The 144,179-nt window shown below is 41.9% G+C and overlaps 1 protein-coding gene across 6 annotated transcripts; it reads left to right on the forward strand.

Moving 5' to 3' along the window:
• Positions 1–8,050: 8,050 nt before the first annotated feature.
• Positions 8,051–106,992, forward strand: ADTRP (androgen dependent TFPI regulating protein). 6 transcript variants are annotated; one of them, XM_053603735.1, is made up of 8 exons: positions 8,051–8,181; positions 30,466–30,827; positions 48,758–48,892; positions 50,450–50,551; positions 79,128–79,243; positions 92,301–92,452; positions 100,819–100,880; positions 104,801–106,992. In XM_053603735.1, exons 2-8 carry the CDS (start codon positions 30,675–30,677, stop codon positions 104,807–104,809), a joined length of 729 nt encoding a protein of 242 aa, XP_053459710.1. In that variant the 5' UTR covers positions 8,051–8,181; positions 30,466–30,674; the 3' UTR covers positions 104,810–106,992. The 6 variants fall into 6 exon arrangements, with proteins under 6 accessions (XP_053459710.1, XP_053459711.1, XP_053459709.1 ...); XM_053603736.1 differs by having other exon boundaries at positions 8,064–8,150; XM_053603734.1 differs by lacking the exon at positions 8,051–8,181 and adding an exon at positions 29,596–29,952.
• The last annotated feature ends 37,187 nt before the right edge of the window (positions 106,993–144,179 follow it).

Raw genomic sequence — 144,179 nt, forward strand, 5'->3', positions numbered from 1 at the left:
ACCAAGGGGAAGTTTAGTTGAGGCCCTAAACACAGAATGACTTAATGAGATAGATATGTCCCTGGTGAGGACATCAAAACAAGCTCATTCTAACTTTGTATTATGCACCTGAAGTTAATCTCAAGACTTAAATCCCCTCAACTTGTGTTTAATTTGATCAAGTTAATTAAAACACAATCTCAACCTCTATGGCAGGTGGACACCTGCCCAGTACATCTTGGGAGAGATGCAGAGCATTGTTTTTATGTGAATCTTTTTGAAGGTCTCTGATGAAAACAGGCTTATAACTTCTATTAATTCTGTAGCCTTAGCTGATGTGGCTTTTGTTTTTGAGACATAATCTCATTCTGTCACCCTGAGTAGAGTGCTTTGGCATCATCATAGCTCACAGCAACCTCAAACTCCTGGGTTCAAGTGATTATCTTGCCTCAGCCTCCCAAGTAGCTGGGACTACATGCAGGCACCTGCCAAAATGCCTGGCTAGTTTTTTTTATTTTAGTAGAGTTAGGGCTCTTGCTCTTGCTCAGGCTGGTCTCAAACTCCCGAGCTCAAGCAATCCACCTACCTCAGCCTCCCAGAGCTGATGTGGCTTATAAGAAAGCCCATGTAGCTTGAACCTTCTTCATAGAGATATTCATGGAGAAGCAATATACATTTTTTTATTTGAACAAAAACTGCTTTTGATTTCCCTGATAATTCATAGTTGTAGGGGCTAAAGAAGGGTTGGAGAGGGAAGGCTTCAGAGTCCCCAAGGGAGGGAAATTGCCTATGACTTCACTACCCTGCCCTCTGAGCTTTCTCTGCAAGTGCTGCATGGGTCATTCAGGGCCTGTCTTTAAGATGGCACTATTTAAATGAAAATAATCTAGACTCTGGGTGGCGCCTGTGGCTCAAGGATTAGGGCGCTGGTCCCATATGCCAGAGGTGGTGGGTTCAAACCCAGCCCCGGCCAAAAAAAAAAAAAAAAAGAAAATAATCTAGATTCTTATCTCCCATTATTCCCATTTTCCCATAGCAATTGTCAGGAAATCAAATGGCATGTTGTCAAAGATTGGGGAAGTTCCGTTATCCACGATGCACACACCATCTGTCCTCTGAGACTAGAAATTGTATTGTCCGTGAATATTCATTGATATTCTAGAAACCTCAGGTGGTTGATTAAGAGCCACAAGTTCTACTGCACATAGGTGATGCCTTTAGGAAAAGATTCTGGTCCATAAGCTTAATTTGTTCAGTTAGGACACTGGAACACAGAAATCCAGACTCATCCTGACAAAATGACTCCCAGAGGAACATATTCCTACTGCCCATTGCGAGATGAGTCTCTGAATGTTAAGTGAAATGGAGCCTCGGGCAGAGACGTGATTACTCTTTTCTGTGCAGGCTGCCACACCTGGCATGATTCAGGCTGCTCAGATGACTCTACTAACAGAAGACAAGTGTGAGATAATTTTTAGCACCATTTTTCTCACACTGTAGATGTTTAATTTGATCATGTATATTATTTTACCTCTTCCTGTTCTTGAACAAATATAGTACCTCTAGCAACAGTCTGTCTGGAATCTAGTCCAACTTTGTCTCTTTAAGAATCCAAATCCAGTGTGCCCTATTCCACTGTTCATAACTCATCCTCTTGGGTTCTCCATTATGAATTTCTAGGTATTCCATGAACGCCTTCAAATCCAAACCTATGTTGATACAAGAATGGACTCTCTATAAATGCTTACTGTATGCTTGGTACTCCAGGGCAAGTTAGGACCACCAAGGGTGAGTAATCCAAGTAGAACGTTTATATGAGAGACTCCAAACAAAGAACCAAATCTCAAGTCACGTAAACCCTATCCAGGAAGCTGGAGACATTTAACAACTCCCTATCTTGGAAGACCACTTACTACTATAAGATAGTTACATATATAAATAAATACTTATTTTATTTTAAAATATGGATAAAACATTTATTATGCCCTTGGACAGATCACATCATTGTCCCTTACATAACAGCTCCACCTTTTGTTAGAGTTGTCAGCTCTTCTTTGTGGAAGTTCATCATAATAAATCTTCAACTTGGATAGAGTGGTTAAGTTGGTGGTCCCAACTTACCCAGGAGTAGGAAGCACATAGTAGGCATTCAGAAATTATTCATTCAATGGATAATTACACGATTGGAAAGACATGACAAAACAAATTTAATTGGATTTCCTAAGGTTCCCATATTGGGCCCCCAACTCCCACTTTACACTCATACCTACCATTCGAGTTGCCTTCAAGGGCTCAAGAGACTATCAGCTGCTCCAGATACTGAGGAGTTTCAGACCCAAAGCTAGCAACTATATCCTAAATCAAAACCACACAGGCTGAGTTCACTCTGTCTACTACTTTAGAACTATTGCTTTCCATAGTCAAACACTCAGCAGTGGTAAGTAAGAAATAGTCCTTGAGTGGAAAATATTTGTAAAAGGAACAAAAGTACATGGTGTCGTTTTTCCTAATGACATCGTGGAGAGCCAGTGTGTAATAAGAGAGGGAAAACAAAGAGACCTGATATTATAATATGCCCTTCTTTCAAATACGCAAATAAGACAAGCCCCCTTTAGGGGGAACGATTCTGGCAGAAATAATTACTCCATACTTATTGCTGCTGGAGCTGTTGGCCACACAGGGGGAAAGGAGGGACAAGGTAGAACGCCTTGGGGGAAACCAATGGGCAGTGAACAATCTACAAAGGCTCAGCTTGGTCTACCTGGAGAGAGGAGTGTATATTTTAAAATATCACATTTAATTAACACTTAAAGAGGGGAGTGAAAAAGCTCACACCAGTGAGGCCAGGCAGCTTTTGTATGAAACAGATGAAGGGGAAAAACCTGATTAGGCACTGGCCTTAAGTACAGTTTCCTTGGATTTCCTTTTTCCTCTTTACCATGTAATAACATGGTTTAAAATTAGTTCTGACAGCTAATCAGAATGAGTGGCTTTTTCTTTTCCTGGAGTGGTTAACAAGTGCTGTGCATTGTGCCAACACACCATACTGCTGAATGGATGTGGGAAGGAGAGGACTGATTAGTTATTTCATTGCAGGCAGTTCTGTCCTTCCCTCCGGTTGAAGCAGAGGAGTCCTGAGGTGTTACAGTCTGCCTGGTGTCTGAGGGCAGCCCGGGAGTATTGTAATCCAGCTGGCCTAGTCCGGGGGCTCTTCCTCTCCCTCCCTTCTGGCCCTGCCCCAGCTCTCTCTGCTGCCTCCCCCTCATAGTTACTTCTGCTTCTCATGGCACCTTGGAAGTCTGTACTGTAAAAATGAAGTGTTGAACTAAATTTAGGTTTTAAGGATAAAGCAGGAAGTAGCTAAAGACAGAAATACAAAATCAAATCTAACTCTCTCTTTAGGAGAAGAGCTTGGGATCCAGGAGGCATCTTCAGAACAGGACACGCAATGTCACAGGCATATGTGAAGTAAGGTCATCCAGGTGAGAGGGCAGGTGCTTTCTCCCCCGGGTGTCCTTTACTTGGTTCAAGGGAGTTTTCTCTCCTCACCAGGAGTTTTGCTTTTGGAAATGCTTTTGGAGTGTAGTTTGGAATGTGCAGGAATGATCATTGCTAAAAGGGATGTGATGAAACGGAATGGAATGGAATGGGACAGGATGGAGTGGAATGGAATGGGACAGGATGGAATGGAATGGAAGGTAAAGAGCATTAGTATTTTCAAGATGAAAGCTGTACAAAGGGCTACGATGATTTCCACACCAATTAAAAATAATACCAACAGCAAAAGTGGCCAAGGGGGTGATGTCTGAGCCAGACTCAGCCCACGGGATTTCAAAACCTGCCCTGAAGCTGGGTCATGTTCAGAATCTCAAGATCCCAAGTATCCCTCAGACTATAGCTCCAAACACATCCCCCTCTGAGAGAAGGAACCAGAGGAAAGGGTTCCGGGCTTAATGGAGAAACATTTTTTACAAGCTGAGGCCTGAAATGTGGGTACACCCGCTTAGCTGAGGGAAGCCACATCCAAGCCAACGTGCTGGGAGGGCCTGGTTCTTGGCTAGGATCCTGGAAGTTATCCCTTTTAAGTTGTCTTTTGGACAGCACCTGTGGCTCAAAGGAGTAGGGCGCCAGCCCCATATGCTGGAGGTGGCGGGTTCAAACCCAGCCCCTGCCAAAAACTGCAAAAAAAAAAAAAAAGTTGTCTTTTGAGGGAGGAGTGGGCACTTAAATTCTTGAGGCCAGTTTTATTCAGCCTTACGGAGGGTAGTAAACCCTTGAAACAAGAGTGAGCCTTCTTTAGTGTACATGTCCTGACATTTCACAACAGCGTTTTGCTGTGTCAATGAAAGAAGGTCAAAGAAAAAAAGGAAAGTCAAGCCTTTAAAATTGCTTTAAAATGGCTTGGTGCTGGCCACATACACTGGGGCTGGTGGGTTCAAACCCTTCCCAGGCCTGCTAAACAACAATGACAACTGCAACAACCTCAAAAAAATAGCCGGGTGTTGTGGTGGGCGCCTGTAGTCCCAGCTACTTGGGAGGCTGAGGCAAGAGAATCACTTAAGCCCAAGAGTTGGAAGTTGCTGTGAACTGTGACACCACAGCACTTTATCCAGGGTGACATAGTGAGACTCTGTTCTAAATAAATAAATAAATAAAATTGCTTTAAAAGTGTACAGCTAAGGCTACAACAACCGAAACAAACAGACGACTTTCAGAATGGGAAAAGATATTTGCATACTGTGAATCTGACAAAAACTTGATAACTAGGATCTATAGAGACCTCAAATTAATCAACCAAAAAATATCCAACAATCCCATATATCACTGGGCTAGGGAGATGAATAAAACCTTCTCTGAAGAAGACTGACTATGGCTAACAAACATATGAAAAAATGTTCATTGTCCCTAATCATCAGAGAAATGCAAATCATAACTACCCTGAATATCCCCTAACCCCAGGTGATGAGAATGGTCTACATCACAAAGTCTCAAAATTGCAGATGCCGGCATGGATGTGTGAGAAGGAGACACTTTTACACTGCTGGGATCCTGCAATCCATTACTAAGCATCTACCCAGAAGAAAAAGAAAATCTTTTTATCATAAGGACATTTGCACTGGACTGTTTATCGCAGCTCAATTTAAAATCGCCAAAATGTGGAAACAGCCTAAATGCCCACAAACCAGGAATGGATTAACAAGCTGTGGTACATGTATACCATGGAATACTATTCAGCCACTAAAAAAGATGGAGACTTTACATCTTTTGTATTAACCTGGATGAAGGTGGAACACATTCTTTTTAGTAAAACATCGCAAGAATGGAGAAGCAAGGATCTAATATACTTTATTCTAATATGAAGGCTGTAGATGAGCTAATACAAGGGGGTGTAGGGGAATGCGCAAATGGGGAGAGGGGAGGAGGCAGGGGGATGAGGGGTCCCGATGCATGGCACACCTCAACAAACACAATCAGTCTAATCTAATTTTTGTCCCCTCAGTGAATCCCAAACAAAAAATACATAAACCTAGTCAGACCCATTCCTTCCCAACAGAATATTGATGATGGAACAGTAGACAGCAATAGTTTACATTATATAACACTGCCAGCAACAAAGTGGTAGAGATCCTGCTGATTTAGGACTGCCCTGACCAAAAGGTCAGTGTCACTAAAAATATAGGACAAAAGAACATTCATCCAAAAAAAAAAAAAAAAAAGCACAGGCTCTATTTTGGCTGGATGGACACTTGTCCTGTCTTCTTCTTCTTCTTTTTTGGGTGGGGTGGGGGACAGAGTCTCACTATGTTGCCCTCAGCAGAGTGCTGTGGCATCACAGCTCACAGCAACCTCAAACTCTTGGGCTTAAGTGATTCTCTTGCCTCCGACTCCCAAGTTAACTGGGACTACAGGCGCCCACCACAACACCCGGCTATTTTGTTGTTCTTATTGTTGTTGCAGTTGTTATTGTTTAGCTGGCCCAGGCTGGATTCAAATCTGCCAGTCTTCATTGTCTGTGGCTGGCGCCTTTACCACTGTGCTAGGAGTGCCGAGCCTGCCCTGTTTTTTCTTTATTGTAATAAAATAAGTATAACATAAAATTATATTAATCATTTCAGATGTGCAGTTCAGTGGCATACGGTGTACCCATAATATTGTATAACCATTACTGCTCTCTAGTTCCAGAATGTTTTCATTACCCTAAAGGAAATTTGTACCATAAGCCATCCCACCCTGTTCCCACTGTCCCTGAACTCCTAGTAAGCACAAATCTGTTTTCTCTGTCTCTGAATTTGCTTATCCTGGCCACTTTGTCAAATGGAATTATCCAGTATGTTAACATTTGTGTTTGGCTTCTTTCACTTAGCATGTTTTCAAGGTCCATCGATATTGCAGCACATTTCAGTATTTCATTCCTTTTCCTGGCTAAATAATATTCCACTGCACACAGACACCTCATCTAGTTTATCCATTCATCAGTCAGCAGACATTTGGATTGTTTCTATCTTTGGACATTGTGAATAATGCCAATAGAACACTTGTACATATGAAATGCCTGTTTTCAATCTTTTAAGTAGAATACCTAGGAGGAGAATTGCTGGGTCATATAGTAATTCTATGTTTAACTTATTGATGAACTGCCAAACTTTTCCACAGAGGCTGTTCCATTTTACATTCTCACCAGCAATGCATGAGGGTTCCAATTTCTCCCTATCTTCGACAATACTTGCTATTTGTGTTATCATTATTATTATTATTGCCATCCTACTAGGAAGTGGTGTCTCATGGTGGGTTTGAGTTGCATTTTCCCAATGACTAAGGATGCTGAGCATCTTTTCATGTGTTTATTGGCCATTTGTATATATTCATTAGGGAAATAACTTCTCAAATCCTTCACCTCTTTTTAAATTGGTGTGGTTTTGTTCTTGTGTTGCTGTGTTTATATAATCTGGATGCTAGACCTTTATCAGATATAAGATTCACAAATATTCTTCCCATTTTGTGTGCATTCTCTATTTACTGTCTTGATTGTCCTGTTTTTAATGAGAAGACAATAAAAAAGGCACTTAGATGCCATTAGGATAGAAGCAGCCATAAAAATTTTGCTTTAAGAGAAGTTTCCTTGCCATCTTTTGTTTTTCCTCCAGGCCTCTAGTAGGCAACGGCATCCCAAAGCTTCCTTGAAGTAACCATAGCAACGGTAAGTTGTGTGAAGACTCTATGTGCCAGGCATGGTGTCATGTGCCCTACGTGCATTTTCTCCTGTCCTTGTAGCTACTCTGCAATGTAAGTGTCATTATCCCCATGCTACAGATGAGGAAACTGAGGTGAAGATATGTTGCTGAGTGGCCCAAGGCCTCACTGCTCACAAACAGCAGAGTCAGGATCTAAACCCAGATCTGTCTGACTTGGAAGCTGGACCTCGTCCTACGCCCTGGCAGGTTTGTTAAATTTTGCTCTGGGGAACTTAGAGGCCTCCAGATGCTCTTTGGAGCTTTCCTGGCTGTAGACAGGAGTAGAGCCTTTGGGTCTCTCAAGCCAGCACATACTCCAATCAAGGCAGCTCTGCTTTGATCTCTTTCATAATTTGGGGCTCTAATATAGGATTTTGTTTGGGAACAAAAAGAGGCTTCCAGGGCTATTTAAAAAAATTTGAAAACCCCTGCTAAATCATGCTGCTTCATGGAAAAGAAGTCCCGAAGCTCTTGTAAAGTAGGGGTTTCTTTACAGGAAAACCAGTTCTAAGCTTCCTAGACAGAAACCTGGCATTGCTTTTGCACACCTGCACCCACACATGAGCACGTGTGCACACAGACACTGACACGCCCTCCCTCCACCCCCAAGCTCTGCGATTCCTACGCCAGGCAGGCCCTGGAGCTCTGGAGGGAGTTGCCTCTGAACGCCCACTTGCCGTAAAAAAAATACAAGTGGATCTTGCCAGTGACTGCACCCACACTTCCCGGCAGTCTTGGCCCTGCCATTCATCCCAAGGCATGTCACCACCCACTCACCTCTCTCACCTTCCATAGCCTGCTCGGCAGCCACTCTCACCCCAGAGCCACCTTTCTTGTGAAATGAGTTCCAACGAACCCCTAAGGGAGACCTTAGCTCCACATGGTCCCCGATCATGGTGACATATTCAGGAAGAGATCCATTCTAAGGAAACCCACCAGGTGAGGCCAAGTTCAGATAAATAGCTGGGAGGTAAGTGTACTGACTCCCTGCCCAAGGACTTGCTTAGATGGAGAGGCGGCTGCGTGGGCAGGTGAGGGGCCAGGAGCTTCCCGCTGCCCCAGAAAATTTCTGATTTTCCAAGCTGAGGGTGTCTTGGCAGGGTGGAGATCTGGGCCTGGAAATCCCCCTGTTCACAGGACGTGGAGGTCCCTCTGGAGCTCTCTGCACTTCTCTCGTTAGCGGATTCAGGTTACTGGGATGTGTTCCTCGCTGATTAGCACAGGTGTCTGAGGCTCACCCTTGTGGGAGAATGAACAAGTGTCCAGGAAGGAAAGGAGCTTGACGTGGGTGGACAAGGAGTGGGTTCGTGTATTTTCTCAGAGCTGTAACTTGGTTTTCTGAACATTCATCCTGTGTGCCAATAAATTGTTGCCAGATGTCTGCTCAAGCACAATTCTAGTGTGAAATCACTGAGCAGGTTCGATGTTGACTGTTCTGGTCAAAGACAAGGAAGGGGTGCTGCGGAGACTTCCTGCCCCCTAGATAAATTGGGACCCCAGAGCAGATTGTGTTTTATCTTCCATTCCTAGTTTTCTCCACCTTAAACATTGCACAAGGCCTCTTGTTCCCTTCTGCTCTCAAAAGCTACCCAGTTGATTGTGGGGGTTTATTGACAAACTCCTAGTGTGAGTGTTGCTTCCTGGCACCCCTGGCACCAACCATGGCGGATGGGGCCTCCTAACCTTCTCAAAGAAATGGCAGAGCCAGCAGGTGTCAGCAGGCTGTGCCCCAAAGCATGGAAAGGCGCTGCTAGCCTCTAAGCCCCACCCCCACCCCCACCCCCAGTAACTTGCCCCAGAATTATGCCGCCTAATCATCCCTAAATCAACCATCAAAATCACTAGAATAGTAGCCACCCAATATGGGGCTGTTGCTTCCAAAGGCCTTTGCTAACATGCCCGACACAGGACATCTAGGGCTCAGCTGCTGGAGGTGCTCTCTCGGGAAGACCCAGACCACAAGAATCTAATGGGGCGGCGCCTGTGGCTCAGTGAGCAGGGCGCCAGCCCCATATGCCTAGGGTGGCGGGTTCAAACCCAGCCCCGGCCAAACTGCAACCAAAAAATAGCCGGGCTTTGTGGCGGGCGCCTGTAGTCCCAGCTGCTTGGGAGGCTGAGGCAAGAGAATTGCGTAAGCCCAAGAGTTAAGAGGTTGCTGTGAGCCGTGTGACGCCACGGCACTCTACCCGAGGGCGATACAGTGAGACTCTGTCTCTACAAAAAAAAAAAGAATCCAATGGGGCACAGACGAGGACGAGCCCAGCTTTGTCCTGCCACTTGCTGCTGTGGAGTGCACACCCACACCAGGCTACGCCCAGCTCACCTACCCAGATCACCAGCAGCTGTCCCTGGGCACCTGCCATGGGCACATACCCTGAGTCAGCCGTAGAATATTGGATGGCTTCAAGTTAAGAAAATGTCTTTTTTCCTCCATCTTTTTTTCCCTTTCAAAGCCTAAGAGCCCAGCCTAGCTGGTTTCCCAGCATCTCAGATATTTATTTATTTATGTACCTCGTGTTTTGATGGCAAGGAGGACACCCCCGCCACTGCCTCTGTTTGGGAAATCACTAGATGCCCCGTTAGGCCAATCTCCAAAGCCTGACATCTCCCTGCTACATCCATCATGGTACTTTAGATCCTCCAACCACCAGCAAAGAAATCAGCTTTTAATAGGCACCTTGCAAATATTGAAAACCAGCCCAAGGGCACAAAAGAGAGGAGCAAGGAGATTTAGCGGGAGGTGCATGGTAGGCCGAGGGGGGGAGGTGGGAAAGAGGTGGATGGCAGTAGGGTGAGGTGCCGAGTGTTGACCATCTATCTCGATTTTTTAGGGGTATTGGATCTTCCCACAGATCTCAACTAATAAATCTCAGTGATCTTGAATCAGAAATCCCCTGGATTTGATTTAGAATGATGTCCAGAATACTGTGCCCTGAAAACTAACAAGATTTCAACAAGCAAAAAATAGTAGATTTACACTTGACTTACACGAAATCAGGAACAAGAAATCCTCCTCTCTCACCATGATGGGAGTCTCCCTAAAGTCTTATTGCGGCTCTGAACTTTCATAACACAGGCTGTAGGCAGCATTTGGAAGCAATCACAGTTTGCAATTATATGCAATGTGTCCGCCATACAAAATGTGGTTAGCACAAACACCCTCACTAAATTAGCTATGATTTGCCAGATTAATTCCAATAAGCAAAGAGAAAGAAATTCAATTTTCTGACCAATTATGCTTATTGATTTTTCCAGGTCATGCTTCAAAGCAAAGAAATAAAAGTGGTGAAAGTTTAAAAATGCAAAGTGACTTTATGCAGAATCTGTATTTGAAATACCATTTTATTTCTAGTTCAGCAATAACTATCATCCTTGTTATTATTGAGTATATCTAGGATCCCAGCTCTAGAACTGTGCCCCGTCTTCTCACATTGGAATTCAGATAGGTCTGTGTCTGCTGAGGATCTGGGAAGGAGGCTCATGTATTGGGGGTCTACTTTCTGAAGCTTGTGAGCTTTCTAGTGAATAAATTATCTGATCACCCCCATGTTAAATAACCCCTCTATGATAACTAGCAAAATGTATACATGGATGCCATATGATACTTGTATCCTGTTGGTACTGAGTTATAAGTCTACCTTGAGATCAAGATTCATAACATAAGGTAAGTCCCATTGTGAACCATGAACCAAGATGTCAAATTCAAACAATTCTTTTTTTTTTTTTTTTTTTTGAGTGGGCAAAAATGGCACATCTATTTAGGAGACAGGAATTTAGAGATGATTGTTTGGAGGTTACAGGGGTGTCCAGCCTTTTTTCTTCTCAGCTGCACATTGGAAAAAGAATTGTCTTGAGCCACACATTAAATGCACAAACACCAATGAAAGCCTATTAGCAAAAATTAAAAGGTCTGTGCATATTTTTTTGTGATATCCACCACCACAGATAAGCAAAAAGTCATCAATATAATCAGCATGTGGCCCACAGGTTGGACACCCATGGAAGTGTCATTTAGTTTATTAAAAATAGATATATTAAAAACAATCTTCTCCTTTAGAAGAGAGAATGAAAAAACAATTCTAAATTTTTTTTTAGATAGAAACCTGGTGTTGCATTTGTGCAAACCTCTACATCCACACACACACACCCCCTTCTCCACTGATCTATTTCTATCAATTCTCTGATAAAGGCTGTGCTTCTAAGCAGTGGGCACTGTGTAATGAAGCCTGGATTACTTCACACAATGCCAAGATCACTTTGCTGATCGCCTGTTTCCACTTCTTCAAAATTTCTGGGGCTATGAACACAGACTAATTTTGGGCTACTTGTGTGGGGTGAATCCGGGGGGTGCTTATTCCAAATGCTGATTTTTGACCCCTCCCCAGACCTATTAAAAGCAAAATGTCTTGGGAAAAAATCAGGAATCCTGTTTTTTTTGTTGTTGTTGTTTGTTTGTTTCATTTTGTTTTTAACAATATCCCCAGTAGATCTATGCACAAGAAAATTTGGTAACCACACTCAGAAGATTGCAAATAAATTGGTCCACAAAAGAAGCAGACCTAAGGCTTTAACTTCAGTGCCATATTTATCTCATCAACTGTGGCTCTAGGCTCTACCCTAGCTGGGATCATCCTCAACATCCAACGACAAAAAAAAGGAACACACAAAAAATAATTAAATGGGAAGCAACAAAATATGAGAGATAAAAAGCTGAATAATAAATGTTACAATGCCAAAAGTGAAATATTTTTAACTCTCCATGGTGACTCAACAACACCCAAGACACCATTCCTTATACAGCCATTGTAATACATACTTAATGTATTTTCAGACAGACACTAACTTAAGTCAAATGAGAAGCACAGGGCAAAGCAAACTAAAACGTTAACACCGAGATTCCTTTTCAAATAAATATGCTTTATTGATGTGTAGAGTGAAAGAAATTACCAATAGAAATGCATATATTGGGGACATAGCTCAATTTTTTTTCTTTTTTTTCTTTTTACAGTTTATAGCCAGGGCTGGGTTTGAACCTGCCACCTCCGGGGCCGGCGCCCTACTTCTTTGAGCCACAGGCACCTCCCTATAGCTCAAATTTTTTTACTGATAAGGATGTATAATCAAATGTTTGGTGACCAATGCTTTATTCTATTGCTTTAGCACTTTGATAGTTGAAATCAATTTGAAAACTAATTTTAAAAACCCTACAATACAGTGTTATTCTACGATCATGTATGACCACTTTTTTTTTCTTTGAGACAGAGTCTTACTTTGTCACCCTTGGTAGAGTGCCATGATGTCATAGCTCACAGCAACCTCCAACTCTTGGGCTCAAGCGATTCTCTTGCCTCAGCCTCCCAAGGAGCTGAGACTACAGGTGCCTGCCACAACACCCAGCTATTTTTAGAGATGGGGTCTCACTCTGGCTCAGGCTGGTCTCGAACCTGTGAGTCAGGCAATCCGCACCCCTTGGCCTCCTAGAGTGCTAGGACTACAGGCGTGAGCCATAGCACCCAGCCACGTATGACCACTTTCAGAAGATATCTGTGTTTGAATAGAAGACAATGCTTATCCTGAAGGAATCCATCTCTAACAGTTTCAGGTTCTCTCAGGTTAGCAGATAAATGAGATGTGGGATTATAGGAACCTTTTGTAGGAGAAGTATATCCTATAAGAAACTTCTAGTGGTTAATAACTACATCCTTGTCTGGGATCAGGAATTCAATGCAGTTTGTATTTCTCAGTGAAGTCACCAATAGCCTTTCACTGTCCAGGGGGATTTAAAACGTAGTCAAGTCACTTACTGGTGGGTTGTGCAGATATTTTAAGGTGAGGATCTTGTTTGTGTTTTTTATATTCATATTTTTATTCAGATTTTATATAGACAGTTACAGGATCAACCCTGAGGTCTCATCACCCATTGATTAAAAAATAAAAAACGTATTTGTGTTTGGCTTGGAATGAAAAACTCAGTTCTTTAATTTCTCTGCATTCCTCTCCCTTTTAATCTATGCTGCAGCTGGCACATGTCTCATTCTCACTTCCAAAAATGCCAAACATATTTTTAAAAGGGAACCACTTTAGTTAGGGTGATCTACTGTCCTAATTTGCCCAGCACTGTTTCAGTGTCAGCACTGAAAGCCCCACATTCCAAGGAAGCCCTCAGTCCCAGGTAAACCAGGATGGTTAGGCTCCTGGAGCTGTTCTGCCCAATGGCACCGCCAGTAGCTACATGGGACTATTTAAATCTCAAAAAGTTAAAATAGGGTAGAGTTTAAAATTTAGTTCCTCCTTTGCACTGGCAACCTTTCAAGGGCTCAGTGACTACATGTGACTAGTGACTACCTTATTGGACAGTGCAGAGATAGAAATTTCCACCATTGCAGAAAGTTCTACTGGATAGTGCTGAGCTTGTGTTTCCTGCAATAGCCTAGAACTAACATCTTTTAAAACAGTGCCCCAGTCAAGCGTTGAGCAACCTCATGTGATGGGGCTGCCACCTCAGTGAGCACACAGAGCCTGCTGGGTCAGCAAAGCCACAGTGGAAACTTTTGTTTTCCAGACTTTGCATATCCTGATGCATTAAGCTTCTGGGACAATGCCCCCAATCTTCCTGGACCCCAAGAATTTATTAACAGTTGATGGCATTTAGTGGAAATGGGGACATGTCATAAGGAACATTTAACATGACAGCAAGAAAAAATGATTTGGCCCCTTTTAAACCGTGTCCAGAGAGCATGAGGGTCACACTAATTTGGTTCCCATTTATAGATTTCCCCTTGACGAGCAGCATGGGAGAGAGGATAGCTGGATCTAATTGACTTAGAGCCAAAGGAGCCCAGGCATGAGGAGAACCACCTTTGGAATGAGTGGCCTTTAAGTCCACTGCATCTCTACCCCAAGGATCAGTTGGAGGAAGCTACAAAGCGGCTGCAAGTCACCAAGAGGACATCACATTCCCAACATCTCTCCTCCTCAAGGGCAAAGCAAATCAGAAACAGAAACAGGGACAAACTGCCTGTCAGTTTGCAGATTCAGTGCTGAAAGATCTAATTGTGAGCATAGGGATTTATTTATTTCATAAAATGCTGTTGAACACCTCCTTCCGCCCTTGCTCTGGATTCACTGGCAGTCTAGGGGGAAGTTTAACAATGTTTACTGATTTCTAAAGTACAATGTAGCAAATGATGATTTATGAAGATAGTAATTAGTGATGATGATAACTAAAGTTTATTGGAGCTTTCCAGGTGGCAAACTCTGTGCTAAGCGTGTTTTATGTGAAGAAGTACATGACAATATTTTTGGAATATAGATGCTAGAAAGATCCCTGGGTGAAAATATAACATTTTATTTTTCAAGATTTCTAAGAAATTTAGCAAATAAACAAAGCAAAACTCTCTAATAAGTTATTTGGAGAAATAACACAGTAGAGAAATTTAGATGAAGGATTTTATTTTTGTAAATTAACTATTTTGGAAAAATTTTGGGCTTACGGAACAGTGCAAAGATAACATAGAGAGTCTCCAGGTGATAATGGGGTTTTGCATGCAATAGCAGCCAGGTTTCCAAGTCCCAGTCTGCCATTTACTCACTATGTGTCCTTGGAGCACTTATGTGACCATTCACATCCTCAGATGTGGCTTCCCTGATTGTAAAATGGCACAATAATACTGGCTTTAGGAAAGAAAAAACGAGAGAGTGCATGTAAAGTGCTTGGTGCATGCTTTAGTCATTGACATGTTCAATAAACATTAGTACTTATTTTTATTTATATGGATGATATACAGTAGAACCTCTGTAATTTGACCACTTGCAGCTTGTCAACCTGCAGAGGTGGTCAACATGAGGGACGAGGCCTACTGTGTTGATATGTGCGTGTGGTGCATGTCTGGTCTACAAGAATTAGGTCAACTTAAGGAGGTGGTTGATGCAGAAAAATGGTCCACTATGGAGGTTCTACTGTATTTAAAAATATATATATACTGAAAAGAATACCTTAAAGTAATTGTAAGTGGTTGACATCTACTAACTGTAGTTTTAGCTCTTCAAAAATAATCTCATTTCCTTCCTTATCCTACTCTTTTTCTCAAGCTGTTGAAGGAGCTTTTAGTTCTAACCTTTATCCAACCCAAATGGATCAGCCATCTTTTTGTTTCAAGTTGTCAACACATCTCTTCTGACCTAAAGAAACAGAAGGAGGCTTGGCACCCATAGCATAGTGGTTATGGCACCAGCCACATACACTGAAGTTGGTGGGTTCAAACCCGGCCCAGGCCAGCTAGCCAACAAAGACAACTTGCAACAAAAACCAGCTGGGCATTGTGGCAGGTACCTGTCATCCCAGCTACTTGAGAGGTTGAGGCAAGAGACTCTCTTGAGTCCAAGAGTTTGGGGTTGCTGTGAGCTATGATGCCATGGCACTCTACTGAGGATGACAAAGTGAGACTCTGTCTCAAAAAAAAAAAAAAAAAGAAACAGAAGGAAAGGAGAGAAGCTGAAGTAAGTGTACCCATCGTCTTAGCTGCCTTGGGATGCCATTAACAAAAACATGACAGAATAGGTGGCTTAAATGACAGGAATTTATTTCTCACCATCCCGGAGGCTGGGATGTCTAAGGTCAAGGTGCCAGCCCATTTGATTATGGGTGAGGGCCCTCTTCCTGGTCATCACCTTCCAAAGATCCCACCTCCAACTTCCAAATTTGGGAGCAGGCCTTCAACATGTGAAATTTGGAGGGAAGAGGCAGGAACACAAACACCCAGTCTGTAGCGCCCAGCCATGGTGGGAAACAGCAATGTTCTGCTCTAGTCTGTCCAGGGGGCTTGCTGAGGGGCTCACATAGCCCCTCTTAGGAGCTTGGGGGACATGCACAGGGACCATCTCTTCTGTGGGCCTGGGGAATGGTCCACAACGCAGTCTCCCATTGTCTCCCTGCTGAGCTGGGGATGGGGATGAGGGACAGAGAAACTGCAGTAACATCTTTTCTTCCCATTCTGTGATCTCTGAGGCACTGAGAGCCATTTCTCTCCTTCTTGGAACTCCCAAGATTCACAGGGCTCTGGCCCACGGAGGTCGTGCATATATTCCTCCATCCAGACAGTCACACCTGCTGTCTGGTTTCTTGGGAAGAAAATACTTTTAACTAGACAATATTTGTACGATTCATTTAAAATCCGTTTTCTGAGGCTTGAAAATCTGATACACAGATTTTAAATTTTTCCATATTTCTCTTCATTGCCCCAAGGTGACTTCTAATTGTCACTTAGCCTTTCCTTGGTAAAGACAGGCACACCACTCAGCACTGGGAGTCTGTCTGCCTTGTCTCACCTCTCCCTTGCCTCTACGATCCTGTCCCCTTAGCATATGTGCAAGTGGTCTCTCTCTCTCTCTTTTTCAAAGAGAGAGGTGACAATAATTCACAAATCTTGAACTTTAGGTCAATTTCAGTTGCTCTTTTCAATTCCTAAGAAACTTAGCAGTTTCCCAGTGGGAAATTCTGAGTCATTACAGTCTTAATGGAAAGCCCCAGGTCAAGAGTAAAGACTTTTCTTTAGTTTAAAAGCTAATGTTTGCCTTAAGACAACTGTGAAATATGCTTAGAAATTGTTCCCACCAAATGTTTTTTTGGAAAGAATTCCAGCTGCTATCAATGGAGAGCTTAGTGATAGATTTAGCACCTCCACCATGCTGTTCACTGAAGAAACCTTGTAAAAGTTGCTCCTGCAAACACATTCTCTAGCAATGGGGTACTTGCTCTTGACCACACCGGCACTCTGGCCAAGTGGTGGCTGGGAGGACAGATGCATACCTGCCACAAAACCTAATGCCTACCGAGCACTCAGGATCTTCTAGTGTAGTCTCTCTCCTTAGGACACCTCATGTATTGTCTCCTTCAATTTGCCAAGCAATGCTAGGGTATTATTATCATCCCCATTTCACAGCTGAGGAAACTGAGACCCAGAGAGTTTCATAAACTTGCCCACAGTCACACCGGTGGGAAGAAGTGCTGACACTACTGGCCACTGGGTGAAAACACATTGCCTTGATTCACTTTGGAGTGCACACTTCTTCAGAAGCCAACAGCTCACTACAGGCAAGCAGCCCTCACCAAAATAACAGGAAGTAATAGGACAGTCCCTCGTTGTGGTGTAGCAGCTTGAAAACATCTCCTCAGTCATCCTCTGACTCTTTGCAACCTAATAATGACATCACTGATGGCAGACAACAGAACCTCGAACAACAGCAGTGTGTGGGCTGAGGGTTAGACTTTCCTACTTGGCCGCTTAGCCCTGTGGCTTCCAGACTCAGAGAATTCTCTTTTATCTCCTGAGTGAGTGCTCGCTTTGAAAGTTACAACCAGATTGATGGAGGCAGAGTTGCTCACATGAACTCTACAGAAGAGCCACAGACTACATTGAAAACTGTTTTAGGTAACTACCATGGTGGGGAGGGTGTTGTCAAGCAACGCAGCCCTGAATACTGTTGCTGGAGGTAGTGGACTAATTACTGCTCCCTAGAACAGAGAAAAAAAAAAGTCAGCTCCTCAGCACTTCAAGCAAGTTCAGTAGCAAAGAGGCCTTCATGGCTTAGAGACAGACTTGAAGATAAGTGACTACCCTTCATCTACTCCCTATGCTGGCCTTTTCCAAATCATTTTGACTTGATTCCCTTTGGATTCTTAGAAGGTGAACAGGGCGGGGGAAAAGGCAACATCGTGGAGAGAAGTTCTGACAATTTTTAACACAAAATATATAAGACGGTATTAACCGGCATTCAGAGTCAGGAGACTGTTGCTCTAACCAGTTGATCGCCAGCTGTATTTCTGTCCCTGGACCTTACATCTATAAACCATCCTTATATTCAGCAGGCCAAGGCTCAAAGAAATCTACTGTGGTTGAATGTAAGAGGACAGACTGATTTTATATCAGCATGTAATTTATTTTTGGCAGTAGCAAAATAAACTGAAATCACTCTGGGGAGCCCAGAACACCATAAACATTCTAGAAGAGATTGGTGAAAGTGCTTTCTGACCACATGCCTCAACCAACTGGATTAGATCAGGCAATCCCAGACGAATTATTAATATGTAGTACTTCAGATTTCTTTGGCAGGCAGAAAATGTCAAGGAAGCCGACAGGTGTGACCTTTGATTTTAGCCATGTTCTATGAGGCTTCATTTTGTTTTCATACAGTTTGAGGTTGGCTTTCTATTCACAGTGCAGTAAATGATTAACCAAAACAACTTCTTTAAATGAGAGTGAAAAATCTGGCAGGTTTTTTTTTTTTTCTTTTTGGTATTTTGTTTTAAAGATAAGGGGATTTTTTTAAAGCACAGCAACATTTTCCTTGCTTTTATGAAACAATGCCCTATGTTTCCAGGCAGAAAAGTAAAAACTTTCAAAAGGTCATGTGAAGTCATTTTGGCAATGTAGCCAAAGAAGTCAACTAAGAAGCAAAAAAGAATGCATCAGATAAGGATCTTTGACAGCATGTCTTAAAGCAAAATATAAGTATGTACATATATATGTAATACTAAAAGGATTTCACTTTGAAATTTGAAACAAAGACCACTTGTTTGTCAAGGGCTAGATTCATCTTTAGCTGGTCTATATAGAAAATCAAATCCTGCTCCATTATCAGAGCCATTATTGGCATCCTCCCTGAGTACAAGGGTAGGCAGATGTAGAAAGAAGCAATTAAAGGCTTTTCCTCTTCCCAGGGAAAGGAGTTGGTGCTTGAAAGCACTGGATGAGATCCTAACGAGCTTCCATAAGCCTTGGGGGAAATATTTCTCCCTTTCTCCCCGTAGGATCATTCCCTGTCCTACCCAGGATTCACTGAATTTCCCTGGTTTCTAGAGAGCAGTGGACCTCAACTGGGGAGTTTTCTCCCCTGGTAGACTTCTGTAATGTCCAGAAACATTTTTAGTCGACACACTGAAAGTCCCAGTGGCACCAGATAAACAATGCACATCAAAATAGCATGGTTTCAGAAAGTTAAATTGTCATAAGAATCATAGTTTATAAGAGTCAGGCCAGGATCCATGTACCCAACCGAAGCAGAGTGATTAACTGCTAAAATAAAAGATTTAAATAGGACCCAGAGTCTCCTAAGATGATAGCCAAAATGCAAAATGTCCAGAAAAAAAAAAAAAAAGGAAAGAAAAAACCAAACCAAACAAGCAAACCTGCCAGATTGCTCATTGCAGAGTTGCTCTCATATTTATTTGTTTAAAAGGAATTATGTTGGACACAATTGAAAAGTAACAGTTGTACCAAGAATTAGGACACTCACAACTTTAATAAAAAAAAGATAATCCAGTGACACTGACATAGAGATGAATCAAATACTAAAATTATCAGACAGATTTTAAGGCAGTTATAACAATGCTTTAGTGAGTAATTATAAATTGTCTTGAAACAAATGAAAACTAGAAAATATTAGCAAAGAAATAGAAGTTATAAAGAAGAACCATATGGAGATTATAGAACTGAAAGATACAGCAACAGTGATAAAAACTCACTATATGAATCCAGTAGTAGAGTGGAGATGACAGAGGACGGAATCAAAGAACTTGAAGATAGGTGAGTAGAATTTATGCAATCTGAGTAACAGAGAAAAAAAGAGTCTGAAAAAACTGAATAGCTCCTCAGAGATCTGTGGAACATGACAAAAGATCAAAACTTTGTATCACTGGAGACCCAGAAAAAGGGTAGAAAGAGTGATTTTGAACAAGTATTTGAAAAAATAATGGCTAGGCTGGGTGTAGTGGCTCATACCTATAATACTAGGATTCTGGGAGGCCAAGGTGGACTGCCTGAGCTCACGGATTCAAGACCAGCCTGAGCAAGAGTGAGACCCTGTCTCTACAGGCCTTGTGTCAGGGGCCTGTGTTCCCAGCTATGCAGAAGGCTGAGGCAAGAGGATCACTTGAGCCCAAGAGTTTGAGGTTGCTCTGAGCTATGATGCCAAGGCACTTTACCAGGGGTGACAAAGTGAGACTCTGTCTCAAGAAAAAAAAAAAAAAGAAGAAGAAGAAAGAAAAGAAAAAATAATGGCTAAAAACTTTTCAAATTTGGTAAAAGATATAAATCCACCGATTAAGAAATTGAACAATCTCCAAATATGATAAGTCCAAAGAAATTCATGCATATTACAATTAAACATCTGAAAACTAAAGATAAAAATTAAAAAATCTTGAAGGCAGTCAGAGAATGACATTATCCTTGGAGGAACACATTTCTCATCTAAAACTATGGGGGCCAGAAGGAATGGAAAATATTTGTTAAGTGTTAAAAGAACAAGGCCGGGAGAGGTGGCTCACTCCTATATTCCTAGCACTTAGGAGGCCGAGGCAAGTGGATTGCCTGAGCTCACAGGTTCAAGACCAGCCTGAGCAAGAGTGAGACTTTGTCTCTAAAAATAGCTGGGCATTGTGGCCAGCACCTGTAGTCCCAGCTACTCGGGAGGCTGAGGCAAGAGAATGACTTGAGCCCAGGAGTATGAGGTTGCTATGAGCTCTACCAAGGGTGACAAAATGAGACTCTGTCTAAAAAAAAAAAAAAAAAATGGTGAAAGAACTGTCAACAGTGAATTCTATATCTTACAAAACTATGTTTCAGAAATAAAAGGGAAATAAAGCCATTCTCAGATAATGAAAAAGGTATGGATTTGTTAACACCAGACCTACCTATAGGGAGTAGTTAAAGGAATCCATTCAAAATGAATGACAATGATAAAAGAAGGAAATTTGAGGATCAGGAAAGATGAAAGAATAATGTAAAAGGCAGAAAAATCATAAATATAATTAACTTTTCTCAAGAGTTTCATGAATCATTTATGATGATTAGAACAAAATTGTACCATCACTTCAGCATCAAGACTATGATATTTAAAAATGAGAAAGGTGGCCAGGTGCGGTGGCTCACTCCTGTGATCCTAGCACTCTGGGTGGCGAAGGCAGGTGGATTGCCTCAGTTCAGGAGTTCCAGACCAGCCTGAGCAAAAGCAAGACCCTGTCTCTAAAAATAGCCAGGTGTCGTGGCAGGCACCTGCAGTCTCAGCTACTCGGGAGACTAAGGCGAAAGTATCACTTGAGTGAGAGTTTGAGGAAGCTGCGAGCTATAGCGCCATGGCACTCAACCCCAGGGTGACTGTGTGACACTGTCTCAAAAATAAAAAAAAAAGAAAGAAAGATAAAGTGATTGAAATGGAAATAAGAAGCTCATACTTCATCTGAAATGGTAAAATATCAATACCAGTGGACTGTAATATGTCACAACTGTATATTGTCATACCCAGAAAACTCCATAAAAAGATACATTCAAAAACACAATAAATAAATCAAGATGGAGTCCTAAAAAGTTTTCAAGTAACATTTCAAGAAAAACAAGAAGGAAGGAGCAGAAGCATGAGAAATAGTGGAAACAAAGATAAAAACAAATGATTACATGGAGGACGTGAGCCCTGATACATCAACAACGACTTAAATGTACATGGCCTAAATATACCAATTATAAGGCAGATTTTGGCACAGTAGATAAAAACCAAAACAAACCAAAACAAAATGACCCAACTATATGCTGAATATAAGAAACTCATTTTAATTTAATGAGATAGGTAGGTTGACAGTAAAAGGAATTTTTTAAATATCATGTAAGATTTAACAACTTTTTTTAAAAGAAGGCTGTATTAACATCAGATAAAGTAGACTTTGAGAAAAGAAACTTACGAAAAACAAGGAAGAACATTACGTAATAAAAGGATCAATCCTCCAGGAAGACAAAGCAGTCCCAAAAGTGAACTTACCAAACAAGAGAGCCTCAAACTACATAAAGCAAAAACTTATGCAGCTGAAAGGAGAAATAGATTAAACTGTAATTATGATGAACAACTCTAACACCTTTCTCTCTCAGCAAATGATGAAACCATTATGTAGAGAATCAGCAAAGTGCAGGTCACACATATGAGAGCACATGGCATATATATTTCTATACGGACTGCTAAAATGAAATAACCAGAGCTTAACCCCTTCTCGTGGTAAATTTCCCAGGGAAGCAAGAATTCTCATGAGAGTTTCAAAAGCCTGAAACTGGAATGTGCTGATTGGCTAGTCTTGAATATGTTTAATTTTGATGATTAATTCAAGATGTAAAAAATCTACATAAAACACCTGAAATCTTTTTTGAGAAAACTTATGCATTTCTCATTACCGGGGTGTGTGCCAATCATGCAAAGTCTAATGGAGTCTAAAAACAGCATCCCTAGGCAGACAGTTTCTCTTTAATAATTTTTCAGCCCTCTCATAATTGACACACAAACTAATTCATACAAGGGAAATTCACTGAAAATTCTAGAACTTAGGTACAAAATGTGCACTTTAAGAAACAGTGAAAACTCACTAGAAGGTTTTTTAAGACACCCGTTCTGGTCATATTTCTACTTGTTAATAGCTGTGTACTCTGGGCAAGTCCCTTAACCTCTCTGAGGTTTAGTTTTACAATCTGAAAGATGAAGAAGTTGAATGACTGACCTCAAGGGGTTATTTCCTGCTCTGAATTTTATAAACAGTGGGAGTCAATTTCATGCTTGTGAACAGGGTTTTCGGCCTCCCGCTGAAAATGTACCTTCAAAATTACCAACAAACAGCTCTTCTCTCAGTGAATCTGAGATCACCACAAAACACTGCATTTTACTGAGAAAGCAAGCTGGAGAGACCAAAGAAGGCAGATCCAATAAACTTTCCCCATGCAACGGGAAACATGGTGGGCCAGGAAAGTTGTCTTAAACTGAAAACAAACAAATAAAAAAAGACACAGTGACAATTAAAAGGGTCCATGCCTTTCAGAGTTGACTTGGTTTGGTGGCTGGAAACCCACACGGGCCCTCACCAGACTTTAGATGGGGCCCTTATTGAAAGTTTAGGTTTTGAAAAGCAGGCAGTCACAGTCATGGCAGCCTCTGAGAAAAACAAGTGCTCTGGGACATGATAAAAATAACCCAATGGTTGAAACCCTTCACTTTAACTCAGTTCCAAGCCACCTGTGCAGCTAGAGGCAAATGGATGAAGGCTCCTAGGGATACAAAGTTCACTGGAAGGTAGATCCTGGCCTCCCCTGCACCTTGGCTTCAACTGGGCATCAAACACACAATTATTTCTAAAGCCATTTTACTGGGGAGAGGTTCTTTAGAAGGCAGTCCTGGATGACAATTAGTTCAGAGGTAACAATTTACGGTAAAGCACTGAGTGAGATAAGCATGGTAACAATCAGGAAACCCAAGGGCAAGAGACTTCCTAAATAAATATGAAAAATACCAGAATTAGGATTGTAAGGGTACATGTCCAATCTATTGAGAGTAGAGAATAAATGTCATAATGCAATAATTAAGTAAGTGAGGTGAAGGCTACGTTAACCAGTTTGATGTAAGCATTCCAAATTGTATATAAAATCAGCACGTTGTACCACATAAATGCATTAATGTATACAGTTACGATTTAATACAAAAAATTTAAAAAATAAAATAAAAAGAAGAATATAAAAAAATAAATACCAGAGTTGCCCTTTGCAAACCACGAGTCTTTTGCAGCATCTAGAATTTATCTGATGTTATTCTACAAGTAGTCTTGAGGGTACAAAGATGTATGAGATACCCATGGAGGAGCTCACCGGCTGCATCACTTAGGTTTCCAGCAGGAGTTTCAGCTGAGTTTCTCAGCTGGGAGTTTAATCACAGGATTGCTTACCCAGGGATAGGCCTGTAAGAACTGTTGATGGTTCACATATACCCTTGTAAGATGCACCGCAGGTGTAATCCCATTAATCCCCCTCCCCTCCACCTATAGTAAATGTGGAATGTAAAGGTCTTAGCAAAATAACTAAGAAAATGCTATGAAAGCTATGTTAACTAGTGTGATGAAAGTGTGTCAAACGATCTATGAACCAAGTGTATGGTGCCCCATGATCATATTAATGTATATAGCTATGATTTAATAAAAATAAAAAAAAAAAGAACTGTTGATGGTGCAGGTCAGCTTTAAAGAGAAAGGTATCTCAAAAGGGCCTGTGCAGGTTACGAGGGTAAGTAACCCACAAACTTGCCTTGTCTTGAAAGCTGAAAACTATTGGGATTTATGGTTAGTTGTTTGGCAACAGCAGCTAGAAGGCCTCTCTCTGGTGGCAAAATGCACGCGAGCTCCCTCAGACTGTTCACCATAACCTCAAGGACTCGGTGCCCTGCTTGTCCTTCCTTCCTTCCTTTCTACCACTGGGCTTCCCACAGCCGTCACTGTGGCTAGCTCCATGGTGTGGGTGAGCATTCCTGCGGATCTGCGTGGGACTGGGACACCCATCCAGCCCCTTTGGAGACTTCAATTGCTTCTTTAGTTCAGTTGATATCCTGGCTTTGGGAGTGAGATAGTAACCACTCCGGCTCCATTTCATATGAGAAGGAATTGACCAATAAGGCTGAGGGCTGGCCAGCCACAGGTCACACTGTGTGTCCAGGCTCAGACACAAGCCCAGGTCTTTTGATTCCCTGCTCTTTGTACCTCACTCCGCGGTGACCACTGAGGAATGGGTTATATCCTTACCAGGCAACATTGTTGTGTGCCAGTGGCCGTGACTGCTTTACTCAGCAAGCCGACTTTCATCCTTACCTTCTTCCCCACGGTTTACTCATGCGTTCCTCATCAGCTCAATCTTCTGTATATTTAGAATGACAGAATAACGTGCAGTCTAATTTAGGCTCCATTAGTACTTTATGCACACCTCTATTACAGCACTTATCACATCGTGCTATAATCTTTTGTTTACGTTTCTGTCTCTGCCACTTGGCTGGGAGCTCCTCCAGGGCTTGGGCTGTCTTACTCCTCCTCGCCTTCTGTCCCCTCCCCAGAACCCAGCAGCTGAACACTTTGAACATAGTAGGTTTTTAATGAATGAGCCGGCTTTACTGTAAGACTCAGTACACAGTTCTGTCTGGTTTTCACATGTTCATTTATTCAACAGATATTTTTATGAAGATTAATTTTTAATTGCCAAATAAAAATTGTACACATTCGTAGTTTTGAAATATGCGTACGCTGTGGAATGGCTAACTCGTGCTGATTAACATACGCCTTACCTCACATACTTATACTTTCGGGGCGATGACAACACAATGCCTTATAAATTTTCAAGTATGCACTACATGGGACTTGATTACAGTCACAATGTTGTACTACAAATCTCTGAAGTTTATTCTTCCTGTCTTACTGAAATTTTGTATCCTTTGCTCAACTTGCCTCAACTCCCCCTGCCCACCCCCAGCCCCTGGTAACCACCATTCTTCTCTCTGCTTCCCCCAGTGCAGCTTTTCCAGATTTCATGTATTAGTGAGATTATGCCGTAATTATCTCCGTGCTTAGCTTATTTCACTTAATATGATGTTCTCTGGCTTCATTCATATTGTTGGAAATGACAGAATTTCTTTTTTAAGGCCGAATGATATTCCAGTGTGTACGTGTATATCACATTTTCCTTATCTATTCATCCAAGCATTGAATGTGATTCCACATTTTGGTTATTGAAAATAATTCTGCAATAAGTAAGGGAGTGCAGATATCTCTTTGACAGACTGATTTCCTTTCTTTTGGATACCTATCCAGTAGTGGGATTGATGGATAATATGGTAGTTTTATTTTCACTTTTTTAAGGAACCTTCATACTGTTTTCCATAATGGCTGTGCTAATTTAATTCCCACAATAGTATACAAGGGTTTCCTTTTCTCCACATCCTCACCAGCACTTGTTTTCTTCTGTCTTTTTGATAATGACCATTCTGACAAGTGTGAAGTGATAACTTACTATCAGTTTAATTTGCATTTCCCTGATGAGTCGTGCCTTTGAGCTTTTTTCATATATCTGTTTGTCATTTGTTGGTTTTCTTTTGAGAAATATCTACTCAAGCCTTTTGCATGTTTTCTAATTGGGTTATTTGTTTTCTCATTCCACAGATATTTATTTAGTAGTTACCGTAGACCAAACACTATGCTAAGCTCTAGGAATTCAAATATACCATCTCTGAATCCTTGGAGATGACAGCATATAAAAAAAGACTAATTCCTAATCATCATGCAATTTGCAGAGATGCAGAGGGTGTTAAGGAAGACAGGAGGAGCCTGTTTAGTATGGCCTGGTTGAGGAGAGGTTCAGGGAAGAGCTCCTGGAAAAGGAAGCTGCTGAGATGCATTTTAGATAATGGTTATGAGATAACTAGTCAAAGCTAGGAGACGTCAGGGGGAGCAGTGGAGGCACTGGGATGGCACAGCCAGGTGCAGTGGGATACTGTCAGAGTGGTGGTGTCAGAGTAACATCAAGTGTGAGACCAGAGATGAGGCTGCAGAGCACCTGGACCAGGGAGACTGGACAGTTTATTAAAAGTTACAGAACTCGGATGTCAGTGATGTTGATGTAGTAAAGGAACATAAGCCAGGGAGAAATGGGGCATTTTAGGAAGAGTCACCCACTGAGGATGTGAAGAACAGAGCCAGTGGATCAAAGCTGACCCAAGAAAAACAGGAGGCAATCGCTATGTGCTGGCAAGAGATGGAGAAGTGAACCAGGGCGGTTGTAAAGGTATGGAAAGAGTGAGATTGATATGAGGCTGATGTGGGAGATGATCTTGGCAAGATATGGTGGAAAATTGGATCTCAGGAGTAAAGGAAGAGAAGAGACAAAGAAGCCTCCCAGGTGGTGATAAGGCCTCCGGCACAAGCCAGACTAGGGAAGACAGGCCGGGCTGGGGAAGGCAATGAGTGTGCTTTAGACCTACTGAGTTTGAAGTGTGTCTGACTCATTCCATAGATATCCAACAGGTCATTAAAAGTCGGTGGGGCCGGGAGAGGGGCTAGACTAAGGGCCCTCTATGGTCACAAACTGGAGGGTAGTGGTAAGTCATGATCACAGATAAAACCGCAAGGTTGGATGTGTGCTGTGAGATGGACAATCAGCCAGGCCAGCTTGCTGGGAGACACTGACATAGAAGGAGCTGGAAGAGAAAGAGTTGCTGGTGAAAGAGACTGAGAAGGACAGTGAGAGCATCACACTTGGCTCCCTCAGGGCAGACCTCCCTAACCTCCTACCCACTCTGGTTCAGATACTGCTATCCCCTGTAATAAGTTCTCTGCATTTGCCCTTCACAGAAGTTAGCATGGTCATAAATTAACATCTGATGTTATCGTTTAAACTCTGCCTCTCATGCTAGAATATAAATTCCATAAGGGCAGAGATTTTCTCTCTCTTCTTCCTCAGGGAATCCCTCCGGGCCTAGCAGGTGCCTTTCAAATTGTAGTTGCTCAAACAGTATTTGTGGCATTAAAGAATGATGTGCTGGACTCCCAGAGAGTAGCACCTTTCAAAGAATGTCGCTTTTAGTAGCCAAGTGGTCTATGTAATGTTCAAATGATAGTATGAATAATACACTGATTTTAACATTTTTTTCTTTTCTTTTCTTTTCACTTATTTTAACATTTTTAATATTTCCTGTGTAGAAAAGTTACATTTCTGTTAGTTTTTTTTTTTTTAAGTCAGTGAACAGACTTGGCATCCGTAGCACATTGGTTACAACACTGGCTTCATGTACCAAGGGTGGCGGGTTTGAACTCTGCCGGGGCCTGCTAAACACCAATGACAACTGCAACAAAAAAATAGCTGGGTGTTGTGGTGGGCACTTGTAATCCCAGCTACTTGGGGGGCTGAGGCAAGAGAATTGCTTAAGCCCAGGAGTTTGAGGTTGCTGTGAGCTGTGACTCCACAGCACTCTACCAAGGGGGACAAAGTGAAACTCTGTCACAAATAAATAAATAAATAAATAAATAAATAAATAAATAAATAAAGTTTGTGAACGATTCTCTCCTACTTCTTCTAGAAAGGATGTGAGGCCTCCAACTTTGGGAGAGATGGGACAGGCAGGCAAACAGAAGACTTAGTATTAAATATGGATTAAATTTTTGTAATCCATATTTGTAATATTGTAGGTAAGTGGTAACACTCACTGTTCCCCAAAGCTCTACTTGGTTTTGGGGTGTGGACAGATGGACAATCTGCTTCATTACAACACATTTCATTATCCAACCTGAGAAACAAATTATGATCTAAATATGGTCACAATGTAGAGTTTCCTTTTGGCAACACTTTTCTGCAAAGTTTATAAAAAAATAGAGATGGAATTTTAAAACGATATTGCTTTTATATTGTACATTATTATTTATAAAATGCCAACAATTAATTGGATTCTAATGTCAAACATTGAATCTCTTACAAATGTTTCAAATTGCATCAACCTTAGTTATTAGGTCTCATCTGTATGTGGACATCAAGGCTAATTCAGAGGAAAACATCTTGGCAGTGAGAGGCCAGTCTCCAAGTTGGACCCATGTTTTTCAGAGAGTTGGGTCTTTGTCTTCCCTCCTTTCCCACATTTGCCTCAATCCTTACCCATCTGCAGACTCAGTCTTGGGATGTTTGTATAAGGGGATAAACTTCAAAACCTATAGTAGTGTCTGAAATGAAAATATCCCAAGGGACATAGCACAAGTATTCCTATGTGCACCAAGTTTCAAAGCACATCTGATCCTTTCCTGAGAGAATTTCTGATAGGAGGAGAGAGGAATAAGAGGCACTCATCAGGGAGGGGAGAAATGCCAAGGTGGGAGTCTGAGGGTGTGCAGAGCAAGCACTGCACTGGGTAGGAGTACAGACGGCAGCACTGCCTCTTACCAAGTGTTGAGCACATCTTTTTAACTGCCTCAGCCTGGATTTCCTCTTCTGAAAATAAGAATCATGATAGTACTTACCTCAAATTGGTGTGTACAGTTTTAATCAGCTAATATGTATAGAGCAATTGGAACAAGGCCTGGCAAATTATAAGTACTGTAAAAGTATTAGCTTTTATTATTATTTGCAACTTTAGCCCAGGCTGTGGAGTTTTGTACAGTTTTAAGTCACCCATTTTCTGGATCACTCCCTCTTTGGAATGGTTTGCTATGGTCTGAATGTTTGTGCTCCCCCAAAATACATATGTTTAAATCCTAACCCCCAAGATGATAGTAATGGAAGGGTGAGACCTCTTAGAGGTGATTACGTCACGAGGGCAGAGCCCTTGTGAATGGAATTAGTGTCATATAAGAGGCCTGAGGGAGCCTGTTTGCCCCTTCTTCCATGAGCCAGGAAACAGGCTCTCACCAGACCCTGGACATTCTGCCAGCACCTTGATCTTGGACTTTGAGGCTCCAGAATTGAGAAATAAGTTTCTGTTGTGTATGAGCTACCCAGTTTATGGTATTTTGTTACAGCAGCCCCAGAGGACTGAGGCACAGTCACAGGGCAGACTTTCAACTGCTGGAGTAGGAGGAAGGTTTGTTCTTTTGCTTGTTCTGTCCTCTGCATCTCGCTTATAGTTTTTGTATGCTCCCAGGGCTTGTAAGCCCTGATCTGATCTCACCAATCAGCACCAAATACAGACTTACAGAACTGTGTCAGAAACCTGTCTTGTTGGGGTCTACTCACCCCTTGGAGTCAGTTGCCATGGGAGACAAGCTAGCGATGTCACAAGGCATCATCACACTCCTGCCTCCTCCTCAGGTCCCTTCTGTTGAGCCTGGGGCAGAGCCCAGTCCTGCACCCCACCCAGCTCAATCATGTCTCTACCTCTCCAGGGAAGAGCAGGGGGCTTTACCCTCTCCCAGCAATGTCTAACTCAGGTATGTTGAGATTCTGACTGTCGATCTCTTTCTTATGCTTCTTTTTCCTTCCCAGGCTGTAGAAATACCTGTGCAAATGGACAGTTTCCGATGGCCCTGGGTAAATCCTTGGTTCTTTATGGAACCAAATCATTGAAGCTGCTCCCTGGAGGATCAACGATCATTTCAGACTTGAGGAACAAGATTACAACACTGTCCTTTTTACTTACCTCCCTTTATGCCCTAAACACACCCACAACCTCCCCCTCCTGGTTTATCAACCTGTTCTTCATTCTTTCAAGAGATGTTATTGCAACTTCCTTGTTATGCCCAAGTGAAAAGAAAAGAGAATACAGCCTATCATGACTTCATTAGATTCTGCCAGGATTTTAGACATCATTTAATCATGCTCCTGCCCAGTTCCTTAGTCAAATAGTGCATAATGCAGCTCTTGCCCTGCTAACTGCCTTGCTCAAAGCCTAAATGTTGAAACTTATGCAAATCTGCATATTATCTATCTTTATCTAAATGCAGGTATTTGAAAACAGGCAATAATCCTGCCTCCCAAGTTTATCAGGAAAGGAGCTTAAGAGAGAACAAAATTCAGCCTGTGTCAGAACTCTCAGCCCTGGGAGGTGTGTTTTACAGCTCTTGACCTGCCATAGGACTTCGGCTGGGACCCACGGAAGGACATCAGAAGGAAACCACTCAAGACATTGACAGTGTCCCGGAGGGTACTAGCCATGACGAAGACATTTACGTGCATGTACCATATCCTTGTGTTGAACTGGTTTATTTTCCTCAATCTTTACATCTCACAGTTGGGAAGGAAAAAGGATGGATCCAGACTCTTTGCAAATGGGGGACAGTGGAAGTATTTGACGATCCTTAATCTGGTAAGTCCATATGGCCATACCAGGTACCTATTTATTTTTCTGTAATGTCAGCGTCACTGTCCATATTGCCTTTGGATTTTGTTAAATACAAAATTCCATTATTTTTCTTCTTCATCACTTGTGAGTTTTGACTTTCTCTTCATAATTTGCTCTGACAAACCCAATTTGGAAGTTGTCTGTACTTATATTTCTGTGATGGTTCGTTGTTAAATGCTCTTTTGAAAATAATCTCATCTTGGAACTCTTCTCTGAGGAGCCCAAATGGGGGAGCAAGCTAATGGTTTCACCACGGGATTGACTACAAGTACAGGAGGGATTTTGAACTTTGCTTGGGGAAGTCTGTGAAGAGAAGGCAGCGTGGCGTATGTTGTGTAGGAAGTGTAATTTCCAATGAAGGAATAATGCCATTTTACTGCACACACAGACTAACAGATTTATCTAAGAAAAGCAAACACATTTTGCCATGTTCAGCCCCCACTTCAATTTTTTTATAGGCTCTGTCTCCATCTTAAAGGACAAATCACCCCACTGAATGGCAAATACACATTTTCATCTATTTAAAAACCAAACTTATGACTTCATCCCTTTTTGTCTTCCTAACCTGGCTGACTACATTCTGCAACATGAATGGGAGAAGAATGGATTTTTAAAAAATGAAATATATAAAAACTATTTTTGAAGTTAAAAGCTAAAAATGGGCAATCCTTTGGGGATGTGAATTAACGTTTGAGGTTTTTGACTAAAATACAGGGTGCCATATAAACATCTGCCTTCAGAAATGACAAAATAGCCCAATCTTTTAGAACCCTAAATCCTCCTTTGACAAGCAGACAATACTCATGCTCAGAAAAAGTGACACTCTGAAATACTGACAGGTGGAGGGGATGCCAAGAGCTCAGATCAAAGAAGCCGGAGGCTCTGCCGCCTCCTCACGGGCTGCCGGCTGGCTTCTCCCTTTTGGGCTATAAAGTCTGAGCTCCGCACACAGCTCTAGGGAATTTCAAAGTGATTTGTTGTTTCAATCACAGAATTTTATGAGAAAAAAAAAAAGGAAACAAACAGAAAATAAAACAAAAAATGCTTTCGTAGAACTAACGATACCATGGTAAAAAAACAATAATAATAATAATAATAAAACAACCCAGAACTAAACTGAGAGGTTTTGGCATAGAACTAGGGTGAGGGTCCACAAGAAAGGAAAGGAGGCCAGTCCAGGGACAAGAACAGACTTTAATAGAGAGGAAAAAGAGAATGGAGACTGAACAGGTGTCAGCTGAGCTCCTAATGTTGCAAAAGGCTTTTATTATTAGCCTTATCGGTATTGCTGGAATGGGACAGTGAGTTCAGAGTACCGCCAGGGGCTCTTCTCTAGAGATGTCAGGATTGTGGGCGCGTCCTTAGGATGTGGGTAGGCTGTTTCCAGGAGTCTGGGGAGTGGATTGCTGAGGGGGTTTCTGACCTGATTTTCAAAATGGCTGCACTCCTGGCAAGGTTATGAGAATGCCTTTCCCACACAAACAAACAAAAAAACACCACCTCCACTACCACCACCTTTGGTTTGTATCTGTTGGCTTTATACTAAAAACAGTTAATGGGCCAGCGCGGTGGCTCACGCCTGTAATCCTAGCCCTCTGTGAGGCTGAGGCTGGTGGATTGCCTGAGCTCACAGGTTCGAGACCAGCCTGAGCCAGAGCCAGACCTCAACTCTAAAATTAGCCAGGCGTTGTGGAGGGTGCTGGTAGTCCCAGCTCCTTGGGAGGGTGAGGGAAGAAAATTGCTTGAGCCCAAGAGTTTGAGGTTGCTATGACCTGTGATGCCATGGCACTGTACTGGGGGCAAAAAAATGAGACTCTCTCTCTCTCTCAAAAAAAAAAAAAAAAAGTTAACTAAAAGAGAGGGGTGTCTATAGACAGGATTGATGTTCTAATCAAATCCAATTCCAGGATGGATGTTAAGTGTGCCTAAAATGAGGATTATCACTGCTTCCATACAACAGCTCCTTGACGTTCTATATACATACCGTGTATATAAATAGATAAATACAGTAGAACCTCCAGAGTTGACCACTTCCCTGCATTGACCAAACCTCATGGACTGGACATGCACCACACTTACATATCAATACAGTAGGCCTAATTCCTTATGTTGACCACCTCCATATGTTGACCTTTTTTTTTTTTTTCACAGTCTCTTTGGTGGTATAGAAACTTACAGAGTTAATCTTACATACATTTTGAGTTAATCTTCACTTTTTAATTATAGTTCATTTATATTCCCAAGTGCCCTCATTTTCCAAGAGTAGGGAAAGACTCTATCAATGATACTATCATTTCCTAGTGTAATCCCATTTTTGCTTCCCTGAATGGTTGGCCACCAAACTTTATTAATCTTTTGCTAGGTTCTTCCCTTCCTCTCCAATCTTACTGTCCTGCCCATTCCAGATTTTTATTAATTGTATGTGGATGGTCACATCATTTCTTTACTGTCCTCACAGCTTAATCCACTACTTAGATTCCAGATTCATCTTCTCTAAACACTGGTTTGGGTTTTTTTGCTTTTTGTTATTTTAATATCACGACCCGGCTCAAAAAATATTTGCTTCCCAAGAAACCACAGTGCCTCCCTCCTGCCCTCTGGCACCAATCCCAAACTCCTGATTTATGAGCTCACCTGCTGACTCAGGCTTCAGGTCTTCTCTCCCGAGGAAGGATGGTCTCTTCTGCAGAAAGATCTGAGTCTCACCACTATTGGTCCCTGGGCCTCCTGTTCTTGCTTCTCTGCTCATATTCTCACTGTCTTTAAAGAAATACCTACTTACCTCTCTCCACCATGCTGTTTCTTTCATAGACCATTGGAAATCTCCTATTACCCCAAAAATCTTTGCTAGCTTTAGTCCCAATTGGTTTTTCCTTTCTCTGACATTACAGCATCACTCAGTGTCTGCTGTTTTATGTATAGCATTGTTTTCTAATTTCCTCCCTCCCCTACATGCGAGTCTTAACATTCTGATCAAACCCTAACTGGCTCAAAACAGGAGTTTTGTCTCCTAGGTCTTACCAACTCCAGCGATCTACATACGAACTATGTTGTATTCTCCATAGTGGTAGGGACAGGGTACCCGCATCATTAACACTCTGCAACTTGGAATGTTGACTTGACTAGATGCTAGATTTTTCTGCATTTCTGAGCAATTTATCTCTTCTGACATCTTCTTTTTTTATTGTTTCAGGTTAATTCGAGGGTACAAGGACTTAGGTTACAATGTTTTTATTTGTTAGGTAGAGTCAGTCTTAGAATTATATCCTGCCCCCAAGAGATGTGCCATACACCCTAACACTGTGCCCATTAAGTTGGAGCACACCCATTCCCCCACCTCCTCCCCTCTCCTGGCTCCCTCATTCCCCTGCCCCCCACCTTGAATTGATTTGAGTTTTTCTCTTATCATCTATTGGCTTCATATTAGTATTAAGTACATTGTATTCTTGCGCCACAATTCTTATGAAGAAGAATGTGTTTCAACTTCATCCAGGTTAATACAAAAGATGTAAAGTCTCCATCTTTTTACTGGCTGAATAGTATTCCATGGTGTACGTATACCACAGCTTGTTAATCCATTCCTGAGTTGGTGGGCATTTAGATTGTTTCCACATTTTGGCAATTGCAAATTGAGCTGCATTAAATAATCTCGTGCAAATGTCTTTATGATAAAATGAATTTTTTTCTTCTAGGTAGATGCTGAGCAGTGGGATTGCAGGATCAAATGTGAGGTGTAATTTGAGTTCTTTGAGGATTCTCCATACTTCTGACATCCTCTGGCCTTTGTAGATAAGATGAGAGGGGCTTATCTGTGGGATTTCCTTCCTGCTTTCTGGCAAGTGTCATCTTGAAAGTATGACTAAATGAAATGTTTCCCAACTGGCAAAGACAGGTTGAGTATATTTCAGAGGATCAATTTGAGTATAGATTTCAAATATATTGCTTAAGGCTAGGTTTTAAAATTTCTCGCTCTTGAGGTCTTGTGGGCTGATTAATGGTTGCATTTCCTAATAATTAATGAGTGTTAAGTAATGATTAATTAGTTGATTTTGCATCACAAAAGTCTTACTACTTGCTCTAGCACTCTTACGTATATTTTACCTCTGCTTGGTGAGGGTAGTATCCAACCCTGATCACCAGGAAATTTATACCCACCTCTCATAAACAGTTTACATTTCTAATTAACTGAGTATCAGTTACGTTCCCTTCATACAGTCAAAGCCCATTTTCATGCAAGTCAACATTCTGGGTGTTCCCTATTCACCCCCGAAGCTATCCTAGGAAATTCTAAGGTTAGACAGACAGCAGACAGGAGCTACATGGGCAGCTCTTCTGAGATTAGCATCACTGGTTGGGGTGCCATTAAGAATTGGTCAGGGGACCAATTTCTGATTAGGAAGAATAAAAATAGGAGAGAGGCCATAGAAGTTTCTTCCTGATGGAGGTGTTAACTGACCCTGGGATGAGGCAGCTGACCCTTTGCTGGGGAAAGACACTGTAGCACACTGGTTACCATTATGAGCTGGGGCTTGGCTCTCTGGAATGGTACCCCCATCTTGCTGCTTACTGGCTCTATGAACCTCCTCTAGGCATTGTGTCTTCCATCACTGTGTTAAATAGAAATGAAAATACAGCAGAACCTCCGTAAGTTGACCACCCAAGGAACTACTACAAATGAGTCAACATATGGAGATAGTCAGCATAAGGAAGTAGGTCGGTACTGTATATGTAGCCAGTGTCCAGTCTATGAAAATTAGGTCAACTTAAGGAGGTGATCCACATAGGAAGGTGGTCAGCTATGGAGTTCTACTGTAATACCTAACCGCAGGGTGGCAGAGAGATGCATGACCTGGCAGGTGGGAAGCTCTGAGAATGGGAAGCATGATATAAATGGTGGATGATGGAGAGAGAAGACGGGAGGGTGGTGATGAATTTTGATCATCTTATCTCCAAGTAGAGATGGTATGTGGGGAAGGGGGCTTGGTGGGATATTGATCTAGTCAATGAGCACTGAAGTTGGTAGGGGGTGGATGCCAGCAAGGGCAAGTCACCCTCCTCATGGCTCTGGCCTCTCCCTCCCGAGCTGCATGCTCCATCTTCTCAGCTGGAGGAGGACTTCTGTTGAGCCACTGCCCGCCCACAGGCCCTGGAGCAGCCCTGGAGGCACAGTTTGCAGGCTCACGCAAACAACAGTGAGTGGTACTGTGTGGGACACCCGGAGCAGCTCAAGGCAGTGGTGTGGACATTCCCAGCCTGCTCACATTGGCTCAAGCCACGGGATGCCCGAGTCCTTCACAAATGATTTGTCTGTCCACTCCATTTACATCCAGGAACTGCCCGTAACTAACCCCAGGGAGCATGGGTGAGGGGGAGGATCTATGGGACGTGCAACCACGACTCGGCCTGCAGAGTTCATTCGGTTCACTGGGGTTTCCTCTTTTTAAAGAGAAACTTCCTTCTGAAACATGGTCAGATGTGGTGCCACATAACTGGGATCTCCAAGGGGGATTCTGAATGCCCCCCCATCCCCACTCCCATTTGGTCAACAGAGGCATGGCCATTTGCTCTCCTTTACGTAAAACTGCCCAAGCCTTGGGCAGCTCTGACCTGAATATCTTCGAAGTGTCATGATGACAGCAACAGTGATGTCATCACATAGGTCCTCAGAGATGGGGACCCAGAGCCAGGGGAAGAGAGAATGTTCATTAGTTTAAACTCCAAGGCAGCCTGTGAATAATGAGAAAAAGGCGCTGAATTTATATTATGGCACCCACGTCAATAAATGGAGACAACACTTAATCCGTGGAGCTCTTCAGCTCACCAGTCAGAAATACACTTCACTGTTCTCCGCTTCACAAAGGTGCTCTCAGACAGCTGAAGGGATAAGAGTTGATAGAATTATGGGAATTGTCACCACCAGCATGAAAAATAAAATAGCTATGATTTGCTGAGTGACCATGACAGCATTTTAGTAGGTTCTTTACACAAAGTGTGGAGCTTAGTGATTGAAGGCCTTGCTTCTGAGGCCAGAGCACTGGCTGTGCTCATTTGCTGTGTGATCTTGAGTGAGTTACCCAACTTCTCTGTGCCTTAGTTTCTTCACATGTGTGGATACTGTGGTGAGGCCGCCAGATCCTCCCTCCTCCTCAGCTGCCTTTGCCAAAGTGTAGGCCCCTCCCTGGGGCTGCTACCTCCAAAGATTGGCTGATGTGGGGTGCAAAGGCCTTGTTGCAGGACAGCCCTGAGGGGCCAGCTCAGCTCTGAGCTCCTGCAGGGATCAGCTGCTCCCACACAACTGCCTTGCTCCTAGCCTCCACACTTCAGTCCTGCTCCCTCCCTCCCCCTCTTGGCTATCTGAGAGCATTCCTTGGCAGACACCCCCATGGGCACATCAAATCCCAGCCTCTGTTTCCCAAGGAAACTGACCTACATGCTGTGAAGCAGTAAACAGACAGAAAAGCTTCTTCCTCCCGGTCCTCCTTCTCCTCTTTTACTTCTTTTCCTATTCTTTTTTTTTTAATTATTAAATCGTAGCTGTGCACATTAATGTGATCACGGGGCACCGTACACTGGTTTTATAGATCATTTCACATATTTTCATCACACTGGTTAACATAGCCTTCCTGGCATTTTCTCAGTTATTGTGTTAAGACATTTATATTCTGCATTTACTAACTTTCACATGGACCCTTGTAAGATGCACCATAGGTGTAATCCCACCAATCACCCTCCCCTCTCCCTCCCTCTCCCCCTTCCCCATATTCTTAGGTTCATAAAGACGTGTTAACAGAGCCTGTCTGGGCCTGTATTATGTCTAATGCAGTACCTAACCGGCTCTTTAGGAATGTTGGTTGAGTGAATAAACGACTAGTGGTCCTAGCTGGCGTGAGGCACGTTCAAGGGAAGCCCATCCCACCTGTAAGGTACTCTGTCTGGCAGCTATCCTATCACGGTCCTGCAGCCAGTTGCCATCAGCTCTGTGACATTGGCAGAGAATTCTTACACTTTTTTCTGTCCTGCCTCTCAATGTTCTATTTTTTTATCCTCATTATTCTCAGTTGGGTTCTTCACACTATTTCTTCTCCTGCATTCTTTTTTTTTTTTTTTTTTTGAGATAGAGTCTCACTATGTGGCCCTTGGTAGAGTACAGTGGCATCACAGCTCACAGCAACATCACTCTTGGGCTTAAGTGATTCTCTTGCCTCAGCCTCCCAAGTAGCTAGGACTACAGGCACCCAACAATACCCGGCTATTTTTTTGTTGTAGTTGCCATTGTTGTTTGGCAGGCCCAGGGTGGGTTCGAACCCACCAGCCTTGGTGTATGTGGCTGGAACCATAACCACTGTGCTACGGGCGCCGAGCCCTCTCCTGCCTTCTTTATATGAAATAAAGTTTCTTACTGAAGTTAAGTGCACACAGATGGTGGCTGAAGTGTCATATTACATGTGAATACAGATACACACTTGGCAAAGTTTCCCTTTTACCTGCCCCAAGTACAACCACCACCCTATGGAAAGCACTCATCACACTTTGTCCCCCTTTGCTGCTTTGTTCTAGAAAGGTCTCCCACAGCCAATGTTGCATCATTTCCAAGTCAAGGAAGAAGCGAGTTCCAGCCTGGCTAAGTCAGGCCCAGAGTCCTGAGTTGGGCGTTGGATTAGTTGACTCATCCAGCAAGAGTTGTAATGTTTTGCTCAAGAAACTTGTGGAATCTCCCTCTCTGGAATTATTTTTTGAATAGAAGAAAATTCTTATTTCCTGGGTAGTTTAAGAGGGTTCTTGCTTAAAGGCAAGAAAATAAATTTGATGACTTAGAAAGGCTACATTTCCATGGATTTGAAGATTTTTGTGGATTTGTGAAGACACATGAATGTAAAAAACTAAATATCCTTCAGCTACAGTTGCTTAAGCTGTATTAGTTATTAAAAAATGTCAATTCAACCCTGTCACAGGTGGTAAATGTGTCAGCAGGCAACAGAAAGGAAAGGCAGCCAGGGAATTTAGAATAGTGGCATTTTAGGGAAAGGCACGGAACACTCGCTGGAGGAGGATTAGGGAAGAAGAACCAGGAGACAAGATAAAGCAGGGAGCAGAAGCTCTGAAATGAACTTTGAACAAGAAGATGCCACGAAGTCTGCTTTCCTGGGCAGCCAAAATTGTGGAAAAAATGTAAATGACAGTAATTTTGTTGTAAAAGACGACCAGTCATTGTTATCATAGTCTAATGCTACTATGTAGTTTTCTAGGGCAGCCAAAACAAAGAGTCACAGACTGAGCTTCAACGACAGGAATTTATTTTTACACAGTCTGGAGGCTGCACGTGTGAACCCAAGGTGTGGGCAGGACTGCCTTCTCCATGGGCCTCTCTCCTTGGCTGTCTTCTCCCTGTGTCCCCACATGGTCATCCTCTGTGTGTATCTGTGGCCTCCTCTCCTCGAGAAGGACACCCATCAGATGGGCGTGGAGCCCACCCTGCTGACCTAATTTTAACTTAAAGACTTCTTTAAAGACCCTTCAACATATGAATTTGGGGGGGCGGGACACAGTTCAGCCCCTAATAGTGACACTGTCTCTCTTGATTGCTCCTTCTGTGCTTGTTTTGTAAACATTGCATTGCACCATCCTTGGAGAATGAGCAGACTGTGGGTTTGGGGGAGCTGATCCCAACGTGCCCTCAGCTCCCTCCTGTCAATGTTGAGCAAGCTCGATAGCAACAGAGCCACCTTGCACACACAGTGATGGCAGAGAGACACATGCCTGAGCCCTGGAGGGAGGGGGCAGAGGTGACGGGCAATTTTGCAGTGAGGAGCACATTATTACTGATGGCGAAGTCCTGGAGGAGCTGAGTAATATGCTCTTTTCCTCCAATCTGATTTCCACATGGTGTGACTGGGAAAATCAAAAGAAAGTCAGGACTATACTTGACTCATGATGACTCTAGAAGGCTCTTGCCTAAGGAAAGCTGGTCACATGAGCTTCTCATGCTGGGTGGAGGTGGCCTCTCCCCAAAGAGAAAGATCTGGCAGACACTCAGGGCAGGATTGATTGCTGTGTTGATAGAACAGCGCAGGCCTCCTCACCCAGCCTGTGCTGCTCTCCCTAACCAAAGCGGGGAGCCTGCTGTGGTCTGAGCCTCTGGAAGTGAAATCAGGGGTGAGGTGGGGGAGGGGAAGGAGGCACCTTCTTCTAACACCCTTGTGCAGATGGCTGTGTGTCCAAACTCTGCAGCTCTCAAGGGTTGAATCTCAAAAGCACCAACAATAAGTATTGGAGCAGCAAGCCCTTTTCACATTAAAACTGTGGCCCAAACCCTCCCTGAAACACCCTCTTCCAGTTTGAAGCTTCCTCCTCCCTTAGGACCCATGGAGTTCTTGACCTCGCTCAATCTTTGCCACTTTTGCCACTTTCATCCCCATCCTATGGCATTTCCTCGTACCCACTCCCCTCTTCTGCCCTCTGCCCTCTCTTCTCTGTCTTTCCAGCAATCTCATCCTACCTCAAGGGTCCAACAGCCTGGATCTCCCAGGCCCATCTCCCTGGAGACAATGGGACCTGAATTGCCAAGGGGAAATTCCTCTAAGCAGGTGGTCTCAACCTTAGCTGCCCAGGATTAGAATCACCAAAATCACCTCTGGGGACTGAGAAAACCCCCTCAAGCTGAGGCCACACCCCAGACCCATAAAATTAGAATCTAGGGGTGAGAATCAGGGCATCAGTGTTTTGGAGGTTTTTGTTTGTTTGTTTGTTTGTTTGTTTTTGAGACAGAATTTAACTCTGTCACCCTCGGTAGCCATGGCGTCACAGCTCACAGCAACCTCAAACTCTTGGGCTTAAGTGATTCTCTTGCCTTAGCCTTCTGAGTAGCTGGGACTACGGGTGCCACAACACCTGGCTATTTTTAGAGATGAGGTGTCACTATGGCTCAGGCTGGTCTAGAACCTGTGAGCTCAGGCAATCCACCCACCTCAGCCTCCCAAGTGCTAGGATTAAAGGTGTGAGCCCCCACGCCCGGCCCTTGAGGTTGTTTTTATTTTTTATTTTATTATTTATTTATTTATTATTATTTTTTAATTGTTAAATCATAGCTGTGTACATTAGTGCAATCAAGGGGTACAATGTGCTGGTTTCATATACAATCTGAAATATTCTCATCAAACTGTTCAACATAGCCTTCATGGCATTTTCTTAGTTATTGTATGTAGACATTTGTATTCTGCCTTTAGTAAGTTTCACCTGTACCCAGTCTAAGATGCACTGTAGGTGTGGCCCCACCCATTACCCTCTCTCCACCCTAACCTCCCCCCTCCCTTCCCCTTCCTAGGTCCTTTCCTCATAGTCTTGTGATATAGTTAGATTATAGCCTTCATGGGAAAGCTATAATTTAGCTTCATAGTAGGGCTGAGTACATTGGATACTTTTTCTTCCATTCCTGAGATACTTTGCTAAGAAGAATATGTTCCATCTCCATCCATGTAAACATGAAACAGGTAAAGTCTCCATCTTCCTTTAAGGCTGCAGAATATTCCATGGTATACATGTACCATAATTTGCTAGTCCATTCGTGGGTCGATGGGCACTTGGGCTTTTTCCATGACTTAGCAATTATGAATTGGGCTGCAATTAACATTCTGGTACAGATGTCTTTGTTATATTGTGATTTTTGGTCTTCTGGGTATATACCTAGTAAAGGAATTATAGGATCGAATGGCAGGTCTATTTTTAGATCTCCAAGTATTCTCCAAACATCCTTCCAGAAGGAACGTATTAGTGTGGATTCCCACCAGCAGTGTAGAAGTGTGCCCTTTTCTCTACATCCACGCCAACATCTCTGGTTTTGGGATCTTGTTAAGTGGGCTACTCTTACTGGGGTTAGCTGATATCTCAAAGTAGTTTTGATTTGCATTTCTCTGATGATTAAGGATGATGAGCTTTTTTTCATGTGTTTGTAGATCGTGCATCTGTCTTCTTTAGAGAAGTTTATCTTCAAGTCCTTTGCCCACCCTGAGATGGCGTCACTTGTTCTTTTCTTGCTAATACGTTTGAGTTCTCTGTGGATTCTGGTTATTAGACCTTTATCAGAGGTATAACCAGCAAATATTTTCTCCCATTCTGAGGGCTGTCTGCTTGCTTTACTTACTATGTTCTTGGCTGTGCAGAAGCTTTTGAGTTTGATCAGGTCCCAGTAGTGTATTTTTGATACTGCTTCAATTGCCTGGGGAGTCCTCCTCATAAAATATTCACCCAGGCCAATTCCTTCAAGAGTTTTCTCTGCACTTTCTTTAAGTATTTTTATAGTGTCATGTCTTAAGTTTAAATCTTTTATCCAGTGAGGGTCTATCTTAGTTAATGGTGAAAGGTGTGGGTCCAGTTTCAATCTTCTACAGGTTGCCAGCCAGTTTGCCCAGCACCATTTGTTAAATAGGGAGTCTTTTCCCACTGAACATTTTTAATTGGCTTGTTAAAGATCAAATAACGGTAAGTAGCTCGATTCATCTCTTGGGTCTCTATTCTGTTCCAGACATCTACTTCTCTGTTTTTGTGCCAGTACCACGCTGTTTTGATCACTATCGATTTATAGTACAGTCTCAGGTCTGGTAGCGTGATTCCTCCTGCTTTGTTTTTTATTGCTGAGTAATGTTTTGGCTATTTGAGGTTTTTTCTGATTCCACATAAAATGAAGTATTATTTTTTCAACATATTTAAAGTATAACAATAGAGCTTTAATAGGAATTGCATTAAAATTATATATTGCTTTGGGTAGTATAGACATTTTAACAATGTTGATTCTTCCCAGCCATGAGCGTGGTATGTTTTTCCATTTGTTAACATCTTCAGCTATTTCTTTTCTTAAAGTTTCATAGTTCGCTTTGTAGAGATCTTTCACATCCTTCGTTAGGTATACTCCCAAATAGTTCATCTTCTTTGGCACTACTGTGAAAGGAATAGAGTCCTTGACTGTTTTTTTGGCTTGGTTATTGTTGGTATATGTAAAGGCTACAGATTTATGGGTGTTGATTTTGTAGCCTGAGACATTGCTGTATTCCTTGATCACTTCTAAAAGTTTTGTAGTAGAATCCCTAGTGTTTTCCAGATATACGATCATGTCATCTGCGAAGAGTGAAGGTTTGATCTCTTCTGACCCTATGTGGATACCCTTGATCGCCTTTTCTTCACTAATTGCAATGGCTAAAACTTCCATTACAACATTAAAGAGCAATGGGGACAGTGGGCAACCTTGCCTGGTTCCTGATCTAAGTGGAAATGAGTTCAATTTAATTCCATTCAATATAATATTGGCTGTGGATTTGCTATAGATGACCTTTATTAGTTTAAGAGATGTCCCTTCATACCAATTTTCTTAAGTGTTCTGATCATGCAGGGATGCTAGATATTATCAAAAGCTTTTTCTGCATCACTTGAAAGAATCATATGGTCCTTATTTTTTAGTTTGTTTATGTGCTGAATTACATTTATAGATTTACGTATATTGAACCAGCCTTGAGACCCTGGGATAAATCCCACTTGGTCATGGTGTATAATTTTTTTGATGTGGTGTTGGATTCTGTTTGTTAGGATCTTATTGAGTATTTCAGCATCAATATTCATTAGTGATATTGGTGTGTAATTTTTTTTTCTTGTTGGGTCTTTCCCTGGTTTGGAGATCAAGGTGATGTTTGCTTCGTAGAATGTGTTGGGTAATATTCCTTCTTTTTCTATATTTTGGAAGAGGTTTAGTAATATAGGTACTAGTTCTTCGGTAAATGTTTCGTAGAATTCTGACATAAAGCTATCTGGTCCTGGGCTTTTGGGAGGTTTTGTATAGTTGATGCTATTTCAGAACTTGATATAGGCCTGTTCAACACTTACACTTCGTTCTGGCTAAGTCTTGGTAGGTGGCATATTTCCAGGTATTGGTCGATTTCTTTCAGATTTTCATATTTCTGAGAGTAGAGTTTCTTGTAGTATTTGTTAAGAATTTTTTTGAATTTCTGAGGGGTCTGTCATTATTTCATCTTTACCATTGCTGACTGATGAAATTAGAGATTTTACTCTTTTTTTCCTGGTTAGGTTGGCCAAAGGTTTATCTATTTTATTGATCTTTTCAAAAAACCAACTTTTGGATTTATTGATCTGTTGTATAATTCTTTTGTTTTCGATTTAGTTTAATTCTGCTCTGATTTTGGTTATTTCTTTTCTTCTGCTGGGTTTGGGGTTGGAGTGTTCTTCCTTCTCCAGTTCCTTGAGATGTCCCATTAAGTTATTAACTTCCTCTCTTTCCGTTTTCTTGAGGAAGGCTTGCAGTGCTATAAATTTCCCTCTTAGGACTGCCTTTGCAGTATCCCAGAGGTTCTGATAATTCATGTCTTGATTGTGGTTTTGTTCCAAAAATTTGGTGATTTCCTTCTTAATCTCGTCTATAACCCATCTATCCTTCAGCATAAGGTTGTTTAGCTTCCATGTTTTTGTATGGGTATGCAGGTTCCTGTTGTTATTGAGTTCAACTTTTATTCCATGATGGTCTGAGAAGATGCAAGAAATAATTTCTATTTTTTTAAATCTGGTGAGGTTAGATTTGTGGCCTAGGATGTGGTTGATTTTGGAGTATGTTCCATGGGCTGATGAGAAGAATGTGTATTCAGTTTTGTTGGGATGATATGTTCTGTAGATGTCTGTTAAGTCCAGATGTTGAATGGTTAAGTTTAAATCTAAAATTTGTTTGCTTAGCTTCTTTTTGGAGGGTCTATCCAGCACTGCTAAAGGGGTGTTAAAATCTCCAACTACTATGGAACTGGAGGAAATCAAGTTGCTCATGTGTGTTAGAGTTTCTCTTATAAATTGAGATGTGTTCTGGTTGGGTGCATAAATATTAATAATTGAGATCTCATCATATTGTGTATTAACCTTTAACAAATATGAAGTGTCCATCCTTATCCTTCCTTATTTTGGTTGGTTTAAAGCCTATTGTGTCTGCGAATAGGATTGCAATGCCTACTTTTTTCTGCTTTCCATTTGCCTGGAGTATAGATGACCATCCCTTCACCTTGAGTCTATAGCAGTCTTTTAATGTAAGATGCGACTCTTGTATGCAGCAGATATCTGGCTTGAGTTTTTGTATCCAGTCAGCCAACCTGTGCCTCTTTCGAGGACAATTTAAACCATTCACATCTACCAAGAATATTGATAAGCCTTTCGAGAGTCCGGTGGATATTTTTAATCCTTTTGCGACTGTGGAAGTTGGAATTTGATCAAAAGTTTCTGGGTGGGTTTACTTTTGTGGTGGAGGAGTATGCTGGTCTTTATGGAGAATAGGTCTGAGAATATCCTGGAGAGCTGGTTTAGTTGTGGCAAATTTCTTCAACATGTGAATGTCATTGAAGTATTTAATTTCTCCGTCATAAATGAAACTCAGTTTAGCTGGGTATAGTATCCTGGGTTGAAAGTTATTTTGTTTTAGGAGATTAAAAGTCGATGACCATCCTCTTCTAGCTTGAAAGGTTTCAGCAGAGAGATCTGTAGCTATTCTAATATTCTTGCCCTTATAGGTGATGGTTTTCTTTCATCTGGCTGCTTTCAGAATTTTCTCCTTCATATTAACTTTAGTGACATTGATTATGATGTGTCTCGGGGAGGTCTTATTTGGGTTGAATTGTGCTGGAGATCTGAAACTGTCTGCTATCTGAATTTCAGAATCTCTTGGCATGTCTGGAAAGTTCTCCTTCATAATCTCATGGAGAAGAGACTCTGTGCCTTGTGAAGTCACTTCATTGCTTTCGGGGATCCCTATAAGACCAATATTGGTTTTCTTCTTATTGTCCCAGAGCTCTCTGAGAGAGTGATCTGTTTTTGCTCTCCCTTTCTCTTCCTCTTTGAGAGTTTGGGAGCATTCGAAAGCTTTGTCTTCAATGTCAGAAATCCTTTCTTCTGCTTGCTCCATTCTGTTACTGACGGATTCTACTGTGTTTTTCAGATCTTTGAGGGCTGCAACTTCTTGTCTCAATGTGTCAATATCTTTGGTCATTTGGTGTTTGAACTCGTTGAATTCTTGAGATATCTTTTGGGTTACTGCTTGGAATTCTAATTTGATTTTATTTGCTATCCAGATTCTGAATTCGATTTGTGACATCTCAGCTATTTGTTTGTGCATGGGATCTTGTGCTGTGTCTGCCCCATTGATCCTTGGGTGAGTTGATCTACTCTGATTATTCATATTGCCAGAGTTTTTCTGTTGATTTCACCTCGTGATTGTTTTTCACCATTGCCTCTGGCCATCCTCAGAGTTGAGGAGGTGTTTGTCCAAGAGTAGACCCCAGCGGGATCACTCTATTTTTGCTGGATCTTTGTAGGGAGTGATCTTGTGTAGTTCCTCTGTGGCTGCCCCAGCTAGGGAGTTCTGGTTGTGGAGGCAGCTCCGGAGTATGACACACCTGGATCCAGCAACAGGGTGGGTGGTGGTGCGCACGGTTGTGGGAGTGCCTGGCGCCCATTGACTTTGTCACAGAGGGTCCAAGGCTCTAGCAGTCTCTGGCAGGAGAAGGGCTCTGTGCAGAGATAGGTCATTTGGCTACTAGTGTCCCTTGCCAGACGAGCGGGCCAATGTGGAGGCAGGGAGAGTACAGGAGGGAGGACGCAGGGTTGTGCAGTTCCCGCAGTTCCTGGTAAGGGCATGCGGATGACCGGCAGGCACAACTCTTATGGAGGTCCAGGTGGTGCCAAGCTCAGAAGTTTGAGGTTGCTATGAGCTGTGATGCCACAGCACTCTACCCAGGGCAACAGCCTGAGGCTCCAGTGTACCAAACTGGTCTCGCTCTGCCCCTGAGGGTTAAGGCTGTAAGGCAGCTCAGTCCCCTCAGTTAAGGCTGTAGGCTGCTCAGTTACTAGGTTACCACCTCTGGCCTGATCCTTGCTCTGCAACCCTGAGGGCGGCACTTGCTGGGGCAGTTCTCTCACAATGGCTTCCTGCGGCCCACAGCCGAATACTATTAGCTCTGTCTGGCTCAGCAGCTCAGTCTGGGGCCCTAGACAATGCCCAAAGTACTCCAGACTCCTGCTCAAGCTCTCCCCTAGGCAGCTCAACTGAGTGCCAAGTCCAAAAACACTGAAACAGTTCACAGGTAAGGCCTTTCCAGTTTGCAGTCTCACTGCTGCTTGTACTTATGGTTGCTGGTGGGATTAGGTCGATCGAACACACACAACCACTTGACAGTTTTCCACTGTTTTTGTCCTCCTCTTGGGGTCCAGAAGTCCCTTGCTGACTCCCTGTATCCTCAAAGTGATGATTATAGGCAGATCCGACCAGCCAGAGATGCCTGGAGTCTTATCTCCTCAGACTCACCATGCCCAGTTGCAGGGAAGCTGTTACTTGGCCACCATCTTGCCTTGAGGTTGTTTTTAATTCTCACACCTGGTATGAATTGACTTTATTTTGACGTCCCCCAGTTCTTTATCTGAACTATTCTTAGAAACCTGAAAATGTTTCAAATATAGCTCAAGAAAAAAAGCAATGCATTTCAAATTCTGGCTTTTGTATTTACCAGTCATGAAATTTGGGCAAGTTTGTTAATTTCTCTGGGCCTCAGTTTCCTCATCTGATAACATAGTGATGGTTGGAGCTTAATAATAGGACCTACCTCATAAAGTTGTTATGAGAATTAAAAGCTTAGCTCAGCACGCAGCACATGTCAAGTGATGAACAAAAGGCAGCTATTACAGCTTTGAGTAATCAGTAAGATTGTTGAATGCTAAACTTTAACCTACATAAGGGTCACTGGGGAGCTTATTTGAAACAATCTCTGGGACCTCATTTCCAGAGGTTCTGATTCCATAATCTGGGCTGAAGTTTCAAGTTTCTGACAAGCTCCCGGGCAATGGGTACAGCTGGTCTGTCACTTCAGCCCAGTGACACAAAGCCAGCTGTGCTAGATCCTTCTGTGCGTCCAGACCTCAAAGATCATTCCCCAACAGCTGACTTGCTCATTCACCAGTCCAACTTCCCCAGGTTCCAGAATTTGCCTGATTCATGCCCAAAAAGCAGAGTCCAGACTGCCACTCTTGTACCAGTCCAGAGCTTTCACAGATGAGCATGGATCCTGATGGAAGCATAACTCAAAATCAACCCAGCAGGCCTTAAATGAGGAGCCATGAGATTGTGCAGAGGAAGAATGGGCCAAGTTTGCCTGTGATGTATTCCTTTTTTGAAACATACCCTGTTTCCGTTTTACCCTATCTTGGGGACCTCACCGCACTTAGTAACCATCCAGAGCCCGTGATTTGCTTTATCCCTGTGAATTTAATTCATTCCCTCAGCAAGATCTTTCTATAAGACTTTCAGGCACCCCCTATAAAGAAGGAAATATGCCAGCTCCTCTCTCGGGTCAGCAGGACACCACCTTGCATGTCTTTCTCAGGAGAGCCCAGAACTTCAGCCTGGTGCTCATGAGCCTGGGTCTGGCCTTTCTATTGAGATTTCATCTCTAGGCACTTTTCTTAATGTTTCTCCCCATAGGGATGCCCGACTGTGCCCACCATTATGTCTGGTTTCTTTGTCCTGTGCTATTTAGTTATTTTTCCTTCCTCTGTGCACCAAGATATCTATCTCATTACATTCTCTGTTTAAGCTGACTCTTTATTTTATTTCCATCTCAGCTCAAGTCCATTACACTAAATACTGTACACATTATTATCCCCTAAACGAATTTACTCAATCAGTTTTTGCGAGCAAGGTCAGGACCCAACGAGCTGGAAGCCCAGCCCTGGAATTGGCTCTCAACCAAAATGGCCAACAACCCACTCCCTCTCATGTCAACATTGCTCCCAGAGGGATGGAGCTTTTCATCAGGGAAGAAGGTATTAATTAAAGCAAATGAAAATGCCCTCATTTGTTGTAATGAATTTAGCTCTTGCAGAACATTTTCTACGGGGTCGCCTGCTTGGATGATGTGCTGAAAAGAATCTCAGGGAGAAAAGACATTAAGTTCCTAACTGCCTTCAGAGACCTGCTTTTCACCGCACTGGCTTTTCCTATATCCACAGTAAGTTACAGGGACATGTTTGCAATACAGCAGACATGTGAGCGTGGACAGACACTTCTCCTGGGCAGCAAGCCTGTTTCGGAGCCCATCTTGGGAACCAGAGCAATTGTGTTTGCACCAATGTCCTATCTGAGGACTGCACCACATTGCCCAGTGTCTTTAGGAAATAGGGTATGTCACAGACCAGCTTTATCATCAGACTTAATACAAGATCCTTGCTGCTGTCTAGTGGGGGAGTTGAGGGAACCTTCTCGATTATGATACAACTGACCCAACCTTCGTTCCCTCGGGGCGATAGGAACGGAGACCCTGGGGAGGGAGACGACTTATTGTCCCTTTTCTGCATCTTGTTTCACTTGCTGCAACAGGCATGTGTCACTTCTGCAAATGGAAAACCATCAAATTAAAAATATATTTTAAAAAAGATATGAGATCTTCGGAGTTGGGCCATGGAAGAGACCATTGAGGCGAGAAAGCCAACCTTGTGTGGGGCACACAGTAGGTGCTTCATTCGTGTTGTTGAATGAATGGACATTAGGAAGAAGGAAAACACACTCAAGCGCAGTGACCTGGCCTGCCCGCGCTGCCCACATTTCTGTGACATCGTTCATGTTTGCATTCAGTAGCTGGGGTGGAAACAAACTGAGATGAAGCCTGCTGGCTGCCCAGCAGGGCCTATAATTAGAAATGACTCCCTTCTCCCACCTATCCTTGTCCCGCTTTCTCAAGCACCCAGACTTCAAACTTGAATGCAAAATGAAACTCTCCCAACACTACTGAGTTCTCAGATAACAGAGCAAGTGCTGGCATTCCAGGGGCACTTTGTGGGGTACCTCTAGAATCTTCTTCAGGCTATGGGTTGTTTTTTTTTTAATTAATAATAAAGACTGTTAATTTTTTAAGGCTTAGAAATTGAACCTATGAAATTCCAGCAGATAGGAAGATCAGTGGTTGATACGTTTCCCTCCATCTCTTCATTGACTTTGCAACACAGAGGACAGATGCCATGACAAGACAGGGAGCCCAAGAGATCAGTTCAAAATTCTGAGCCATGAAGAAATGCACCTCTCACTTAGCCAGCTTGTGCATGGTCCTGGGAACTCGGCACTTCCCACGCTCCCTCCCAGTCTGCCTGCTTCCTCTTGCCACGTCTATTTAGAGGGTGGGCCAGGAACGTGTAAGACTCAAGCCTCTCCATGTGCCCACTCAGCATGACTGGTGAAAGTTTAGAGAAAGATGTCATCTGTTAAAATAATGGCTAATGAAAAGAAAAAGAAAAAGGCTCATGCATGCTTTTTATCCGTGTCTTCTCTGCCTGCCATGAAGACAAATAATTGATCCCCAACTCACAGGCATGTTGAGGGGTCCCTGGAGAGAACACATCCAGCTCTACAATAAACAATTTCCCCCCTATCATTCTACATTCCAGTAACGTATATATATAAGACAGTTTTTAAATGGGCATGTATTTTTATTTGGCTATGTTTACCTGGTTATCTTAGAAGGCTCAGATTAAAAAAAAACCTAATGATGGTATTTTTGTGTTTTGTTTTCCAGTTTGTATTTTTGGGATTCTGGACCCTCTTTCACTACAATCGAGAACTCATCTACCCCAGGGTTCTAGATAGTATATTGCCAGTGTGGCTGAATCATGCAATGGTGAGTGAGAGGAAGATTTAGTGAACATTTCTATGTGCCAATAGTCTCTGTACCAAAAACTCCAAAGTGCCTTGTTTATGTTTCTGAACTCATCAACCCCTAACATCTGATCTACGTATTTAAATAGCACGTTGAGGAACAGAATAAACAAACCCAGTAGTGTAATTGCAGAGAGTCCACTGAGAGCAGAAATGTCCAGGCAAAAGTCTTTGCCATGTAGCTTAGGAAATCATTGAAAAGACAGGCAGCTTTTTGGTGGCTGCAGTCTGCAAATAACATATCAGGACATTCCAATCTAGGAATGGAATAAAGTAAGCTTAAAAAAAAGTCTACCCCAATATCTAAAGAATGTGTCACGGTCCAGCAGCAGTTACTTAACCAGGGTTCATTGGGACTGTGCAGCACAAATGGAATTGTTACTCGCCTGTGTCCATGGATACATTTCCGTTTGGTTTTTCATTTGTTCTTGTGTTTTTGAGGGACTAAATAGTAAACAGAACCTGTTGAGATATTTAGGTCACTGGAACCTGAACACCAATAACAGTGACCAAGACAAATGGGGCTGCTGGGAGGTTGCCCAGGTCTCTGCTGAGGAGTAAGACCCAGGGGTTCGTGTCACGTGAGAGATCAGTCCAAGTCCTAACTCAGGTTCTCAGAGCTCACAAATGAATTTCCACATCAGGAGTTTATAAGGTCTCAGATTCTGTGAAGCAAATGACATTTTAAACACCCCGGGTACAATCACAAGGGAGCATCGTGTTATTAATTTGCCTCCTAAGATTCACTTGCGGAGTTTCTTTTGTCTCCCAGCTCTTCTGTTGGCTTAAAGCTCACCTGCTCACCAACTTAGAAAAGCAACTCAGTCCACTAACACTGCCCTTGGCACATGCCCCACTTTCCAGAAAAACAAACAAACAAACAAACCTAATTTAAGTTTAAATAGGTTCTCAGAGAGTTATTGACTGTTGCTCAGTGAATTACTGATTATTCACCAGTGGACTCCAATCCTGGTCTAATTTAGAGATCAAGACCAAAAATTTATGTTGAATAAGACTCACCGCTCAGGAACTTGCCCCCCACTACTTTCTTATTGTCCAACAAACTCCTCACCTTCTCAATTTCCCATTAATATTAATCTGAAATGCTACGTAGGGAATATTCCTTGTTTTCTGTGGCACTTTACAGTGTTACAGCGTGTTCCTCAGGTATAAGCTTATTTAATTCATATAAACTTCTTTAGATAACTCCGATCATCCTAATTTTTACAAATGAAAAAGCAAAAACAGCTCAGAGAGGTTAAGGGATTTGCCTGGTGGCTACTGGGCTCCTTTGTAGCACGGGTAGGATTGAAATCCAAGGTTAAGTGGCTCTTTGTTGCCTTTTGCTACATACGGTAAGTCCAGAATTTATGGTTCAATCTGGTTTCATTTCAGAATTCACCAAGCAATCAAATGGAATGTTACTTTAACTTGATCAATATAGCAAAGTGAGAATTCTCACTTTAAAAAGAAAATCCAGGGCAGCGCCTGTGGCTCAGCGGGTAGGGCGCCAGCCCCACATGCCGAAGGTGGTGGGTTCAAACCCGGCCCTGGCCAAACTGCAACAAAAAAATAGCCGGGTGTTGTGGCGGGCGCCTGTAATCCCAGCTACTTGGGAGGCTGAGGCAAGAGAATCGCCTAAGCCTAGGAGTTGGAGGTTGCTGTGAGCTGTGTGACGCCACGGCACTCTACCAAGGGCGATAAAGTGAGACTCTGTCTCTACAAAAAAAAAAAGAAAATCCAGAATTCTCATCTGTATGCTAATAGACCAAAACCCTAAGAAAGTGACTTGAAACAACTGGCTGAGCTAGATGTTACTAAAATAATAAAAAGGCTGACTTGTGTCTTTTAGTTGGGGCCAAACACATATATCAACCCCCTTCCCCAGGCTTTGTGAGATCGTCTTGCAGGTTTCTAACAATGGCCACACTCTTTGGGGTTCCGTTTGCTACATTGCTATAAGGCTGGATTTCTTCCAAATAGCTATGATGGCAATGCCCAATATCTGTGACCTTGCTAAATAAACAACCATATGGATTTTTGATAATTTTGGAAGCAGTGAGCTGAGTAATGTGCATGACATCCATGAGCTAATTAGCAAAGCAGTTATGTATAAGAGAGATCCTTAAATATTTTTGTGTCTTCATGAGCTATTAACATTGCTCCTTGTCCTTTGGTCATTTAAATAACCTGAACTCTGTAGAGAGAAGGGGCAGGATCAAAGGAAACGGGTGACAGGAGAAACAAGGAAAAGGGCAGTCTGCCCTGGGTCAGCTGAAGCTTCTGTGATTCTCTTAATTTAACTGGAGAAATTCCCCAGAGAGCCATCTCCGGGAAAGACGTTGGTATCAGCAAAACTGGCTTTGGGAGTCCCTAATGTGAACATCCTCAAACTTCTTGCTTCCTTTGGTGTCTGCTCCACATTGAGTGTCCTTACGACTGTATCTTATCCCTCTCTTCCAGACTGTGTCCCTTACTCTGGACATTTTCTGTCCTCACTGTTAAATCCTTCCAACTTATTGCCTCAAGGAATGCTGTCTATCAGCCTTATAAATACTACTGTGAGCTGACATAGAAATGGCTTGCTACTGGTTCAATTTGTTAACACTTTCCATATTTTACCAAGTGCCTATCCATGACAAGCTGTGGCAGCCGGAGTGTAAAGGGCAGTCTGCTGGACATTTGGTATGAGATGCCTCAGTGTGGGGCTGACCTTTGTCCCTCAACAGCTTCTTTTTTTTTGAAAATAATATAGAAATTTATTTTTAATTAGACATCATCTAATTATTTTCATCATGATATAATTATGTTCATTCAACAGCTTCTTTTTAAGAAAGGAAATGTAATTCCTGTCTTGAAAATTTCTTTCTTTTCATGACCTTCCTCAACTTTAGAATATTTTTCCTGTCAGCATCTGTGCTACTGCCCCAGGTTTTATGAGCAGTATGTGTCCAAGTAAGAAATGCCACTCCCCCCTTAAGACAAAGTATGGTTCTAGAACCTTCATGCATGGTCAAGTCTTTGGAATCCATTGGAAACTTATCTTTGCAGGCAGCCCATTCTAAGTTGACTATCTTCTGTCTGTAATGGATATTTTTCTGCCCTGGTTGCATATTCAGACCAAATAGTAACATCAGCAAGATATTTGCAGTTCCCCCACCGAACAGGGTGCCTTGTTTTAAGTAGATCAGCCTGACTGTTTTACTGCTAAGCAGTTTTCTACTCTTTATAAAAGAAGGGAAAGAACAACAAAGTACTCCTTCAGGTTTTGCCAGGAAAACATTAACTCTCAGTCTTATCTAAATGCCTACTAAAGATAGAATCAGAGCAGACAGATTTAAATAGAGGAAGAGGACTCTCAGTAACTGAGAAAACTTATCAGATCCTAGCCCAAAGGGGGCTGGAGAAATTATTTCTCCGGAAATCAACCTGAATTTGTTTGGTTGCCCCAAAGGAAAGGTGAAAATAGATTAGAGAACCCCCTGGGAGCCCTGTCTACATTTGAAAAATAGTAGGTGATAATTAAGAATATGTGCAAATACTTTAACAACTGTCAAGAACTATATACGTTATTATCATGTAAAATTTAAGTTACTGGCCACAATGCATTGACTAATACATAATCACAGAGTTTTAAAACTAAAAAAGCTTCATTGACTGAGGCTAAGTGCCAAAGCATTTCTGCTATTAAGAGACAGCTCTTTCCTTGACTCTTTAAATGGAAGGTATTACCAAACACTGCTGCTTAGCTGTTTACTGTGTAGTCAATCATTCACCTGAAAAATAACTGCTACACATGACTGTGTGTGTGACACCATAACCAACATTTGATGGGGATTTTGACATCTGGTTGAGTCTCGTATTCACACACAAAGTTCTAATAATAAAATAACAGTTGAAGCTAATAACCAGGTGCTGGCATAGGCTGTGGGATGCAGTGAGATGTGATTATTGCAAAGGAAGGATAGGGTCGGGAGGCTTCCGCGACCCACAGGCAGAGCCTGGCCGGGCAACCTTTGAGTCCTCTCCCAGGGACATGCTGAGGAGTGAGAGCACCCAGGGAGTGTAACTAAATTACCCAGTTTCTTTCTCAGTCATGGCATGACTGCAGACACAATCCCAGATTTTTCTCTTCCATCCACAAGCTCGGTGTGAAATGGTGAGCAGCTAACTAGGGTACATGGGTCCTGAGGAGTAAAGGAGGTCCTGATCCTTTACCTTTACCCCTACCCCCACCCCAACCCCTGGGCATCTGTCACCCAGTCTAGATATCTCTGGACAGCTTGATGATTTTCAACCTTTAGGCAATAGAGTCCCTGGAAATCTGAGGAAATCTACAGACATTTTCCGTAGGAAAATACAAATATCTATTAAATTTTGTGCACAATTTTAGGAGGCTCGTTAACCCTCTAAATTTCATTAATGGGCCTCAAGGTAAAATGTCTGACATATCCAAGCATTTGCTTGAAAAGAAGTCTTCCAGATGATTCCCAATGCTGAGTTTAATTCAAAAGGACCAAATCAAGAATTAAACACTTAAAAAAAATCATTATTATGGGTTCAGCACCCATAGCTCAGTGAGTAGGGTGCCGGCCATGTACACTGAAGGTGGTGGGTTCGAGCCTTGCCTGGGCCTGCTAAACAACAGTGACAACTGCAACCAAAAACAAAAATAGCCGGGCGTTGTGGAGGGTGCCTGTAGTCCCAGCTACTCGGGAGGCTGAGGCAAGAGAATTGTTTGAGGTTGCTGTCAGCTGTGGTATCACAGCACTCTACAGAGGGTGACATAATAAGAGTCTGTCAAAAAAAAAAACCATCATTATTATGAGCTCAGTGCTGTTGTGGCTCTTTGATGGTGATGAGAAATATAACATTTAGTTCCTAACCTTAGGAAATTTAAAATGTTGATATTACACACCTAGTCTAATATTTACATATAATCTAGTTAACATATGTAATAATTAATAAGCAAAATATTTGACTTCAACATGAGGAAGAACTAACAAGTATTTATCAAGTGCCTGCTATATACCAGGCCCTATTCTAAGAGTTGAGGCTACAGCAATAAACAAGGCCATCAAAAAACAAACAAAACCCCCCCCAAAAAAACAAAGCAATAAACTACCAATAAAAAAAATTATACCAAGCCAGGTAGGCAAAGAGCTAACACTGAAAATAAAACAGGGCAGGGGACAAAGTGGTGTGCAAGTGTGTGCACCTGTGTGTGGAAAGGAAGCAGCTTTTATAGGGTATAGGGCCATTTGGGTGGTCAAGGAATGCCTGTTATTTTAGCAGAAATTTGGGTAGAGGGAAAGAAACAGCCACGGCAAGTTCTGGCTCAGAGAGACACAGCAAGAAGTACAAAAACTCCAGGAGGAAATACTGGCTCTTTAGGAAAAAAGAAGAAGCTCGGTGTGGTTGGTTGAAAATGAGTAAAAAGGAGATGACAGGCTGTAGCCAGGGTTCAGATGAGGCCTCTTGTGATTTGTATGCAGTTAGGATTCTTTTCTAACTGTGATGGAGACAGGAGCCTTTTCAGGGCAGCCTTCCTCGTCTCTCCCCCATTCTCCCCCTTCTCAACATACCCTTATATGTTTATTATACAAAGCCAAAATAAATAAATAAATAAATAAGATTTTTAGCCTAAACTACAAGAAAGGGGTATAGATAGAGCTGTTAAGGAGATGCAAGGATTATGGATGAGGAAATCGGTTGTTCTATTTGGATAATGGTTTGAGATGCCTATTAGCAATGATGTCAAGATGTGGATAGGTAGTTAGATATAATACCCTAAATTGGACACATCTTGGGAAGATTTCTGGGCTGGTGACATAAACTTGGTTGTCTTTGTCTTAAAGACTGGCTTTAAAGTTCAATTGAATAAGATCACCTAGGGAGAAGGTGTGGTGAGACAAGCCTTTCCAGGTCCAGGCCTTAAACTCCTCCAACCTTCCGTGGTTGGGAGGAAGAAAAGGAAGACCCCACAAAGTTGGATGCCCATGAGCTTAGGGGAAGCCCAGGGCAATTGAGTTTCCTGGGAGTCAGCATAAAAAATGATTCAAGAGGAGGAAAGTATTTTATGTCCAAAGATGCTGAGAGGTTGAGAGGACCTTGTGAGAGGACTGGCGTCAGACCTTTCCACTGGCCTTAGCAGTGTGGAACTCACATGTGACTGGTTCAAGGGCAGTCTCGAGGATGTGGTAGGGGATGTGGAAACTGTGAATCAATTTCTGGTTATTGGTGTAACAAATTATTGCAAACTTAGTGGTTAAAACCAAGATGAATTTATCATCTTATAGTTCAGAGGTCAGAAGTTCAAACGGGTGTTAAAGGATGAAATCCAGTTATCAGCAGGGAAGTTCTTTCTGGAGCTTGTAAGGAGCGTCCGTCATCTTTGACTCTTCCATCTGCAGTCTGCTGACCTTGCTTGGCTCAGGACCCCTTCCTCTGTCTTCAAAGCACATCATTCGACCCGTTTCCACTATCACATCTCCTCTATCTCTGCAATTGTCTTCACATCATCTCTCTGCCTCTGCCCTTCCTGCCTCCCTCCTAGAAGGACCCTTGGGATGCACACTGGGCCCACCCAGATCATCCAAGATAAGCTCCCAACTCAAGATCCTTCATTTAATTACATCTGCGAAGTTCCATTTCCAAGTTAGTAACATGTTCACCGGTTCCAGGAATTAGGACTTGAGCATCTTTGGGGACCATTATTATGCTTACCATGTTGTATGTATCTAATACAAACATCTCATGGAAACACCATCTAATGCAAACCTAGGTCTCTGCATTTGATTCCTTCCACTTTGAAAATCTTGACTAACACGCCATACAAGGGATTGTGTTTCTTTTGTTGCATAAAAGTAGCAATAAGTTATTTAAGCTCATATAGTAATGAACTGTATTCTAAGTATTTCCTTGGTAAAAAGTTTTGCAGTATTGACCAATAGACAGTAAGGCACTACAGATATATACTATACCTATGATACATATAACTTGATATATAGTATATAAAATATAAATATATATATTTAATATCTAATTTGATAGTGCTGGGTGTCCACTACAGGCAAATGAGATAGGTTCTGTAGGTTTGTTCTTAAGTTGAATTTGTATGGAGGTTGGAACAGGTACATTTACCTATTACTTGTAATAAACCCCCTCTGTAAGTGCAAATCTTAGCTCAGTTGGGTGTTTGTATTAACTTGCGTTCGTAAGTGCGAGTTGTATATAAACCGGATGTTTGTAACTCTGGGACTTCCTGCTCTAACAAATCAACCCAACAACCAATAGTCTCATAATGTGCTAGGCACACACTAGGCACCGTGCGGGTGAGCGGAGGATAAGAGACAAGATTCCAATCATGAAAATAGTAAAAAGTCAAGGAACAAGCCTCTAGGTGCCACCCATGAGCATAGCACAAGGCCCAACAAATGGCAGGAGCTTACTTTCAGAGGGAAAGGTCGCTTGGCACTGCACAGATTAGGAAAGGGTGGCAAAGGAGGTGGAGATCTGAACTGAATTTCAAAGAATGGATGGGAAAGTCAGCAAGTGATGTCCAGGTAGGAGAAATAATGAGCCACTGCAGAGAAGTGGCCCAGGCAGCTCAGGGTGCTGTGAGGGAGTGGGTCAGAGTACCACAGACTGGGGGGCTCACACCAGCAGACATGCTGATTTTCTCTAAGCTGATTCTCTACAAGTTGCGGAGACTAGAAGTCTGAAATGAAGGTGTGGACAGAGCCTCTGCTCTCTCAGAAGGTCCCAGGGAGACTCTGCCCCAGGCCTTTCTCCGGGCTTACGGTTTCCCCGCCATCACGCAGTTGGGGTTCCCCCTGTGTGTCTGTCTTCTCATCATCACCCCGAGTGTATGTGCCTCTGTGTCTCTTCTCCTGTTTCACAGGGACACCAGCCAGTTTGGTCTAAGGCCGCCTACTCCATAGGACTTCATCTTGCTTTATTACTTCTCCATCTACTTCCAAATAAGGGTGCTTTCTGAGATTCCAGGAGGACATTAATTTTGAGGAGGACACTATTCAAGCCAGAACAGTCAGCTTGGCAAGAGCAGAGGTGTCAAAGAGAGAGAAAGCAGGAGATAAGTGTGGAGAGACACACGGGTCACATGTGGAAGTGTATGAATAATAACGATTTGGTTTTTATCTGTAGGCAAAGGAGATTGATGAAAGGTTTTGAACTTGGAATAGTCTCTACTTTTAAGTGCTAACAATCAGACTAGAGAGTAAAAGATGCGGGGTTTCAGAAGAGATGCATCATACAGGGTAGAATCACTTACATGACTACCTGAAAATGTCAGAAGCTGGGTGGAGCCTGTGGCTCAGTGGGCAGGGTGCCAGCCCCAGGATGGTGGGCTTGAACCCAGCCCTGGCCAAACTGCAACAAAAAAATAGTCAGGCGTTGTGGTGGGTGCCTGTAGTCCCAGCTACTCAGGAGGCTGAGGCAGGAGAATCGCTTAAGCCCAAGAGCTGGAGGTTGCTATGAGCTGTGACACCATGGCACTCTACTGAGGTTGACAAAGTGATAGTCTGTCTAAAAAAAAAAAAATGTCAGGAACTGTCCCTGAATTTCAGACTCTATATTTCTTTTTTAAGGGAATTCTGGAAAGACACCATACATTATTTTTCCTCTATTATTAAGTCCTGTTTTCTAGGAAAAAGGAAAAAGATACTAAAAATCTATTTCCGGCCGGTGCCTGTAGCTCAAAGGAGTAGGGCGCCAGCCCCAAATGCCGGAGGTGGCGGGTTTAAACCCAGCCCTGGCCAAAAAAAAAAACTGCAAAATCTATTTCCAATGCATACTCAATACTTAAAATACATGTTTGTGTTCAATAAGTGTTGTATTTCCAGGTTGTTTATTTTCTGGGTTGGCAGTGATCTTGGTCAGTGTTAATTGCTGTCAATAGTTACCCCTAATTCATTTTCCCTTGTGTTCCTTCCTGGAAACACGAATATGAACCTGGACTCATAGAGCTGAAATGCCTCTGTCTCTACAGACTGCTCCCCTTGCAGAAGAGGAAACTGAAGTTCAAGTAGTTTATTCAGCTCACTCAAGACCAAAAGAACTGGTTAGCCCCAGAACTGGGTCTAGAATACAATCCTAAATCGTAAACTTGTGTTTTCTCTAATACTCATATGCTTAATACAGCTTTTACTTGGGGCAAGCTCAGTCCCATCTTCAGAAAGAAAGTGATTTTCTTCCCTCTGTTGTCTTTGTTTTTATTTTTATTTTTTTTTAGACAGAGTCTCACTATGTTGCCCTGGGTAGAGTACTGTGGCGTCACAGCTCACAGCAACCTCAAACTCCTGGCCTTAAGTGATTCTCTTGCCTCAGCCTCCCAAGTAGCTGGAACCACAGGCATCCACAACAATGCCTGACTATTTTTTGGCTGTAGTTGTTATTGTTGTTTGGCAGGCCCGGCTGGATTCAAACCCGCCAGCTCTGGTGTACGTGGCTGGTGCCCTAGACGCTGGGCTACAGGCCCCGAGCCCCTCTGTCATCTTCATACAAACACATGTCCAGTACCTACTATCCCCATCATTTTTCTTTTACTCTATTCTTTAACTCAATTTTTTTTTTTTTGGTAGATACAGAGTCTCACTTTACCACCTTCAGTAGAGTGCCATGATGTCACAGGACTCACAGCAACCTCTAGCTCTTGGGCTTCCACGATTCTCCTGCCTCAGCCTCCCAAGCAGCTGGGATTACAGGTGCCTGCCACAATGCCCGGCTATTTTTTGGTTGCAGTTCAGCTGGGGCTGGGTTTGAACCCGCCACCCTTGGTATATGGGGCCGGCGCCCTACTCACTGAGCCACAGGCGCCACCCCTTTAACTCAATTTTTAATTAAGCTTTTTATTTTCAGATAATTATAGATTTGCATGAATGTGTAAGGAATAATAGAGGTTTTATGTACTCTTTACCCAGTTTCCCCCAGTGGTAACATCTGTGGTGCATTTTTAAAGTGATACCCCTTATAGGGCATGTGACGTATTTTTGAAGCCACAATCTCAAAAGCAACCACTTCATATCACGTCACCCAACTCTGATCCCTATCCGTTGTACCCCAAAATTCTAAAATCTGGCCATTTTCTACTCCAGACCAGATCTACATCAGAAAGAGAAACTGTGACTGTCAATAATGACCAGAACATGGTATTGGGAAATAACGTGTCCTGTGACTCTAGGGGGAGTAGAGTCCCCCTCCCACCCACCTCTTTCCCCCTCCCTCCCTCTCCCCATGCCTCTTCCAAGGCACACAGAGGGAAAGACCCAGTTCAGAGCACTGCCGAGTACCAGTACGTAGTAAACCTCCCGAGAGGGAAGAAAACTGGAATGACTCACCACACCCTGATGAATATTACTTGGGCATTATTTCGGGTTTAATCACTCCAGTGTTATTTATGGGTTGTCTCATTATTTTAAAACACTTCCTAGACATGCTTTTTACTTATTTTCTTATCCCATTTACTTCCTATCCTGGGGTGAGTTAGAAATCTTTTCCAGCATTTACCTGGGAAGCACTGACATCTTAAATGCTTGAAATTCCACGGTAAAATCAGGAGCTAAACTGGGATTAAGAAGCAGAGTTACCTGAAAAACAACAATAAAGCCACCTAGCCCCACGGGAAATCCTAAGGTAAACAGGAGAGACTACTAATAAACTGCTACACAATTACAGTCCACTTACGGCTTCACAGAACTAGAACCAAGAGCACTCAGCTTGCATTCTTCATGCATACTTCATGATGAAAGTATGCCTTCTTTTTTTCTTTTAATCCCAATTCAAAGAACTTCCGATGTGTGCTTGCAAGGAGCCTTCTTTTCTATTATTCAGTGTAAAATTCCATTGTCCACTGATTCCCTATTGTTTCTTGATAGCCTTTTTTTTTCAACAGCCATACCAGTAGAAAATATATCCCAATTTCTAAATCAAGGTCAAAGGTTTTTAATGATCAAAAAAAGTATAAATGTCTTCTGAGAAATTACTAGGAATCTCAGTAATTGAAATTATGCAGTGCCCTTGAGGGTTTGCTGGTGGGTCCCCTCCTCCTGTGTGAATCAACCAATCCTCACTGCCATGGCAACCGGGTGTCACACCCCAGCGGGAAGAATGACTTGCTGCTGGAGAGTAACCAGGATGGAGAAACTCATAACAGAAGATCCTGAATCACTCTGAAATACCAAGAGGAAAAAAACCTGAAATCTACGTGGGTAGGTGAGACCTAAAGTGCCATGATCTCAACACAGATATGGGAATGCCCAAGGGCAGCCTGGTGGGTGGACAGGAGAGCCTTCTCTGCTAAGTTTGAACTGACACTCCTTATTCTGATAAAATAACCGGCACAGAAAAGCTCCCATCATGCTGTTAGTTGCTTAATAACCCCAGAGGCAGACACTGACAGCTGTGGATGTCTGGTCTTTGCCTTGAGAGCTGCTGACAGGCTCTCAACCTGCCCCCACATTTCCTGTTCCTGGTCTGGGTCATCATCATCTCTGTCTACTGAGCAGCCACCGGTACCTAGTTGGGAATCTGAGTTTGTCTCATTCCTACATCTCTGGATTACCAGCGGGTAGAATAATTCTGCAGGGCCTTCCCCAGTGGTCCTTCTGATTGTGTAATTATATATTTGCCCACATATTACACATTCCTCCCACAGATTATTAGCCCCCAGAGGCTTCATGTCTGGAGTTTTAAAATTCTCAGCTCTGCCCTTCATCACCCTATCCCAGTCCGAGGACTATGTCTATTTACATAGAAGGTCCACATTCACCTTCTCCTTCCTAAATCTCACCACTCTTCAGCCTGCCTCTAGCCTCGCTTCCCTTGTTTCATTCCCTTTCCATCCATCTCTTCACTGCATTCATCTATTTCCTCTAAAATTTATACTGGAGCAAAGCCAAAGAGAAGTGAGGAAACAGGGACAAGAGAGAGCTCTTTCTCTGGGCAGCTTGTTCACGTAAAGCCATGTGAGAGACAGATTTATCTGCCAGAGTCTACAGACATTTGAGGAAAAGATCTACTCAAATTTGAGATCATCTGGTCAATTCTTATTCAGATCACTGATCTCACTGATTCTACACTGAGTGCCAAGTGTGCACACTTTGAGCAGGGGCTGACAACTAAAAAGACCCCAGATACCGCTTGAGAGTGCCTCTGTGAACACAAAAATCTCCAGGTCTGTTGGCACATAATCCCTCTATCCAGTCAAAGAAACAACTTTCTAATTATGATAAAATTGAAGCAGAATGAAACCCTGATGGTAATAGGCTTACTGATTCAGAACAGCAGGAGGTGGCCGCTGTTTGAATGCTGTTTTTGCTATTATCATAGGATACGTGACTCTAACACGATAACACATGGTGAGATTTCCTTTTTCACCTATTTCATGCTTGACAGCGAATATTCTTTTGTAGCGATGAGTGACAGAAATACCAAAATACTTAACCTATCAAATAGCATTTAATAAAGGTCTTTTGTCTCCATTCGGCACAGGGAGTTTAGTTTAAGACTTATATATGAGAACATTTTAATTAATATGCATACTATTACTGACATATTTTAAAATAAAACTTCACTAACCTAATGTCAAAGTCAGTAGTATTAAAATATCATTGTGATCACTGAAATTGTAAGCCTAGCAAAAAAAGGTGCTTAAGAAATATTTGTTGGGCATGGTGCCTGTAGCTCAGCGGCTAGGGCACCAGCTACGTATACCAGAGCTGGAGGGTTCAAATCCAGCCCGGGCCTGCCACACAACAATGACAACTACAACCGAAAAATAGCCAGGTGTTGTGGCAGGTGCCTGTAGTCCCACCTACTTGGGAGGCTGAGGCAAGAGAATCACTTAAGCCCATGAGTTTGAGGGTGCTGTGAGCTGTAATGCTACAGCACTCTACAGACATAGTGAGATTCTGTCTCAAAAAAAAGAAATACTTGTTGAATGATATTTGACAACTGGAATACTGAGTTGCACGCCCAATGAGAATGACATTTTGTGTTTTTTTCACTTTGAGGTAGTGACTTTTAGGTTCTGATGTAGATAATCCAGTCACCTTCAAGTCTAGGTCATCAGGAAATGGACCACCTGGTGAATAAGATTCTATCTTCACAAATGTCTCTTCACAGCTGTTAAATGTCTCCTTGAGATAAAAAATTGAGAGGAATAAATTACTAGGAATGGAGGTGTCAAAGCTGGATCCCTGAAAGTCAGATTGGGGTGAGGGTGAGCAAAATTTCTTAGTTGTATGTTCAAGTTGCAAAAATAACTGTTCTTAGATATTTTCTACAAAACAGTCTTTGCTTTCATGAAAAAAATAGACCTTAGTAGCAGAAAATCTCAACTCTGATACCATTTCTGCCATTATCTTGCTATGTGGTTTTGGAAAAATTAATAATGCTCTCCGGGTATTTGGTTTCTTGAATTAGGAAAAGGCTTGTTTACCACCCTTAATTCTCTGCATTGTTATTAGGAGCAAATAAAATATTATGTGAGCTGCACAAAGTGCCATCAATGATACGTGATGACCTGTGCCAAATTGTTATCAACTTGGCACCATCGTGGCCTCCTTTCCATTCTCCTCTGCATTGCGGGGGATAAACCTACAGCCACACACAGTTACTACAGTCCCTGTCTCCATATGCTTCCAGGCAAGAGTTAGCCAGGGATGTGCATTTGCTGAGATGTGGAGGAGAAGAAGCCATTGCTCTCTGATGGCATTTTCAAACAGATGTGTGGGAGTTGGCAGACATGAGGTTAGGAATAGCTTCTGGACAAGCACCTGGAATCACACGCTTCACCCTACACACAGGTCCGGTCAAGGGTGGCAGTTCACGGAGCGCTCCTCTTCTAGCAGAAGTGCCGTTGGTTTTCAGTGTCTTACCATTCTCAAGAGCTGTCTATGCCTCAAAAGCCTTCCTCCTTGGAATCCCTGGATGGGGTTCTGTTTTCCAGAGTGAACCCTGATGATACATGACCGTAAAATCCATGCTTCCTTCAGATTCATGTCCACAACTTTTAACACAGGGAGAAAGGTATCCACTCAAAGGAAACAAGGTCTTGAGTGGTTTCTGTTTCTGGCCGTAACTGGAACACAAGCCTGAAAGGAGTTTTTCGTGACAAGACAAAACGGCAAATGAAATATTTCTTAAAAATCTTTGTAAATGCTTTAAATCTTTTTAAATGCAGCAGGAAAGTAATGGAAATTCCCCCAACACTAAAATAAAACAGAAGGAGAAGTAACAAAAATTGTGAGATAAAAGAACGATTTGGACAGGTAAGCACAGAGTATTTCCCAGAATTTGTGCAAAATTAATCCTCCAATTCAAGAAGTGCAAAATAAATTTCACTTAGAACTAAGGGTGGACAGAAACCTCTCTCATCAAGCCACTTGTGTGACACTGCAGAAACCTTAGACCAGTGGTTCTCAACCTTCCTAATGCCATGGACTTTAATACAGTTCCTATGGGTTGCGACCCACAGGTTGAGAACCTCTGCCTTAGACAAAAACAAGCATCCAAGGAGTAGCCAGATTATTAGGATGGATTTCCTAAGAATAAACCGTGGTTAGACTCATAGCTAATTTCTTTTTGTTTAAATTTCAGATTAATACAAGGGTATAAATGATTAGTTTACATTGTTTTAGTTTGTTAGGAAAAGTCCAAGTTGTAGCTGAGCCCTTCATGCAGTGGGTGCGCCATATCCCCTACATTGTGCCTGTTAGGTGACAGCTTATCAAACCCCCTCTCTACTCCCCTCTCCCTCAGCCCCTCTCTCCCACTTGAATTTAACTGTGTTTTTCTCTGATTTGGGCCTGTAGTTGTTCATCTACTGGTTTCATATTAGTATCGAGTGCATTGGATAATTGCTTTTCCATTTTTGTGATACTTTACTTAGAAGGAAGTTCTATAAATCCATCCAGGTTAAAACAAAAGATAGAAAGTCTCCATCTTGCTTTATGACTGAATAGCATTCCATGGAATACATACATCATAGTTTGTTTATTCGTTCGTGAGTTGATGAGCACTTGGGTTGTTTCCACATCTTGGTGATTGTGAATTGAGCTAAGGTAAACATTCTAATGCAAACGTGTCCTTACGGTAAAATGATTTTTTCTTCTGGTAGATACCTAGTAATGGAATTGCAGGATCAAATGGAAGGTCCTCTCTTAGATCTTTGAGCTTCATATTACTTTCCAAAAAGGCTTTATTAGTTTGCAGTCCCACCAGAAGCGTAGAGTGTTCTCTTCTCTCCAGCATCTGCAGCTTTAGAAATTGATGATGTGGGCTATTCTCACTGAGGTTAGGTGCTATCTAAAGGTAATTTTATTTGTATTTCTCTGATGATTAGGGATGATGAGTATTTTTCTTCATGTGTTAGTTGGCCATTTGTCTCTCTTCTTGGAAGAAGGTTCTATCCATGTCTCTTCCTCAATGATAAATGAGATTGTTTGCTCTTTCCCTGTTGATCAGTTTGAGTTCTCTATAAATTCTGATTATCAGCCTTTTGTCAGATTCCTAAAGTCTCCTCCCAATCTAAAGGTTGTCTATCTGCTTTAATTGTTGTGTCCTTAGCTATGCAGAAGCTTAATAATAGCCAATTTCTTAACAGTGACAAAGAAACCAGTGGATGGAATAAAAGTTTGAAAATGTTGAAGAAAAATACCCATCAACTTATTTCCTCTCTGAAAGTATCTTTTAAAACAGGGGCAGAATAAAGACATTTTTAGACACATGAGGACAGACTTTTCCATTCACAAACCTTCTTTGAAGGAAATGCTAATGACTATACTTCAGAATAAACACGATCTCAGAAGGGAGGTTTGGATACCAAAAGCGAGGCAAAGCAATTTGTCCAACTTATGGTGATTACACAAAAGTACTGAACAAACATAGTCTAAATTGGGAGAGGAGGGATTTGGATTAAGGCATGCTAAGTCCCCCTTGGATTATTGGTAAGGAAGGGCTAGAGGCAATGACTTACACGAGCCATTATTTGGTTAAATAAGCATGCTGTAATTTCTAAAATAACCTCTACCATAATAAACACAAGAATATATGACATCTATAACTGTTGGAGATGAAATATTGGATAGAAAAAAAAAATCTGATGGGAATATGAATTCCTGGTCAGAGGCTCTTTTGACATATAGGCAACACCGAAACTGGAAGTGATGTGGTGCAGATTTGAACCAGTTCAGGTGGGAGGCAGCTTATTAGGAAAGGCCTTTCAGGCAGCCTTACATCCTCTCCTTGCTGGAAGCATCTCTCTTGTTCTTGACAGCACATCTCTATACACTACACAAGTAGCTCCTAATTGATCCATTCCAGTTAACAAGGTAGTCCAACTTTGAAAGGGTATTGGAATCCATTTGAAATGCAAAGTTTCTAAAATAGTCATTTTAGAGGAACAGGCATAAGCAAAGAAAGAGAACTAATGATTAAGCAATCCATTTTGCTTATCCATTTATTAGGGCCAGGAGCCCTGTTCCCTAAGGCTTATTCTACAAGCTTCTAAGTAATAATGCTAAATTGTGATTATAGATGAATTTGGTTGAGGGCTCTCCTTTCTGATGCTGGGAGTTGTCCCTGGAGGAAAGGCCCATCGGGTTTTTGGCAATTAAGAAAAGCTCTTGATCATAATGTGATCTCTTGAGGTGTTCAGCTTGCGGGCCTTCAATGCTAGGCAATGTAACAATTAAGCACCAGTTTGCATCTCTCTGTATCCCAGGGCACGCTGTTTATTTAGTGTGTATATTATTAAAGTTTCAGGATTAGGCTTTGACGTGCCCAGGACTGCGCGGCGGGCTTTGCTGTACATGTCAGCGTGGGAGGTGTGCACGCAAACCGACAGAAGCGCCCAGGACTACTCATGAGGAGAGGGTGAACTGCAAGTCCCATTTGTTAACTGGGATTTCCTCCACTCAGATGTTAAACTTAAACTCTTGGATTTTCCCCAGGCCTGCACTAGCTACCTAAGGCCTCAATGTGGAGACTGCCAATATTGGGACTGCTTTTATCTTTCTGTCGATATCCCAACCTCTTTTAATTCTTCAGAATTAGACTGGGTCACCTTTTTTTAGATGAGGCCTCACTGGAAGCAGAAGGGCAGCCTAGCGCTGGGTCACTCCCCTAAGGCCCATTCTCTGGCAGGCGACCTTTGGAACCAACTACTCTAGTAGAAAATGAAAGCAAAGATGTGGAAAGAACAACTTTTCTTCCTACCACCCGAAGGAGAGGCCAGCCTCAAATCATGAGGTTCATTTTCCTGAGCCCTGCCCTGACCCTCACAAGGATTTTTGAGGGTGAGCTGGGTGGCTAGTTGGGAATTTCTTTCAGGGCAGACATTCAAGCCGCAGGGGAAAGAAAACAAGGACAGAGCCCAGGGCCCTGCCGAGACCTGAGCATCTCCCTGATCTTACTCTGCTCATTCCTCATATTCCGGTCATCAACCATCCCCACATTGCCCAATTCAGGGCTCCCGATTCTGCTCCTTCCTGCGGCCCCACCCCCCGGCAGCACTGGGTCCAGTGGACTCCTCCTCCTTGTCCGAAGCTCAGCTTCCTTGCCCCCGTGTAACTACACCTCCCTTGTTCTCTTATCTCCATGTCTGCCTGGCTCTTCCACCTGCCTTCTAAATGATGACATTCTTTGCCAGTGCCCGTTCCCCAGTAACTCACATCCATTCATTCCTGTGGCTTTTGTCTTCTCCATGTGCTGAATCTCCAGCTCCAATCTTTGATTTCCAGATTTGCATCTCAAACTGCCTACCTGACCTTGCTGCTGCAGACACATCTGCAGGCACATCCCAGGCATCTCGGAGTCAACATGTGAAGAGCTGAACATACTGTACTCTCACCGCTAAACCTGTCCTGGGCTTCTCCAGCTTAGGGAAGCCAATATGCTACCATCTTACCAGAAACTAGCACTGGCCTTGGCATTTCCCTCCTTTCCACCTTCTTAACCCTGGTGGCTACATTCATTTCTCACCAAGCGATACCTCCAAACTGGTCTTCCTGATTCCATTATCAACCTTATACTTACAGACGCAAAATAGATTAGAAAATATTAATTCTCATTCTCATACTCTGCATGGGGCTTCCCATTCCCCTTAGAATAAACCTAAACTTTGTACAGCCAATGAAACCTAAGTAACCTTCCCCTGTTTAACACTGCAGACTCCACTGGGTCCTCTCTCCTCCTGACATGCCATGTTCTAGCCATTTCAGATTTTCCTCTCCTTCTACAACTCTTGAAGCTTTTTCTGCACCAGGACCTTTGCACATACTGCCCATTTGCCCACAGTGCTCCCCATCTGCTTTTCCATAGCTCTTTCTTATCCTTTAGGACTCAGCTTAAACATGGCCTTCTCAGAATGGCCTTTCCTGACTGCCATCCATAAACTAAGTCCATCCACTTGTCCTCTGACACAGAGATTCCTGTTTTTATTCACAGCAGGTATTACGATTAGTATCTGCATGTTTTTAAAATCTCATCCATTAGACTGTAAAGTCTACACAGGAGGGACCACATTTTTTTACTATTTATTTATGTTATCTTTTTGCCTTTTAATTCTCAGTATCTCTCACAACTCCTAGAATGTGGTGAACACTTAATGATTAATGCTTAAGAGAAAAAAATGAGGGCTTCACCTCTTATTCTAGCAGCTTCTTTGTGACCTTGACTGACCTCCTTTGGGACAGAGTGGAGTGTGCTGGGGCCAAGGGGCACTGGACACAGAAAGAAAGTCTTTATTTATTTTTTATTTTATTTTTTTGAGACAGAGTCTTCCTTGTCACCCTCACTAGAGAGCCATGGCATCACAGCTCACAGCAACCTCAAACTCTTGTCTAAGCCTCCTGAGTAGCTGGGATTACAGGTGTCCGCCATAACACCCAGCTATTTTTAGAGATGGGGTCTTGCTCCAGCTCAGGCTGGTCTCGAACTTGTGAGCTCAGGTGATCCAGAGTGCTAGGATTACAGGCGTGAGCCACTGTGTCCGGCCTTAAGGAAAGCCTTTAGTATCTTAATGTCTGTGGCTTGTGCTATTTGACACTTTGGAGTGTTCTTTTGTACAGAAAGTTAAAATGAGGAACTTCCTAAAGGGTTTTCTTGTGTTTTAAAATATCTATGGGACTTTTGGCTGTTATATCCGGGACCCATGTTCAAGTGTCTGAGTTATGTTCAAAGAGATGTGTATATTTTGTTTCAGGAGACTGAATTTATTCTGGGTTATGCTGTGGCTCAAAGGGTATGCTCTCTGGCAGAAACTTCTCAGGCTTACACTGTCCTCTGTCATCACCACTGTCAGATATTAATTAGGAAACTGTGTGTTCATGTAGCCAGAGAGAATTCAAAAAGAGAGAAGAAAGGTGGTCGAGTCTGAGATGAAAAAATGACCACGGAGGTACCCCATGAAAGGGGGAGGGGGTGATCAAATCAACAGGAAAAGGAGGAGAAATAGTTGAAAAAAGAAAAAGCCTACTTCTGTCTCTGTGAGAGCCTGTGAGGGGCCAGTTTTCCTTCTCGTCAATAGCACTGGCTGCCATCTAAGCCGGGGCTCCCATAGATAGGCAAAGAGGCCAGTAGTTCATTAGCTGTGGACATGAAAAGTAAATCTGTACAAGTAGAGATAGAATATTCTTTGATGGCTTCCATGGAACCTAAAGTTTTAACAGATCAATAGTAATCCAGGGCTTTCTTATTTGGAAGTCAGAATAAAAAATAAATAAATAAGCCTCCTACAGGGAGGGGAGATTTCAGCATCTTGCCTCCCTTAGCAGGAATTTTTCTCTGTGAAAATTCAGATTTGAGAGCTAAAATGTGTGTGTGCACTCACAAAAACAAAGAAAAACCTGTGCTTTTTGTTTCTTCTTCTGAGTTTGGAAGCCAAAACAAGCAAAAAAAAAAAAAGGTATGATTATTTCATAGGGGGTATTCTGGAGAGTTCTCCCATTACAAACTGGTTAGTAATAAAAGTCTGTGTGTTTTCAACATCTCTTTCTAAAGACATCCACCAGGAACTCCTAAAACCCACGTTTTATTATACTGTGGTGAGAAGGAATTTTGTGACCTTTTGAGAAATTTTGTTGGAGTTTTCCCTAAGAAAACCATGATATGGAAGTGAACCAAATTTCTTGGCCTTGGGAAGTTTGTTGCAGTGCCCAAGGCTGTGTTCTCATCAGTGCTGATGTTCCCAGATCCTTTGTTCTTCTCACTCACACACTTTCCTGGGTCCTCGCAGCTACTGCCCCTTAATTAAGTTATATCCACACTTTGCATTCTCCCGAACCTTTGTCTCCGGCTAGATTGCTCTTATATAAACTCTCATATCTTCCCTCCTACTGAACATCTCCAGCTAATATCCATGGAAGGCCTTTTTGTTCTTGTTTTGTTTTGGTTTTGGAGTCTTAGCAAGGAAAAACAATGATCAGAATTGAAAAAGTGATCTGTGATATGTAGTTACCTGTTTTTAATGATAAGGAATTTAAAATAACATTTATTTTGAAACAACAAAACACAATTTAGTGGCAGACTCTGAGATAATCAGACCCTATTTGAAGTGCCACAAAAGTTGTTGAAGAGAAACCTGTGAGTCTTTTAGGACAGAGAGATTTTTTTTTTTTTTAAAGAGACAGAGTCTCACTTTATCACCCTCGGTAGAGTGCTAAGGCGTCACAACTCACAGCAACCTCCAACTCCTGGGTTTAGGTGATTCTCTTGCCTCAGCCTCCTGAGTAGCTGGGACTACAGGAGCCCACCACAATGTCCAGTTTTTTTTTTGTTGCAGTTTGGCTGGGGCTGGTTTGAACCCACCACCCTTGGTACATGGGGCCGGCGCCCTGCCCACTGAGCCACAGGCGCCGCCCAGGACAGAGAGATTTTGACGGAGTGAGCCTTACCAGAGGAAAGTAGCTCTTTGAGTTAAATAACGATTTGTTCTCTTTCACTGTGGACTCCAAGGGCTCCACCCCATTGTCAAACTCTTTCAATTAATGCGCTGTCACATTAGGGTAACAATATATATAAGTTGAAAATTATTAATTCTCTTTACATTCAAAGACCATATCTTCTGTACCTTTCAATTGCCCAGAACACTGCAACAGAACGGCCTCTCATGAGAAATTTGACAGACATTGAATAAAGGCATTTCCCAGGAAAACCTCTTGTCTTTTATGTTTAGGCCTTCCCTTTGTCCATTCCCTTCTTTACTGGAAAGACCCTCAGAGTGAGTACATATGCCCCTAAGATACACACACACACATACAGACGTGTGCACACACACTAACCCTAAGTCAGCTGAAGACATGCATTTAGGAAAACCACCAGTGAGCAATTGCCTTCTCCCAGGGGCTGCTGGTGAGTCCCTTTAGAATACCCTGCCAGGTCAGTAGGGGAAATTAGAGTCAGGAAGGAGAAAGCGAGGAAAGTGGCCCATCATGGGGTCAGTCACAGGAGGGACTGGAAATTAGCCTCAGGCCTTGTGCTTGCCGGTGCTTTCCAGAATCACTATCATCTCCCAGGGAAAGCATCTGTTTACACACTGAGAGCTCTTTATTTACAGTGATGATGGAGGGAGGGGCAGGTGCCCTGAGGCATGGCATCTCCAAAGCAGGAGTAGAGCCTCGAGCTTTCTAGCTTTTCTCTTTCTTAAAAAGAACAATCTTCTTCCTCTAACTTGGAGCAGCTTTCTAGAGGGCTGCCCATCTGTCTCTGTCTTTAAAACAAGTCTCCATGTGCGCCATGTAGAGCCAGGCAGAGAGGCATGGAGGAAGGGTGGGCTATAGACTGATGAAGGGGAAATGTACAGAGAAGCTATCAAGCAAAACCTGGAGTAGGGGCTGTTCTACCTGGCCCCATCTCAGAACGAATGGCCGCAGAGCAGTGCGTACCATGATGTATGAAGGGGCTGGAAGAAGCAGATATATTCCTGATTGTTGGGCTTTAAGTTCCCATATCTTTCTTTTATCTTACCCTTACGTGGATAGAGTCCAAATTGCCACTTCTCTACCAGGTTGGATTCCTTCAAAGCCAACTAGTTTCCTGCTAGAAGAATGATGCTTTGAGACATTGGTTAAACTATCTATTAACCCAAAGGATGACAGTTGTAGTAGGTAAAAGATCAGTTAAAAATCCGCTTCATAAGATTCAGAGGTTATTTACCCATCTGTTCAGTTCACAGAAGAGTTCCTAAACAGTAGGCTTTTTTTCCCTGGCCCACTGGAGCATTCCTTTCTCTTTCTGGGTCAGTAAAGACTAATCACTTTCCCTCCAGTGTTTTATCATTAACATTTTAAAGCAAGGTTGAAAGAATTTTATGGTGAACACCTGGTCACCCATCACTTCCACTATTAATAGTTCACTGTTTTTTGCTTTAACATAAACCATCTTTCCATCCATTAATTCATCTTGGTGCATTTCAGAATAAATTGCGAACATTGTTCTTCTTTGCCATGAATATGACTTGGTTTTTAACTCCTGTTTGCAGGCTGGGCAACCTGTGTGAGCTCACCTAAATAGACAGTGGAGATTAAAGAGGGGCCTGTGAATCCTCCTGTGGGTGGTTGATTCCCACCCGCAGTCCCCTCCTCCCATGCATTTTAACACTAACTCTTCAATTACAGTGGTGCCTGGCCTGTGTACTTGAGTTCCTAGAAAGTGGAAAAGAGAATTTAAACAAATCTCCTTCTCTTTAAAGACTTTGGTATTTGAAACTGAAAAGACTCCTGTAGGCAGCACAGATAGAGGAGTTTTCAAAAATGAAAAGCCTCACGGAGATGTAATCTCTAGAATCTTTGGGTTCATTTCTGGATTTCCATATCAGATTTACTTAAAGCAAAACTGTACATTTAATAATGAATTTAAGGGACATAGAGAATGCAATGGTCTCTGCTTTGGGATATAATATGCTCCCCAAATTGTGTCAAGGACCATCACCATTGCTCTCCTTGCAGGAAGTCAGAGGCAGAAACTACAAGGGGACACTTAGAGAGAAGTGAGATAAATACTTTTAGCTGGAAAATGGATGGTATTATCAAGACCAGAGATTGCCTTACTGGAATTTTCAAAACCACTATTACTGTAGGTCTTTACTGCATGTTGTTTTCAAGCTTAAGGAACATGACTTGGAAGTGTAATAACAAGCCTGGCTGTAATGGCTTTCTAATAAGGGATGTTTTGCCTCCATTTCCATGTCTGCTGTTACTTATGTTTAAGTTTTAATTTTAATTGATATTTTGACTATGTTTATCCCTGAGGAGATTTTGTGAAACCTTCCATTAAAAAAAAAAAAAGATATATTGAATATATCAGACACAAAAACTTCTCTTTAATGTACCCAGAAATTAGATCTTATTAGCATATGAAAACTTTATTCTAAAATCTCTCTCCATTAGTACCACAAACAAACCAGATGATGTTAGAGAGAGGATTTCAGTTTGGGAAGAGTCAATATCAGGAACTCAGATCCAAGTATTGCCTGAATAGAAGAAAGGAAGAGAGATTGAGGCATATGTGAAGTGGGCAATATTATGTAAGCTCATTATTAGAAACATCTAAAAGAGAAACCCTGGATGGACTTGCCCTGTAATCCTAGCACTCTGGGAGCCTGAGGTGGGGAGGTCCCTTGAACTCAGGAGGTTGAGACCAGCCTGAGCAAGAGTGAGACCCATCTCTATTTTTAAAAAAAAGGAAAAATTAACCTGGTATTGCAGCAAGTGCCTGTAGTGCAGCTACTCAAGAGGCTGAGGCAGGCAGATTGCTGGAACCCAGGAGTTTGAGGTTGCTGTGAGCTAGGCTGATATCACGGCACTCTTACTTGGGCAATAGAGTGAGACTGTTTCAAAAAGAAAATTAAATAAATAAAGTAAAAGAGAAAGCCTCTTGGTAACTGATTTGAGATGGTAGAAGCTGGCTTGTTCATCTTGGTCAATTCAACACAAAGATAAATAGTAGGGAAATTAAAAGAAAGGAACAGAGATCATATATTTTAAATATTATCATCTGATTTTTAAAATGTGTAGTCTGTCTGAATTTCTTTTACTATAGAAAATGAAGTGCTCTCAGCACCCCTCAGAAACTTAAGATAAGCATGTGATCAGCCTAACCTATGGATTCTTGGAGCTTACACCACAATGGTGAAGACCTATTGGCTCATCTAAAACTACCTAAAAAACAAAGTTGCCTTTTTAAAATCATCCCTCTGAGAACAGTAGGAGTTTGAGTTGGGACCATTTTCAAACTAGTCACATAAGGCAGAAGTCCAGGGCTGGCCTTCCATGTACCACCTGACCTCATGTGCTCTCTCCATGCCTGTGGAGTGATGGGGTTGGACCATAAATGGGTTCTAAGATTTCTTTTTGCTTCTACAATTGCATGACCCTTGTGAGCTATACACATTTGTGGGAACTTGTTCTCAGCCTTATTCCAATGTGTACAAATAATCAACACATTGAATCCCACAAAGGCATAAATGTATTCATGATCTATGTATATATAACTTAATAAAAAAAAAAAGAAAAGACCCCAGGAAAAAAAAAAAGACCTGTTGACTCTATAGGTTATCTCAGTGAGTAGGGCTTACCTCTTAAGGGTCAGGCCAGGAACCAGGTGAGGTAGCTCACTCCTGTAATCCTAACACTTTAGAAGGCCTAGGCAGGTGGATTGCTTTGGCTCAGGAGTTTGAGACCAGCCTGAGCAAGAGCAAGACCCCATCTCTACTAAAAGTAGAAAAACTAGCCAGGCATCATGGAGGGTGTCTGTAGCCCCAGCTACTAGGCAGACTGAAGCAGGAGGATCTCTGGAGCCCAAGAGTTTGAGGTTGCTGTTAGCTACAATGACATCATGGCACTCTACCCAGGGCACAGAGTGAGATTCTGTTCTTCCCCCCTTGCCCCCACCCAAAAAACAGAGTCAGGCAAAATACATTCTATTGTAAATTTAGCATCACATGCAGGGAAACTGTTTATAACAGCCACTTATCTACTGATATGGGTTGAGCATAAACAAGTGCTAAGTCACTATCATTACGTTTCATGTTGTCATCCATGCAACCTTGCAAAACTGTCCTGTGGGCTGGTAAATTTTGGTACGTATCTACAAGGCTCCTTTGCAAGCAGAGATGCTGAAGTGCAGTTATTATACTAGTACTTAAATCAATAATTCTGTCTCTAAAATATTTAGAAGAAAGACAGCTTGTAATTCTGTCTCCAAGATATTTAGATGAAAGTCAGCATTATATGGAGAGCAGGAGGGGAAGGTATAATTGAGTAGAAAAAAATGGGAGAAGAGCATCAGTATCCTTATTATAACCCGTGCATTTGGCAAGAGACAATAAAAGGAAAACTTACCCAAACGATGACTTTCGTGACAAGTAAAGATAGCTTCCCTCCATGCTTTCTGTTTACACATGCTATTGTTTCAGTCCATGATGTTTTGTTTACTTTGGAAGGAAATATTTTACCCCCTCTGAGATAATTAATTTTTGTCAGCTTCACTGTTTATAAGGGAAACTGAGAAACTGTTAATTGAAATACGAATGAGTCACTGTTTTCAGTAATTTTTGGCAGCAATCTGATTTGTGTCAATCCCAGCCTAATTATTAGATTTTTTTTTTTTTTGGAAGCAGAAAGCATATTTGACTTTTCTCATGCTGAATTTTTTTCTTCCTTCTCTCTCTTATTTTCCTTTTCTGAAATATGTGCCATCTGACAAGGGTTATATGATTTATGGCAACGTGGTGGGAAAGACCAGTACATTTGAAATACCAGGAGGTTTATTGCGTGGCGTTTGGCTTTTCATGATAGCTCAATATTTAAAAGGCTTCTAGAATGCAAACTTCCTCCTTTCCCTGTTCCTACTCCCTGCCCTGACTGGAAAATGCACTTCTTGCAAAGACCTTTTAGCTGATATGAAGCCACAGTACACGGCCCATCACTAATGACATCACTGAAGTACATTTCCCAGAAGCCATCAGGGAGAATTCATTTGGAAATCCAATTGAATGTCACTTGCAAAGGGCAGACTCCTCTAAGAGGTGAGCAGTCATGCATTCCTGAGTTGTTTGTTGTAAAGGCATTAATCACTGCAAACTCATTTACTCCTAATGTGAACACATGGCATTATTTCACAGGAATTCTGTTCTAAATGATCATGAATGTGGAGGATAGGAGCAGCTGATCGTGGGCTGGGTTAATAAAAGCTGCCAGATCAATGACCAGTATAATGGGCCTGTTAATGGTTTTGGTAGAAGTTGGATCCTTCTGGCTGCCGCAGAGTGAAGGCAGGCAGAAGCAAGTGGCTGCAAGGGGCAGACTGCCCCCTCTCCTGCCTGCATGGGTGGCTTACGGATGAAGAGAACGTCCCTGTCAGTCATTGAGTGTCACCAGCGCTCTGAGTTGGCCTCAGCTAGGCATGTAGGCACCAGCTGTGGGCTGGGCAGTGGGCCATGGGGTGACCTTGGAGGCCTCTGTACCTCATGGCACAGCTTCTTAAAGACCACAGGCCAGAGTCCGTCCAAGCACCTGCAGTTGTGGATAGCCCAGACCTATGCCTTCACCCCACCCTGCCTGTGAGAGGAAAGCGACAGTCACACTGATAATAACAGTAGCCACCGCTGATGCTCCCCGGAGCTCTCCTAGGCTGAGAACTAAGCATATTATAATTACTTCCCTCCATCCCAGAGCAGCACCCCCGGGGGCACGTGCTGTTCATTGTCCCCATTTTATACCTGGGAAAATCAAAGTTCGGAGAGGTCTCGTGACCAGACTGAGGTTAGATCCAAAGCTGTGTGCCCTTAATAGTCATGCTCCTTTATTGGAGGGAGAGGCTCAGAAGCTGCAGCCTAACATCAGACTACAGAAAGTTGCGAGGTATGAGAGTGGGCCTGTGAGTGCCTCCATTTGTCTATCCAGCCCGTCAGTATGTTCAGGACCAACCTTAGTCACATTGTGTAACAGCTGCAGTTTGTCTGCTATGCTGTTCCTCCACACTGTGTTTTCAAGGTATGGGGCACCCAAGGCCCTTAAGATTCCTTGTTGCTTTGTGCCACCTACTTCAGCCTTGACCGCCCCCCCCACCCCCAGAAGCCCTCTCCACCTAGTGATGCCCTAAAGGCAAGGCTTGGTCCCTCTCATCATACCCCTGTCCCTTGAAACTAGTCACATTTTTTGTCCTCTGGGGATGGTTGTCACCTCCAAGCTGTGCCCTGGCTAACTCAGCTGGGCTGGGAGGAAGCCTCTGTCCACTGATCATAAGGCTTACATGACTGACAGCAAGGGCCACTGGGAGCCAGTGCCCAGGGTTCCAGCTGTCACTTGGCACAGAAGCACAGTGACATTCCCCAGCTCTGGAGACTGTTGTAGCTGACACTGCTGCCTTGGGGCTTAAGAACAGAAGACTGCAGGTGAAAGAGGCAGCCAAGAAATGAGAGGCCCTTGGAGAGCAAGGGTGAAGGAGGAATGATGGCTGTAACCATAAACAGTACAAAACCCTAATGCCCTTAGATGTGACCGATAAGCCTAGAGGGTGGCAGAAGAGCTTTATGAATGTTTTCAGTCAATGAAAGGACCTTGCACACAGATTCCAGGGGCCATTCCCTGGTCAGCTTCCACAAGGAAGCCGGGGTGGGGGGTGGCCCCAACAGTCTTTGCTTCTGAAAATGCCACTATTCCTAAGGATTTATTTCCTTGATTGTATCATTTTAAAATATCTAGTTTTGAGGGTTTGGAAGATGTGAGAAGACAGATGGTTATGAGGAGGGGGTTATGCAGGGAAGGAGTGGGGAGGACGTAGGGGTTTCAGAGGGAGGCTCACGCATATCCTCACGCCCACCACCCTCAGCAGGACTGAGTTCGGTTGTGGGGAGCTAAGGGCAGAGATGAGGGAGGACGTGTTCTCTGGCCCTCCAGATCTTACAAATATACACCGTAAGTGCTAGACTGTGTGGCGCAGGATATAAATGCACTAGAATCGAGTGAGAAAAATTAGCAAGAGGAAAATTCAGAGACAGCATCATGGGGGATGGTGCTGGCTGCAAAAAACACAGGTGATTTGAACACCGGGAGAGGAGACGCAGTGCTCCTGGGGCGAGGATGCAGGGACAGCAGTCTGGATGTGGGAATCCACACACTGAGTGTAAGGGAGGGTGAAGGAGCAGCCTTGTTCTGGTGGAAGGGAGGGTGTGTGTACGTGTGCTCATGTGTGTGCATGTGTTTGTGTATGCGAGTGTTCCTGTGAGAGTGTGTGTGTTTTAGGAGAAGGAAGCAGTGGGCAATTAGCAGGACCAGAGAGGGTAATCGCACATTACCAAGAGCTTTAGCAGCCAGACAAAGGTGTTTGGGCCAGCCTGGCAGGAACAAGGAGACACTGTAGGTCCTGGGACATCTGAGGAGCACCACCCAAGCCAAGTTTTGGAAAGTTTCATCTGGCAATGTGTAAGAAGGTGGATTGGAGGGGGGAGGGAGAACTAGGGGCACTGTAGGCCCCAGGGCACCTGGTGCTCTGACTTGCCATCCTTTCTCCTACAGCACACTAGTATATTGCCCTTCTCGTTGGTTGAAGTCATCCTCAGGCCGTATCGCTATCCATCAAAGAAGACAGGACTCTCCTTGCTGGCTGCCAGTGCCCTTGCTTACATCAGCAGGTAAGAAGAATTGCACAAAGAATGTCAACTGAGGTTTGTCATTCACGACCATCAAAAGTGTATATGTTCCAGAAATGTGCGTTCTTTCAGAATCCCTTTATCTTGGTTTAAAAGTGGATTTAACTATCTTTACATTCACAGGTCGGAAGGAATCTCATTGTTGGATTTTAATACTCGTGTGCCTGTACACACACACACACAGCGGGGCCCTTTCTCAGGTAGAAGTAATGATGGCAAAGCTACAAGTCCTGCTTTCCCCAGAAAGTGTTGCTCTTTGGTTCTATTTGCGATGTTTGAATGGCTGGCCCATCTGTGAGGCATCTAAATATATTCCATCTAAAAAGGCATCTGGTGAGCATAGTGTGCTAGGTTGGTCCACTCCTGCTGCCTGTATCATCAGCACTTATATGCACCCACATCTGAAGTCAGAGGCATTTGGCCAATTGCTTGGGTGATGATCTCAGGGGCTGGTCTAGATTTCATCATTCAACCACCTGCAATGCTCATTCTCAGAAATGCTACTCTGTGGCCTATAACCAGGGGCATATGCTAACCTTTCACCTGGTGACTTGGAAACCTCCTTTCTACTCTGCAGCCTTTTCATCTGGCCCCATGGCTTTCCTCCCCCTGAAACGGTCATTCAAGTAAGGACTTGCAGACTGGAAGCTAATGACTGCTCCTTCTCTAGACTCATGGAAGCTATTCATGTGTGACAGTCTGTGGAATACCCCCAGCACCCATCTCAGGGGGAAGTGTAACTCAGTAACAGTGCCCTGTCAGGGACAGGAGCTGAGAGAGTCATTGCAAAACACTTGGGCTCTGGCAGTGTTTGTTTAATGGACTCCACCAGCCTTTGTCTTAGAGCAAGCAAATGATGATGCCCAGAACTCAGGTGCTGGTTCCTCCCCAGTCCTTCCTTCCTTTTGCAGTGTTCACTTGCAGGGAGGACAGGAACCAAAGACCCCATTCTTGGCAAGAGAAAACATCCCCAGAAAAGAGGAAAAAACAGAGAAATAAGCTGAGCAAGGCAGAATAAAAACAGTTTAGCTAGCTTACTTTTAAACTAACAGTTAAAATTACTTGTCTGAGCAGTTTCCGCTTTCAGTGGAAGCCTGGTCTGTGAGGGATACAGCTTACAAACACCCCTGCTATGTCTGTAAGCACTCTGAAGAACAATGGCTGCAGCAGAAGCTGTGTACAAGGCCTGGGGAGGGACATTAACCAGGCTGACCCCTGCCCAGTCAACAGTCCACAACCTTCCAGAAGCAAATACCCATTGTGGGAATTTGTATAATAGCCAGGGCAGAGATCAAGGGAACTGCTCACCCCAAGATGTGGGCAGGAGGGTTTGTACCCTAACCAGAGAGGGAAATGCCTCAGGGTGGAGATAAGGGGAAAATTCTTTTCCACCCATTCTTTAGAGGAGAACTGACACCACTGCATCTGTTCCACAGAGAAACTAGAGGGTTCTAACCTCCCCCAGGGGATCTGTGTGCATGAGCACAAACAAGAAGCTTCTCCAGACAAGGCTCAGTCAGGTTCCAGATTTCTCAAGGCTGCCCAGACCCTTAAAGTCAACAATTATAGATAGAATAAGAACTAACCACGCTTACTCAGAGAAACTGATGACGTTTTTACTCTCTTCCTCAGCTCACTCTTTCAGCTAAATGAAAAAATAGCCTTCAAAAAAAGCTGGGTGGAACAAATACTCAGGGCCATTCTCTGAAGTCCCACAAGTGATTGGTGATCCCCTGTGTCCCATCTTTGAAAATTCTGTGTGTCCTGTCTTTTTATCTCTCTCTGCTTTTAACTTTATTTTTTCTCGGTTAATTGCCACTGGTTCCACAGGTCTTAAAGGACCCTGCTCCTGGGGCAGGACACTGGAATCCACTCCTTTCTTCTGCACCTCCTTTCCCCAATGTCCAACGTCCTCCTTACTTTTCCCGTCTTGAAGAAAGTGCTTGCCCAATACATCTGCCCTAAGACTTCAGTGCTGTACACTGTTCTCCAGCCTCTGGGGCCTCTGCATTTTAACTAAGGACATCTGTAGGGAGCCAGGTTTAAGCTGGAGACCTACTGGTTGTCGATGTCCAGAGCACTGTCTTGAGAAGGATCCTGCGTCCCTACCAAGGAAACGTCATGTGATTGTTAAGCAGCATCTTTCAGCAGCATGAGTAGTATATATACCACATATTTGTCATATCTGAATTTGCCCTAAAGAATGAATGTCCAAAGGCAGAGCATCTGGGACCTGGATTGGGGTAAGACTATAGACTTAAGTTTTTTTTTCTGTCATGTGTATTGAAGAGAAGCAAAATAGAAGCGGGTTGGTTGTACACATGAATTTTTGTTGTTATTGTTGTGCACATGAATTTGTGCACTCTGTTTTCTGGTGGGCTTTAATTTATAAGCACTTTCTTGTCAAGTGTAATTTTGGAGTTCAGTTAAAGTTAGCACCTTTGGCATATTGATGCTTTCTACCCAAGGAATTAAAAGTTGTATCAGTTCATATGTCTGACCCTTGTTGTTCTTTTTCTCACTGGGGACCCAGAGGATGAAGAGCATGTGAGGCTACTGCCATTACTGGAGATGACTGTAGTGGCTACAAAGATGAGAAGTGGTGGCTGGGTGCTTGGCTGTCAGTACTTGGGAATGTGTTCCAATCATACAGGGAACTGGGAGGCTGGAGAAAGAAGGCGTGGCCAGGTGGGAATGGGGATGGGTCCATCCTGTGTCCATCCAATTATTTATCAGTGCTAGGCACTGTGCTAAGCTACAGAGAATGCAGTGATGTTCAAGAAACCTGCTGCCCTCAGGGACTGTCTGGGAAAGAGGAGTGCACACGTAGTGGGAGGCAGCTGGTCAGACTGTAGCAGGGCTGAGGTCCTGCAGGCACACACAAGGAGGTTCAGGGCTGGCTTCCTAAAGGGAAGAGCTGTCTAAGCTGAGACCCCCAAAATGAATATGAACAAGTCAAGAGAGACATGGAAAAGACTTTCAGGCAGAGGAAAGTTTATCTGCAAAGGTCTGGAGGTACTGAGGGTCTGACTGAATTGGGAGACAGGGAAAAACCAAGCCATAAGTTCACTCCTTGAGCTCAGATTTTTTTTTTTTTTTGTAGAGACAGAGTCTCATTTTATTGCCCTTGGTAGAGTGCCATGGTATCACACAGCTCACAGCAACCTCCAACTCCTGGGCTTAGGCGATTCTCTTGCCTCAGCCTCCCGAGTAGCTGGGACTTCAGGTACCTGCCACAATGCCCAGCTATTTTTTTTTTTTTGGTTGTTGCAGTTTGGCTGGGGCCGGGTTCAAACCCGCCACCCTCGGTATATGGAGCCCATGAGCTCAGATTTTTAAACCAAGTGTTTTTCTGTGGAAATGTTTTAAGCAGAGGAATGAATGATATGTTATGGCTAATGTAAGAAATGTAATTGGAAAGATGATTCTGGTCGATGTGTGGAAATTAGGCAGAAGAGGACTGAGAGAGGTAGGCCAGTTGCTGGCACTTGTAGCTCAGGTGGGTTGATTTTAGGCAAATGATGATATCAATGAATCAAAAAATAATATCAGAGCATGTAATTGATGAGAAGTAACTTGGTGATTACCTGGCATTGGAAAGATGAAGCTCCAGTGGGGTACACGATGTGCCCAGGGTTCTAGGATGGAGATTGGGGTTGGGAGTAGCAAAGCTGGGACTAAACCAAATTAAACCAAAGTCATCTTTTTCCAAATCTTTCCATGTGTTGACACAGTCATGTATTTGCTTAACTCTCAGTGTGTGCAAAATCACTTGGCTAAATGTTGGATGGGTGGTCATGTGGGAAAGCTTGACTTAGCCTCTGCACTCCAAAATCTTTCACAATGTTGTTCCCAGGTCTGTAATTACATTGGACATGAAAGTAACATTAAGAGGGAGTAGAGAGAAGGGATGGAGACCTGTCACCAGCAGGAATATGATTGTATGGGCCCCAGTGCCCAGCATGGAGCTGTGGTCATTTGGAGTTTGGTCTTTGTTATCACAAATGAGCAATACCAAATCAGCATTTGATTATTTGCTAGAACAAATGAAATACATACACTTATGTGAGGCAGCATTTTATGTTGTCACTTTGATGAAAGCTGCCCTGTAAGGGGAGCTTGAACTCTTTGCTATCTGCCTTCTCCACAGTGCACTGGGGCCCATGAGCCCTCACAGCCACAGATGGCCATCAACAAATTCCATAAACTGTGGATATCCATGGAGATGTTTTAGGGTAGTGGCTATGGGTCAGCTGGTAAGTGTACCAATTTGGATAGTCGAATTGGGAAATGGCATAGTAGGAATGAGGTAAAGAACATGGGCTCGGGCCGAAGGGAGCGTGAGAAACAAACATGAGTCAGAAAGAAAGGCAATAACTCTGAGCTGGAGAAGCATTTCACTGCCGAAGCCATGTTACGATGACCCAAAAATAGCCACCAAGACCATGGGGACCGCCTTACATGTGGTGCCTGCTTTTACTTATTTTTCAATTTGCAAAAGTGAAGGGCTGGCCCCCTAAGTAGGAAAATAAAACTCTGCAAAGTAGCAATGACTGCAAATCTCTCATTTCCTTTGGAAAGCATTAGTCACTTACAAATATGGTAGTTCACTCACTCCTCCCTTCCCTCTCACCCCAAAACACCTCATCTAGTTTTCTCTGAGGCAATGTTGAGGAGGGAAAAAAATTAGAAATGTTCCTTCTGCTGTTTTTTGTTCATTTTTTTAATTAATTTTTTTTATTGTTAAATCATAGCTGTGTACATTAGTACAATCAACAGGTACAATGTGCAGGTTTCATATACAATCTGAAATATTCTCATCAAACTGTTCAACATAGCCTTCATGGCATTTTCTTAGTTTTTGTTCATTTTTTATCAAATACATATTTCTTCTAACATAAGGCTGGTCCTGCTCAGACCATGTACAAAGTCGTACGTGGCCAACCCTCAGCCTGCAGGGGGTTTATACTTAATAAGTGAAGATGAGCCAAGCATACAAATTATGAGAACACAAGGTGGGAAGTGATAAAATGTCATAAAAATTGCAAGGAGCCACAGGCCTACAGAGAAGGAAGAGCTTACTCAGCAGAGCAGTGTGGGAAGGATGTCATGGAGAGCAGACGTTAGGCCTGCACCCTGAACGAGGGGCAGAATGGGAGCTGCAAAAACTGGAAGGATGTGAAGAAAAGGAGCACAGTTCTAAGGCCAAGAGAGTGCAGAAGGTATGAGAGTAGTGGGCAGTAATTCTCTTTAGCTGGACCTATTAGCAGAAGACTAATAGGACAGACTGATAGCCCTGTAACTACACTCATGGAGGCTTATGGACGGAACCTTAGAGCAGGTGGTGTATACACTACACAGCACCGACGACGGCAGCAGGTGCTTTTGCTGCTGTTGGTTTCCAGGAGCTGCAGGTAAAGTGAGCGGTGTTAGTAATCTGGCCAGAGAAGGATGCTTTAAAAAGCTGATCTTAACAATGGCACTTAAAATGGATTGGAGTGACAAGAAATGGAAAACAAAACAATATAACAATAAAAATTAGCCCGAGTAATAAGTTATCTAGTCTAATCACGGTTTTATTCTTCACCCTAAAGGGGGGGTATCCCACATTATGGTGCTTGGAGCACCCTACTACCCAGCTGCAGGTGATCTAATCATGTAAGACCTCCATCCCTAAAGAATTCCAGTCATCAGCTGAGCACTCACACATTCCTCTGTCACGCACTGCACAAACCATGTTGTACACTGTGCTGAGCATTGCTTTCCCACACAGATAGTAAAGTTACAATTCCTAGGCCAACATCTCCCCTTGGCACCGTGTGAGGTTGAGTGAGCCACAACCTACTGCTCATGCCAACGTTGTCACTGGCCCCTTCTGTTGGTAGAAACAGAGCAATGCTACCGGCCACAGGACCCCTCCTCCAAGCGTGCCTGGAGTGTACCATCCCCCTGCTTTCCTTGACCAGAAACCTGCTGATGCCAAAGGTGTCTCTGCTAGTGCATAAGGTATTGCATGTCCAGAACGTCCAAAAGATACCCAGCTATCACCCAACCTCAGGGGAGACGTTTATAAAGTTATTTCTCAATAGCAATTTGTATGAGGCCAGAAAGAAAATCCTTTTCTTCTATACTGTATGCATTCAGTTGAGATCTTTAGCAAAGCTTCCTGAGTTCCCAGGTGTAACAATTCCTTTAAATTCATGTCTCTTTATAAATCCGCACTCACACATCTCACCCTGAGAATACATTAAAAACAGCCAAGGACTGGACTAAGGTGAGGTGGAACTGGACACCTTGCCACACCCAGCATCAGCACTGCCCTTTCACTCCCACCACTGTTCTATGAATTACCCCTGGGGCTTCACTACCTTTTCTAAAATATGACCTTCATCTGAGACCATCCAGGTGAACCAGAATTTTATAACCTTGAATGTCAGTCTGTGAAGATTGGATTCTCAGCTGCATTTTCTATGGAAGGATTCCCTTATATAAATTAACATAGAAACATAAATAAAAGGAAGCCACAGCCACTTCCTTATTGCCAATATTTGGGCTAAAGCCCAGCCAAGATACAAATGGAAAAGGGAAGGAGGAGAGGAACTGGGAGAGGAAAGCGTTATCTACACTTTTCATCCTTCCGGTCCAAACCTCAGCTCTCGTTTAACCAAAATGGCTGTAACATAAATTTGAAGTAGTATCAGTCAGAACAGGGTAACAGCAGTATAATCAGAAATGCAGACCTTCCTGAGACATATTGTTGAAAAAGCAGAATAGGTTTGTGGATTAGTTGACACGTGTCAGATAAATGAAAATGAAAACTTAAGGATAACTCTAAGAATTTTAAGTTAGTGGACTAGAAAGATGATGATTCCACAAGTAGATGAAAATGAATTATGAAAGAATTCATTTTGAGTATAAGTAAAAAAAAAGTCAATTTAAAATCCCATATCTAGTTCCTATTCCCAAAATATTCTGGTTTAATTGGTTCAGGATATGTTTTCGGCATCAGAATTTCAAGACAATTCTAAACTTCAGCCGAAGTTAAGAACCACCTGTCTGGAAGAACTTCCAATTGCAATGCTGACCTGGCTATCTCCAGAAATGTGGGACTGGGAGATCCAGGTAGTCAGAACCTCGTAGTAGGAAGAGATTGCTGAAAAGACAGAGGAGAGAGAAGAGGGCAGAAATGGGTAATAGGTGTGGGGGAAGTGCCTCTAAAGGCAGGTGAGGAAAAATGGCAACAAAGGTGGCAAAGGACAATGGAGTGGTAGAAAACTAAGAAGATCAAGAACCCCATGGGCCCGGGCAACACCTGTGGCTCAAAGGAATAAGGCGCTGGCCCCATATGCCGGAGGTGGCGGGTTCAAACCCAGCCCCGGCCAAAAACTGCAAAAAAAAAACAGGCTCAAAGAACCCCATGGGCCCTAAAGAAGGAGGAAGTTTCAAACCAGGAAGGGTTTCAGGGAGAGGTTGAGTAATAGTTTTAAATGCCATAAAGGGCTTGCTGCCCATGCCGAAGCCCACAAAACTCCCTTATCTGCTTATCTCTAACCCACAGACTTTCATGTTTCCCTACTGATAAGATACAAAAGATATAAATTTCCTGGTAGTCATTTTGATGCTACAATATTTGGGATGGGGAAATTCTAAAAGATCAACTCTGAGCTGCCATTATCTACTTGGTCAGCCTTACACAGAACAGACAGCTCAAGACAGCAAACAACTGCTCTTTGAACTGAGAGGCAGAGTCAAACGATCTATGAACCAAGTGTATGGTGCCCCATGATCATACTAATGTACACAGCTATGATTTAATAAAAATAAATAAATTAATTAAAAAAAAGAAAGAAAGAAGAAATCATTTAGAAATCATTAGATTAACCACGATTTGAAAGGCTACTGGGTACATTTCAGGTTTAATTATTTCAGGATATGTCCTGGGCATTGGGATTTCAAGGCAATTCCAATCTTTAGCTGAGGTTGAGAAATACCTACTTGGAAGAACTTCCATTTGGTAATTCAGACCTGGCTGTCTTTGGAGAGGTGGGGTTGGGGAGACCCAGGTAGTTGAACCCTTGTAGTGGTATGAGATTGATGGAAAAAGAAAGGAAAGAGCAGCTGTGGTGGTCCTAGAGGGTCAGACAGCTAAGAGCTGTAGCATGGTCCTACAGAGTCACCCCATTCACTTTAAAGAATTGATTGTGTTCTGAACACTTGGGAAACTGATGTGCATTGATAGACACAGCTCGTGCCCTTGCAGAGCTTCCAGTCTAATGAGAAAAACAATCAGGTAAGTAACAAAGGTTTGCTCCAGGGCAGAGGACAATGAACAGCTAACTAAATGGGGCTGGAGAAAGGTCTTTAGGAAACCTTTTCTAGAAAATAGATTTGAAGCATGAGTAAGATTCATCTGGGAACAGAGCAAAGACGAGGATGTTCCAGGAAACAAAAAGATCAGAGGTGTTCCAACCAGAGACAACAATGGGGGTGAAGGCCCGGAAACTGCAGAGCTTGGTTTGTTCCAGAAACAAAGGGGTCCAATATGAACAGACTACAGATCTGAGATGGATGGGTGAGCACAGCAGGGCAGAGCAGTGGGGTGAACAGTTGAGATAATTTCTTAAACAGTGGCAATCCACTGGAAGCAGAGGAGTGCTAGGGACAGAGATTGATTTGAAAAGATTGGGTGGTTGGTGACTGGCAGTATGGAGGGTGGGTGAAAGGAGCAAAAAAGTACAGGGGGAAGATAATTACAGAAACCCAGATGAGATGAAGGAGTCTGCACTGGAGAAACGGAAGTTTAGTGTAGATGTAATTTTATGGGATCCAACATGGGGGCAAAAGTGAGTGGAGAACTGACAGTTGATGAAGATGGAGGTCATGTTGAGTGCAAAGTGCCCACCCTCCTCCATCCCACTGTCCCTGTCTGCCTCCTTCACTCCCGGCCATCCCTCTCCTTAGTTCCTTCCTGCCTCCCTTCTCTCTTTCTTTTATTTCTCTCTCTCCCTCTCCAGGCAAGCCATAAAGAAGTCACATAGCATCTGACATTGTGGCTCTCTTCTCTCCCACCTCTCTGCTGATAACCCTTCATGAAATTCCTAGCCTCTTGCCTCATGCTCTGTTTATATCTCCCTTACCTTTTCCACCATCAGTTGCCACATCCATAACTTTCTTTGTGCTTTCTCTGTGAATATATGTATAATTCATTAACTTACCTTGGGAACTTTTTTTTATGAGCCTTATCCTGAAGGAAACAAAAGCGCCTGTGGCTCAGTTGGTAAGGCGCCGGCCCCATATACCGAGGGTGGTGGGTTCAAACCCAGCCCCGGCCAAACTGCAACCAAAAAATAGCCGGGCGTTGTGGTGGGCGCCTGTAGTCCCAGCTGCTCAGGAGGCTGAGGCAAGAGAATCGCTTAAGCCCAGGAGTTGGAGGTTGCTGTGAGCTGTGTGAGGCCATGGCACTCTATCGAGGGCCATAAAAGTGAGACTCTGTCTCTACAAAAAAAAAAAAAAAAAGGAAACAAAAGCGAAGTAAACAGAAACTTTCCAGACCTCTAGGGGCATGTCCTTATTTGCAGACTATTTTACATACATGTGCATGGGGACTTAGGAAGGCCCAATTTCAAATGTATAAAGTAAACAAAGTGAACTAAGTATTGCAACTAGTTTGGAGTGTGTTCAAATCTCCTTGCTGACACCACATCACTAGCCTTAGCTACTTGGAGAAATTATTTTCTGCCCTTTATACCTCCTCTGTCACGAGGACCACCTGTAAAGGCATTGTGGGCACTGTGTCCATCCCTATAGAGTGCATCCATGAGATGCATGACCTGAAAGACTCCAATATTATCATAGTAATAATGATAATTATTGCGTTTTACAGTCACCTCATTGGTAGTGGGAGGGGCATCAAGACAGGTTCGGGCGAGCAGCATGGCAGCAGCAGGCAGGGACTAGGAACCCTACACTCATGTGACTCTGTGACTGGCACCTTCTTAGATTCTTTAAAATTGTGGTAAAATACACATAATATAAAATTTATCATTTTAATCATGTGTAAGTTCAGTGGCATTTTAATCATGTGTAAGTTCAGTGCATTCTCATGATTGTGGAGTCTCACTTTATCACCCTTGGTAGAGTGCCGTGGTGTCACAGCTCACAGCAACCTCCAACTCCTGGGCTTAGGAGATTCTCTTGCCTCAGCCTTCTGAGTAGCTGGGACTACAGGCGCCCACCACAATGCCCGGCTATTTTTTGTTGTTGCAGTTTGGCTGGAGCCATGTTCGAACCTGCCACCCTCAGTATATGGGGCTGGCGCCCTACCCACTGAGCCACAGGCACCACCCAATTGCCAGAACTTTTTCATCTTCCCAAACTGAAACTCTGTGCCCATTAAACACTAACTCTGTGTCTTAGTCCATTTTGTGTTGTTATAAAAGAATATCTGAGACTGGGTAATTTATAAAGAAAAGAGGCTTATTTAGCTCATGGTTCTACAGGCTGAGAAGTTCAAGGGCATGGCACTGGCTCTTGCCAGGGCTTTCATGCTGCCTCATATTGTAGTGAAGAAGGTCAAAGGGGGAAGCAGACACATACAAAGAGGGAGAAACCTGGGGGAGGGGGTGTCCTGGATTTACAGCAACCTACTCTCAGAGGACTAATTCTCAGGAGAACTCACTGCCATAGTAAGACCACCAAACCACTGATGAGGGATTTATCCTCATAACTCAAACTTCTTCCACAAGGTTCCACCTCCCAACACAGCCACAACAGGCATCAAATTTCAACATGAGTTTTGCTGGGGACAAGCAAACCCTATCCCAAGCATAGCACTCCATATTGCCACCACCCCCAACACCCAACAACCACTATTCTGTTTTCTGTGTATATATTTGATACTCAAGTTTACTCATATACGTAGAATCATATAGCTTGTGTCCTTTTTATTGGCTTATTTAACTTAGCATAATGTCTTCAAGGTTGATTCATGTTCATTCAGAGTATAACTCTGAATTCTATTTCTTTTTAATGTGTATGCATATGCCACATTTTATTTATCTATTAATCCATCAATGGACATTTGATTCCTTCTACCTTTTGGCTATTGTGAATAATGCTACTATAAACACGAGTGTGCAGATATCTCTTTGAGTCCCTCTTTTCCACTCCTTTTGGGTACATACTCAGAAGTGGAATTGCTGGATCTTATGGAATTCTATTTTAGTTTTTCGAGGAACTGCCCTACAGTTTTCCATAGCAGATGCACTATTTTACATCCCCACCAAAAGTGCATAGGGTTCCAATGTCTCCATATTCTTACTAACCCTTGTTTTCATTTTTGTTTTTTTTTTTAAGTGACTCTTATAATGAGTATGAGGCAATATTTCATTGTGGTTTTGATTTTCATTTCTCTAATTATTAGTGATGTTGAACATCCTTTTATTTATTTCTTCACCATTTATTCATCTTCTTTGTAGAATGTTTATCCAAGTATTAGCCCATTTTTAATTGGGTTGGTTGGATTCTGTTTTTATTGTTGACTTATAGGAGTTTTTGTAATGTACTCTGGATAGTAACCTTTTATTAGATATATGTTAACAAACACTGTTTCCCATTCCATGGGTTGCCTTTTCATCCTGTTGATTATGTCCTTTGATGTCCAGAGATGTCACCTTTGTACAGCCTACGTGTCCCCCTCACCTCATCCTACTCCTGGGCCTGAAAATTAGTCTTTATCTCTTCCACAAAACATTTAACAAACTTAAAGCATTTGAAATAACAGAGATCACACTTGAGTTTCTGAAAGTTTAATTAAGCATAGAATTTCATTTCTCCATGGGAATTCCTTTGACAAGCTGGGACATCCGAGTTTAAACCTTGTTTCTGAAACATAACTTAACCTATCCTAATTGTTACAAGAGATCACCAGCTTCAAAGAAGGTTTTCTGAGAACATTCCCATGTACCTTTCCCCAGTAGAGAGAGAAGCTTTTGAACTCTCGTCAAATAATTACCATGTGCCAGGCACTGTTTTGTGTAGTTTACAGGTGATATCTTCCTTAATCTTTACAACAGCCTTAGAAGGTGCATGCTGTTTGGGTCCCCACCTTACACATGAGGGGAGGGGAACAGAAATGTTGAATACATTTGCTGAAGGTAAGAAAACTAATAGGTGGCAGAGCTAGGATTTGAGGCACAGAAGTCTAATTCCAGATTCTGTGTTCTTAACCAATTATGAACTGTAGCTGATGCATTATCTTCCCCACATTTAATTTTTAAAAGTTATTTCAGACATTGGCACCTTCCAGTGCAGTTAGTTTCCAGCAAACTGCATTTTTAGGCTTCACTTGGACAACTTGCCTCCTCTCCTAGCATTTCTTTTTCTTCTCTTGGCTTACAGAAGTGACTTACAGTCTGCTCCCCCTCCCTGCCATAAGCAAGATCTGAGCCTTCCTATAAACCCATCCATTCCTGCTTAACATTCTTTTCATGGCTTTATGCATGAATGAAAATCAAGGCCAATAATTAATCCCTGCCCTATTGTATTAGACCAATAATGCTTCAACTCTGCCCCTCCCATTCCAGCAGATTCGGAGAGCTAATGGAAAGCTGCACCTGACTGTCAGGTACAAAGAAAAAGCAAATCCCACTTCTCTGGCTGAGAGCCAGAAATTGGATGCCATCTCAATGTCTCACCATGTCATACCTCCAAGGGGAAGTGATAATTCATGTTCTTACATACTGCTTTTGGCTAATGATATGTTTTATGTTCTCCCATATTTTTTCACCAACATTGAATTTGAACAGATTAGGTAAAACAGGCCAGCCTAGCCAAGCCCATGAAGCAACATGTCTTACTGAATCAGGTCGGCTTACCTGAAAAGACTCATTTTATAGATTTGTGTAAATAACTCAGCTGTTGACAAATGTCCCTGATGGCTTATTTTCACCTGCCTGGGCTCCAGTATCTTGCTGATTCTGATGAGAAAATGTCTTGTTTTTCTCCTCCTGCCCTAATCACTGTGACTTGTTTCCTGCAGGGTCCTGTGGAATTACATTAAGACGGGTGCCTGGGTATATCCTGTGTTGGAAAAATTCAGCCCTCTGGGTCTGGCAGCCTTCTTCTTTCTCAGCTACATCTTTACTGCCAACCTATATCTACTTGGAGAGAAGCTCAATCACTGGAAATGGGGTCAGTGTATTTCTCAAGTCTTATTACAAATGCATTTCATTTGCCCTTTTTACATTCCACCTGGACACAGAAAGAAAAGCTAGTCCAAAGCAGAAGGCAATGATGCTTGATGCTTTTGTCCAAAGGACTCAGGTCCTACCAAAGCAGGCATGGGAAAGCCTGGGAGAAGTTGGCACTTCTTCAAAAGATCCTATTGAATTACATCCCCCCTCCCGCCCCCACCAAATACCTCATTTAACTTTGAAGCTAAAAATAATCTTGTTAAAAAACTTAGAGACCCAGAGAACAAGGTATTGCCATCCCTAGTACAAAGAAAGACGATTGAGGTCTATCCCCTATGTACTATCCAAATGAGGGTTCCAAGGACACAAGCTGTTAAAATGCCGGTTTCCTTTTGGAAACAAATGAGCCCAGAGGACCAGCTCAGCTCTTCCAACCTCAGCAGAGTATTCTTGATGAGTTCCCATGCCTCCTTCATTAGGCTGCTTTTCAACCTTTAGTAAAGCATTTACCAGACAAAAATCACATCCTATATTTGAGATTGGTCTTCTCATTCAGAGTCTTGGGCAATGAGAATATGTCAATAAGCTAAGGTTTCTAATTATAGGTAGGTAGACGATGTTGCTTCTTCATAGGAAAAAAAAATCATATAACTTCAGTTGATTTTAAAATGGAAGGTTTTATTCTCTCCCCATTTCCTCTCTCCCTACCTTGTCCCCAGAATATTTTTTTGTTGTCAGGAAAGTAACTGACAGAAGTCAGGTTGCAAAATACCCGTGAATTTTTCTTTCTACCCTGATTTTGTATGGAAGGAAGGCAAGGAGTCCCACTCAGCCCCACACATCACTCGCCCACATGCCATTCTGCCTCTATCAAAATAGAGACAGCAGAAGTGCCATCTTCCGCCCAATCTATGAACTGGTGTGAAAACATAAGTCCGCGTATGCAAAAAACCTGACAGTTTCAGAAGGTTCAGTACTGGAGTGTGTGTTCTGAGAGGAAGCTGAGACTCTGGAGAAATAAGCATGGAACTTGGATTTGTCACATGCTTTCTCCTCCTGGGGAATTTGACTGGTTAAGGAAGTCTCAAAGGCAAAATTCTTCTTGAAAGCAAACACTTACAAAATGGAATATTAAAAATTACTCCCCATAACAGGATTCCAGATTACAAGAAATTATCCAGAGAAAAAATGTGTTGACATCTAATTCTAACCAGTTTTGCCTCCTTGAAGTTCTGGGTGAAGATTTCTGATGTCTTCCCCCGAGATCTATATTAGAAAAAAAAAAAAAAAAAGGAAAGAAAATAATCTATTAGAAATTTGGCAGTTACAAGAAGTGTAGAGAAAAAATTACTTATAGCTTAGAGGACAATACCTTTTTAAAACAATTGTACAGAGTTCAATGATATATTAAGTTCTTTTTTTTTCTTTAGAGTTGGAAGGCTTTTTAATTGATTTTTTATTTTTTTCAATTTATTATTTTTTTATTATTGTTAGGTCATAGCTGTGTACATTAGAGCAATCAAGGGGTACAATGTGCTGGTATCATATACAATCTGAAATATTCTCATCAAACTGTTCAACATTTTCTTAGTTATTGTATGTAGACATTTGTATTCTGCATTTAGTAGGTTTCCCATGTACCCATTCTAAGATGCACCATAGGTGGGACCCCACCCTTACCCTCCCTCCCCTCCCTTGGCCCTTTTCCCATATTCTTGTGCTATAGTTTGGTTATAGCCTTCATGTGAAAGCTATAAATTAGCTTCATAGTAGGGCTGAGTACATTGGATACGTTTTCTTCCTTCTTGAGATACTTTGCTAAGAAGAATATGTTCCATCTCCATCCAGGTAAAGTCTCCATCTTTCTTTAAGGTTCCATAATGTTCCATGGTATACATGTACCACAATTTGCTAGACCATTCGTGGGTCAATGGGCACTTGGGCTTCTTCCATGACTTAACAATTATGAATTGGGCTTCAATAAACATTCTGGTACAGATGTCTTTGTTATATTGTGATTTTTGGTCTTCTGGATATATACATAGTAAAGGAATTATAGGATCGAATGGCAGGTCTATTTTTAGATTTCCAAGTATTCTCCAAACATCCTTCCAAAAGGAATGTATTAGTGTGGATTCCCATCAGCAGAGTAGAAGTGTGCCCTTTTCTCTACATCCATGCCAACATCTCTGGTTTTGGGATTTTGTTATGTGAGCTACTCTTATTGGGGTTAGCTGATATCTCAAACTAGTTTTGATATGCATTTCTCTAATGATTAAGGATGATGAGCTTTTTTTCATGTGTTTGTAGATCCTGCATCTGTCTTCTTTAGAGAAGTTTCTCTTCAAGTCCCTTGCCCACCCTGAGATGGGATCACTTATTCTTTTCTTGCTAATATGTTTGAGTTCTCTGTGGATTCTGGTTATTAGACCTCTATCAGAGGTATAACCTACAAATATTTTCTCCCATTCTGAGGGCTGTCTGCTTGCTTTACTTACTATGTTCTTGGCTGTGCAGAAGCTTTTTTGTTTGATCAGGTCCCAATAATGTATTTTTGATACTGCTTCAATTGCCTGGGGAGTCCTCCTCATAAAATATTCACCCAGGCTGATTCCTTCACGAGTTTTCCCTGCACTTTCTTCAAGTATTTTATAGTTTAAATCTTTTATGCAGTGAGAATCTATTTTAGTTAATGGTGAAAGGTGTGGGTCCACTTTCAGTCTTTTACAGATCACCAGCCAGTTCACCCAGCACCATTTGTTAAATAGGAAATCTTTTCCCCACTGAATGTTTTTAATTGGCTTGTCAAAGATCAAATAATGGTAAGTAGCTGGATTCATCTCTTGGTTCTCTATTCTGTTCCAGACATCTACTTCTCTTTTTTTGTGCCGGTACCGCGCTGTTTTGATCACTATCTACTTATAGAACAGTCTCAGTCCGGTAGCGTAATTCCTCCTGCTTTGTTTTTATTGCTGAGTAATGTTTTGGCTATTCAAGGTTTTTCTCTGATTCCATATAAAACGAAGTATTATTTTTTTCAAGATCTTTAAAATACGACAATGGAACTTTAACAGGAATTGCATTAAAATTATATATTGCTTTGTGTAGTATAGACATTTTAACAATGTTGATTCTTCCCAGCCATGAGCATGGTATGCTTTGCCATTTGTTAACATCTTCAGCTATTTCTTCTCTTAAAGTTTCATAGTTCTCTTTATAGAGATATTTCACGTCCTGTGTTAGATAAACTCCCAAATATTTCATCTTCTTTGGCACTACTGTGAAAGGAATAGAGCCCTTGACTGTTTTTTCGGCTTGGCTATTGTTGGTATATATAAAAGCTTTATATATACCAGATTTATGGGTGTTGATTTTGTAGCCTGAGACATTGCTGTATTCCTTGATCACTTCTAAAAGTTTTGTAGTAGAATCCCTAGTGTTTTCCAGATATATGATCATGTCATCTGCAAAGAGTGAATGTTTGATCTCTTCTGACCCTATGTGGATGCCCTTAATTGCCTTTTCTTCCCTAATTGCAATGGCTAAAACTTCCATTACAATGTTAACGAGCAATGGAGACAATGGGCAACCTTGCCTGGTTCCTGATCTAAGTGGAAATGATTTCAATTTAACTCCATTCAATATGATATTGGCTGTGGGTTTGCTGTAGATGGCCTCTATTAGTTGAAGAAATGTCCCTTCTATACCAATTTTCTTAAGTGTTCTGATCATGAAGGGATGCTGGATATTACCAAAAGCTTTTTCTGCATCAATTGAAAGAATCATATGTTCTTTATTTTTTAGTTTGTTTATGTGCTGAATTACATTTATAGATTTACGTATATTGAACAAGCCTTGAGAGCCTGGGATAAATCCCACTTGGTCATGGTGTATAATTTTTTTGATGTGTTGTTGGATTCTGTTTGTTAGGATCTTATTGAGTATTTTTGCATCAATATTCATTAGTGATATTGGTGTATAATTTTCTTTTCTTGTTGGGTCCTTCCCTGGTTTAGGGATCAAGCTGATGTTTGCTTCATAGAATGTGTTGGGTCGTATTCCTTCTTTTTCTACATTTTGGAAGAGGTTTAGTAATATAGGTACTAGTTCTTCTTTAAAGGTTTGGTAGAATTCTGACGTAAAGCTATCTGATCCTGGGCTTTTCTTTTTAGGGAGATTTTGTATAGTTGATGCTATTTCAGAACTTGGTATAGGCATGTTCAACATTTCCACTTCATTCTGGCTAAGTCTTGGTAGGTGGCATACTTCCAAGTATTGGTCAATTTCTTTCAGATTTTCATATTTTCTGAGAGTAGAGTTTCTTGGAGTATTCGTTAAGGATTTTTTGAATTTCTTCAGGGTCTGTTGTTATTTCATCGTTACCATTTCTGATTGATGAAATTAGAGATTTTACTCCTTTTTTCCTGGTTAGGTTGGCCAAAGGTTTATCTATTTTATTGATCTTTTCAAAAAACCAACTTTTGGATTTATTGATCTGTTGTATAATTCTTTTGTTTTCAATTTCATTTAATTCTGCTCTGATTTTGGTTATTTCTTTTCTTCTTCTGGGTTTGGGGTTGGAATGTTCTTCCTTCTTCAGTTGCTTGAGATGTCCCATTAAGTTATTAACTTCCTCTCTTTCCATTTTCTTGAGGAAGCCTTGTAGTGCTATAAGTTTCCCTCTTAGGACGGCCTTTGTAGTATCCCAGAGGTTCTGATTGTTCATGTCTTCATTGTTGTTTTGTTCCAAAAATGTGGGGATTTCCTTCTTAATCTCATCTATAACCCATCTATCCTTCAGCATATGGTTACTTAGCTTCCATGTTTTTGTATGGATATGCAGATTCCTGTTGTTATTGAGTTCAACTTTCATTCCATGATGGTCGGAGAAGATGCAAGAAATAATTTCTATTTTTTTTAAATTTGCTGAGGTTAGATTTGTGGCCTAGGATGTGGTCAATTTTGGATTATGTTCTGTGGGCTGATGAGAAGAATGTGTATTCAGTTTTGCTGGGATGAAATGTTCTGTAGATGTCAGTTATGTCCAGATGTTGAATGGTTAAGTTTAAATCTAAAATTTGTTTGCTTAGCTTCTTTTTGGAGGGTCTATCCAGCACTGCTAAAGGGGTGTTAAAATCTCCAACTACTATGGAACTGGCGGAAATCAAGTTGTTCATGTCTGTTAGAGTTTCTCTTATAAATTGAGGTGCATTCTGGTTGGGTGCATAAGTATTAATAATTGAAATCTCATCGTATTGAGTATTACCTTTAACAAATCTGAAGTGTCCATCCTTATCCTTCCTTATTTTGGTTGGTTTAAAGCCTATTGCATCTGTGAATAGGATTGCAAAACCTGCTTTTTCTGCTTTCCATTTGCCTGGTGTATAGATGACCATGCCTTCACCTTGAGTCTGTATTTGTCTTTTAATGTAAGGTGAGATTCTTCTATGCATCAGATATCTGGCTGCAACCTGTGCCTCTTTAGAGAACAATTTAAACCATTCACATTTATCGAGAATATTGCTAAGCCTTTCGAGAGTCTGGTGGACATTTTTAATCCTTTTGCAGCCGTGGAAGTTGAAATTTGATCAAAAGTTTCTGGGTGGGTTTACTTTTGTGGTGGAGGATTATGCTGGTCTTTATGGAGGATAGGTCTGAGAATATCCTGGAGAGCTGGTTTAATTATGGCAAATTTCTTCAACATATGAATTTCATTAAAGTATTTAATTTCTCCATCATAAATGAAAGTCAGTTTAGCTGGGTACAGGATCCAGGGTTGAAAGTTATTTTGTTTCAGGAGGTTAACAGTCGATGACCATTCTCTTCTAGCTTGAAAGGTTTCAGCAGAGAGATCTGCAATTATTCTAATATTCTTGCCTTTGTAGGTGATGGTTTTCTTTCGTCTGGCTTCTTTCAGTATTTTCTCCTTCATATTAACTTTAGTGAAATTGATTATGATGTGTCTGGGGGATGTCTTAGTTGGGTTGAGTTGGGCTGGAGTTCTGAAACTGTCCGCTATCTGAATTTCAGAATCTCTTGGCATGTCTGGAAAGTTGTCTTTCATAATGTCATGGAGAAGAGACTCTGTGTCTTGTGAAGCCACTTCATCGCTTTCAGGGATCCCTATGAGACGAATATTAGTTTTCTTCAAATTATCCCAGAGCTCTCTGAGAGAGTGATCTGTTTTTGCCCTCCATTTCTCTTCCTCTTTGAGAGTTTGGGAGCATTTGAAAGCTTTGTCTTCAATGTCAGAAATCCTTTCTTCTGCTTGCTCCATTCTGTTACTGAGGGATTCTACCATGTTTCTCAGATCTTTGAGGGCTGCAACCTCTTGTCTCAATGTGTCAAAATCTTGGTCATTTGGTCTCTGAATTTGTTGAATTCTTGAGACATCTTTTGGGTTACTGCTTAGAATTCTAATTGTATCTTATTTGCTATCCAGATTCTGAATTTGATTTCTGACATCTCAGCTATTTGTTTGTGCATGTGATCTTGTGCTGTGTCTGCCCCATTGATCCTTGGTGTAGTTAATCTACTCTGATTATTCATATTGCCAGAGTATTTCCGTTGATTTTGCCTCATGATTGCTTTTCACCGTTGCCTCTGGCCATCCTCAGAGTTGGGGATGTGTCTCTTCAAGATTAGACCCCAGCGGGATCATTCTATTGTTGCTGGATCTTTGTAGGGAGTAACCCTGTGTAGCTCCTCTGGGTCTGCCCCAGCCAGGGAGTTCTGGTTGTGGGAGCAGCTCTGGAGTGTGACATACCCAGATCCAGCAACAGGGTGGGGTGTGGTGCACACAGTTCTGGGAGTGCCTGGCACCCAGTGACTTTGGCACAGAAGGCTCAAGGCTCCAGCAATCTCTGGCCAGGAAAAAGGCTCTGCACAGAGGCAGGTAGGGCTCCAGAGGGCACATGGTTACCAGAGTCCCCAGCCAGACAAGTGGGCCCGTGTGGAGGCAGGGAGATACAGGAGGGAGGACTCAGCGTTGTGAGGCTCCCAGAGTTCCTTGTCAGGAAGGAGGCCTGGTAGGCATGGGTCATGGGTTGCAGCACGATCGTGGGTCGTGGCTCCACTAGTACGGAAGTCCAGGCAGGCCTTAAGTTAATTTTTAAACTATTACTTTACAGGCGGCGCCTGTGGCTCAGTGAGTAGGGTGCCAGCCCCATATGCCGAGGGTGGTGGGTTCAAACCCAGCCCTGGCCAAACTGCAACAACAACAACAAAAAAATAGCCGGGCGTTGTGGCGGGCGCCTGTAGTCCCAGCTGCTCGGGAGGCTGAAGCAAGAGAATTGCGTAAGCCCAAGAGTTAGAGGTTGCTGTGAGCCGTGTGACACCACGGCACTCTACCGAGGGCAGTACAGTGAGACTGTCTCTACAAAAAAAAAAAAAAAAAAAAAACTATTACTCTACAGCAAATCTTAAACATCCATTGAATTAAAAAATAAAATTTTCACTGTATTTATTATTATTGAATTCACTATTTTCAGCACAGAGTTCTTCCCGTAAGCCTCATTGCTTCATTGCTGTATCCCATTTTTCACAATTAGGTCCCAATGTGCAAATAAGGCAGCATCAACGTTGGATGCTTATTAACATCATGTGTATGTAAATGTTCATGTGAGTGACAGAGATTGTTGGGACTATGTGTGCAAATTGACACACAGTCAATTTGCATCTCAACTCTTGAGACGACACCCTCAGGAGTTTATGATGAAATAGGAGGTTAGGTTAATCAAGGCCAGAATGTGTTAGAATGCGTTAGAATGTTTGCTTCTGAACTCCTGAGACACAGTGTGGTCCAGCTGAAAGTCATCATCCAAGCAGTGACTGGTCAAGAATATCAAGAGAAATATCCATTAAGCTCCATTAACTGTGCTAGATGTCTCTCCAGCAATAGTCCTCCACCGTGGGCTCCCATCACAGAAACACTGGGGGAGTTTTAAAAGTGTGGATTCCCAGGCTCATCCCTACACCAATGAAATACTTGTCTCTGGATACTATGACTTGACATGGGGCTTTTTTAAGTGGTTTAAATTTGCAGCCAGGGTTAATAGCTACTGGCACAGAGCAATGCTTCCAAAACCTGTGTAGGCCTCTGGATTTTGTTAAAACAAGAATCTTAGTTATCCTGGGGCTCTTGTTAAAATGTAGATTCTCGTTCAGTGGACCTGGGATTCTGCCCTTCTAACATGTGCCCCAGAGATACTGATGCTGCTGGTGTGAGGACAAGCTCGTCTACACCTATAAGTGCATAGTACATTGTGACATTCTCCCAAGTCCGCTGCTGGACTGAGAAGGGTATCAGTGATAAGCACCACAGTTGCTGAATGTCTACTCACTTTTCTCCCCTTTTCCTGTCAGTGGGCAAATATGAAGAGGACAGCCAGAAGGACAGTAATAAGAAATGTTCCCAGGCTTTTGAGGTAAACTCCTATGGCATGAAGTTGCAGACAACTGACTTTGAACATGGAAGAGGCAGATGTTGTCATGGCCCTCAGGGAGGTCCTCCAAGAAGATGCTGAGGCTCAAATAGCTCTCAAGGGGTTCCACAGGACCACCCCGTCTGACCTGGCACTGGGCTCACTCACTGCCCTAAGCTGCCTTTATGTGTCATGGAACAGAGGGTTAAACAAGCCTGGAGTCAGTTATTGGGACCAGTCACCCACCCAGAAAGATTCCACTTCTACCTTTTTAGACAGAGTTAGATGGGACATTGGCTTTAAACGATGGTAGAAGTAGGCAGTGGGGAGTACTTGCTAGCACATCATTGTAAGCTTGACCCACCATGTCTGAATTTCTAGGCATGCTCTAGGCAGATTCTTTTCCACTCTTGTTGGGGAAAATGGTTCAGAAGGACATCCCATCACAGGCCCCCTTCTCTGCCACTTACATGCTAAATTTTTGTCCCCCCCCCGCCCCCCTGCCCTTGGTAATAGGACCCAAGGATGCTGATGCTAGGACACAAGTCCCTCAGGAAGAGAAAACCAAGCCACAGGCAGTATCAGGCACGGAGAGGGGCCAGCACCTCCAGGCCCAAACAGCAGAGGGAGCTGCAGAGACTTGGGTTTACCCAGGCCCATGACCTCCTTCTTGACCTCAGGAACAGAGGTGCTAGCGGTCAGGCTATTGTTTGTCAGGGCCCAAGACCATAGATCCTTCTGCTCCTAAGGACAGTTTATAACCTGAAAATTCCAGTCTAGCCAAGTACCTTTGTGATGGTGTCTTTGATAGAATGACATTAAAAACCTTCCTTTATTTGTCACAGATTAGGTTTTTTAAAAGGTGATTTGATTGTTAAAAGCTGCCTAGAGGCCCCTAATCTACCTCTTTGGTTTTATCCATAAAGAAATTATGGTAAGGTCTCTCTTCCATTCTATCCCTGATCACTACAAGAAAATTTTATCATGAGCTGACTCCACGGGTTCTTCTAAAGCATGGTCTCCACTGGAGAAGCATTTAGTCAATAACAAAAATATTCCTCCTTTGGCTTTTTCTGTCCTAACTTCATCTCTATTAGCTAAGCTCAAAGGGAGTCCACTCTGCATTATTCTTTCTCCCTGTTTTTCTTAGCCTCTTTTCCTGCCAGACTTTCTCTAGCCAGCCCTCAGCTTTATCACCTCTCTGGACTTCTGCAATGTGGACTTAATGCTCTTCAATGCTCAAAGCTCATTCCTCTAACACCTCATGTCCCCCTAACCATCTGCATTCTTGCCCTTCTCCAAAGCAGTCCACTGCAACTAGGTAATTGTTCTCTAAATTTTCAACTCAAAGACTAGCAGTAGACTTTGTGATTATAGATACATAGTATAAACCTTTGGGAGTATTATGTCTTAATTTATCCTGTAACAAGGAATAAGAAGGTATATAATTATATATAGCGTCCATAGTGATGTTGATTGAAACAATGGCTTCTTTGCCTTACAAGCAAAAAAATGTTTGGATCTTGCACAGATGAACATTAAATCTCTAGGCTTCAGTATTATCTGACAGACAGGATGAGTAAAGGACTAAAACAAGTCAGGTCTGGTGGACCCAACTCCCTAGCTGCCAACTAGGAACGTTCCACTGGGAAAAACTCTACTTGATCAAGGAAACAATTACAACAAACAATATTATTCACCAATCAGAGTTTAAAATTTATTGTGTGGATTTGGTTTGGGTAAGATATATGCTCTGTTACTAAGTCCGTGGTCCCCTTATCTTCAGCTGTGCACTAAGGAAACACAGAGAGAAATCGTGAAGAGTCAAAAGATGCTTAGAAATAGCTCAGCTCCAAGACATTTCAAGATTAAGAATCCAGCTTTTGTTTCCACCTGCTAGAAGCAAAAACATGATTTATGAGGTATTCACACCAGGTGTGAATAAAACAGCATAGTATGTACAGTAAAATGACTGCGGGAGGTCCTCACGGGGACCCATTTGGGGATGCTGCCTTCTCTAGCACACTGGCTACTGGGTTTAGGATGGGAGATTCTGACCCAGCTAAAGGAACCACCTGCTCTCCTGCCTCAACACAACTTCCCACAACCACTGCTGCTCCTGGGATGCTTCTCTCTGAGCCTTGGCACTTGGGGTTGAAGGAGTTATGATTACAGGTGGAATTGAGGAGCCAGGTGTTGGAAAACAATATGGATAAAGGAAATTTCATAATGATGGCAAGGGGCACAAATTTGAGAAGTTTATTAGGTCCAACAATTAAGTTTCTGACTCGTCCTAGAAAAAAGTGCTGCACACCTCAGTGCAGAACGTCACTATGGGGTCACTTTTGAAGTGCTCCCCTTGGGAAGTTAGGCATTGACACTAGGATGTAGTCCACTCTTCAAGGCACTTTTAGAGCTCTATTTCTGGAATGGCTATCAGAGCTGTCGTTGTACAAGTTCGTGAACTCATCTGAGGGAAAGTGCTGCATACATCATCGCTGAAGATCACTATGGTTACCAGATGGCCGAGGGAGTACTTTGAAGGTGGCTGTAGTAACACCCAGAAATGAGACATGTAGCACTTTTAGGATGTTTGCAAACTTAATTGTCTGACATCAGATATTGACCACACTCTTAGATGAGAAAATTAGCTGGCTATTTAGTTGAGAAGGAATTCGTGAAAGGCCTAAAATAGACACAGCAGAAAAGAGAAGGCACTGTGATTGTGCTTATGCACTTGACTTAGAGAAGACCTAACCAGGAAGGAGCGGGTTCGCATCAGAAATGGAAAGTAAATGGACACATCCGTGAATACAGTGAGGCCTGTAAAACTGGGTGGGTGAACAGTAACCCTTCACTGCACAGGCTGGGGCAGACTGGATTGATGAGGACTAGAAGAAGGGAGAGGTCTAATATTAAAATTGTGGAGAGAGAGCAATACAAGGACAGCCATGAGGACACGTGAGCAAGGGATGGTTGTCCTAGGAAATCGGCACGGTAAGGGTCTGCCAGTGAGACTTCAAGTCATCAGTCACTATGGCCTTGGAGAAGGGGAATTCCAGGAAAATGAAATCAGTAGAGGCTATTTAATATTTACTGTTAGGCATTGAATTGGCAGAGGTGGCAGGGTTGGAAGAGTGAGACGTGGAAGGAGGTGTGTGAGTTGGCTGTGGTAATACCAAACCCAGAATTACCAAGGCTCTCCCTTCTGGAAGGGAGAAGACGCTGAGTTGAGAAAAATTTTCAAAGTAGGATTGATAGTATTTGGCAATAAGGACAAAGGAAAATGAGCTAATGAAAGTTTATCAATTTTTCAGAGCTTACACAAAATTTTACGATCATTAAATATGGAGGTACTAACATGTTGGCTCGATGGAAGGCATTCTAGAGATGGAATGCTATAATTTCAATGAATAATGCCCCTCTAATGAGCTCACTAAAAACTAATCCATATGCCAGTACTTTTCCACCCAGGCTGATAAATTGATTTGGTGAGGGGTCATAAAATGACCCCAATTAGGTGAACCCTAACTCTTCTGTTTCCTCTCTAATTTGATACGGTCTCTTCCTCTCCATCTGCAAAGTCTCAGTGTTTGCTGATGGATGGAGTGCAGCCTGCAGACACTTGCTCAGAGTAACAGCCAGATGCCTCATATTCAATCTGCAGAGCTACATAAGGCAAGGGGCATCTCTGGTTACCTGGCTAGCTGGGAGCTGAGTATGAAAGGAGGCCAGCAGGATTGTTTCTTGTCTGTGCACTAGGGGCAGACATTTTTCAAAACTCCTTAAAGTACATCTTCTCACCTTGGGAAAAGTGTGCTTGACTTTCCACTGTCCCAAATAAGAGTAATCTCTAGCTACCTGAAAATACCCAATAGGCAACCACTGAAGCCTGAGGTCTGTCTCTGCTCTTGTTTGTACAGGTGACATGATGCAGCCACAGAAAAAGAGGAAATGATCACACGCTGTTTTCCAAGAACCAAGAAGGAAGAAAACATGAGAGCTTTTTCTCATCTTTTTTTTTTTTCTCTTGAATGAGGGAGGTGGTAGAGGTAGAAAAGACAGGGAGTGGTATTTACATTTAATAAGAGTGTTATGAAAATAGCTTAATTTGAGCACTGTTGGGGTTTTAAAAGGTTAACTGCACACACCAAAAACAACTCCTGCTGTCTCAGAATTTGTCTCACCTTGATAGAGGATGGTCTCTGATTAAATTCTGAACAAAAGCTAAAGAAACTTACATAAACTTGGTGGTCCAGGATGTTTAGAGACAAAAGAACTTAGGGTCATTCAGACTCTTCAATTTACAGAGGAGGTTGCTGAGGATCTACAGGAGGAGTTACCTGCATAAAGCAAAAGGGTTAGTTGGTGTCAAAGCCGAGACAATAGCTTCTGTCTCTTAGATTTCCTAACTCCCAGTCCTGGGCCATTGTTAATAATTTCAACTTCTCTTAAAAAGAAAAACCAAAACACTTTAGTAAGCTAGTTATTATGTGGATTACTCATTCATTTTTATTCATCAATCTAGAAATATAGGGAAATGGCTGCTACTGAAGTCATCTGTCTACCTGGAAATTATTTGGGGCAATTAAAAAGTAAGTTATAAAAAATATTGGGAAATCTGTCCCTCCTGGGAGCAAACATTTGAGCAAGTATAAACATTGAACACAGTGACATTGCCAAACTCTTCTATTCCAATATTGACTAATTTATCAAATACATGTTGGACTTTTACTTGGAGAAGGCTCTGGATGAGAAGTGAAGTGATTATCGAGGCTGCTGAGATTACACGGGTACTTTGGGGAGTGTGTGGTTTAACAAAACTGATTGTCAGGTGATAAATAAGGATTTGCAAACCTTGTTTTGATTTCCCTAGTAGTTTTTTTCCTGGTGTTTAATTGTAGGCACATTAGAAAAAAAAAGCACTAATGACAAACATTTAATGGTGGTAAACATATTTGGGTCTACTCATGTGTTCACCAGGCTCACATGGGCCAGAGTGTGAACACTGGAGTAAATTGTAGCTGAGCTTCCCAACCTAACACTATGCAGGAGAAATTTGGTTAAAAAGGACACTAAGAGCAATCTTGAAGGTTTGGAAAAGAGGGCAGCATATCTCAATAGGGAAGGCAGGGGCAGAGCACGGTGTCTCACATCTGTGATCTTAGTACTCTGGAAGGTCAAGGCAGATGGATTGCTTGAGCTCATGAGTTCAAGACCAACCTCAGCAAGAGCAAGACTCAGTCTCTAAAAAATAGCTGGGCGTTGTGGCAGGTGCCTGTAGTCCCAGTTACTCAGGAGGCTGAGGCAAGAGGATCACTTAAAAACAAGAGTTTGAGGTTACTGTGAGTTCTAATGGCACGGTACTCTATCAAGGGCTACAAAGTGAGACTCTGTCTTGAAAAAAAAAATAGGGAAGACACAGGAAGGCCAGGGAACGTGCCAAAAAATGCTCAGGCCCTACTCCTTTTCCACTATTCTATTAATATGAGCCTCAAGTCTTTCTCGGGTAGAGCTGGCAATACCACGTCTTGCCCTGCACCTGCTGCTGCCTTTTAACTGCTCAGAGCACCTGGTCTCAGCAGGAACCCAGAAACAGTTGTCAAATGGAAATTCCCCAAATGGGAAGCCCGCAGGGGATCACCCAAGTTTTCCACACCCCAAAGATGACTCGGGTTGCATAGTTCTCATAGTCATAGTAAGCTCTTGGCTAGGGAGAGCCTGCAGATTTCTATTTGTGGCTTTACTGTCCCTAGGACCAAATTTAACCCTGACTACAGCACGCCTCCTACACTAAAACTATCTCAGGACCATTTTTCATTGAGTACAAACCTAAGCACACAAGTGCATCTTCAGTGCCGCTGTAGTTTATGATAGGATAAGCAACTGGGCACCTGTAATAAATACTGACTAAACCTCCATTAAAAAGTGCATAGTGTGTGATGCCTATGTAGGGATGTGTTAGACCCTTAAAAGTTAGAAAATTACAAATACAGAAACCAAATAATGATATCAGCAATAATATTTGTACAGTGCTCATAATTTATAATCACTCTCACTTATTTTAGCTTCACAGTTTTCTTGTAAGTAGGAAATGTATTAGGCTTTTATTTTACAAATAAACACCCTGAGTTTCTGATGGTGCAGTTCTGGTAAATGTTTACCAACCAACTTTCTACAAAAAAAAGAATTAAACCCCTGATCAATAGTATTTGCCCATTTCCGTTGTATAAACACTCTTGGGAGCCTTTTAGAAGCTACCAACATGTTGCTGAACGCAGAATTGGGAAGAGATATACACAACTACTTGGTCCTCAGGAGCCAGTATGAGCTGGCTCCAGCCCACCCCTGGGTTCAGACTAGAGGAATGGCAGGCCCAGGGTCACACAAATCGTGTTTCCAGAGCTCATCTTCCTTCCTCTTTTATTATACAGCAAATCAATAACTGGTCATCCCAGAGCCTTTATAAGAAAGAAAAGAAAGAAGAAAAGAGAGGAAGGGAAGAAAGGAAAAAGGAAGAAAAGGAAGGAAGGAAAGAAGGAAGGGAGGGGAAGGGAAGGAGAAACAGAGGAAAAAAAAGAAAACCAAGGGTGGCGCCTGTGGCTCAGCTGGTAAGGCGCCGGCCCCCTATACCAAGGGTGGCGGGTTCAAACCCGGCCCCGGCTGAACTGCAACCAAAAAATAGCCAGGCGTTGTGGCGGGCGCCTGTAGTCCCAGCTACTCAGGAGGCTGAGGCAAGAGAATCGCTTAAGTCCAGGAGTTGGAGGTTGCTGTGAGCTGTGTGATGCCATGGCACTCTACCCAGGGCCATAAAAGTGAGACTCTGTCTCTACAAAAAAAAAAAGAAAACCAAAAATGTATTCACATCTTGCAAAGCTGAACAAAAGAAGGTGGTCAGAAGACCCCAACCTGGTGGACAGGCAGAAGGAGAACACCACCACTGCCCGGCAGACCGCTGTGTCACATGTGAAACCAACTTTGAATTTGGTTAGACGACTTCTCCTATTGCCTAAACAACACATTAACCCCCTTCTCCACCCCCCACCCCCTCCTGAAAGGGTCCTACACTTCTCAAGCTATTTTCAGCTCCTCCACACCTCTCCGCTTGCAATACTTGTCATAACAGGAAGCCGGTTTTATATACTGTGATCCCCAAACATTGCGCCCACATGTGGGGACCGTGAGGGGGCCGAGCACAGGCCCCTCCCACGGTGGGGCGTCCTCCCTCCCAGGCCTGGATTCAGCAACCAGAATCCACTTCCAGGCTGTCTTGTTTTCCTTTCTCCTGCAGTTGGTGGTGCCTTTTTTTTTTTTTTGTTAATAAAGCATTTGAGTAGGCAGCAAAGCCAGTCAGAACTGTTTATTTATAGCTGTGGATTTTCAATGCTGTATAAATTAGAAATCGTTGCTGAATGAGGCCCGCGCCCACTCACACACGCAGGGCCGCTGTCTGTGAGTCCTTTCACACGGTTTGACTGTACACAGTCTAAAATGGGAGAAAATGACATGCTCCGAGTCAAATGACGGAGTCACAGCTAAACGGCAAAGCAGAAAACCAGCAATTATTTTTCCTCAGCACAATATGGGGAGCGCGACAGGTGCAATTATCCAATATTAACAGCACCGGTTTGTGGTGTAGGGAGAAAATAAAGGTTTCCGTGTCTTAGAGAGGGGAAAAAAAAAAAAGGAGAAAGAACCTGCCTTGAGGCTCCTGTTTCTGTGGATTAAGCTATGTTATGTAAATTGAAACTAGCCAAGATTCCAGAAAGGGAAAGAGAGAACCACTTGGCACCCAGGCCCTCCCCCCCGCCCCCCACCCCAGGCTTGAGAGCTGTCAGGGGCTTCTGGGCAAGGGACCCACCTTGGACTCTGTGGCCTGAACACCCTCCTTGGGCTCCAGGTGAGAGTGGGGGAGGCCAGGCCTGCTGGGCTGTCCTTATCTGTAAAGTTAAATGATGATAATACCTACCATAATTAAATGAGATGATTAAAAGTGGTGGCTGCAAGTGCCCAGCATCCAAGACCCCCATCCCACCCTGCTTAATTGCAAACTCCCCAGGCTGGGGCCACATCTGCTAACTCTGCAGCACTAGAGAGTACTGACATACAGACTAACTCGAGGATCCCTTATAGCTTCTTAGTCTCACAGCTTCATCACCAAATATCTTGCAGCCTGGGCTTCTGTAGAAGCTGAGATTCCCAATGTTATGGTCATTATTTCATATAATGCGGTGTCTCCATCATTCAGACCAAAATCCTATTACCAGCGATGATCAGGTTCTACTTCCGTGTGATCTAAATGAAAAGAAAATTGATAGAACACAACACACGACAAATTTTGATAAAAAGGAGAAGGATAAATGGCCTGCATGCAGATGGAATTCCTCAATGGATATTAAATGGCCTCTGGCTCAAAAGAGCACCCATGGTATGCAAGGGTCCAAGTCAGGGAGATTAATCTTTAAACAGGAAGGGGGGGGTGCCAAAGACAAATTTTATTGACATAAGAATTTGTCCTACCTTAGGTACAAGCTCACCCTACTGACAGATGGTAAGTGTATCCTTAGGGCCTGGTCTAGCCTGACTCTAAGACATCACCATCTCCATGTCCCATGATATCATCAGCATCTTCCTTTCTGTAATCTTCAGGGCCACGGAAAGGGCCTCTACTCTGCCATCCCAAATATCTTGCTATTGTCCATAAAAATGTTTTGTCAGAGCTAAAGCCTCCTATTTTGTATGGGGAAACAAATTTAACATGTAACTATTTCTGAGAGAAGTGACTTATTAAACTGACATGCACTCAAGTATCCATGACTTAAAGCAAGTTTTAATATGAGAAGGAGTATGCTTGGCAAAGTGAAAATGGGGACATTGCGAGAAAATGAACAGGTACAGAAAGAGTTAGCTACAGCCTCCAAGGACAAACCTTGCCGAGTTCACAATTTTTCACCATGTGGGTTGTGAAGAGATGGCTGGGTATGTCTCGGCTGTGTCCGCTCCTCTGAGAGAGCTAATCAGTAGGAGGAGAACACAGAAGGGAGGTGGTCAGAGACCTCAGCAGCTGAAAGGCCAGCTCAATTCTCCATGCCCTTGTGGGGAGAGGACAAAAAAGACATAGCTGCAACATGCCACCCTGCCCCCACAGTCCTAATACCTGGCACTGCAGGAATGCAAACTTGCTCTGTGTCTTGAGAGAGAAGTTAATATTGGGTTGTCATTTCCCTTAAGGACGGAGGCAGAGCAAAGAAAAACCTTTGGATGCTACTGGCTCCTGAGGAGTATCAGGCAGTGTTGAGCTTCCCCAGGATCCCTCCTTATCTGAACATCTATCTCATATGCCAGTCACAGGGAACTTAATCATTGAAGGGAGATGGATACTGATGAAGGGCATGTTGTGTGTTTCTTTGAGGATCAGGAATCCATTCTATCCACCATTGTATCCTCACACAGAGTATAGTATGCGCTAGACTTTAAATACATATTTGAAGCTCAATTTAAGTAACATGCTCAGAGTCTTACCGTGGATTTGGGATCCAAATCCAAATCTATCTGATCAAGTGCCCCAAAGAGTTTTCACTTCACCAGTGGCTTTCAATCTTTCTTGATACTTTCAGAGATGCACTTTATATTGTGGCCCAATAAATGCATGCGTACACATACACACATCTGCGAAAAATTCCATTATATCCACTTTTAGTATATGAAATACACAACTTTATTTTCCATGATATTATTTTCTATTCCATTATTTAAAATATGTTGTGACTATTAAATAATAATCCAATAATAGTGATGTTAAGAAATAATGGATTTCTTAATCCAATAACAATAATCATAATAATCGGGTTCAACTTAATTCAATAACATGAACAACACTGTATTCTACCATATTAAAGGATTCATTCAACAAATAAACATAAAGTGCCTCCTATGTGTATGGTGCTGGCCCCAAGCTGTAGCCAGAGGGTGGGGATGTGGTAGTCATCTACCTGGCCATTTGCATTAGGGGTGGAGGTTTGCTCTTTCACCCTGGGGCACCTTTGGGAAGGCAGAAAAAGCCTGGCTTCCCCAGCTTACTCTGGTTAGCAGCTGCTCTGCTAGACTCAGCTCCTCTGAGATGCTAACAGGAAGAGAAAAATCCCACTACACAAGCTTACAAAACCTTCCGTTGAGGCTTAAGTCTGGCCTGAGCAAATATATTTGGTTACACTTTAGGGATTTGCTTTCACTCAACACTAAATTTTATTAAGATTCTAATGGTGAAGTTAGATGACGTGGAGTTAAGAAAACATGTAATGTATGACTTTTACTTTGCCAGGAATCTGCTATGTGATCTGTAGACTTTCAATTTTAGACATATTTTATTTCATTTGAAAATGTTTCAATTGCATTGTAGAATGCACTTACCTTGTCATTTTAGGTACACACATTAACTCAACTTTGCAATTTTAAAGATTGCATCATTTCTCTTTCCAGTAAAATAGATTACTTCTGCATTGCCACTCTTTTCCTCAGTCAGACTCTTCCTGCCATTGTGACCTTTTATTGCCCTCACATATCCCCAAAGTAAGAGGAAAAGACCAAAAGAACTATTGGTGACCAATTCAGGCATGGTTTCCCCACTCAGTAATGTGGATTTCTGTGCAATCCTCACATCAAGGGAAAAGAAAAGAACTGATGCAAATGTCCTCCCAGCTCATAGATGAACATCTCTAAATTCATTTTGGAACCATTTTAGACTCTGGGCATGGGTAAGACAGGGACTATTTGCATGACTGCATTAATAATGATAAAGAGAGACACCTACTTATACTTCAACAGTCCTAGACTCCTCCTCCAGGATGTCTTCCATGACTACCTTCCCCCCGGGAGTTTAAACCCTTCTTCTCTGTGCTCAAGAGATACTGTAATTTCATTTTTAACCCTTGAGTTACCTATGAAACCAAGATGAGCAAATGAGCAAAAGGCTCGTGATTGGCATCTAGCTTCCCAGGAGGTGGAGCAAGATGGCGGCCAAGTAACAGCTTCCCTGTAACTGGGCACGGTGAGTTGGGGGAGATAAGACTCCAGGCATCTCTGGCTGATGGGATCTGCCTATAATCATCCCTTTGAAGATACAGGAAGTCAGCCAGGGACTTCTGGACCCTGAGAGGAGGACAAAAACAGTGGAAAACTGACAAGTGGTTGTGTGTGTTCGATCGACCTAATCCCACCGGCAGCTGTAAATACAAGCAGCAGTGAGACTGCAAAGTGGAAAGGACTTACCTATGAACTGTTTTGGTGTTTTTGGACTTGGCACTCAGTTGAACTGACTTGGGGAGAGCTTGAGCAGAAGTGCGGAGAACTTTGAGCATTGTCTAGGGCCCCAGACTGAGCCGCTGAGTCAGACGGAGCTAATAGTATTCATCTGTGGGCCCCAGGAGCCATTGTGAGAGAACTACCCCAGCAAGCTCAGCCCTCAGGGTCACAGAGCAAGAATAGGGTGGGAGGTCGTAACCTAGTGATTGACCAGCCTAAAGGCGGGGACTGAGCTGCCTTACAGCCTTAACCCTCAGGGGCAGAATGAGAGCAGTTTTGACACACTGGAGCCTCGGACTGTTGCCCTGGCTAGAGTGCCGTGGCGTCACAGCTCATAGCAACCTCAAACTCCTGGGCTTGGCACCACCAGGACCTCCATAAGAGCAGCGCTGTGAACCCTGACCCGCGCCCCCGTCCACCAGGCCTCTGCATGCCCTGACCAAGAACTGCGGGAGCTGTGTAACCCCACATCCTCCCTCCTGTACACTTCCTGCCTCCACCCTTCCCGCTCATCTGGCCAGGGACTCTGGTAGCCATGTGCCCTCCACAGCCCTCCCTGCCTCTGTGCAGAGCCCTTCTCCTGGCCAGAGACTGCTGGAGCAATGGGCTCTCTGTGCCAAAGTCACTAGGTGCCAGGCACTCCCAGAACCATGTGCAACACCTCCTGCCCTGTTGCTGGATCCAGGTGTGTCACACTCTGTCACACTCTGGATCACACAACCAGAACTTCCTGGGGCAGCCCAAGAGGAACTACACAGGGTCAGTCCCTACAAAGATCCAGCAACAATAGAGTGATCCCGCTGGGGTCTAATCTTAGAGAGACACCTCCCCAACTCTGAGGACAGCCAGAGGCAATGGTGAAAAACAATCATGAGGTGAAATCAACAGAAAAACTCTGGCAATATTAATAATCAGAGTAGATCAACTCCTCCAAGGATCAATGGGACAGACACAGCACAAGATCACATGCACAATCAAATAGCTGAGATGTCAGAAATCGAATTCAGAATCTGGATAGCAAATAAGATCCGTTCAGAATTCCAAGCAGTAACCCAAAAGATATCTCAAGAATTCAACGAATTCAAAGACCAAATGACCAAAGATTTTGACATATTGAGACAAGAAGTTGCAGCCCTCAAAGATCTGAGAAACACGGTAGAATCCCTCAGTAACAGAATGCAGCAAGCAGAAGAAAGGATTTCTGACATTGAAGACAAAGCTTTCAAACGCTCCCAAACTCTCAAAGAGGAAGAGAAATGGAGGGCAAAAACAGATCACTCTCTCAGAGAGCTCTGGGATAATTTGAAGAAATCTAATATTCGTCTCATAGGGATCCCTGAAAGCGATGAAGTGGCTTCACAAGACACAGAGTCTCTTCTCCATGACATTATGAAAGACAACTTTCCAGACATGCCAAGAGATTCTGAAATTCAGATAGCAGACAGTTTCACAACTCCAGCACAACTCAACCCAACTAAGACATCTCCCATACACATCATAATCAATTTCACTAAAGTTAATATGAAGGAGAAAATACTGAAAGAAGCCAGACGAAAGAAAACCATCACCTACAAAGGCAAGAATATTAGAATAATTGCAGATCTCTCTGCTGAAACCTTTCAAGCTAGAAGAGGATGATCATCGACTTTTACTCTCCTAAAACAAAATAACTTTCAACCCTGGATCCTGTACCCAGCTAAACTGAGTTTCACTTACGATAGAGAAACTAAATACTTCAATGACATTCACATGTTGAAGAAATATGCCATAACTAAACCAGCTCTCCAGGATATTCTCAGACCTATCCTCCATAAAGACCAGCGTAATCCTCCACCACAAAAGTAAACCCACCCAGAAAATTTTGATCAAATTTCAACTTCCACAGTCACAAAAGGATTAAAAATGTCCACTGGACTCTTGTAAGGCTTGTCAATATTCTCAATGAATGTAAATGGTTTAAATTGTCCTCTAAAGAGGCACAGGTTGGCTGACTGGATACAAAAACTTAAGCCAGATAACTGCTGCATACAAGAATTTCACCTTACATTAAAAGACAAATATAGACTCAAGGTGAAGGGATGGTCATTTCCATTTCCAGGCAAATGGAAAGCAGAAAAAAAGCAGGCATTGCAATCCTATTTGCAGAAGCAATAGGCTTTAACCAAACTAAGGAAGGATAAGGATGGACACTTCATATTTGTTAGAGGTAATACTCAATATGATGAGATTTCAATTATTAATATTCATGCACCCAACCAGAACGCACCTCAATTTATAAGAGAAACTCTAACAGACATGAGCAACTTGATTTCCTCCAGTTCCATAGTAGTAGGAGATTTTAACACCCCTTTAGCAGTGCTGGATAGATCCTCTAAAAAGAAGCTAAGGAAAGAAATTTTAGAGTTAAACTTAAGCTTTCAACATCTGGACTTAACTGACATCTACAGAACATTTCATCCCAACAAAACTGAATACACATTCTTCTCATAAGCCCATGGAATATACTCCAAAATCCTAGGACATAAATCTAACCTCACCAAATATAAAAAAATACGAATTATTTCTTGCATTTTCTCAGACCATTGTGGAATAAAAGTTGAACTCAATAACAACAAGAACCTGCATATCCATATAAAAACGTAAAAGCTAAACAACCTTATGCTGAAGGATAGATGGGTTATAGATGAGGTTAAGAAGGAAATCACCAAATTTTTGGAACAAAACAATAATCAAGACACGAATTACCAGATCCTCTGGGATACTGCAAAGGCAGTCCTAAAAGGGAAATTTATAGCACTGCAAACCTTCCTCAAGAAAACGGAAAGAGAACAAGTTAATAACTTAATGGGACATCTCAAGCAACTGGAGAAGGAAGAACACTCCAACCCCAAACCTAGCAGAAGAAAAGAAATAACCAAAATCAGAGCAGAATTAAATGAAATTGAAAACAAAAGAATTATACAATAGATCAATAAATCCAAAAGCTGGTTTTTTGAAAAGATCAATAAAATAGATAAACCTTTGGCCAACCTAACTAGGAAAAAAAGAGTAAAATCTCTAATTTCATCAATCAGAAATGGTAAAGATGAAATAACAACAGACCCCTCAGAAATTTAAAAAAAATCCTTAACGAATACTACAAGAAACTATACTCTCAGAAATATGAAAATCTGAAAGAAATCGACCAATACCTAGAAGTATGCCACCTACCAAGACTTAGCCAAAATGAAGTGAAAATGTTGAACAGGCCTATATCAAGTTCTGAAATAGCATCAACTATACAAAATCTCCCTAAAAAGAAAGGCCCAGGATCAGATGGCTTTACGTCAGAATTCTACCAAACCTTTAAAGAAGAACTAGTACCTATATTACTAAACCTCTTCCAAAATATAGAAAAAGAAGGAATATTACCCAACACATTGTATGAAGCAAACATCAGCTTGATCCCCAAACCAGGGAAAGACCCAACAAGAAAAGAAAATTATACACCAATATCACTAATGAATATTGATGCAAAAATACTCAATAAGATCCTAACAAACAGAATCCAACAACACATCAAAAAAATTATACACCATGACCAAGTGGGATTTATCCCAGGCTCTCAAGGCTGGTTCAGTAAATCTATGAATGTAATTCAGCACATAAACAAACTAAAAAATAAAGACCATATGATGCTTTCAATTGATGCAGAAAAAGCTTTTGATAATATCCAGCATCCCTTCATGATCAGAACACTTAAGAAAATTGGTGTAGGGCGGCGCCTGTGGCTCAGTTAGTAGGGCAACGGCCCCATATGCCGAGGGTGGCGGGTTCAAACCCAGCCCCGGCCAAACTGCAACAAAAAAAATAGCCGGGCATTGTGGCGGGCGCCTGTAGTCCCAGCTGCTCGGGAGGCTGAGGCAGGAGAATCGCGTTAGCCCAAGAGTTAGAGGTTGCTGTGAGCCGTGTGATGCCACGGCACTCTACCCGAGGGCGGTACAGTGAGACTCTGTCTCTACAAAAAAAAAAAAGAAAGAAAGAAAATTGGTATAGAAGGGACATTTCTTCAACTAATAGAGGCCATCTACAGCAAACCCACAGCCAATATCATGTTGAATGGAGTTAAATTGAAATCATTTCCACTTAGTTCAGGAACCAGGCAAGGTTGCCCATTGTCTCCATTGCTCTTTAACATTGTAATGGAAGTTCTAGCCATTGCAATTAGGGAAGAAAAGGCGATCAAGGGTATCCACATAGGGTCAGAAGAGATCAAACCTTCACTCTTCACAGATGATATGATCGTATATCTGGAAAACACTAGGGATTCTACTACAAAACTTTTAGAAGTGATCAAGGAATACAGCAATGTCTCAGGCTACAAAATCAACACCCATAAATCTGTAGCCTTTATATATACCAACAACAACCGAGCCAAAAAAACAGTCCAGGTCTCTATTACTTTCACAGTAGTGCCAAAGAAGATGAAATACTTGGGAGTATACCTAACAAAGGACGTGAAAGATCTCTACAAGGAGAACTATGAAACTTTAAGAAAAGAAATAGCTGAAGATGTTAACAAATGGAAAAACATACCATGCTCATGGTTGGGGTTAGGTGATATCACAAAGTAGTTTTGATTTGCATTTCTCTGATGATTAAGGATGATGAGCTTTTTTCATGTGTTTGTAGATCTTGCGTCTGTCTTCTTTAGAGAAGTTTCTCTTCAAGTCCCTTGCCCACCCTGAGATGGGATCACTTGTTCTTTTCTTGCTAATACGATTGAGTTCTCTGTGGATTCTGGTTATTAGACCTTTATCGGAGATATAACCTGCAAATATTTTCTCCCATTCTGAGGGATGTCTGCTTGCTTTACTTACTATGTTCTTGGCTGTGCAGAAGCTTTTTAGTTTGATCAGGTCTCAGTAATGTATTTTTGATACTGCTTCAATTGCCTGCCTTCTCATAAAATATTCACCCAGACCGATTCCTTCAAGAGTTTTCCCTGCACTTTCTTCAAGTATTTTTATAGTTTCATGTCTTAAGTTTAAATCTTTTGTCCAGTGAGGGTCTATCTTAGTTAATGGTGAAAGGTGTGGGTCCAGTTTTAATCTTCTACAGGTTGCCAACCAGTTCACCTGGCACCATTTGTTAAATAGGGAATCTTTTCCCCACTGAATGTTTTTAATTGGCTTGTCAAAGATCAAATAATGGTAAGTAGCTGGATTCATCTCTTGGTTCTCTATTCTGTTCCAGACATCTACTTCTCTGTTTTGGTGCCAATACCATGCTGTTTTGATCACTATCGGTTTATAGTACAGTCTCAGGTCTGGTAGCGTGATTCCTCCTGCTTTGTTTTTATTGCTGAGTAATGTTTTGGCTATTGAGGGTTTTTCTGAATCCATATGAAATGAAGTATTATTTTTTCCAGATCTTTAAAATATGACAATGGACCTTTAATAGGAATTTCATTAAAATTATATATTGCTTTGGGTAGTATAGACATTTTAACAATGTTGATTCTTCCCAACCATGAGCATGGTATGTTTTTCCATTTGTTAACATCTTCAGCTATTTCTTTTCTTAAAGTTTCATAGTTCTCCTTGTAGAGATCTTTCACGTCCTTTGTTAGGTATACTCCCAAGTATTTCATCTTCTTTGGCACTACTGTGAAAGTAATAGAGACCTGGACTGTTTTTTTGGCTCGGTTGTTGTTGGTATATATAAAGGCTACAGATTTATGGGTGTTGATTTTGTAGCCTGAGACATTGCTGTATTCCTTGATCACTTCTAAAAGTTTTGTAGTAGAATCCCTAGTGTTTTCCAGATATACGATCATATCATCTGTGAAGAGTGAAGGTTTGATCTCTTCTGACCCTATGTGGATACCCTTGATCGCCTTTTCTTCCCTAATTGCAATGGCTAGAACTTCCATTACAATGTTAAAGAGCAATGGAGACAATGGGCAACCTTGCCTGGTTCCTGAACTAAGTGGAAATGATTTCAATTTAACTCCATTCAACATGATATTGGCTGTGGGTTTGCTGTAGATGGCCTCTATTAGTTGAAGAAATGTCCCTTCTATACCAATTTTCTTTCTTTCTTTTTTTTTTTTTTGTAGAGACAGAGTCTCACTGTACCACCCTCGGGTAGAGTGCCGTGGCATCACACGGCTCACAGCAACCTCTAACTCTTGGGCTAACGCGATTCTCCTGCCTCAGCCTCCCGAGCAGCTGGGACTACAGGCGCCCGCCACAATGCCCGGCTATTTTTTTTGTTGCAGTTTGGCCGGGGCTGGGTTTGAACCCGCCACCCTCGGCATATGGGGCCGTTGCCCTACTAACTGAGCCACAGGCGCCGCCCTACACCAATTTTCTTAAGTGTTCTGATCATGAAGGGATGCTGGATATTATCAAAAGCTTTTTCTGCATCAATTGAAAGCATCATATGGTCTTTATTTTTTAGTTTGTTTATGTGCTGAATTACATTCATAGATTTACTGAACCAGCCTTGAGAGCCTGGGATAAATCCCACTTGGTCATGGTGTATAATTTTTTTGATGTGTTGTTGGATTCTGTTTGTTAGGACACAGAATGAACAAGTGAGAGATGAAGTTAAATGGCAGGTGTCGAATGTGGGATGAGGCAAGGTGAGAGGCAGTCAGGCCATAAGTCTACATCAGAGTACCCACCATGGGCATCCGGCTGTGCTTTGATCTCCAGATCACAAGCGTAATATTTGTGCACAAATAGCTTGGTGTATAATTGTCTCTCACCTTGGAGGTCCCTGCTGAACTTGTGCTTTCGTTTCCATCCCCAACAAGCAACCACAGAACCCAGATTTACATGCTCATGATGTTTTCATTAAGCCTTAGAATAAACAGGTAAGTTTGTTTCTCTTTATCATTGTTTTTTTTTTTTATTGTCAAATCATAGTTGTGTACATTAGTGCAATCAAGGGGTACAATGTGCTGGTTTCATATACAATCTGAAATATTCTCATCAAACTGTCAAACATAGCCTTCATGGCATTTTCTCAGCTGTTGTATGTAGACATTTGTATTCTGCATTTAGTAAGTTTTGCCTGTACCCAGTTTAAGATACATCGTAGATGTGGCCCCACCCATCATCCCCCCTCCACCCTAACCTCCCTCCCTCCCTTCCCCTTCCTTGGCCTTAGTTGGGTTATAGCCTTCATGTGAAAGCCACAATTTAGCGATAGTTGGGTTATAGCCTTCATGTGAAAGCCACAATTTAGCTTCACAGAGGGCTGAGTACATTGGATACTCTTTCGTCCATTCCTGAGATACTTTGCTAAGAAGAATATGTTCCAGCTCCATCCATGTAAACATGAAAGAGGTAAAGTCTCCATCTTTCTTTAAGGCTGCATAATATTCCATGGCATATATGTACCACAATTTGCTAGTCCATTCGTGGGTCGATGGGCACTTGGGCTTCTTCCATGACTTAGCAATTATGAATTGGGCTACAAAAAAATTCTGGTACGGATGTCTTTGTTATATTGTGAGTTTTGGTCTTCTGGGTATATACCTAGTAAAGGAATTATAGGATCGAATGGCAGGTCTATTTTTAGGTCTCTAAGTATTCTTCAAACATCCTTCCACATTCGACACCTGCCATTTAACTTCATCTCTCACTTGTTCATTCTTGACTCTCCAATGCCAGTGGAGCACAGATAATCACCATGCCAGACTGCCTACCAACACCTATCCAATCCCAATTAATATTTAGCTAAAACTTCACTATTACTAAATTTAATTATATTTGCAATATAAATTTAATATAGCTGCAATAATCTAGAAACATGGTCCCAGCTCCTGACTGGCACTGGTCTGTGGCCTGTTGGGAGCCAGGCTACACAGAAGGAGGCGAGTGGCAGGCAAGTGAGCAAAGCTTCATCTGTATTTACAGTTGCTCCCCACTACCTGCGTCCACGGCCTGTTGGGAACCAGGCCCCTCAGCAGGAGGTGGGAGGCAGGTGCATAAGCAAAGCCTCATTTGTATTTACAGCCACTCCCCATCACTTACATCATTGCCTGAGTGCCACCTCCTGTCACATCAGGGGCAGCATTAGAGTCTCATAGGAGCGTGAACCCTACCGCAAAGTGCATGTGAGGGAGTTAGGTTGCGCACTCCTCACAAGAATCTAATGCCACCCCAGTCTACGGAAAAATTGTCTTCATGAAACATCCCTGGTGCCAGAAAGGTTGGGGACCACCCACCTCAAACTAGCATAGTATATTATTATCTGTATTAATTTCTTAGAGCTACTGTAACCAAGTACCACCAACTGGGTGGCTTAAAAACCACAGAAATGTATCTCCTCACAGTTCAGGAAGCTGGCAGTCTAAAATCAACGTGTCAGCAGCACTATACTTCCCCTGGCGTCTCCAGGGGTAATCCTTTCTCCTGCTGACTCCAGTGATGTGCGGCTACATCACTCTAGTGTCTGCCTCTGTCTTCACGTAGCATTCTTCCCTGTGTCTCTCTCTGTGTCTCTCCTTACCTTACAGAGAATCCAAGATCTGTATCTAAATCTCCCTCTCCTTTCTCTTTCTCCTTTCTCTCTAATTTCTCTCCAAATCAGTCACTGGATTTTGAGACCATCCTAAGTCTAGGATGATTTATTTCAGGATCCTTCACTAATACATCTGGAAAGCTCTATTTCCAAATAAGGTCACACTCTGAGGTTCCAGATGGACCTGAACATTGGAAGGTAGGGAAACACTATTCACCCCAACACATTATCCCTATTTAGCAAATGAGGGTACTGAGGGTCAGAGATCATTCGATGCCAAATTCCAGCTTTTGACTTTTCTCATGCATCTGTTCTAGTTCAACAGTAATTTACAACATCTATTGAGTGGTCCCTGTAGGACAGGCATTTGCTCTTCATCTTCCCTAGGCTTCACCCTAGCTGGGAAAGATAGACGTCATTATCCCAATGCTGGGGATAAAACAAATGAGTCTTGGTGGAGTTAATGGATTTTCCTAATGAAGTTACCCAAGAAGATGGGATGGGAGGAAGGAGGAGGAGAGGAGGGTGCTGCTGGGAACCACGTGAGTTGCTGTGAAGTGATGGAGGCACCGAAGGCCCTGAATTCACCACAGTGGGACATCCCAGTGGAGTAAAGTCACACTTGAATCCCATGAATATGCACAAATAAAAATAAAAAGTATTAACTCAAGAAGAACAGAGCCTAAAGCTCATTTTGGCTGACTCTGAAACCTGTTCCCTCCCCCACCTGTTTTTCATAATACCACACAACTTCCACCAAATCTTGCTTCTGTTTCTTTCATTCTGTTTCCTTAAGATCAAAATGTTACACATATTCATTTCCGATCTTCCAAGACAACGTGGGAAAGGTGCAGTCTGAAGGAAAATCATAGTATTTTGGAAACACTCTCTTTCCTGAGCCCAGGCACGAGAGTGGGCTAAATAGATTTTGAGGGGAGCCTCAAAGGCAAAAGGAAATATTAATACAAATTGCTGCCCAGGGGTATATGGCAGAGCCATTCAGCCTTGCCTGTACTTTTGGAGTCACCTGGAGAGCTTACGAAAGTACTATTTCCCACACCCTTCAGAGATTCTGAATTGCTCTGGACTGCAGTTTAGGCACTGGGTGTTTTAAAAGCACTTCCAAGTCATTCCAAGGTTGGAAGCCTCCTGGACTCCTGGAGTACGGGAATGTGCCTCGGATTTTTCTCCGTTATGGCAGTGGCTAAGGTCTGCTGGGTATTTTGACCATCACCCAGAAGAGCCACCATCTTCTTTCCTAGCTGCATTCAGGAGCCTTCTCCCAGCCCTGCAAGTTCTTAGCAGATTTGGTGACATGACCAGATGCCTGGTTCCTCTGGGTGCAATAGCAGAGGTGAGTGTGAGGCAGAGTGTGTGACCAGGCTCTGGAAATGGTGCAGAGGCCTCTGCAGAAATTTCTGATCAGGCTATCCCATGTATACCTAAGACCTCATGCACTCCCTGACGCCAGCCTGCTGAAGCAGGAGAAGCGCCTTGGGAAAACTACACCAGCAGCAGCCTCTGAACTTGAACTGCAGCATGAGCCCTTGCCTGGGTCTCCAGCTTTCTAGTCTGCCCCGGTGTTCCATGACTTGCCAGCCTCTGTAGAAAGACGAGCCAAGTCCTTAAAATAAATCCCTTTCCATGTACATACACATCACATCCTGTTTCTTTGGAGATCGCTGCACTCCTCCCCCTTTGCTCCCCAGGCCTCACCTCCTTTCCCTGGGTTTGCCCTCCACCCCCGCACTGCGCCCACCAACCCCTCTCCAGGTTTCTGCCTGCAGTCCCTGTGACTCATCAGCCTATAATAATCCTTCCTCTTCTGCCTGCCAAACTCTCTCTCTCTCCTCATTCAAAGCCTTCCAAAATCCTCTGTCATCCAATCAAGGAAACAACCCGTCTGCCCTCTCTAGGATGAGTCTGTTCAGTGGAGCAGATTTCAGAAACAAAACCCTCATGTGTGAGTGTTACTTAGAAAATTAATTTTTGAGACTGCTCCACACACCACAGTCAGAGGACTTGGTGTCCTAAAACCCTCTGCCTTGGAGGCCAGGCTGCCAGGTCTCCACTGCATAGGTGTGTTTTGGGCACATCTTCACCTGGGCCTCATGATGCTTTCAAGGCTGTGTGGCCACATCTTGGGTGTGGCCTCCTGATGAAAGCACTAAAAGTGCTCAAAGTCAGTGCTCTGCACAGCCAACCTCACACTACTATCCTGCTCACATGACATTGCTTACAGTGCCAGAGAACATCTATAAGCATGTGACCTCTTGGGTGGGGGCCATTGTGCTGTCTTCCCAGGCGCAAGGCCATTATTACACAAGCTCAACATGAAGGATCAATATCAGAAGCCCATAGCAAGGAGCACAGTTAGACATCTGGTGGCCCATAAACCCCACCTGGGTTCCACCTGCATTTCAGGTCCAGAGGCTGATAGCTAGAACGGGAAGAACAGTCACGGCCAAACCATGGCAGCTACTGCAGAGGACCTGCAGGCATCTCGCCACCACCCTCCACTGTGGATGATGAAGGGTTGAGGGGAGCACCGCCCTGGCGAGGTTGCTGTACCACCATTAAACCACACCCTGACTAGACACTGCAGGGCCTCAGGACATGCTGTCTCAAAACTCCACCAAGGAGTCACTGCCCAGAGACCCCTGAATGCCTTAGACAGAGGGGGTATCCAAAGGACTCAGAGTATATCCTCACATCACGGAGGCTATTCAAATGTTAAAGGACTCAAGTTTTACGGCACTCTAAATTCAATTAGTCCCATTGCCACAGCATTTTCCATCTCGGGTGACTCATGCCACTTTTCAGGCCTTAGTTTCCTTCCTATCTCAATGGGGAGTGCCATACTTACTTTGTGTCAGAGCTGCAGTGAGAATGAGTGATAATAATAACGGCCTGAGAGCATTTAGCCAATGTTGGCACCCAATAAACATCCATTCCCTTCTCTGCTGTCTTCATTCAAAAGCTTAAATAATCAATCTGAGGAGAGATATTTGTAGGTTATAATTTGTGAGCCTGGTAGATTTAGTGTTAAATCATAGAGCGTGAGGGAGCTGGTGATGACGCTAAAAGGAAGAAGCTGTTGATGGGAGGGAAAGTCCGTTATTGTCTGCACAACTTCATAAAATTCACAAGAGGATCCCAAATCACATTCCCACATCTATTTTCTGACTTGAAGTTCATACAGAATAAAAATGAGGAATACGATGAAAAATTGTAAATTCTATGGACTCTGGCAATCCTAGATTTCAGAACTGTCTGAGTCTACGTAAAGCACTAAAGTTTTTAGAAATAACACAACTTCAGCAGGCTCACCTAAAGGCAAGCGGCTGGTGGCAGCATCCTCTTTTCCACCCACACATGCAGTACCTTCCAGGCAGTCCTGGCCTTACAGCACACTAGAGCTAAATTCATTCTGCAGTTAACAGAAGACAGGGAGGCCCTCCTTGACATTTGGAGATGGGAGTATTAAAGCACGTTTGCTGACTTTCAATCCCCTTATCTTGTAATAAGATCAGTTGGCAGGATGTCCTTACAATGGGTAGTATAAATGTCATAGAAAAGGAGAAGTACTTGCATATATAAATATCTTGGTATATATTTATTTAATGTATTTAGTATTTGTTACTTTATTAACTGTTAACATGATTTAGTATATAAATATGCAGATTGCTATATTAGAGAATATATATCTTTATCTTCATTTTTCATTCTCATGATGAGTCTAGGCCTATTATTAAATGGGAAGATGAGAGCCCTCTGGTGGTGAAATTGACTCTTCCTTTTCTTTTCTTTTTTTTTTTTTTGAAATATTAAAACAAATTATCTTGTGTTTTGAAAGTCTTATGCCTCACTCCAATTAGCAACTTGCTTCACGAACTTCCTCTTTTCTTCACCTGTGTCCCTCACCCTTCAGTAGAGAGCAGATAATATATTTTCAATCTCTTTGATGGTCATACTCTGCATGTAGGCACATATTTAATCCACCCTCTGAAAAGATGAAACACCATTTTAGAAACTTGATTTCCCGATATTTATCTACCAATTTATCTAACAGATATTCACTGGACATCTATAATCAATTATACGTCGTACTAGGTACTAGAAGAACTATAAGAAAATTTAAAATATAATCTCTGATTGCAAGAAGCTTATGGGAGAGTACAGAAAAGAACAGCCTTGACTTTATTTTATTTACTTCATTCTTGAGACAGAGTCTTGCTATGTTTCTCAGGCTGATTTCAAACTCCTGGGCTCAAGGGATCCACCTGCCTCAGCTTCTTGAGTAGCTAGTATTACAGGTGTGTGCCATTGTGCCTGGATTTGACTTTTGAAAGTGTGATTTTTCTATAAAATTTAATCATGTTATCAGATACACAGATTTTCTTGTCAGAGGCTCCTAAGTTCCCTGTATTCCATCTACTCATGTTCCTGTAGTGAGAATACAAACATCCTTCTGAACGCTTCCTTCTCCCACTCTCCAATCCAGTTATTCACCATTCCTGCCAACTCCACTTCTCTTTATTTCTGTTGACATCTAATTAACTTAGGGCACCATCATTTCAGGTTATTACACTGATTTTTTTAAAACATATTTTTAAAATTATTTTTATGTGGGTAATACACTCTCATCCTATGGAATTCAGAATGTGCAATAGAATAACACGTAAGTATCTCTCATTCCCCTCTACCCAGGCCACTCAGTTCTCCACTGCAAAATAAGCTGCAGGGCTCAATCTCTTGGTTGTACTTCTAAATACATTCTTTTCACGTACAAGTATATTCATATTTTATTCACAAGTGATGACATGCAGTTTGATGCCTTGCTTTTACATCTTTTAGTACATGTTAGAGAAAATTCTCAATCAGTGTAAAGAGAGCTGTTTCATTCTTTTTTTAAGAGATGCACAGAATTCTATTATATGTATATGGAGTACATATTATCAAAATTTATTTAATTAGTTCTTTAGTGATAGAAATTGAGATAGTTTCTAATCTTTTCGCTATTACAAGTCAATGCTACAATAAATATCTTCATACAAACATCATTTAGCACATATGCCAGGGTATACTTAGAATAAATTCCTAGAAGTGACATTATTGGATGAAATAATAGGTATATTTTCACTTCTGATAGTTATTGCCAAGTTACTCTTCATAGAGGTTTTATCAAAGTCTGCGCTCAATGGTAAAATATAAGGCTGTGTTTCCCCAAATCCTCAAGTATTCTGTAAGTTATCACTTTGTGTTTTCTCTTCACAGTCATGGGTAGAAATGGTTTCACAATACAGTTCGAAGTTATACTATTCTTATTTTGAGGGAGGTTGAGCATCTTTTTGTGTCTAAGATGTATCTTAATGTATATCTATTTATGTGTATTTTCTATGAACATACTTTTTGTATCTTTTGTCCATTTTCTGTTTTGGGTCACTTACTGGTTTATTTGTCTTATTGAACTATAGGAGCTTGTGGCTGGCAGCCTCTAAGATGATCCCAGTGGTCCCCATCTCCTGATCGTCACGCCCTATGAAGACCCCCCTCCTACCTTGTGCCACAGTTGGTCTGTGTGACCCATAAAGTATGGCAGAGGTGATGGTATGTCATCTTCAAGATTGGCTTATAAAAGATACTTGACTTCTGTCTTGGTGGCTCTCTGTAGAGCACTTGCTCTGGGGGAAGCCAGCTGCCATGTCACGAGTAGCCTGATGGAGAAGACTACAGGTGAGGAATACAGGCCTCCTCCCAAATACAGCAGGAATGGTCTGAGAGGGGTCCTCCAAGCTCAAATGGGCCAAGAGTAACTATATACCTGGCTGATGTCTCCCCCACAACTTCATGAGAGACCCAGAACCACCCATTTAAGTTGCTCGCACATTCCTGACCCATAGTAACTTTGAGATTATAAATATTTCTTGCTCTATGCCGCTAAGTTTAGGGAAAATTTTTTTACATGTCAATCAATTATTTGAGTTCTTAATATATTAGGAAAACCATTCCTTTCTCTTCAGTTTGAGCTTCTTGTTAGGAATTTCAAATACTTCCTCTGTTTGCCAAATGTCTATCGGCATCTCTGTGATTTCTTATCTTTCTTTTTATTTCTTCCTTACTTTCTTCTTTGCCATGCATAATTTAAAAAAATATTTTTAACAGTGAAACTTATCAATTTGGAAACTTACTTTTATACTTAGATATCATATGAAAAAGAGACTATGAAAAAATATTCCAAATTTTATTTTCCTCCATTTCTAATCATAAAGGGCTGGGCCATTTGTGTCAGTCCTCTTGCTAAAGTCAACTAAAAATAATGGATAAAATAGTTTTCTAATTTTCTTAAAAGCATCACAGAAATGACAAAATTATAAAGAATGACCAGGCCAAAGTCTAAGAGACTCCAGAAACCCAGAAAGGCAAGAAAAACAACTAAAGGCTTTCACCTTGGGGTCATCCACTAGGAGAATTACAGTTTTAAAGACCTCACAGAGTTAGAGGGACAAAAGTCAAAGCTCATAGTCCAACCGGGTTGGAAGGTTGACATTAGAATCTCTCTTACATTAACCGAGAATTCCAAAGGGAGAATTCTTAAGAAGTAAAAACCATCCACCCATCACCCCCCAAAACAGTCCCAAGATTGCAGGGTCTTCAAGCTAAATGAAAGACACATTTACACACGCAATTTGTCTCTGAGTAGTTTTATCCAGGGACCAGACCCCTGAGAATTTATTGCCTAAATTCAAAACCCAGGGGTGGTTCATAAAACTTTAAGCCATGAATTTAATTTAAACTGGTTGCAAATTGGTACTAGATACTCAACAGAGGCAAAAGCAAAAGTGCATGGGAAGAGCACCTTAATCCAAGTCACAGGACTCACCAAAAATCATGTCTCCAGGACAATGAATGGTCAGTGCCTAGTGAATGGTAACCAAGTCACATGAGAAAAAAGTAGTAATGGGAAAGAAACAGTAGCAATAATAAACTATATAAACAGACCCTGAAATACTTCAAGTATGAGAATAAACAGATGCAAGATATAAAATAGCAATGCTTAAAAAGATAAAGATTTAAAGTATCATCAACAAACAGGAAATTATACCAAAAAAAGCGGGGCGGGGGGGGGTCCTAGTAGATGTGAAAAAAATAAAATCTTCTAAAAAGAAAAACATAAAACAAAAAAAATTTAAAGAAACTGAGATAAGTTTGAGAGTAAAATGGACAACAAAACTAAAATGGAAAACTAAAAAATCAAAAGAAATTTTTTTGACTGTAGCACAGAGACAAAAGATGAGAAACAGTATAGTTAGGAGAAGGGGAAGATTGAAGGTCTACTGCAGAATCCAAAGAAAGTTATATGTTAAAAAACCAACTACGAGGAATAATTAGTGCATTTATCAATGTCAGAAAATACAAATCAATTACAAAAACCAGTTGTATTGTTTCATACTAAATAGCAAACATTTGGAAAATAAAATGTTCAAAAGTATTATTAACAACAAAGTAACAAAAAATACTTGGGGTTTTTTTTAAATTAAGGTAGAACATGTATATATAGTGAACTGTGCAGATCATACATGTTCAGTTTGATAAGTTTTGACAAATGCACACATCTGTGAGTTTTACCCAATCTCTCTTTCTCTTAACCAAGGTATAAAGGATTTCCATTGCTCCAGGCATCTTCCTCTTGCCTCTCCCATCAATCTCTCTTCCACCTCCAACCCAAGGCCAACTTTGTTCTGATTTCTTTCACCATGGATTAATATTGTCTATTACAGAATTTCTCATAAATTCCAGAGGATGTTCATGATCTCTTTAGCTTATTTAACCCTGGCCATAGGCATGATGTTTTTAAGGCTAATCCATATTTTGCACCTATGTTTCATTATTTTTATTGCTCTTAGTATGGATCGGATATTACAATCTGTTTATTGATTTTCTCATTGTTAGAACTTTAGGTCAATTTAAGTTCCAGCCACTTTAAGTAAAGTTGCTATGAACATTCTTATACAAATTGTTTGAAGGATTTGTGTTTTCTCTGCTTCTGGAGAAAAACTTACAAGCGGAACAGCTGGATCAAAATGCACTTGCTATAGTGTATTGGTTGGCTGTCTCTTTAAAAATAGGAACCAGGTTGGGTTCCTCTGCTTATCTCCAATGTCTCACACAATAAAAGGCACACAAGAGGCATTCACTATGTATTTCCTGAATCAATATATTAAGGAGAAAATACTCTTCTCTAAAAAGACATGAGAAAATAATACATCTTCAATCCAGTTTGTCCTTAATAACACTATGGTACCATTTCAAGGATAAGATCACCTTCTGAAGAAGTTTTTCTCATAGTTTTGTTAAAAAAAGAAAAAAGCCCAAGGAAATTTGAAACTCTAATAATAATATGGAAATAGCAAATAGTTATTGAACCCTATTAAGACTAAACAATTTAAGATGATTGTTGCATTCATTCCTTGCACTGTGATCAGTCAATACAAAGAAACAAGGCTTATACCTAAAAATTAACTAACTTCCTTAATGCCACACAGCCAAAAGTTGGTACACCTACAATAAATATGGAGAAGAAATTTTGACTTATTATTTTGATGTGTTATTTTTGAAAGAAGTTTTTAGTTCAAGTTTTCCCATATATCACCTACATACTATAAGGATTATATGCAATCATTTATATTAACTGCATCACATTGGAAGAAGAGTTGTCTCGGACCAAACATTAAATACACAAACACTGATGAAAACTGATCAGCAAAAAAAAAGAGAGAGAGAGAGATCCCCATATACTTTTCAAGATATCTGACACCACAGATAAGCAAAAAGGTCCTCACAAAATCAGCATTCAGCCCATGGGTTGCAGGTTGCAGGCTGGACGGTTAATATAAATGATTGCATATGATCCTTATGTGTCCAGGATTGCATGTGATCCTCTAGTATCCAGCCTGCAATCTGCAACCCATGGGCTGAATGCTGATTTTGTGAGGACCTTTTTGCTTATCTGTGGTGTCAGATACCCTGAAAAGTATATGGGGATCTCTCTCTCTCTATCTTTTTTTGCTGATCAGTTTTCATCAGTGTTTGTGTATTTAATGTGTAGTCCGAGACAACTCTTCTTCCAATATGTAGGAGAGAAAAAAAAGGGTTGTACACCCCTATTTTTTTTTTTTTTTTTTTTTTGCAGTTTATGGCCGGGGCTGGATTTGAATCGGCCCCCTCTGGCATATGGGGCCAGCGCCCTACTCCTTTGAGCCATAGGTGCTGCCCTGTACACCCCTATTTTAACTCATTCTGTAAACAGAAGAGCATCGTGCCTGTTGAGATCTCTTGATTGTCATCATCATCATCATCATCATCATCATCAACATCAGGTGACCGCTTACTAACTGTACGGCCTTAGGTAGGTTACTGTTAACTTGTAAAATGAGAATAATAATATCACCCAGCTTGTTGTAGGATCAAAAGATAAATAGTGTATATACATCTCAGCACAGCAGTTCCACTGAATAGATGCTCGATATGGAGATGCTACTGCTGTTGCTCGTGGCTTGTTCCCACTATGGCTCTTGCTCATATTTTCATTCTTGGCCAACTCATGGCTCTCCCATAGGTAGGAGGGCTCCTAATCAGGTGTCATGTTCCTTCTTCCCTCAGTCACACCCAAATTTTGGTCAAAGCAACCAACTAGAATATTCACTAAGAAGTTCCTGGTATCAATCACATTGGGTTCTGGTAACAAGTCAAAGAAATCACAAGTATCAATGTCTCTTATTCTCTTTAATTTAAAATTTGCAGCTCTGACTTTATAGTACTGTAAATAAAATGAACCATGTGCATAAATTTGTGATCAATTTTCATAAACATGATGTGCTTCACTTGTAGCCATATTCATTTTTACATAAACCAGGGAATATAATTTCAGCTTTGTTTAACTTTGTTTTGTTATCTTCTCAAGGCTTGAAATACCGAAATTATATGAGCCTTCAGTAATTCAAAAATTCCAAAGTCTCATTAAATCACAGCCAGGTTCATAATTGCAGACTAAAGGGACAAAGGCACAGAGTTTCTGACCTCATGTCAGCCAAAAAGAACTGATTGCCAGGATGATTCTATTGCACTCGTTGGTATACAGTCCTCATTTCCAGCCACGTCTGTGCCTCTGAAATGAAAAGCTCAAATGACCACAAATGATGTAGGACTGCAAAAGTTTTAAGTCCCCTGATCACTCTGCCTCTCCCGTACTAAGAGACTTACCATTAAAGTTAAATCACCCCACAGCAGTAGATTCCTAGAGGACAGACATGGCCCTGCCCATGGGGCAGTTCCCCAGGTTGGTCCTCTTTAGGTGTGCCCCTTCCCAGTCTGGGTCTGAGGCCCGGAAGGTTGGTGGGCACGCTTTGGGCCATTGTTACGTGTCTCCGGAGGCAGCTGCTTTTACTAGCGATGCATTCTACTTCTCCAACTGCATCGTGGCAGCTGAGTTTCTGATGTGTTTATTTCCATTCCAAGCATTACAGGTTAACTGATACCCTAGCTTGCTACATTTATTCATGTTTATAGCTTTTTCTGCTGAGGTTGTGTTGCCAGTATTTTCTCTGTTTAGGTACTTACATGAAATCCTCACGTCATTGTCCTGGGGAAACTATTCAGCAAAGCACCACACAACATCTCAACTCAGGGGTAGGGCAACTTTTCATTTTGGAAGTCCACATTAATTAATTAGTTTAGAGACAGAGTCTCACTATGTTGCCCTCAACAGAGTACCATGGCATCATAGCTCACAGCACCCTCAAACTCTTGGGCTTAAGCAATTCTCTTGCCTCAGCCTTCCAAGTAGCTGGGACTAGAGGCACCCACCACAATGCCTGGCTATTTTTTGGTTGCAGTTGTCATTGTTGTTTAGCAGGCCCGGGCCAGGCTCGAACCTGCCAGCCTTGGTATATGTGTCTGGCGCCCTACTCACTGAGCTATGAGCGCCAAGCCTAATTTAGACTGTAATCAAATAAGGCTGCATTCAAGAAACTTAAATTAGGTGTACTTAAAAATGTATATTATTTTGTAAAAACTCAACTACTATGTACTTAATAATGTCAAAAAATGAAAACTATCTGCCATTTTTAAAGTTAGCTATCCTTTTAATGACTTCCTTGTATCTGATTTTTGTTGGAAAGATTTGAATATTTGTTTGCAACTTGTAGGTCCACAGTTTCAGTTTCATACCATCGTCTCAGGGGTCCTCAAACTTTTTAAACAGGGGGCCAGTTCACTGTCCCTCAGACCATTGGAGAGCCGGACTATAGTTAAAAAAAAAAAAAAAAAACTATGAACAAATTCCTATGCACACTGCACATATCTTATTTTGAAGTAAAAAAAACAAAATGGGAACAAATACAATCACACTGCCTCATGTGGCCTGCAGGCCATAGTTTGAGGACCCCTGCTTGTGACCTTAAGGGCATCTTGAATTGTGTTAGGTAGGAGATGGTAGATTTATGTGATTGAAAAGCAAGACAGTATTTTGGGGCTTGTGCTAAAGGTGTGGGTATTCTACTGCAGTTTTCCATATTTCAGTTGGATCTTTCTTAGCATTGGATGATGACTTTAAAATCTCATCTACTAGGAGCTCCATTAATTCTATTTGTAGTTGCTCAAGTGGCTTGGTGATATTAACTAGGTAAGGCTGACATGCTAATGTGAGTGTGATGTCATGATTTTCACAGTGAACTTTTCATTGTAGTCTCTAATTAGCATATCATAACAGCTGTGTATGGTTCAAATGCTTCACATATATTACGCTGCTCATCAATGACTGTTGCTAACGAGGGAAAATATTCATCTGAAACTTCCCTTTGTAGAAGTGTTCTGAAAAATGATAGCTTTTTTTTAATGCTTGAACTTTTTGCCACATTACCATATATAGATTGAGCTTTGCCTTGCAAAAATATACTCAAGTAGTTTTGATGTAACTTGATATCACACAGAAATGCTAAATTTCTACAGAAATCTTCTTTCAATAATTCACATTGCTGATTCTGTTCTTCATAAAATTTAACTGTCTATTCTTACAGTGATAAAAGTTTAGCTAACATCTATCCCGTGATAGCTAATACACTTTAAAATGAATGGCAAATCTACAGTGAATAACTCACCATTTGACTGTAGCATGTCTTGAAACTGTCCACGCCCTGTTACATTTGCTGGAATGTAGTTAACAGTACTTATGACTTTTTGCAAAATGCCATTTAAAATAACTTTACCATGGAGATTTCACTGACACAAGATACAATGAAAAGAAAAGAGAGTGTCTGGATCTGTTAATACTTTTTTTATTTGTGCAATAAACCCTTTATGTTTTCCTGTCATGGAAGGTGCACTGTGTGTACATATACTCACTAAATTTACTAAATTCAGTTCAACTTCACAACATTTATCTTGAAAGTTGTTGACAGTATCTATTTTTCATGCTCTATTTCTAAGAATGCCCAAAGAAAGTAACTCTCGTATAAAAGAAAATCTTCTGTTATAACCCCAAAGAAGTATAAAACCTGTGCCAAGTCAGTAGTATTAGCTGATTCATCTGAAGCAATTGAATAATATATATTTCACTTTTGAAATAATTGCATGAAGTCATTCTGTTAAGTTGAAGGCTAACTTCTACTACTAATCAGTTATGGTTCTTCTTTTCTTCTTTTTTTTCGAGACAGAGTCTCACCTTGTCACCCTCAGTAGAGTGCTGTGGCGTCACAGCTCACAGCAACCTCCAGCTGTTGGACTTAGGCAATTCTCTTGCTTCAGTCTCCTGAGTAGCTGGGACTACAGGTGCTCACCACAACACCTGGTATTTTCTGTTTGCAGTTTCTGTTTGCCAGGGTCGGGTTTGAACCAGACACTCTCACAATATGGGGCTGGCGCCCTACTCAGTGAGCCACAGGCACCACCCAGTTATGGTTTTTCTTGGAAGAGGCAGTTGTTTGTACTTTGAAATGTCATCAGGTTTTAAGCATCCTACAACTTTCACGATTTCTGCGTCACTGGCTCCCCTTTTTCCCAAGTGTATCAGCTACTTTATTAGTTGTTTCAGTGGCATTATTTCCAGGTTTTACTGCTGCATGAAAGAACTGTCCTTGCTTTTGCTTTTCTTCTTTTAATTTCTGTAAATATAACCTTTGGTGCCTCTCCCTTTAATTGCAAATGTACATTGTGGTCCTCATGAGTGTTACAATGCTGATGAGTATTGAATTTCTTATCGTGGATATTGCAGTATCACAAAGGAAGCAAATCATCTTATCTTTAGCAGAATCAAGATAACATTGCAATTCCTAATCCTCATTACAATCTGTTTTCTTCCTTCACTGTTCTCTTGGTCTTCCTTGACATGATGGGCTGTTAAGCAGACAGAATTAAAAATACCATTGAACCATGAGACTATTCACAGATTCCACTACAAACGGAAATGCAGTGCACTACTGTCAAACGCTGTGAACAGACTGGCGTGTTTACTCAACCCCCATAAACTGTTGCCAACCAGCCTCATTTAGTAGTGGTCAGACAGGGGAAGTTAGAACTAAATCATGAGTATAGCAGCCATCAGTTTAGTCCTTATGGATTACTGATGTTCCAATTGAGCTGGTCAATTTGGGAGGATTATTTTGTTGAAACTTATTTTATTCTTTGGTATTTTAAGTACATTCATCTTAAAAATAAAATAAAAATATAAAAGATGAAAACATATTATTAATGAAAATAAAAGGATTTATTCTGTAAAATTTGGATTCAATCTAAAGGCTGAACTTAAGGTCCTACAAGGCCACATGTGGGCTCAAGGTCACCACTGTACTAACGCCTCTTCTTCCTTCCACCTTCTCTGTGCTCAGGAAAATGCATGTTCTCTGACTTCCCCCAGGCTTCTGATCCCCTGGGGATCAGAGCCCAAAACCTCATTTCTCTCCTGGAGACTACACACACGTGGCGACTGAAAAATGTTATCACTTTAGTCTTTTCCCTTAAAACATTCCCACTGGCCATATTTACATTTACCCAACTGTTTTGGATTTAGATAATTAAAACAAATGTATCTGTTAGCAGGTTCTCTCAAACTTTTTATAGCCTCAAAACCTCAGCAATCAAATCTAAGAGCTTAGCTGTCAGGAATGAGTGCGGCTACCAGCTGACGCCCCTCTTTCCTACTCACAGGCCCTGCGATAGCGCTGATGAACACTTTAGTTTGGTTTAGTTTGTTTTTAAACTGTTCTTTGCAATTCAAATGTAATACTTTTCATTGTATTTGTTCCCCATTCTGTACCTTTTTAATAGTAGGAGTACAGGAGGCCTGGAAAAATACACACAGCCCTCTGTTCTGGCTCATGGCAAGTGAGATATGAATCTCAACCCCTCAGAGCTCCTGAGACTTTGGTTCATTCCAAAGAATGGTCCATGAAACAGTAGCAGACTCTTGGTTTCTGAATGATTGAAGACAGAAACAGAGGTTGCTGTGTTTAACCTAAAGTGCAACTAAATACAAGTATTTTAAACCTAAATTGCTCTTCAGATTCAGAGGAAATGTTTCCTCTTCTGAGTCCCTAAGCATTCTCTCTCATACGACCTGCCAAAAGATCTTTTAATTTCCACAAAGATTCATGTTATTCCCCTTCTACACTGGAATAAAACTACATTTATTTACTGCCGTATCAGCATGCAGAATGATACCAGGAATTAAAATAGCTCAGAGAAGTCCTAAGATAATACATATGAGAATAAAGGAATGTGAAAACAGAGAAACAATGAAAATAGTGCATTTCAGTTGTAGTATTCATCACAGTTTATAAGGCACTTTTACATATATGATCATTAATAATTCACTCTTGGCTTTTTTTTTTCTTTTTGTGATAGAGTCTCACTCTGTTACCTTGTGTAGAGTGCTGCTACATCATAGCTCGCAGCAACTTCAAACTCTTGGGCTCAAGAGAACCTCCTGCCTCAGCCTCCCAAGTAGCTGGGACTATAGGCACCCACCACAATGCCAGGCCAGTTCTTCTATTTTTAGTGGAGACCAGGTCTTGCTCTTGCTCAGGCTGGTTTTGAACTCTTCAGCTCAAGCAATTTGCCTCAGCCTCCCAGAATGCTAGGATTATAGGAGTGAGCCACTGTGCTCAGCTCATAATTCACTCTTTGTAGCAAATTAGAACAGCCATTTATGACTGATTGAAGTAGAAATAAATGTACTAAAAGGATGATGGATAGTTTGCAGAATTTACATGAGGCCTAGAACATGGAGAACAACTGAAAACTAAGGGGACCTGATTCCATGTGGCACAGCCAAAGTCATGTTACAGTCACATCTGGTCTGCAAGCTATCCCAACCTCTGCCACCACTGGATGTCTGCCTCTGCTGCCACTGTCTTCTGGGATTAACTTTTAATAATTCCTGAGTCTTGGTGCCCCTCTCTTCAGATTCAAATTTCCACACGGGCACATTTGATTGGCCAAGTCCTAGGTGTTAGCAGGTTGGAAAGAGACAATATCTATTTTCCTAACCTTTGACCTCTTGGGGTAGAGTACTGGTAAACTATATTAGTTTTTTGTTTGCTTGTTTTTAGGCTATCAGCATATTTTTAAAAGTATCTACATTTATTAATTTATTTTTATTTTTTAGAGGTCAAGGGTCTCACTATGTTGCCTACACTGACTTAAAACTCCCGTTGTCAAGCAATCCTCGCACCCTCAGACTCCCAAGAAGCTAGAACTACACATGTATACCACTGTACATGGCTATACATAGTATTACTTTTATATTGCTGCATAATAAATTACCATAGACTTAGCAGCTTAAAACAGTACAAATTTATTTCTCATAACTTCTGTGGGTCAGGATTCTGGGACAGCCTCAACTGGGCTTTCTGCCAGGTCTCAACGGGCAGATAGGGATTCTTCTGGGACTGCATTCTTATCTGGAGGCTTGACTGAGGAAGAGTCTGAGTCTGTTCCCAAGCTTCCTCAGGTGGTAGCATATAGCATATGCATGTCTGAGGTCCCCACTTGCTTGCTGGGCATCAGATAGGAAACATTCTCATTCCTGGAGGCCATACTCAGGCTCTCATCTTGTCCACTGGTTCACCCCTCCATAGCAAGCTTACAACAAGGCTGTTTGCTTCTTCAGAGCTACAGAAATACCTCTCTGGCTTCATGGTTCCCTTTAGGTAAGGTCCAGTTCCTCATTAAGTATTCACTTGATTAGTTCTAGCCCACCCAGGATTATCTCCCTCTTGCTTAACTTATAGTCAACTGATTACTAACCTAATCATAGAAGTGAAGTCCCACCATATTCACTTAAGGTCTCACCTATACCCAAAGTGGGGAGATTACACAGAGTATGTAAACCAGGGTTGGAATCTTAGGGCCCATCTTTGACTTCTGTCTACCACACTTACTGAAGATTGACAAGCACCTCCCGTTTTAGCTCATTAGAGTAGCAGATCAACTATAAATTTTCCAGTTTTGCAGAGAAAAAAAACAAGTTTCTGAGAAGTAAGGTACTTTGGTCATAGTCAATACAATTAAGAAGTGGCCAAACAGAACTTGAAATCAGATTTTTTGATGATTCTCTTTTCTAAGTGGAAATAAATAGTAACATGCATTAATCTATGGACATTCACTAAAATATGTGATTTGACAATTGATGGTGCAGGTTCTGATGAAAAATAAGAGAGGGTGAAGATGGGAAATTATGACCAATAAGCCCAAGCCTGCTACTGAAGGCTGTTCTCCATCTATGGGAAACAATGCTGACAAAATATGGGCTGTTTGATATCAGAGGGAATTACATGCATCTGCAACATGATTGCTCTTTTTTTTTGCAGTTTTTGGCCGGGGCTGGGTTTGAACCCACCACCTCCAGCATATGGGGCCTGCCCCCCACTCTTTTGAGCCACAGGTGCTGCCCCATGATAGCTTTTTTTAAAAGAAGTGACTCAGAGCAAGTTTCAAAGGTAAATATGCAAGACAGTGAAGGTCTCCAAAGAGACCAAGCAGGAGCTGGACAGATCCCTGCCAAGGCCCTGCACTTTTCTCTTGCTACCCCTAACCCTATTCCTCTGTGTATTCTTTGCTTCTTTTTTTTTTCTTCATAGATCAGAGACGGCCCTATCTCCAGAGGAGACAAGGTTATCAAAGAGAAATTTTGGGCATGTGTCAAGCTAACCATATTATTTCCTTCATCATTATCCTTAAAATTTCCCAAAGAAGCTTCTGAAAGGCAGGATATAGAATATAGAAAGATAAAAGGGGTAAGGTTATTAAGGGTATAATTTGATATTCAACAAATAACAAATATTTTTGTCTAAGAAGATAAGAGTAAAAGGTTAACAGTTCTTCGAACCCATATCTGTGTGTGAAAAAAATAAGTATGGAGTAGAGAGAGCAGATTTAAAAAAATATATAGTCAAATGTATCTGAACACATACATAATGTATCTACCTTCTTCTAGTTACATGTATGTCACATGTAATGAGCAAAAATAAAGTTACTGAGAAACCTTGATTTCTCAGTCCGGATCCTGGTACTGTCTGGCTAACTATAGAGACATAAGGCAGCCTCTCTAAGCCTCAGTTTTTTCATCTGTGAAAACAGGAAGTTAGAAAAGTTGATTTCTAAAAGCCTTTCCAACTTTCAAATTTGGTAATTCTTTGATAGGCTAGATAATGAGCAATTGTGAATATTAAGGTAACACAGTCCTTCTCTCTCATCTTTAGATGAGTTCACATTAATCACAGGTAGCCACGAACTTGATTGAAATTTGAATTATATTTAGCTAAGAATTAGTTATCTAGCTTTCTGGGCTATTTGGGATAGTTGCCTACTGTAGAATGATTTACCACAGCCATATATATAGCTACCTAGAACCATGACATATATACACACATGTACGCATGCACACACACACGTACACAACAGAAACATAAGGACAGCATCAGTAGCCAGGTGAACAGAGAAGAGTTGCTGAATTAGTGGAGCCCAGCAGAAGAAAAAAAGAATAGAAGGAATACTCCACCCACAGCACTTTCGAAAATTGGCATGACCCACATGCAGCACCGCTAATCACAACAATCATTTCTGTCTCTACAGGGAGAGTACTGCTGGACCTTGGGCTCATGTTTTGTTTTATTTATTTATTTTTAAAGCATTTCTCCTCTCCTTTATTTTCTCCCTGAGGCTGTCAATTAGCTGCAATGAAGGATAAAAGAAGGTCCCATCTGAGGATCCATTAGGCCTGACCCTGCTTATTGTTTTGTTTTGTTTTTGTAATTTTTTGAGGCAGAGTTTCACTCTGTCACCAGTGCTAGAGTGCCATGGCATCTCCTAGCTCCCTGTTACCTCAGATGCCTGGGATCAAGTGATCCTCCTGTCTCAGCCTCTTGAATAGCTGGTATTACAGGTTCATGTCACCACATCTGGCCAATTTTTCTATTTTTTTGCAGAGATGGGGTATTACTATTGCTCAGGTTGGTCTTGAACTCCTGGTCGCAAGCAGTCTTTCCACTTTGGCCTCCCAAGTAGTAGGATTACAGGAGTGAGCCACCCCATGGCCAGCCCCTGCTCTCTACTGTCTAAAAACACTCCCAACACTGAAAAACAAACAGTGTATTCCAGCAGGACCAAAAGCTAGCTAAGATCTCCTCCCTTCTCTCAACCCCTCACCTCCACTTGTTCTTGGGGAAGGAACGTGAGCACATATCGAGCTAACCATATGGTTTCCTTTATCATCACCCTTAAAGATTCCCAAAGAAACTTTTGAAAGGCAAAATTCTATTCCAAGTTACACCTTACTCTGTATGCTGAAATAGATGCAAAGGGGGGGATGTAAGTGAGGCAGGAATACAACTGCCAAGCACTGTGACGGATTCCGTACACCATGCAGGAGAATTAATCTCACCTTCTATAATCAGTCAGTGCCTGAAGAGAAGGACTCAAACTTCCTTCTGTATCCTTAAATCCCTGGAAGATTGTGAAAATGGATTAAGTAGCAGGGATGACGAATTTTTAGAGTTTTTAATTTACATCTTCTCCCATCTCTGTCTCGTTCTTTCTTTCATTTCTCTCTTTCTCTTTAACACAGACTTCCAGAGAGGTAGAATGGCCAGGGTAAAAGAAAATTGCCTGGGGCTTTGACTGGCTGCAAACAAATTGGCTATTGGCACAGTGGGACACTCAACCTAGCTTTCAATGAGGCTTCTCATCTATCTACAGAATCTCCAAGCAGCAAGCACTGTAAACCTACCTAGAAGGTACATCTTGACATGTGTTACATAAAAGCATGAGCTAACAAATAATGGAACCCTTCTCCAGTGTCTCTGCTTTAGTACTTGCCACCTTGTGTTTTTTTGCCTTCAACCCTAGAAGAGGTAACTGCTTCCTATAGATGCTACTTCTGGGATTCCATAGTATTCTGTACTTAATATTATCTATATTGAATTCCTATAGGAAAAGAATGAGAATGTCTTCTGTTTCCTTACTGGACCCTCACTTATACAGACATTATACCAGAAATGGTCTCAGGAAGTAGACAATTAAAGATTAAATTTTGGGATTGCTTCAGTTGTATCTTTGGTCTTAAATGTAGTGTTGAGCTCTGACAATGGTAAAAAGAATTCTAGCAATTGGTGGCATTAAGTGACATCACAGTATGGTTGATTTTGTATTAAGTATGGTTGATTTTGAAGGGAGAACCAAGTGACTGCTATGCTTGACTATTACGGCCATGACAAGGACTACATGGACTGTAATATGGGATGGCTTTTTCTGAATACCCTCGAGGACTTACAGAAAGGAAAAAATAAGCATGCATCTTTTAGCTCTTTCCTCAAGTTATATTTAGATAATCAGGAAACTTCCAGGACAGTGTTAAGAGAATTTCATTTCTTTCTTTTACTTACTTGCTAAAAATAAGACACAAAAGTTCATTGTGACAATTTAAGACTTTTAACTGAAGTTGAATTCACAGAATCTCAAGTAAAACTTAGGGTATCAGTTGGGGTAGACAAAGAACCTGAGACTTGGAATAGAGATATCTGGGTAGATTCAGATGAAGCTCAGAATCCTGAAACCCTGAGTCACTTGAGCCTCTCTTGCCAACAGAAGCTTATACTCAAATACCCTGTTTCCCCGAAAATAAAACAGTGTCTTATATTAATTTTTGCTCCCAAAGATGCGCTAGGTCTTATTTTCAGGGGATGTCTTATTTTTCCATGAAGAAGATACGGTACACATTTATTGTTAAATGAAAATAAAGGAAATTTATTACCTGTATATGGTATAGTAGTATGGTAGTTGTCAACACAAACCAGACAAACTGTGAATCCTACCTTCAGTGATCATAAGGGCGGCCATGAGCATCAGGCAGTGTCACCAGAGACAGACCAGCACTCACCACCTTCGCCCATCCGCTCTGATCCTCCTGTTCTTTTACACGCATCTGTGAAAGTCTCCTCCTCTCTCCTGCCCCGCGCTCACCGCTCACTCTGACCTCCACTCCACCTCCACATAGCAGTGACATCAGGACTCCGCGTAACGTCACTGGTTGCTAGACGCCAGTCGGGGCAGCCCTAGCAACCAGTTTACGGTAAATTAATTTTCATTCCAAGACAGAGCCTAGGGGGGCCTTATTTTTGGGGGGATGCCTTTTATTTCACCCAGAAGGAAATCTGTAAGTAGGTCTTATTTTTGGAGGATGTTTTATTTTCAGGGAAACATGGTAACTAGAGAGACTCGCCTTCTCGCTCTTGGATAAACTTTAATAATGGAACAGATGCCTTGATAGGAAATAACTTCTCTTCTCAAGACTCATCCCAATTGTTCCTTTTGCCACTATACCCAGAGTTAGGACCAGATCTCACCAGGCTGGTTGAGGGCAAGTATAAAGTTCAGTTCAGGAGGAAACAGCTCACACATTAAAATATTTAGAAAATTACACTGATTTGTAATGGCAGCAACCTGAAAAGACTGTGTGGGCATGGATCCCAAGGGTGTTACATGAAATAAAATAGAATTAAAAAGTGGAGCAGATTTTATTGAACTTATTGATACGGATGCACTTATCTGAGATTCTTGATTTAATATTTTATCTCAAGCAGCTAGATGTGGCCCTGACAGTTTGACTGGTTGATAGATTCAGATATGGTTTATGTTTAATGAGATTGGCATGCCTGAACTTCCAGGGCGAAATGTGATAGAATCCTAAATCTCAGGAACACAAGAATGTTGAAGCATGTTTACAATGTGCTGCTTGAATAGTCTGCCCCACTCTATGGCTCCCAAGGTGGCCCAAAGACACTTCCTTCATAAAAGTGTTAAGATACTCACTGGTGAGGGAAGCACCAATATTCTTGAATAGTTAGTCGTAAGTTACATGGTTCTCTGTAGACTTGATATGATGGTGAGGAGTCACCACTGAGATTTCAGCAGAAATATGAGATCCCCAAATGGCATTAAGTTATTTGGTAGTGTTTGCTACCAAAGACTAGATAAAATGCATTTACAGAAAAGTGCTACAGAGACAATGTGGTAACTAGAACCTTTTTGACTTACAATGATCTTTGTTGATCATGGTGTCCCTAGGCATAAAATAGATGGCTCAAAGGAGTAGGGCGCTGGTCCCATATGCCAGAGGTGGCGGGTTCAAACACAGCCCCGGCCAAAAACCACAAGAAAAAAAAAGAAAGAAAGAAAAAAGAAAATGTCATTTGATCTATGTCAGGACTTACCAAAATTTTTCTGTAAAGATTCGGATTTTAGAATTTGCAGGCCAAGAGGTGAAATTGAAGATATTGTATAGGTATTTATATGACAAAAGAAAAAAATGTTCCACAAAATTTTTCTTGGTGCAGTTTAAAATATAGTACTACTGAGCACAGTTTTTTTTGGTAATACAGGTCTACTAATAAGGAAAAGGATTTTGGACAGAGAAAGGAAACAAAATTTCACTTAATTTGGATTCAAAGTTAGAGTTTTCTATCATCAAAATTGTCATTATTATCTGTTAATGCCAATTTTCAATGAACTTTTATGGATTTAATCTAGTATTTAAAACTATTAATATCCTTAAACAGGTGGGTATTGTCAAATATTAAGATCAAATTTGTAACATAGTATTTTCTTTGAGTATATTACAGCATATTTGGGATTATAATAAATTTATAGAATTTTACTAAAGTCTTCTCTTATATTTGTACTTTATCGGGTCATTACATTGTACTTCAATCACCATCAATGGAAGGATATTAGAAATTCCTCAGTTGCACAGCTGTATCAAATTTGAAATATGAAAATGTCCTTTGCATGTGCATCATGGTCTGAGAAGCATTGCTGTAACTATAAATTGAGCTTGGGAATGTATCCACTACAAATTTTTGTGGGAATGAAAATCTCACTTCTTGTTTTAACTCTTGACAGCTCAGTAACTATGTAAAACAGCTTGACATTAATTGCAGTGTAAACAACCTTATTTGTTGTTAGAGTAACTTTATTGTAGCTAAACTTCAAATATATGTGCCATTTGCTTGTAATTTTAGGTTAGATTCCCTAGTAGCATTATTTAAACCATTCAGAATTTGATAGTAGTAGTTTAAGGCAATTCTTCTCGTTCAGAAAAAGTTTAATCTCAGCCCTCCACTCAAAATACTTATTATAATAAAATTTTACCACTGTTAAACCATAAAACTGCCATATAATAGGAAGTTATAATATTTAGCTTCTATTTCTGAGAAAAATTTATGAAATTGGCAATCGTTATATCTATAATTGTAAATGAATTTTACCATTGATAGTACTGGTTTAATAATACATGATAGATTCACTTATTTTTCACAAGGTAACTACTGACAAATAATACAACAAATAAATTTAGACTTTAAAATTTTTACAAGCTTTGTAAATTTGTCTAGGCCTTTTTCTGCTCCACATACATTTTTTACTACCCTGAACTGTGACCCCGTCATAGCAGCTTCCACTTCAGGTTAGACTGGATTCACGTTTTCTCAACTTCTTTGAAAATACACTCATCTGAATTAGTTCCACACAGACTATTCATAGAGGATTCTTTAGTCACTTCAAACTAGTCAAGCATTGATTCCTTGAATAGGCAATTGAACAGTGTTATAAACATCTGTCAACTCATCAAGAGCCAAAATCATCTGCTGTGTTTTTAAATTGAGTACTGATGTTACTTTCAATGTTCTGAACTCTTAAAGCAACTGTTCTTGCTGAAATGCTAATGGTCTTAAACAAGTTTATTTTTTTTGGACTCATTTCTTTGGCTGCTATGATCAAGTATGATTTAATTAACTCCCCATTAGTTAATGGCTTTCTCTGCTTATTTGGCTATCAAATGAGCCACTTGGAAACTATAGTATCATTGTGTACTAAGCATAATGCTTTGTCATTTAATTGAAACAAAATAATCCACCCTTCACGGTTCTTAAAAGA

This window comes from Nycticebus coucang, chromosome 9, assembly GCF_027406575.1.
Source record: "Nycticebus coucang isolate mNycCou1 chromosome 9, mNycCou1.pri, whole genome shotgun sequence".
NCBI classification, from domain to species: domain Eukaryota; kingdom Metazoa; phylum Chordata; class Mammalia; order Primates; family Lorisidae; genus Nycticebus; species Nycticebus coucang.

What these genes read in the sequence shown, in the direction of transcription:
- ADTRP (XM_053603735.1), top strand. Translation starts at nt 30,675, where the DNA reads ATGACGAAGACATTTACGTGCATGTACCATATCCTTGTGTTGAACTGG. An exon ending in ATTTGACGATCCTTAATCTG is followed by an intron (nt 30,828 to 48,757) that starts GTAAGTCCATAT and finishes TAATGAATTTAG; the next exon opens with CTCTTGCAGAACATTTTCTA. An exon ending in TGTGGCTGAATCATGCAATG is followed by an intron (nt 50,552 to 79,127) that starts GTGAGTGAGAGG and finishes TTTCTCCTACAG; the next exon opens with CACACTAGTATATTGCCCTT.